Below are 123,427 nucleotides of genomic sequence, written 5' to 3' on the forward strand. Positions count from 1 at the left end.
GACGGATGCTAGTGGTTTTGGGGTAGGGGCAGTCTTAATGCAAAACAAGAGACCAATTGCTTTTATGAGTAAAGTTCTATGCCCTAAGAACCAAGCTTTATCTATTTATGAAAGGGAATTCTTAGCAGTGGTGATGGCTGTCCAAAAGTGGAAGTCTTACTTGCAAGGGCAGAAATTCATTATCAAGACAGACCAGCAGGCTTTAAAACACTTACTGGACCAGAAGTCTATCAACCCAGTCCAACAGAGGTGGCTTACTAAGCTGCTTGGTTTCTCTTATGAAATACAGTACACTAAGGGAGTGGACAATAAGGTGGCCGATGCTCTATCTAGGTGTGTTCCTGATGGAGAAACCTGTGATGCTATCTCTACTATCACACCTTTATGGATTCAACAGATTATGCAGAGCTATCAAGAAGATGAGCGGCTTACTCACATTATATCTACCAAGGCTAATGATCCTACTGCCTTTGGGGAGTATAAGTTCAATTCTGGTCTTCTCAGTTACAAGGGAAGGATAGTGGTTGGTTCTGATCCTGTTCTGAGAGACACATTGTTGGCAGAAATGCACAACACTGCCTATGGGGGCCATTCTGGTATATTAGGGACTTATATGAGGTTGAAAAGCCATTTCTACTGGCCTAAGATGAAGAATGATGTCTTAGCCATGGTTAAAAGTTGTGATACTTGTCAGAGAAACAAGTCTGATGTTGGTGCTTACCCGGGCTTGCTACAGCCTCTTCCTATCCCTGCTAGGGCCTGGACAGAGATTTCTATGGATTTCATAGAGGGTCTGCCTAAATCTTTTGGAAAAAATGCCATCTTGGTGGTGATTGACAGGTTTACCAAGTATGGTCATTTCATAGGGTTGGCTCACCCTTTTTCAGCTCAATCTGTTGCTCAATTATTTTTGGATTGTGTTTATAAATTGCATGGACCACCGGAGATTATTATTTCTGACAGAGACAAGGTTTTCACCAGTTCATTTTGGAAGGAACTGTTCAAATTAATGGGCACCAAGCTAGCTCTTTCTACTGCCTACCACCCCCAGACTGATGGGCAAACAGAGCGTTTAAATCAGTGTGTGGAAAACTACCTACGCTGTATGGTGAGTTCGCGCCCTAAACAGTGGTTTAAGTGGCTCTCTCTCGCTGAGTATTGGTATAACACTAATTATCACTCCGGGTTGAAATGTACACCTTTTCAAGCTCTCTATGGTTTTCCACCTAATCAAATTGGAATGGGTTCCTATACTGATATCACTAATGAGGAAGCTAGGGCTACAATCGAAGAACGCAGGCAATTTACACAGCAGCTTAAAGAGAATTTGATACAAGCTCAGAGCCGAATGAAGCTGTATGCAGATCAAAAACGGCAAGATCGAAACTTTGAGGTAGGAGAAAAGGTTTACCTCAAACTCCAGCCGTACCGCCAGACTTCGGTGTCGCTACGCCGGAATCTCAAGCTCTCATCCCGCTACTATGGTCCATATACGATTCTTCAGAAGGTGGGTTCGGTGGCTTATAAGCTGGCTTTACCAGATTCTTCTAAAATCCATCCTGTGTTTCACGTTTCTCTACTTAAGAAATGTATTAGTAGAGGAATTGTACCAGTGTCTGAACTCCCTGCTACCGACGAGGACGGTCAATATGAGGTGATGCCCATGGCAATTTTGGATCGACGCACACAGACAAGAAATGGCGTCGATTTTCCCCAAATTTTGGTCCAGTGGAAGAACCAATCTCCAGATCTGGCAACTTGGGAAGACACTTCTTTTATTCACCGCAAGTTTCCAGTTTTTAATCCTTGTGGACAAGGATTGTCTCAGGCGGGGGGTATTGTTATGGTTCTTGAGGAAGATACAACAAAAATGGAGCTCAGTTCTGGGAAGGAAGAAATGGAGGTCAAGGTGGGTTTAATGGCCAAAGCAGAGTTGGGATTGCATACACGTGGCTGATGGAGTAGATTCAAGTGTTGGAAGTCACGTTTCCTTATTAAACGTTTTATCTCTATTTCTTGTTTTAGTTAAAGTTATTCCATGTCATTTTATTAGTTTTAATCATAGCTGCAGAAATTGGTTAGCTGGGGACCACCTGCCTATATGTTCACTTGTTTGGCAAGGATACATTCATTCAGAAATGAAAACTCAAATTCCTCTCTCAATTTCTATCTCTCTCTGCGCTCTTCCTTCTCTTCTATAGTATTTCTACAGTTTTCCAGTAAATTCACAAGAAATAATTACAAAAAATAGTTGGGTTCGCTACAAATATGTCATTTTAAAAAAATTGAGCTAATCGTGCATAAAATTATTTTTTTTAAGACTAGCTCATTGCTTAACTATGTTTTCTTATTAGTGAAGTTTAAATTGGCCAGTAGGAAAACAAATCATATTATTGAAACTTTTAAAAATACTAATAAAAAATAAAGTAAGTGTTATATACCGAAAAATGAACTCCAACAAAATTAGAATAAAATATTTAGATTAATTTAAGTGTTATCCCGAAACATATATACTTATTTAATTACGTATATAATTTAAATGTTTTCCTAAAAAAACAAATTTTATAAAATTTAATTGAATATAATTTTGAATATGTAAACGTATATTTATCATTATTTGTGAAATATAATGACGATTAATACAAATTTTAATATTAAATATAATTTTTTTAAAATCTAAAGATTTATAAAATGAACCAATATAAAACACAAAACTCAATATCTAATTATTTTCCTTTTGAAAAACACAAAAATCAAAAGTACATAAAAATATAGAAAAAACAATAAAATTTATAAATAACGATTTTACTACTGTTCTCATAACAAAAATGTACAGCAATACATGTTAACTATCCACATGTATCTATATATATAAATATAATTTATCAAAATAATTGATTATCCGTCTCAATGGAGACTCGAAAATTACATATCAAATATTTTATTAACTAAAGTGCACGATTTTTAGGAAAGAAAAAAAAGATAATAAAAAGAAAAGGGAAAAAATTGATTAAATGAAAAGAAAGAGAGTATTTGATTTGATTTATATTGTAAACTTCACATTATACATTTTTTTCAAAAGAGAATATGCATTCAAATAGCCATATTAAGCAACGAAGCTCAATTGTCGGTTACCCATCTAAAAAACATAATTTATGACCATTTTTATAATTTTTGTAAAAAATATCCTTGACCCCGCGGATCCTACTCTACCCAGTCCAACCACGTACACGTGGTTCTCTCTCTGTCTCTCTCCCCCCGCTCTTGGCACAAATGAGTATAATTGTGTCAAATGTACCTAATGAATGACACAATTGTCACGAATTTACCCATTTGTACCAAATGTGTCATCATTCAATCTTCAGTCACATTTGACACAAATGTGCATAAGTGTGTCTAGTATGTACTTAATGAATGACATAATTGGCCTGAATTGACCAATTTGTACCAACTGTACCATCATAACCTGTGTGCCCAACTTGAAGCCCAACCCACACGCAAACCCGAAGGCAGTCCGCCCTAACTAAGGGCAAAACAGTCATAAAACGTAAAAATTGGTCAAAATTTTTGTTTTTCATATGGGAGACCAAATATTGAGTTTCATTGCTCAATATGACCATCTCACAAGTTTACTCTTTTCATAATTGACATTGAAATAAATTTGAAATTAATTTCAAATTAACATCCTGACTTTTTAATATATTATACTAGAATTGAAGGTTTTATCGTATATTATATTTTATATATTTTTTTCCTCTTTCTTATGTATCCATGAATTGCATATTTTTATATTTATTTTATTTTTGTTCATCTTTTTATTATTTTTTCTTTTTAAACTTGTGAAATTCGCCCAATTTTAATATATTTGATATCATATCAAATTAAAGATTAAAGTTCACGACAAGAAATTTAATTTGATATATTTTATGTAGATAATGAATTTAAGATTTAAATACATGAGGACTAGTTTTTTATGGAAACTTTTTTGCAGATGTATTGTTTGCAGATGTATCAAACTTCAAATCTTTGCAAAATAACAAAAGTCATACCCCATACCCCACACCTTTGATTGCGAAGATACCTTTTTCTTTAGTTTTTTGGGAAACCATCTTCACTCCATTTTAGCATTTTTCTTTTTTTGACTTTTAGCTATGATTTGAGAAAACCGTTAATAATAGATTCGAGAGGCACGTAGGTTTTCCAATGGTGCGTGTGCACAAGGCGTGTTGGTGTGTTGCTGCATATTATTAATTGAATGAAAATTTAAAATGGCTAATTCTTTCTTTATTTTTATTAATTGAGTTAATTTTTCTTTATTTTTATTTTGTTAACATAATTTATTCTTTCTTACATTTAAGAAAATTGGCTTATTTCCCTCCAAAAAAAGAAAAAAGAAAATTGACTGATTTTAAAATATCCAACACACCTATAAATTAAAGATCTTGTTGAAGATGTCAGAGGAGAGAGACTGTGTTATCGTTAGGAACTTAGGATTGAAAACTTGCTTCATCATTTGTCTATACTTCTTTCACTCCCAATGCCTATCGAAGCTAAAGTAGATCAACATCTAAGGGCCTAAGGCTGGAGGAAAACAACTTTAATTTGGTGTTGCACTCAAACAAAGTAATTTTTCCAAGAACTTTCCTACAAGAGAACTCAATTTTTTTTAATCAATAGTTCATTTTTAGGGTGTGCTCAATTTGATGGATAAATTTATCATGGGAAAATAAAGTATAACAAAAATTTATGTCTTTAAAAGTCTTTTTTTTTTTTTTTTTTTTTTCAGAAGTTCACCATTTTTTCTTTCTTATTTTCACTTCAAAGAGAGATAACATTATCTCTCGATCTTGGTGTGGTAATATTATCCATTTTAAAGTGAAAATAAGGAAGAAAAGGTAGAGAACTTGATCTCTTTTGTGTAAAATATTGGAAAAGAAATGAGACATTTAAAATTATAACTTTTGGTCATTAATTCTTTCTTTTCCCATGATAAATTTATCCATCAAAGTGAACGTATCCTTAGGGTTAATTAATTCATCGTAACTAAATTCCATTCCCAGCGGTAAGAGGGGATTTAGGCCATATATATATATGCACTTGTAGGAAACCAACATGAAATTTCCATTTCTTAATTTGCCAATGCCGACTAGTAGGAAAGCAACATGAAATTTCCATTTCTTAATTTGCCAATGCCGATTTACAATTTTTTTTTTCTTTTTCTCTAATAAAAAGAAATTAAAATAGGATGAAATATAACTATAAATATACAATTAATCGAAGAAATTAATCAAAACAAAGTCTGTCTTTTCCTTCATCCATCATGTTTCCGCACATCTCTCTTCACAATTCCGCCCCTTTGAAGTTGCTGATTTTCTCTCTCATCCTCTCTTCCTCTCTCACCAAAACTACCTCCGTCGCCGTGCCGGGCTGCCATGGAAAGTGCATCGACTCCAACATCCCTTACCTGTTGGGGATGTTCGTGCTGGTTTCCCTCGTAATTGGGAGCACTTGGATCGTTTGGTCGAAGCGGCAAAAGAAGCTCGAGCACCATAGAATGAGCTTGTTCGATAGAAATGGCGGAAACATATTGAAGAAGAAGCTATCCAAGCGCAAGAGATCTGCGCACCTCAAAATATACACAGCTCGGGAAATGGAGATCGCCACCAACAATTACAGCGACACCAGATCGGTAATGCAGAGGTGCAAGCCGGGGAAATTCTACCGCGGAACCTTCGAGAACAATCGAGAGGCCGCCGTGATGAAGATTCCGGCGCTGGTGCCGCAGTCGAGAATCGAACAGTTCGTCGACGAGGTGATCTTCCTCTCCGGGGCCCACGGGAATCTGGTTAGGGTTTTGGGCTGCTGTTTGGAGACGAGCTCTCCCTTGGTAGTTTACGAGCTCCACGGCGACGGCAACCGCACCCTCGCCGACTGCTGCACGGGCGGCGGCGCGTGCGCTGGCATCCTCCGGGCGGCGGTGAGGGGGCTCGCCGACCTGCGGTCGCGGAATGCGAGGGCGGCGGGGTTCCTCCACGGCAACTTCTGCGGCGGCAACGTTTTGTTGGATGATTCTTTTGATGCGAAGCTGTTCTACGCCGCCGCCTCCGGCAACCTCGTCGCTGATCGAGATCGTGTTGGTTTCGATGACAAGGACGTGTGTAGCTTTGGAGCAGTGCTGGATGAGCTGCTAGCTGTCGACGCGTCGGAGGGCGTCGGAGAGTGACGGGGATCTCGCCACGTGGCTGCTGTCGGAAGATTCGGAAGTAGTTTATGTGAAGGAGGTTGCCGCCATGGCTGCGAGATGCAAGAGTGTGCTGCCGGAGGAGAGGCCTACCTTGTCTGAATTGGAAGCTACGCTTAGTAGATTGATTGGAAATTTATAGAGCACAACTAGTTGCTAATACGCGCGTTTCTGTTATGCTATTTTGTAGCCTTAAATCATATTTGACTATTTGTAAGCATTGATTCCATCGTGTACAGTTTTAAATAGAGAATCAGATCTGATCAATGAAAAACAGTTTCCATTTCCTCTCTTCATATTCTTATTCTCTCATGGCTACTGTTCAGCCATATTTCCCCTCGATCCACCTAAAGATTTGAGGATGTGCTTCTTCTCCCAATATGCAATTCAAAATTCGGACTTTGATATGGCTACGTTATGATCAATTTATTTTCAGTTGGATTCTTGCTGCGATCTCTCATTCAATGATAGGAAAAAAATAATTTGAATAATAGAAATAATCAAATTCAAATTCAACTCCAGACGCTAGTGATGATTATATTTTGAAATTTCGAGGCATTTCTGATCAGTTATCCAATATTGGTCAACAAATTGCAGAAACTGATTTTTAAATATCCATGTCCAAAAGAAATAAGATATTTATAATTGAAGTAATATTTTATTTTAAAATAAATATTAATTCAATAAAGAAACTAATATTAGGAGACAAATGATAGGACAAAGAGTCGGGACATCTGATTCTAACGAGTTTCCTGAGGGCTATAGGATTTAGGAGTGAGAGGATTTTTTAGGACAGTAACTTTATGTTGATTTGGAAATTAAGACAAAAATTTTTCGATTTGTAAAAATAAGACACTAATTTTTTTTAGAGTAAAATAAGACACTAATTAATAAGCATCGTAAAAATAAGACATTTCTCAACCGATAATTGACCGAGAATTGGCTGACAAATGTCCTGCGGGTGCAACACTTATTAATTAATGTCCTATTTTACTCTAAAAAAATTAGTGCCCTATTTTTATAAGTCTGAATGTATTTGTCCTAATTTTCAAATCAACCTAAGTTACTGTCCTAAAAAACCCTCGAACTCCTAGGGTTTAGTACAGTACGTATAAAAGTATGATAGCACATCTATTATTATTTTTAGGGGTATTAGCCTATAAATATTCGAACTTTTTCTATTTTCTGATTTTGCACCCTAACTTTAAAATTTGCCTGAAAATACCTGAACTTTGTATTCGTTCTGATTTTGCACCCAACGAACTTTTACCCCCAAATCGTTAATAAAATGGCAGTCGGATTGAGAGGGAAGTTTGAATTTCATAACGAAGCAGATAAGTTTATTGTCAATTTGAGATCTAGAACATGTAATTATAGATTTGAGATGTCAATCCGGCTGTCATGTTAGCAACAATTTCGAGGTAAAATTCGTTGGGTGCAAAATAAAAAAGAATACAATGTTCGAGTATTTACAGAAAAATTTTAAAGTTCGGATGCAAAATAAGAAAATGAAAAAAGTTCGGGTATTTATAGACCAATACCCCTTATTTTTAAATGAAAGGCAATGGCAAAAAGAATTACTAGTAACTACTCCCTCCGTCCCACTTCAATATGCTCGTTTTCCTTTTTGGGACGTCCCACTCCAATAGGCCTAGTCTAAAATTAGAAATAATTAGGGCTCTAATTAAAATTATAACTAGTTAATTAAAAGGGGATATACACCCCTAATTAAAACCCTAAAAACTCTCATTTACGTTTTCCTCCCACCTCTGCTCAAAATTCTTCGTCGCCACTTCCCAAAATCCGTCGACTGGTCGCGCCTCAATGGCTCTGAAACTCCGACCTCTTTTCTCATTCGGCCCTCTTCCCGATTCTCCAGAAATTGCCCACCGGAACAAGCCCTAACTCTAGTAACCTCAAGTGGAACTCAATTTGGAGCCCTAACTCTCCCCTCTTCCTCAATCTCAACGGAAACACACAATTGGGGGAGAAATGTCGAACCCCAACTTCTCCGATCGAGCCTCTCTCTTTCTTCCTGTTGGTTCAGGCAAATATATATCTATATCTATTATAAAAGAGCCTTGTTTTACAAAATTTGATTTGTCTATTATATCCTTCATATATGCTTAATTTAAGGTCAATTATGTAATTTAATATATTATACATATAATATAGGCGATGTTTAATTTTTTTTATTTACTAAATTTAATTTTTTTGTTTTAATTTTATGAGTTCTATAACATTATACTTTAAAAAAATTAACCAATAATTGGTTTAAAAGAAAAAATAAATTAAAATGATAAATATTGCTATAAAATGAAATAAAATATAAATTTACACTCATAAAAATTTATTCATTAAAATAATTATTTTTTACGTGCAAACGCACGTCATCTCTACTAGTTTAATCTTAAGAAAGCATAGAAACAACTGTCTGAAAAATGGTTAGTATGAGAAGCACAGCAGCTGATATCTTCAAGTAATTCCTCCTCACTCTTGCCATCCATCTCCCACGTCGAAGCCGTTTGCATCTGTTCAAACTCTCAAACACATTTGAATAGCAAAAATCTGATGATGAAACCACAACTTTCTTCCCCAATCTGTTGAACATGCTGCAGATCATCTCATCATTGCCTATGAAGTTGCTGATGACCCCACTTCGTCGTAGTATCTCAACATCTTTGGTGGATCTGATGAAACAATGTATGAAAAACAAGTAATCTTTCACATACCTCGGATGATCATCAGGGAAGAAGCAGAGCTCGTACGCGATCAAGTTCCTCAACATGGACTCAGTTTTATCTGATATGCATAATGGTGGGAGTTTTATGACTCCTTTGGCAAAACTGATATCCCTTAGACTCATCCCTTTCGACCCTTTTAGCCTAATCCCGGCCTCCTCCATCTCCGAGGCAGAGCACGTGTGGTGCACCGTGTTGCAACCGTTGTTTTCAGTGAAGCACTTGGCTGAGAATGAGAATGAGAAGAAAGAATCATACACTAGGCCTAATATATGCTCAGCATTGTGCAACATTTCTGAACTATAGTCGAGCTTTGAGGAATCCGGCCATGGGAGCACGTCTCCGGCTAAAAAGAGGAGGAGGTGGTGTATGTTATCGTCTGGATGTTCCATCCTTGTCACGTCGAAGAGCTCGTTCAACACGAAGAAAGGGAGCTGGTTCTCCAACAACAGAAGATCATGCCTTATTTGGACTAACATGTGATCAAATTGAAATATTTGATCATTCTTGTCTCTCAAATCATTAAACCAATAGCTTCTCAGCAGCTCAATCACAAAGCATCCATCAAGAAGCAACATCTCCACAAACTCATCTTGATCAAGACTGATTGATTTCGCGTAGTAAAGGCGAGCCTTTTCCTCCATTCTCCTCACTTCCAACACACATTTCTCAACACTCAACTCATCCCTTCTTCCTAATGTTTTTCTTAGATACCTCAGCTTGTGCTGCTCCATGGCCTTAACGCGATCTTTCCCACGATGGATTGGGCCTATAGAGACTAATTCGGGTTCAAAATCCTTTTCATTTACTTGCCTCAGGTGTTGATCTACTTTAGCTATGATAGGCTTTGAGGGAGTGAGAGAAGTAGACAAATGATGAAGCAAGTTTTCAATCCTAACAACAACACAGTCTCTCTCCTCTGTCATCTTCAAGAATTAAGCCAAGAAACCAGAAAATATATATGCTACAAAAGAAGAAAACACCATAAAAATATTAACATGTAGCAATCTACATACGTTCATTTGTTATTGAAACTTACAAGATAAACAAAATGTAGAGCATACTTACTAGATTATCACCAGGGAATTTGAGTGGCTGAAACACGAAAAAAGTTGTACATTGCAGCTGATTTCTTCGTGTTATTTTCTTTTTAAAGAACTTTTTTCATTATTGTATTGACAAAATGAGTGTTCGGTGCAACCAAACAGAAATTATTGTATTTTAATTAAGTAAATTTCCAGGAACTTCACTGTGAAAGACTTCTTGCTTAAGAAAGTTCATGCGAAATTTCATAGTGAATGTGCATTCGGTCCGGACCGAACCGCTGAGATCGAAAACCGAGAAGAGAGTGAAGCTAGAACCGACCCGGACCGACAAGATTATAAAAACCGACCGAATCTGGCAGTCTCCAAAAATGCCCGTTTTCGCCGGCTGTGCCACCCAGAATCGAAACCAAACCGATAAAAACCGACCTATTCCAAATTTCAATGTCAAAAACGATCCAACCTGACCGAACCGATCGTTGTTATCCGATTCTGCATAATTGCAAGTAGGATTGTCCATAGGCCGAGAACCGTCGGTTTCGAGCTTGAACCGGTTGTTCACAGTGCATGGGCCCCTCTAGTCTGGAGAAGATTCCGGGTCTATAAGGCTATAAATACACGATCTATATCTAAATTTTGGGTTTTGACAAATTTTAGTTTTTTGGTCAAAAAATAAATAAATTTTTATATTTTTGGAATTTGAGCCGAAAGTTTGTCGTCTAATAACTTGATTGTCTTAATTACGATGGACAATCCGAAGACATCGTTGGAAAGATCTTGACGTTATTTTTCTATGGTACTTGCATTATTGGGAGAAATGGTAAATAAAAATGGCATGAAAGTTGAGGTCATGAAACTCTATATTTTATCTTTTTTTCGATCACTTCCGCTGACTAAAACCCATCATTAGAAAGATAACATCAAGAGTTTTACAACAGTTGCTTAGGATTGTCCATCAAAATTCAGACAATTAAGTTATTGGCCAACGAACTTCTAAAGTTACGTCAAATTCAAAATATTAAAAGTTTATGTATTTTTTGACCAAAAAATAGATATGGTATGAACCAAAATTCGGGTATAACTTGTGTATTTATAGGAAATTAACCCTTAAAATTATAAATTGAAATATTATAAATTAGCGATTAACCGATGGTTAGACTATTAACTTAATTAAATCAACGGTTCGATCCGACGGTTAATCGTCGATTCAAGGTTCACAAAATCCAGGCCCTTAATCAGACTATTCAGAGCGATTCTGATTCTGGCCCATGATCAATGCTTGGGGGCCCTAGACAACACTAATTGCAAGCCTTGGCAATTTGTTATTTATCATTCAATACACATTTATCATGCAACTTGACTGGTTCTAAGTCTTTTTAGTCTTCTCTTGAGGTTTTTCATTTTTTGCCTCAGTTGACTTGAACTTGAACAAGATGAAGTCTTCTTTTAAGCCATGGCTGAAATCACAATGTTATAACTTCTTTTATCCAAACAATCTTTATGCTTCAAAGGTACAACACCTCAAAGCTGAGATCTGTACCAAAACACCAAAGGCCTTAATGCACAGGAAATTACATTTCTCATGCATAGAAACTTCTTGGTAGTTTTGAACACAACATCTCAAACTCTGGTTAAATTGTTCAACTCTTCACCTTCCGTTAAACTGATTTTAACTATAAATCTAGATCAACACCAAGAATGTAAAGAAACAGCAAACACATTGAGTCTTTTTCCCCTCCAGCTCAACTTTGATCAATAGTATGTATGCTGCCTGTTTTCCATTCTTGAATTCTTGATCAAATTATGACTATTTATCCAAATAATCTAATCTTACATGTTTAATTCTTGAATGTTCACAGATGTCAAATGGAGAAGATAGTGTGGCTGTTGCAATCCAAGGTTTGATCAAGAATTTGAGCAACACTACTCAACCTAAGCCCAAAATATTCCAAGTGGATGATCGCTTGCGCAAGGTGAATGCAAAGGATTATGAGCCGAGGATCGTGGCTCTCGGCCCCATTCATCGAGGGAAAGCTCATCTGAAGGAGATGGAGCAGCACAAGCAGAGGTTTCTGCAGCAACTTCTGCAGAGAAGAGGTGATCTCACCATTGCAAAACTGGTCCAAAAAGTGAGAGAAATGGAAAAAACTGCCCTCCAATGCTACTCAACACCTCTAAATGTCGATGCAGATGAGTTTGTGAAAATGCTGCTTCTTGATGGCTGCTTCCTCATCGAGCTCGTGAGAAGGCACAAGCACGTCTTCGAGGTCTCGACAGAGAAAGACCCCGTCTTCGAGCCCAAGACACTCAGCCAGATCACTCATGACCTGATGCTATTTGAGAACCAGCTCCCTTTCTCCATCTTGAACCACCTCTTCAACATGATCAAAACAGAGCATCCGGACGAGAATCTGCACGACCTCGTCGTGTTCTTGGTCAACGACACGTTCCCTTGGTCGAACGCCCTAAAACTCGATCCAGCATCAGACGAGAACCACCACCTCCACCCTGACCAGGATCATCTCTTAGGCCTAATCTACCAATCTTTCACTCCATTTTCAACTCAAACTCTTTCTACAACTAAAGATAGGAACTCATTAGCCCACATAAACTCTGCCTCGGAGCTGAAGGAGGCCGGCATTCGCCTCAAACGGTCTAAACAAAACCTCCTCACTTTCAAAGCCAGAGTCCTCAAATTCCCACCTCTGCAAGTCTCAGGCGAGACAGAGTCCCTGCTGAGGAACTTGATGGCCTACGAGCAGCTCTGCCTCGATGATGATCACCCAAAACACGTCACAGACTACGCGTTCTTCATGCATTGCCTCATCAGATCAACGAAAGACATTGAGATACTGCGATGCAGTGGGATCATTAGCAACTACCTAGGAGGCGACGACAACATCTGCCTAATGTTTAACAGATTGGGGACAAACTTCCTCATCAGATCATCAAATTTTTGTTACTCTGATGTGTTTGTGAGCTTGAACAAGCATTGTGGCCGCCGGCACAATAAATGGATGGCGAAATTGAGGCGAAACTACTTCAATAGTCCGTGGTCCGTGATCAAGTTCGTTGCTGCTGCAGTGCTGCTGCTGCTCACCTTAACACAAACTGTTTTTGCTATACTTGCTTATGAGCAGAGGAATGATGTGATGAGAGTGCGTTTGATTTCAATGTGATTCAACTATGCATGTATGTAGGGAGAAAATCATTTGTAATCATATCTAATATAAAACATTTGAAGTAAAAATCTCTTCCAAACTTTATCTTCCTTCAAAGCCAAAAATACACTGCAACAGTTTCTAGTGATGTTGAATCATGATGCATCAAATTTTTGAATGAAGATAAATTTCTAAATTTTTGAAGCTAAAAAAATGGATGAATGGTACAATTATTACAAAATTGATAGTTCAAGGTTTAAAAAATCATTTTCGTTAGTTCAGGATATAATTAATAGTGCGAAAATAGTTTGAGGTTTTAAGTGATATTTACCCTAAAAGCTTTCAGTAAAAAATCTCTTCAAAAATTTCTAGAGCTCAAAAGCAAGCATAACTTAATTAGCTGAATGAAGCAGCCAAGTCTCAGACAATAAAACTTATTTATGAGAAAATATTCATTTTTAAAGATTTGTTTAACCTCTTTGCATTATTGTAATGTATTGATAAAATTGCCTTGCAAAATTGCATTTTCTTAGTAAATTACCTTGGAATTTTAGCTAACAAGAAAAAAATAAAAAAATAAAGTGGGAAAAAAAAATCCTATACTTCAACTAATGGTGATATATATACAATTGGAATTGTTACGTCTAAATAAGGAAATTTGGCGTATTGAATTGGGGCGGATGGAGTATTACTTTTCAAATATAGCTAGATTGAACATAAATAGAAAAATGTAAATAAAATTTCAGGTATGAACAGATGAATCTGCTGACTTGTTCAAAGGCTTCTTAGTCTTCTCTTAAGGTCTTTGTCTCATTAGTTGACTTGGAAAATGATGAAGTCTTTTTTTAAAGGGTATATTTAAGCTTACATTAATGCTGCTGCAGTTTCTAAAACATCTTTTGTATAAACAACTCTCATGCTTCAAAGCTTCCACACCTCAAAGCTTCAAATTATGGATCCTTTTTCTGAGCTCACATTTCTCATAGATGGAAAGTTTCTTGGAAGCTAGCAAAGATATACAGTCTATAGCTGAAGTTTGATGTATGGTAAGTATGCTGCTTGATTTTCTTCATCACTTTTTTAAGCTGCAACTCCAAATTATTTCTATATGTTGTGTTTTATGGGATGAAAATGTCTTAGTTAATACTCTCTCTCTCTCTCTAGATCTCTATGCCATATACAGATAAAATCTTGTAGAGGATGAGGGAGTGTGTCCCACTATCAATTTTTGTAATTGTTTTTTTAAAGTTTTGTCAATTTCAACATATATAGTGTGATTTAGTTTCATTTTATAATTATTACTACTATTAACTAGGATTCACTAATTAAATTATGGCTTTTAATTAGTTTTTTACATTTAATTTGCAAGTTTTTAAGTTAAAGCATGATTATTTGGGTTGAATATTTCGAAATCAGCATATATATTTTTAAAAAAACTTTTTTGTAGGAGTAGTAAATAAGTACTAACATTTTATTTTTAAAATAAATATTAATTCAATAGAGAAACTAATATACAATAGTAGGAGACAAATGATATGGTTTAATTATTTATCAAAATTTAAAACATGAACTTTTATAGTATATAAGTATATATAATAGCACAATGTTTAAAATCACCCCACTGAAAATAATCAGCAACCCTTTTGATCTTTTGTTTTATTTCTGAGCTATCTCCTACTTCTTTTTTTGTTAATAATGAATGGGCTCAAACTAATGAGGGCCCAAGTCAAGCCCAACAATCTTATCTTCCCCAAACTAATGAGGGCCCAAGTCAAGCCCAACAATCTTATCTTCCCCAAATAGTCAGAGAGAGGAAACATAACTAGGCTAAAAAACTAGACTTATTTACTAATCAATTTTGCCTAAAAAAAAAAGAATTGAGCTTGAATTTTTTATTTATTGAATCTTTAAAGCACACGAATTTATTTGAAACTTACTTTAGCCTAAGAGAACCTTTTAGATTTAAATATTAATTATTTTTTTAAATATTATTTATTCTAAAAAAGCATAATATTTTTACTTAGATTCAAGTTTACTTAGATATACAAGGGCTTAGCTAGACATGATAATTAATAAGTGTAAGATGATTATATATAACAACCTAATATCTTATTTACTTCAAAAATCAAAGACTTTCATAAAATAAAGGAACATTACCTACCATTGGTATCTTAGTGAATCTAAATCAACCTGTACACAAATTTGCTAAGAGAAGTTTTCATCAATTTAGAAAGATTGTATACATCTTTATAACAACAAACAACGAATTCCAACGTAGGTATACAGAGTTGGGACAGAGGATTTCATCCGAAAAAGAGAAGCGTTTAAGCAACACTCACTCAATTTCCTCTACACGTAATGTCAAATTAAAATAAAAATAAAAATTAGATCGCTAAGATTAATTTGTAAAAATAACTCTATTCTTTTGAATTTACAAAATTTGATCAATTATTTTAAATTTCAAAATTTAAAATAATTGATCCAATTCTGCAAGCTCGAAAAACTTAGCTTATTTTTGCAAGCAATAAATCGATCTACTTAGCGTAGTTTCCAGTTCAGTCAAGGTAGGCCTTTCCTCCGGCCGTACACTCTTGCATCTTGCCGCCATGGCGGCAACCTCCGTCACATAAACTACTTCCGCCGCCGCCAAATCCTCCGACAACAGCCGCGTGTCGAGATCCCCACTCTGACACGTCGGCATCAGCTCATCCAGCAACGCCCCAAAGCTACACACGTCCTTGTCATCGAAACCACCGCGATCTCGATGATCAACGACGAGGTTGCTGCCGGAGGCGGCGGCGTAGAACAGCTTCGCACCGAAAGAATCATCCAACAAAACGTTGCCGCCGCAGAAGTTGCCGTGGAGGAACCCCGCCGCCCTCGCATTCCGCGACCGCAGGTCGGCGAGCCCCCTCACCGCCGCCGCCGCCGCCCGGAGCACGCACGCGCCGCCGCGGCGCGTGCCGAAGTCGGCGAGCGTGCGGTTCCCGTCGCCGTGGAGCTCGTAAACCACCAAGGGAGAGCTCGTCTCCAAACAGCAGCCCAAAACCCTAACCAGACTCCCGTGGGCCCCGGAGAGGAAGATCACCTCGTCGACGAACTGCTCGATTTTCGACGGCACCAACGCCGGAATCTTCATCACGGCGGCCTCTCGATTGTTCTCGAAGGTTCCGCGGTAGAATTTCCCCGGCTTACACCTCTGCATTACCGATCTGGTGCCGCTGAAATTGTCGGTGGCGATCTCCATGTCCTGAGCTGTGTATATTTTGAGGTGCGCGGATCTCGATCTCCTGCGATTGGATAGCTTCTTCTTCAATAGGTTTCCGCCATTTCTGTCGAACAAGCTCAATCGGTGGCGCTCGAGCTTACTCTTGTGCTGCAACCACACGATCCAAGTGCCGGCGAAGAGCGGCGCGAGCGCGAACATCCCCAGCGAATAGGAGATGTTGGAGTCGACGCACTTCGCATGGCAGCTTAGCGCGATGGAGGTGGTTGTGGTGAGAGAGGCGGAGAGGATGAGAGAGAAAATCAGCAGCTTCAAAGGCGCGGAATTGTAAAGAGAGATGTGCAGAAACATAATGGAAGAAGGAGAAGGCATCAATATTTTTTTTTTTTGGGAAGGGTATTGTATTTTTTGGAAGAAGGAGAAGGCATCAATACATATATATAGGTTTATGCCCTCGATCGATTTTGGATTCTTTCTACGCGTTCTAATACGCGTTTGTGGTGGTGTGTAGGAACAATGGTGAAACTAATACATTTGTTAAGGTTAGGGTATATGAAGTGTTTTGGCGACTTCATTTCCGTTTATAAAAAAAAAATCTAGTATTTATTTTTAGACTATACAGTATACCCCACCACTTAAAAGGGTATTTACTTTGAAGGATTAGCCTTGAGAGATAAAAATAGTAAGTTAATCATTTATTTACTTTGTTGGATTAAAACTTCGGGATATCGTAAGACTGTTGATTTTTATCTTATATATCATTTAATCATATTCTTAAGAATAAAAATACTCAATCATCCATTTTATCAATCATGCAAAATAAGTATTTTACTTCATTTACTCTTAATTTTTCACATTTTCACCGCTGATCAATACTAATTACAATATATTTTCGCCACTTTTAATACACTCAACAATTTTTTTCTTAAAATTCTCTTTTTAGAAAGCTATTTCATGGACAGAGGGAGTAAGTATTTTCTTTTATTCAAAATTTGCAATTTTCGACTAAATTCGAACTGACCACACGGATGATTTTTTTATTTTATTACAGAAGATTCTTATTATTATACCGAATGGATTGACCATGCGTGCTGCCACTGGCATTCACGAATCACGATATTAAATACGGTTTGATTTTTAATTTTTTTAAAAGAAAAATCTTCGACTTCAAATTGGAAAAATTGAAAAAAACATGTAAAGTTCATACTATATTTTATGAGAAAATTGAAAGTGTACGTGCAAAATGAAAGTCACCCCAAAACATTTAACCCGTGTATATTTATGCATATTACATATATTTGGATAATAAATACAAGACCTTTTCTTTATCTATCACACACTCTTTATTATTCTGATTTTCAGATCAACGACAAGAAACTATTACTGATTATATTCCTCGAAAGTATTTATTTTCAAATAAAATGTAGTAAATTTTAGTATATTTGATTTTAAAATATCGATCGTTATTCAATCATTAATTACAGGAACGGCCATCAAATTCGTGACGCTTAATTTTGGTTAATTCGATTGTTAGTATATTTAACGACAGTACGACACATATAATTATCATTTTTAACTACCATTATTTCGATCTTTACGATGGCTTTTTCTAGTAGGGGTGTCTTCATGTTTTGCTACTACTATAATTAGCATCCAATATCTTCCATTACATTGCGAATAATATCATACTGAGTTTCGAGAAGAACATAAATTAATTGTAATTGCTGCATCTCTAATAAGATCCAATGACCAACCACACCCTAGTGGTAATTTAAATATGAAAAAAAAAAAAAAAAGCTTGATGAAAATTCTACGTAATTTCGATGCCGAAACTTGATTATTTGGTGTAACTAGTACGCTACATTTACGTACTATCATTCGAAACGTATGGTACAAGTCCTTAAAGCTGAGACTTGTAGGAAGCAAAGCATGCACCAAAACATCAAGTCCAGACGATCCTTTCTCACTGTTGATTTTTCCCTAGCTGGAAATTTCTTGGAAATTTTGTAATAATAATAATAATAATAATAATAGTAATAATAATAATAATAATAATAATAATAATAATAATAAATTATGAAACTTGTGCGTATTTTCCCATTCCCTGCCTTCCTTTCGGATTGAAAGGAAATAGAGGAGAGTCCTTTCTTTATAATAATAATAATAATAATAATAATAATAATAATAATAATAATAATAATAATAATAATAATAAATAAAAAAAACTTGTTTATATTTTCCAATCAATTTGCTGCCTTCCGTTTCCTTTCGGATTGAAAGGAAATAGAGGAGAGTCCTTTTGTTTTTGACAAGAAAAGAAGGTGAATATACTTTGACAATGCGAGTATGGGGATCCAAATATTGAATGCATCTTTCGCCTTCATATTAATTGGCAGTTCATAAATAATAATTTCATAATAATTAAAATAAGTGTGTTTGGTTATTGTCGATTTTTTGGTTTTTTTTTTTTTACTTTGACGAGAAAACAAGAGTACTGTGGCATACGTTGTCGGAGAAGGAGAAGGGACGAGGACGTCCGACGAGAGGGAAGAGAGTTAGAAGAGAGAGAGAGAGAGAAGGTTACTTGATTTTTTTAGTTTTAATTTTTATGCTTTTCATTTAAATTTAATTCCTCGAATTTAAATAACACAATTTAATTCAAATTTAAATTGCATTAATTTTTAAATCTCTTAATTAAATAAAAACAATTTCTAAAATTTTTGATTTTTTTTTTTAAATTTTAAGGCGTATCGTGCTTACCCGTTCTATCGGGTAGCACTCGAGTGAGTGGGGGTGGGGGTGGGGGGGGGGCTGCATCGCCCTACTCGATCTTGCCCTTACTCGAGTAGGGGAGATCGAGTAGGGCGTTGTGTGGATGCTCTGAGGGTTGGGGCACATCAAAACTAATTTAAATTATTTTAGCACATCGTGGTAGTTCGGCAAGCCACGTCAATGTTCTGGAGCCGAATAATAACTACACGGTACAATTGATACAAGATCGATAGTTCGAAGTTATATATATATATATATATATATATATATATATTCAATAATTCAAAACAAAATTTGAGTGTAAAAATAGATCGAGGTTAAAAATGATATTTACCATTTTAGATATGAAGGATTCAATTGCCTTTATATGTTATATCATGATAAAACAAACCTATGCGTACATAAAATTACCAAATTATCCTTAGTCCTTACAAATAAAATAAGTAAGGATCTTATATTATATGTATATCAAAATTTGTACGAGTACACACTTATGTAAGGATGTTTACTTTGAAAGATTAATTTTGATAGATTAAAATAATAAGATTTATCTCTTGTTTACTTTAATGAATTGAAACTTTTGAATATTCCAAAACCCTTAATTATTTTTATCATTTAAGCTAGTTTTACTTGATTCTTATCTCATTAAAAGAGTGAGATCGGAGAAATCTTAATCTTAAGGATAAAAACCAAACAACAAGTAATGGATTCAATTACTTGATTCTCTTTCCAACCTCTAAAAACATCCAATCAAACGTGGGCAAAGCGCATCTCACCTGGCTGGCGACTAATAGAAGAGCATTGGTATTTTCTTTCTTGGCGAAAGGCGACTTACTACCTCCAGTGATAAGCGAAAGACTCGGAATTAACAGAGCATCATAAGAAAATAATTAATATATTTATTATTTTAAATAAAATATAAATTTAGAAAGTTCGTATAGGCTCGATTAGGCTCGTGAGCCTCAAAATATTTGGTAAGTAAAGTTCGAGATTCGATTCGATACTAAACAAATCAAACTTGAGCACACCACTATTCGGTTCGGCTCGATTCGATTAATTACACCCCTAGACAGAATTATCATTTTTAACGACCATTATTTTGATCTTTACTATCGCTTTTTTTCTAATATTGGTGTCTTCATGCTTTGCTACAACTATAATTAGCATACAATATCTTTCATTACATTGTGAATAATATCATATTGAGTTTCGAGAAGAACATAAATTGTTGTCTTGTTGCATGTCTAATAAAATCCAATGACCAACCACACCCTAGTGCTAATTTAAATATGAAAAAAAAAAAAAAAAATTGATGAAAATTCTACGTAATTTCGATGCTGCAGCAGATGCCGAAACTTGATTATTTGTTGTAACTTACGTACTATCATTCGAAACGTATGGTACAAGTCCTTAAAGCTGATATCTTTAGGAAGCATGCACCAAAGCAAAGACCTCAACTCCATACGATCCCTTCTTTCTGTTGATTTTCCCTAGCTGGAAATTTCTTGGAAATTTTGTAATAATAATAATTAAAAAAAAAAAAAAACTTGTGTGTATTTTCCAATTCAATTGCTTCCTTCCTGTTTCCTTTCGGAATGTTGAAAGGAAATAGAAAAGAGTCCTTTGTTTTTGACAAGAAATGAAGGGGAAGATTCCCTCAAAAAAAAATAAAAAAAATTAGAGATATGTGTTAATAAGAATACTAGATGTAATTAAAATTTGTTAGAGATATAATAGGCAGATCAAATTTTGTAAAACAACTTTTGCAGCATACATAAATGAGATCGCGAAAAAGCAAAGTTTTTTAACAAAATCTTCCTTCATGTATATGTTTCAACTTGATTTCAGCTCCAATTAGATATTGAATTGAATGCACATCTTTCGCCTTCCTATTAATTGTCAGTTCACAAATAAAAATTCCATAATAATTGTCTATAGTACATTTTAATTCGGTTGTTATATATTTTTTGTTTCTTACTTTAATGAATACCTCGCCGAAAACGACGGTACTGTGGCGTACGTCGTCAGAGAAGGAGAAGGCGACGAGGACGTCCGGCGAGAGGGAAGAGGGAGAAGGGATGAGGGTTGGGGAAATTTGGGATTTTTTTTTTAAATATTTCTTAATGACATGGCATGCATATTAAAACTAGTTTAAAACTTTTTAATACATCGTGGTAGTTCGGCAAGCCACGTCAATGTTTTGGAGCCGAAAAATAGCTCTATGGTACAATTGATATAAGACTGATAGTTCAAAGTTAAAAAAAAATAAAAATTATTTATGATAATTCAAATTAAAATTATAGTTTATTCTTAAAAAAATTATTTATGATAATTCAAAAAGTAAATTATTGTTTATTCCTTGTTTACTTTGATGGATTGGAACTTTCGAAAATCTTAATGCCCTTGATTAATTCTATAATTTAAGCTAATTTTACTTGATTCTTATCCCATTTACTCGATCATGCATATTACTAATCATCAAAAGTAAACACCCCTTATCACTATTAGATACTCCCTTCGTCCGCTAATTCATGACCTAGGGGAGGAAACACGGGTTTTAAGAAAAAAATGTATTGTTTATTAGTTAAATGGAGAAAGGAACTCACAAAGTGTATTGTTTATTAGTTGAGTGGAGAAAGAGATCCACAAAGTATATTGTTTATTAGTTGAGTGGAGAAAAAATGTATTTTTTATTGGGACGTACCAATTAAAAAATGTATAAATAGTTACTAAAAATGGGTAGGACATGAATTGGTGGACAGACGAAAAAGAAAAGGAGGACATGAATTGGTGGACGAAGGGAGTAATAAATATATAAGAGTAGTTCTTCATGGAAAGTAAACGCCCCTAATCACTTATAGTAAAATATCATGTAAAGTAAACACCCCTAATCACTGATAGTAAAATATCATGGATTCATCATTCAAGATTCTATTCAAAAAATACAAGAGTAGTTCTTTTACAGCTGAAACTTCATGATCCACATTTCAAGTAACAACCTTCCTAGAAAATAATATCCCTCATTTCTCTCACAAGTAAAAATATTTCCAGTATTTTTCTGTCATGAAATTATAGTAACATCTACATACAGATCAATTTGCAGAGGATGAGAAGCACTACCTGGAAAGTGATGTGCAGACGACGCTGGTAACGGGCTGGTGTACGTTTAGCTTCGCCCCAGTGTTTAAGACATGGTTTCCATGGCTCGGTCATTACTTCTCATGACCACGGTGTCCTGTGTCGAGTCTATGCTATCTTGGCGTTTTCAAATGAGCCCTCCTTTTGCTTCCAGAGGCTCACTATAAAGGAGTCGATGATAATCTACAAATACGACGATTCATATCAGCTGAAGCAAGCAAAGGCTAGACTAAGAGAGGAGGAGACAAATTTGTTCACCTGGTTAAGGTGAGCTGCCACACATGGAAGGACTAGTAAGCCAGATGCACCTAAGGCACCCCCAAGCTGCTCGACAACTGCTACCATTACCGGCAAGGTTTTCTGCAAAAAGCATATAATATTACAGTAACAATATGCTTCATTGTTTGTATAGTGCTTCTTCTTTACACTGTCTTCTTCTTTATAACTACATATAACACCAAAAAATTTGCAGGCTTGTTTATTTTCTTAACTGTTTAGGTAAATCCCTATAGCTGTGTCAAGAACTTTTGCTTGTCAATGTGCAAATTATCATTAATTATTAATGATAAATAAATAAAAACATCAACTACACAACCAAAGCGCATCTCACCTGGCTGGCGACTAATAGAAGAGCACTGGTATTTTCTTTCTTGGCGAAAGGCGACTTACTGCCTCCAGTGATAAGCGAAAGACTCGGAATTAACAGAGCATTAAAAGAAAATAGGGCAAAATGAAGAAGCCTGCAACATGTTAGGAAGGTAATTAGTTGATGCAGCTACTATACCTCCCTGTGATAAATATATCGTATTACATGCATTATATTATTAGTATTTGAGGAAAAATAGCAACTGGGTAAAGCGTATTTACACAGCAGCAATCCAAGTTTTTTCATTCAATTCAATTACTTCAGATGGACATGAATAAAACAAAAGAGATGAGAAATGAAGACAATTTTAGGTGTGGAATATCATGTATGACTCAGTAATTTCACAAAACTATTTTCTGAGTTTCAACTTTCAAAATTTGTCTTGCGCAACGAAATGATATGTCAATTTGATTAACATATTACAATCTCGGACAACATACCACCCTTCTTATATTCTCTTTCAGTGACAACACAAAGTTATAAGAGAAGCACTAATTGAAAGAAGAATAAGATATACATACACTCCCATTATAACAGCTACTAGAAAAATTTCAGGCTTCACCATCAAAAGAAGTGACCTTGATCTGCTGACTTGAATCCAAGGGGCCTTCATAAGGGGCAGAGATGAGGTGCAAAAATCACGACCAAGATCACAGAAGTAGAAAAGTGAATGGTTTGAATGCAGTTTTTAGTCTTTTCGGGAACAATTTATTGGCCAATAACCATATTTCTAAATTAGTCGATCAATGTCAAACTGTTGCAGAAAAGAAGAATGGAAGAAACATGTATTTATTTATATTTACAGCTAGAATATGATCAGTAACGATCTTTAATGTGACACAGTTAATAAATAGCTTCAAATCAAGAGTATAAGTCATGACTGCAAAATTCTATATAATGAGATTATGCATGCAATATACAGAAGTATGTGTCAAACACTGCTAAAGTAATCAGCTTGATTGGAGATTTTAGAAGCAATTTCAAACATCACTACCTCCCTAAACGGAATTTCCTCAGATTAACTTAACAAACTCTGGACATGTCACTAAAGATAGAAGTGGTGGCCAAGTTTATTTCGGTTTGAAAACAAATCAAATTGTGGATCTTACAGAACTGAGGAAAATTGCACTGATCACTGCCAAAAGCTTACGATTTCCATCTGCAAAATCTGCTATACCTGCAAGATTTTGGTAAAACAATGAAAATAAAGAATATGTATTCACAGATAAAATACAATATCAGTTTCATTAACCATCCTATTAAAACACCAAGAGGGTGTAAATATGTTTAGAGGTCTCTCACCTTTGGAGAGTTCTCGAGCAACCTGTTGATTGAGAGTGATAGAGATAAGAGGTCAGAAATCCAAATCACAAAGGCAGCAAGTAATTGTAAATGGAAAAAAAATGTTAGCAAGAATTCATGACTGGCAAAAGTCAAATTATTTTTCTCATTGCTAAGTGCTAACATTACAGATTTTAAGGTATATCCTTGTCTTATTAAGATTGGAAAAAATAAATGGGGTGAATTAGGATGTAAATATAGATTAACAAGAATAGTAAAGACGTAAAGCTTCACCTTTCCCAAGATTAGAGGAACTAAAAGCGTGAGAACAAGGCTTCTTAACAACTGTTCAGTTGGAATAGCTACCCCAACTCCAGCAGCTATGAATTTTGAGATAGAATAAGGTATCTGTTATGCCAATACGCAACACACATTTCAGTCCTTTGCAGCAAGAATAGTGAACATCTAGACTATAGAGAGTCCAGGAATAAAAGACCAGAACTTACAATTAGAATTCCTAATAAGTTTGATATCAAGGTCATTGCAAGTGCAAGAGCAGAGTTCCCACCAGCTAGCTGTGTTTTATCAAATCAAACCTGCAGTCAAGCTAACAGCAACATTTCTTTCGGGTCTGCGAAATCATTAGCAGACATTCTTCTGGGAATTCATAACATTCAGTTACCCGTGTCAAAGCCACTCCACTAGATAAAGTTGTAGGCATACAGCAAAATATAGCAAGTCCTGTGGAATTAAAAGTCTAAGCACATCAAACAGAAACAGGGAATCAAACGGATAATCAGAAAAATGAATGGAAAAGAGTCGATGATAGACAGAAACAAAAACAGAGAATCTTGAGCTATGTCTGTTTCCTTTTTTTCCCTCCTCAATTCTTTCTCCCAAGACTAAAAACCAAATATGCATTACATTTATCAGGATATATTCTTAGTAGTAATCACATAAAAACTTTTCTTCCTAAATTCTTCCCCCTTGTCTATGACATTGAAAGAGTCTATTCTATCTATTTAGTATGACAATTTTGCTACTCCTATGGAACTCCTAAGCTTCTCTCACAGAAGAAACTTTACCCATTTTCTGGTTATAAATGCAACAACTGGGCTCGTGCAATGTCAAGGCAAAGATTACAGTTTTCAAACCTGTGACAAATTCCTGCGGCTGGAGCTTGAGCATCAATATGATCTTTGAGAATAAGGGTGTGAAAAATAAAATAGAAGCCTGCATTGCAATGAATAGTAGAAATTGAGTTCTTTCCTGAGGAACTTGAGAGGTAAGAACGTTAATGTTTCAACACAAGGGAATTCGTGGCTTTCAGAATTTGAAAGATCTAGGACTTCAAGCTGTTATCTAAGTTAACATCCACTAACTCTAAGAGCACGATATCAAGAGAGAACAGCAAGTGTAATTTTTAAAAATCCTTAATATCAGCATAGCTAAATGATGTATTAAAGAGGAGAAATAAAATGTAAAGAAGAATGCAAGATCATACTAGCCCGAACAGTCCAACTGGCCACGCTTCAGTAGCGGCACCAATTTCATCACTGCGCAACGTCAGTCCTGAGAAATGAAAATATCTAAGATACCTAAACCAAACTATAGTCACAAAAGTTGCAAGGTAGATATAATCACAAAAGATTCAATAACATTACAGAAGTTATTCAATATACGAGAAACCTGACCTGAAATTACAAATATCCCAAACGTACTAATTTTCGACACATAAAGTTTATCAGCTAGACAACCGGGACCAGGATTTGCAAGTCCCAACAGTACTCCACAGATAAGAGCTGCAAGCACAATTACACGAATACATTACACTGCAATTAGAAAACCGTAGTAAGCTGTTACCTAGCTCACACACATTTCCATGAAACTGATAAAAAATTTATTGAAATTGGGCGAGATTATTAAGGATTAACACTTCTAATTAAAACCACATCAATCAAACCTAGAGGTAGAAAATTATCGGAAGCAACATTAGCTAATGTTTTAGTCCAATTCGAAGTTACAACCACTGGGAGCGGCTTTTCTTCTTCTCCATCTCCATTTCCCTGAAACACACCAAAACATTAAATTTCAGCTCAACGGAACAAGCACAATCCTCCAATACGATACACACACAGACAGCATTGAATTTTTGCAGTGACTGATAATGGAAAAAAATGAAATTTTGAGAAAGCAGGTAACCTCGAGGGACTTGGCACTTGCTTTAATGCAGCGTATTCTATAAACTGAATGGAGCTCCCAAACACAAGGCGCTACATTGGACTTGCGGTTGGGAATGGGGGAAAACGCCGGCGAGGGAAGCTGGCGCAGAAGCCGGAAAGATGGAATTCCGGTGATCGGAGTGTGGGGGATTAGGGCTTGGAGTGCTCGCGCCATGGTGGGTGTGACTGCATACAGAAACTGACTGTGGCTTTAGCGTGTTGTACGTAGGTAACTGAAAGGCGTAGTTGTACCTACCTCAACCGCTATTCTAATTATTCTTTTTTGTTTTATTTTTGCTATTGAATTGTCGATTATTTTTTATTATTCTTTTTTAATTAAAGGATGATCGATAATGATGTTCAATCTCCCCCTCTCTTGACTCGAACTTTCAATTTATTTATTAAAGGAAAATAATTTATCAATTGAGTTGCACTTTGTAGCTTGTCGATTGAATTATGTCTTAAAATTGATGAGAAAATTGAAATTAGATTTATAGGAAAATTGGTTCATATTTGAATGTATAAAAATCAGTGGAGAAATACATACTTTCTTCTTCTTTTTGATATTTTAAAAATGATCAATAATAATAATTTATTTTACTCGTGATAATTCAAACTCCTAACTTAATGAAAGCTTTCTCTTTTCTTTTTTTTAAAAGAGAATCAATAATAATAATTTATTTTTTGTGATAATTCAATTACTTGATTTATTAAAAAAAAATATCAATTGAACTACACTTCATTATGAAATGCATACTTTCACTAGACACATGTTACCATTAAATCTAATCAAGTAAAAACACTAACCTGTGCTTATCTATCCGAAAGGTAGAATCAAAAGCTATCAATATAATTTTATTTTTTTTAGAGATGATCAATAATAATTCTCCATTCCTCTATTTAACAATATTTTTTTTTTTTCGTGTAATTTAATCTACATAAAATCTTGGGTACACCTGGGTGTACCGTACAACCGGGTTGACCCGTACCCAAAATAGTGTTATTTATATGAGTTGGGTCAGGATATGGGTTCAAATCAGAGTGCGGGTCAAAGTTTAAGTGAAGGTGTGACCCGATTGTACGGTACACCCGGGTATATCCAAGACCACCTCTTTAATCTATGCTTGTATGTCTCAGAAGTAGCATACGAATTCACCACCAAAGCCTCTCGAATAAATTGTAGACAGTAATACATAACATCTGCATTGCTTTTACAAGCTATGAATACTTCAATCTGTCACTCAACCAGGAAAAGAAGATGGGAACTTCAAAAACTGAATTCAACTATCTATGTAAATTCATGCCAGCTTCTTCAATAATATACATACACAGATAAATAGGTGCAAATTATCATTATCAACATTTTGGCCCACCCAATGTAAATCCAACAGAAGTGAATGCAGAAAAAACAACCATAGACATGGAATTGCAAGCTAATCAACAATAGTAACTTATGTACATGGCCACATTAGTATTAACAATAGGCAACGCATCCAAGAGAAAGGCGCCTTCGTTTCTTCGAATGGACAAGAAATAGCATAACAAGTCAGCATATAACCTACACACATTCATATAGAGAACTGGGAAGTTACAAAGAACTTAGACTACGACAGGGGCATCGTATGAAGTAGTGATGAACGCCGGCATATGATTGATATGGATGCTTACTCCAACTCTAACCACACTTGTTCCTTGCTTGAACACCAAAAGCTCATTTTTTTCAACCAGGGACTACTGATTACTTTACTGAATTCAAGTCATCACTGAATTTTGTAGTGAAACTGAAATCTAATAACATCAAAATCACTCGATTCTGATCCACTGTAATGACTTGTAATTTTGCAGTTTACAAGGAGAGAATATACACACAGAAACGCTCTCAGGAAAGGCCAATAGGAAACAATTTGAGGGGTCTATCAACTACATGGTAATCAAAATACCTGATTGAAGTAAAGATGACTCCTTAAAGGGTTATATGATATATTTTGTGCAGAGTAACCATCATTTCTAAGGGGTCTCATTAAGTCAAGCTCTCATCAGAAATGCTACCAGAGACATTAACCTTCCATGGTAATACTACAAAGGATTAATAGTGTTTTATGTTTAGAACTTTCAGCATTTTCCATAAAATGTCCTGAACTTTCGTTTTCTCCTTAGAAAGCTCACGACATACAAAATTCGGTGACAGAAAGATGACTTATCCCGCCAGAGAAGGCTTGAATTATCAACTTGGTGTGCAGGATTCACAACTTGATTTGGAAAAGTGTCATCTTTTTCGTCACCAAATTTTGCATACCATGATATTATACGAGAAACAAAAGTTCAGGACATAAAACACTATTACCCCTTCTACGAATACAGAGAAGCATGAAACTTCAAAAGAAAAAAGATACTTTTCCATTCCACTTTTTCTTCTTTGTGCAACAGAGTATATGCATTCCACCCTGATCAACTCACTCCAACTAATCACTCAAAACTCATCAAACTTCAACTAAAGTAATGAAGGAAACTTGAAACAATTGCAATTCATAACAGGTTGAGACAGCCAATCATCAAAGAGAATGACTATTAATTAGCTTACAATTTGCAAGCTATCCTCATTCCTCATCCTCAAAAATTCAAGAATCTATATCCAGAAACTCATAGAATAAACAAAATCTACACAAACAGACAGCCAACATCAATACTAACCAATTCAGCACCTATCTAACAAAACGCAGCTCAATCAAAAAACCACAAGCATAGAAAAGAGCACGTAAATCAAGAAGCAGGCATACGTGATGAGTCCCCGGTGCTCGTCCCCGCAGCTCGCGAGCTCCACGACCAATCCCGTGCAGACACGCGTCGCCCAGACCACGAACACCCCCGTCACGACCAGTATCGCCGTCCCGCCCTGCGGCACGAACAGCGAGAGCGCCGACAGCATCACGATCGGCAGCATACAGTAGCCGATCAGGCTGAGGCACTTGAACATGTCGAGATTGCCGTTTTTTCCGGCGAGCATGTTGAAGACGACGTAGAGGAACACCGAGGCCATGGTGACCCAGCCGAGGATGATCCCGAAGTGGAGCTTCCCGGCGAGGAGCTGGAAGAGGCCGAAGGCCATGAGGAAGAGGAAGGGGCCGGAGAGATCGGCGTCCTCGTGGAGGTGGTGGTTGATGCGGAAGGGGTTGAGGATGGAGATGGTCTTCTGGTAGATCTGCTTGGTGTTGATGCCGAGCTCCTCGAGGAGCGGCGGCTCGTCGTCGAAGGCGGCGGAGGAGGAGGGGAAGTGCGGCGCGGCGGAGAAGGAGGTGGAGGCGGCGGCGGAGTTGACGTCGAAGGAGAGGAAGGGGATGCCGGGGTTGGAGGATCCGGGGGGCTGGAAGGGGGCGGTCGGGAGGCGGCGCTGCTGCGGGGCGGAGGAGCTTCCGCCGGAGCGGAAAACCACCGGCGGAACGTTCGCCATCGGATTGAAGGCGATCTGAATTTCTTTTTTTTTTCTTTTTTTTTCTTTTTTTTCACTTTTTAGGGTTGAATTTTGGGGATTTTCTCTTGATCTGAATGTGCGATGAAGATTGAGGCTTTTGCAGAATTGAATTTGGTGTAATTTTTCTTGCCGGCTAAGATAGTGGAGATCTGACTGTAATTTGATTTCTGCTCACAGCAAGAAGAAATGGGATACAAATGTCATTTTGCTTTAATAATGGGTTTTCTATTTTTTAGAATATATATTTTTATATATTTTTATCTTATTCATGTATAGGGTTATTAACATGTAAATACACGAACTTTTTATATTTTCTGAAATTTAACATGGCTTTTATTTTTAGCTCACAAATACACCAATTTAGCATTTTTTCTGATTTTTGACATCGATAAAAAAAACTACTATAATTTACTATTTAACGTGAAAACCGATATACCATGTTATTCACTCTCCAATCAAAATAATGAATCAAACTACTCTATTTAAGTGCATATTTCGTAGTTCACGCCATATATTCCCGTCTCCACTTCAGAAAAAAAAAAAATATTAATTTTGTGTATTTGTGGGCTAAAAATAAAAGTCATGTTAAATTTCAGAAAATATAAGAAGTTTGTGTATTTACCGGCTAATAACCCTTCACATATAATATTTACAAAAAACCATCTTACAAACCATTTATTAATTACGTAATGGAAGTTTGACGATTCACCTTCTCATTTTATACATATCCGTCAATATTTTCTTAAAATTCGCATCATCCAATCCACATCACACTTATCATGGACTGAGTAACTATTTCTAAAGTAGACTAGACACACAAATATGAAAGGATATACCAAAAGATAACAAAACAAGATGCAAATAAGGAGCCTTAGTTTATGAATTTTCCTCTGCAACCAAACTAAATAGCTCTGTCACCACTACTGTCTTCTAACTTGATTCCTCACAGCCCTTCTTCCTCCATGTCTTCTCTTCCTATTCTGGCGGCGCTCGAATATCTTCTCAAAAACATCCTCAACTTTCTCAAAATATTTGTCTCTAAAGCTTGTCCAAAATAAAAGCACCCAAGAAAAGCTCCCTATGCCCACAGCATATCCAGCAGCAGCAAACACATAATCCCACTCAATCTCCCTATCTGATTCCACATTTCTTTGTGGTGGTGTGTTTGTGCAGCTGATGCTGAGAGGGAGACCACACAATCCTATGTTCCCTTCAAAGGAATCAGCTGAAAACGTTTGAATTTGAGAGCCAAGTGGGATCTTCCCAACCAGCTTGTTGTAAGACACATTCATCACAACAAGGAATGTGAGCCTTGCAATCTCATCTGGTATCTCACCTGTGAGCAGATTCATCGAGAGATCGAGTGATCCGAGCTGCCTCAACTCACCAAATGACTTTGGGATTGAGCCACTCAGAGCATTGTGGGATAGGTTTAGAAGATAAAGTGAGCTGAGCTCACCAATGGCTTTAGGGATATCTCCATGAAAATTATTGCAAGAGAAATCAATGGATGTAAACTCTGGCCAAATCTTGACAAGCTTCAGCTCCAATCCTTTGATGGTTAATGTCACCTCATCCCAGTAGTTGTAACTCGTGTAGTTAGTCATACCGGTGCCTAATTTGAAGCGCGCTGGCCTTGTCTCGCCTTCCAACACCATTCCTCCCCAACTTGTGAAGTTAAAAGGATGTAATGAGCCACTGAAATTGTTGGAAGCTATGTCCATGATTTGAAGATTTGGCCAACTCTTCTGACATCCGATTTCCCCATGTAATCTGTTGGAGCGCAACACGAGCACTTGCAACGAAGATGGAAGCAGGCATGGGAAGTTACCATCTATGTGGTTGCTTCCAACATTCAAGAATGCTAAAGAAGAGCAACTCTTTAAAGAAAGTGGAACATCTCCAACCAAATTGTTGTGACTCACATCTAAAGTTCTTAGGCTGCAATTGGGAGAAAATTTATCAGGGATCCCACCATTGATGTTGTTTCTCCCTAGCTTGAGCACTTGAAGATTCTTATCATTTTCAAATAGGCAAGAAGGTAAACTACCACTCAAGTTATTGAAAGACAAGTCAAGAAATTTAAGGCTTGTACTATTGCAAATGAAGGTTGGAAACGGCCCCGTTAGGCTGTTATTTGCAACGGATAAGAATTGAAGATCAACAGAGGAGAAGCTTCCGGTGTTGGGACTGGAATTGTGGAAATAATTATTCGAGTAATCCACGTACAAAGCTTTCCGTGGTGGCAGTGGCAGCTCGCCACGAAGCTGGTTCGAGTGCAAGTCAAGAACACCAAGAGAGAAGCTAGGAATATTGTAAGGCTGTTGCAGATCCACCAGCTTGTTACAAGAAAGGTTCAAATAGGAAAATGTCAATTCTCCAATTTCCCAAATCCAACTAGGAACTTCACCAATCTTGTTACTCGAAAGGTCCAAGTAATTCAAGAAGGATTTGTTCATAGAGAACTTGTTTGAGCTTGAAGTGTTGAGTGACAAGAAGTTGTTAGAAAGATCAAGATTTTCGAGGTAGGGAATGATGGTTAGAATCTTTTCGAGTTGAAAAGTGTCGTTGAGCAAGTTGTTGGAGAGATCGAGATCATGGAAAGAATGAAGCTTGGAGATATCCTCATCAAGAAACTCACTAAGTTGGCCATGGAATTGGTTGTTGTGGAGATCAAGTTGCCATAGTGAAGAAAAAAGAGTAGAGATGGATTTGGGAATGCTGCCACTTAGTGAGTTGTAGCTTAAATCAATTGTATCAATTTTGTAAAGACCTTCAAAGTGGATGGAAGAAATTGAGCCACTGAAGAAGTTGTGTGACAAGTCCACGTGGACTAGTCGCGTCAGATTACCAAGAGCCAATGGAATCGCGCCACTGAAGAAGTTTCCTGACAAGTCCACATGGACTAGTCGCGTCAGATTACCAAGAGCCAATGGAATCGTGCCACTGAATGTGGCATTGGAGAGGTATAAATGAGACAAACTCTCAAGATTGGTAATAGAATGTGGTAAAGAAGATGAGAACAGATTGTTGGATAAGGAGAGCTTCTTCAAGAACTTGAGATTGAAAAGACTGGATGACTCATTAAATCCACCTGAAATGGCCTCATCTTTGAGCCACAAACTGATAACATGGCCGGCGTCGTCGCAACCCACACCTTGCCAGCTGCAACAATCGCCCGTTTCGTCGACGTTCCATTGCACCAGATTTGTTGAATAAGATGAATTGAATACCAGTTGGTTCTTCAACTCAAGCAACAAATTTTTCTCATGCTCTATGCAGTGTGTTTGAGCATGATCAGTAACATGTGTTTTGGCAATTGATTGTGGAAGTAGAATGATGAAAAGAAATTGTAAAAGCAAAGAGATAGCCATTGAAGAGGGATAGTGTTGTGCTGTGTAGAAACCTGAGGTTAAGGTATGTGGATTTATAGACTTTATACACTTGACCAGTGTTGTCCACTGGCCGGAAACCGAACCGGCGGTTTTCGTATTTTATTTTATTTTATGTATTGTGTATGTTTTTCTTATGAAATTACATTATTTAATACATCGCATAACGAAATTATTGAAAAAACTATAAATTAAATAAAATTATAACACATTAACACCCAAAATGTAATAAAATTTGCTTTTTTATTAAATTCAAAGTAAAAAAAAAAATACAATTTACATGTACAAATAAATTACAATCGTCAAATTACAAAATTGAATAAGTAATAACTACTACACTAAAATTTCTAAACTACTATAGTCTAAACACTAATACTCCTTTTGTCCCACGAATCTTGAGTCATTTACTTATATGGCAAAAAAAAAATTTATTTATTCACTTTTTCACCTACCACGTACATTTAACACACTAAATACTATTTTTTTAATTCTCGTGTCCAAAAGAAGTGACTCAAGATTCATGGGACGGAAGGAATAACTAATTTTAAAAAATTAAATTTGAAAAAAAAAATAAAAAATTTAAAAACCTAAAAATCCCCGATTTTGGGCGGTTCCCAGCCGGCGGTTCGACCCAATGATTAACTGTCGGTTTTCAGTTCAAGAAATTTTGGCACTTACTCGCACCGGGCATTTCACGGTTTCGGTTTTGATTCGGGCCCTAATGAACGATTCGGAGCCCGGACCATTGACCACACGCTCGGACCATTGACCACACCCCATCAATTAGCTGTGGACTACACTTGACTTCAAGTCTTCCATGAATATAATATTTCGACGTCTAAATATACTTTTTGCTTTCTTCAAACTTTATGATCATGCAAAGAGCTGCCGATTGGCTGCACACATTGTTTTCTCTGAGATTGTTGAATTAGTTATAGCTGTGTTACAATTCTTGGATTAAATAACATTATATGAGTTGTTGGACGTGATGGGAGGGCTACGCCAGTTGAAAAAAGCAACAAATTGAAGATGTTTCTTAGAGTAAAATATTACTATGAGCATTGTTTATTTGAGGTATGAAGAAAATATTTGGAAGGGGCAGAGTTGGTTTACCTTTTTGGACCAAAGTGCCAAAGCACAAGATACTCTCTACTTTCTCATAGATTTGGGATAGCAACTCCAAAAATAACCCTAAAATCCATTTCTTTTATGAAATTAATGTGAACAAGATATAACTCTTCAAATAAAGGACTAATAATACTTCTTCATTTTCTCCCTCTGATGACTCGAACCCCCGGCATATTGATTGAAGGGAAAAAGAGATTGTGGTTATTTCTATAATACTAGCACAAAAAGGTTTACTCCGTTGCATGCACTCTGATGTTATATCTATACTATATTAAAAGGGAGTTTTCAATTTCAAATTTATTTCAAAATTGAGTGGCAATTTTGTAATTATAATAAAATTGAAGGTTTATGTTTAAACTATATTTTTATTTTTATTTTTATTTTCCATTTCTTTAACTTCTTATTTATTGTTTTATTTCTTTCCAAAATTGTGAAATTCGATTAATTATAAAATATTTAATATGCGTATCAAATTAAAGATCATGATAAGAGCTTTAATTTGATACTATATTTTATGTATATATTTGATTTAAAATGTACAAATTAAATTTGTTTATATATTAAAATTTTATAATTTTCTCTCTCCTCTCTCATCTTTTAGAAAAAAATGTATTTTTAATTCTTTTTTTTTGCTTTTCATAACACTATCAAATTTTATAATTGTAAATTCTTATTATTTTTTAATATTTTAATATTCAATTCAAATATATTTAGTTAAAATTAATTTTTATTGAGTATGCTAATTAAATTAGTATTAGTTTTTATATAAATATAAAAAATAAAAAATATTTTCCTGTTCATTGCACGGGATGCAAATGCTAGTCTATACTATATTAAAAAGGGAGTTTCCAATTTGAAATTAATTTCAAAATTGAGTAGCAATTTTGTAGTTATAATAAGATTGGAGGTTTATGTTTAAACAATATGTTTTCTTTTTATTTTCATTTTCTTTAACTTCTTATTTGTTGTTACATTTCTTTCCAAAATTGTGAAATTGGATTAATTATAAAATAATTAATATGCATATCAAATTAAAGATCATGATAAGAGCTTTAATATAATATAGTTTATGAAAACATTTGATTTAAAATGTAAAAATTAAATTTGTTTAAATATTAAAGTTTTATAAATTTCTCTCTCCTCTCAGCTAATCTTTTTTGAATAAATATATTTTAATTCGTTTTAATTAGTATTTTATTTTTAATTGTTTTAACTTATTTTTTTTGTTTTTGTTTTTCATAATATCAAATTTTATAATTGTGAATTCGTTTTTATTTTTTTAAATATATTCAATTAATTTTATATAAATATAAAAATTAAAAATGTTTTCCGCTGCGGGATGCAGATGCTAGTTAGTTGAAATCAGCACCTAAACCAGAGACGGTAAAGTCTGAATAAATACATGCATTAAATTAGTGCATGGTTGAATGATAAAATAAACAAAATATCGTATCCCTCTAAAATGCTTCTAGTTTCTAAAATAATGAAAAATAATATATCCTATCTATTTACAACATATATGTATAATTCCCGCTAGTCCAATTGCCCGTTGAAAACCTTTGTTGTAGACGTGTTCAAATAATCTAAATCTACATCTACCATTGATATTGTAGTTGTGTACAAATAATCCAAATCCACATCTCATAATAATTTGGAATTTGGAATTTGGAATGTTTGACCACGACCATCTCCTCATTCACACCAACATCCATGATAACAGAATCTTGTTCCACCACTGTCTCATTCAAGATTTCATGTGCCAACTTATCTTCAACCAATCTAGCCATAGCCCTCTTGAGAGCTCGAGCACCATGCCTCATGTCGTATCCTTCGGAAACCAACTTTTCCTTCAATCCTTTGCTAATCGCAACGTTAATATTCTTGTTGGAAGCCACTCTGTCGCAGAATTCGCGGATCAAGATTTCGAGTATTTCCTGTATATGCTCCTTGTGCAACGGCTTGAACGCCACGATTTCGTCGAATCTGTTGAGCAGTTCCGGTTGGAAAGCACGCTCGAGCATGTCGTTTCCCACATTCGACGTTAGTATCACAACGGTGTTGCTAAAATCAACCGTGTTGCCCTTGCCGTCGGTCAGCCTTCCGTCGTCTAAAATTTGGAGCAGCACATTCAATACCTTGAAAAAAAAAAAAATTCTCGTTAATTTTCTTTAGAATATATACTCGTATATAAGAGAAGAGAAAACAAACCCTAACTTTTTGTTCATTAGTAGAACTAGTATGATTATTCATTCGTGTGATGCAGGACGAACATCGAAATTACAACACGCTTTAAAGAAAAAATAAATAAATATTAGATAGAATTAAATTATAGTTAAATACAAAATATATTTTAAAAATAAACTAAATATAAACGTAAATTTTAAGTTTGTAATGATAATTAATCATAGTTATTAAATAATTTCAAATTATTTGATAATGAAAATTAACATTACACATTATTATTATAAATAGTATTACACGTCATATTAAATGAATAAATATTCTCACGGACAAACATAAATAAGAAAATTTATAAAACTTTAGCGAAGAGAGAGAAAATAAAATATCTTAAAATCTTCATAACTTATTCCTTTTAAATTCATTTTTGATGATTTTTTTTTTACCATATTAAAAAACTTTTCACAAATTTAAATTTAAGATGCATATCAAATATTTTTTTTTTATAAACAAAGGGAAAAACTCCTTTTTTATAGTATATTATATAGATTGAATACATAAAGATAAATTTCCTATATGACTTAAATAAAAGAAGCTAATTAATAAGACTTTTTAGTTAATTTTTGAATTGATCATGAGCTTTTCTTTTTTCTTTTTTTTTTGAGGAAGATATTACAACACAAAATTCAAGTATGCAAACAAACGAAAATCTACACACTTATCTCTTCAATCGAAAAATCCTAACAAATTGAAAGTTTACGTATTCTCATAAGTCATATCAAAATATGCGCTTCAAGAATTAACTAAAATTTTGTGTATTTATAAGCTAATAAGCCATACCTGTTGATGTGCTTTCTCAATCTCATCGAACAAGACGAGGCAGTGCGGCCTCCGCCGCACCGCCTCCGTGAGCTGGCCGCCGTCTTGGTGGCATATATAGCCGGGAGGCGATCCGATGAGCCGCGACACGGAGTGATACTCCATGTACTCGCTCATGTCGAGCCTCACCATAGCCTCTTTGCACCCAAAATACTCCTCGGCAACCACTTTAGCCATCTCCGTTTTCCCGGCCCCGGTGGGGCCGGCGAACAAGAAACAGCCAATGGGTTTGGTCGCATCCGTGACTCCGGCGCGAGCTCGGAGGAGGGCGCGGCTCACGGCCGCCGCGGCCTCATCTTGTCCGATCACACGGTGCTTCAAAGCCTCCTCCAACTTGAGCAGACACTGCGACGCTTTGCTAGACACCTCGGCCACCGGAATCCCAGTGCACGCCGACACGACGTGCTCGACGTCGGAGCCGCTGACGAGGGCCCTGCCGAGCATCTGCGCCCTTGCGCCGGCCTTGTCGATGAGGTCGATGGCCTTGTCGGGGAGGTGGAGTTCCTTGAGGTAGCGTTTGGACAAGTCGACGGCGGAGATGACGGCCGTTTCAGCATACTTGACGCCGTGATGAGTCTCGTATTTGTGAATTACGCCCTTGAGCATAGTTAGGGTTTCGTCTCTCGATGGCTCACGCACGTGTATGCTCTCGAATCTGCGCTTTAATGCTGCATCTCCTTCTATGTATCGCGTGTATTCCTCCAGCGTTGTAGCGCCAATGCACTATATATATATACAAGATACAATTACAATAAATAAGACGATGAAGCACAGTCTGTTGCTAAGACGTTTGGTTCGAGTCATTCTAGGAGCTAGAGTGTGAGTGGATCTTTTTCCTTTCTTTAGTTGTAGCAAATTTTAAAAAACAATTGCAATAAATAAAAGGGTTATAAGCGCTTAAATACACCAACTTTGGGGTAGTTTGGTTTTGCACATAAGCTTTGAAAGATGTAAAAAAATACATGAACTTTAATGTTGTAGCAATGTTATCACAAATTCAAATATAAGATATTCAAACTCCATAAAAATCTTACGATTTACGGGTTTAAAGATGTCTTATACGATATCTTTTAGAGATGTCAAGCTGACGTGACAAGTCGAGATATCGACATGTATTCATCGGACGTTTTAAAAAATAACATCGTATATGACATCTCTAAAAGATATCGTATAAGAAATCTCTAAACCCGCAAATCGTAAGATTTTTGTGGAGTTTGAATATCTAATATTTGAATTTACGATAAAATTGCTACAACATAAACTTTATGTATTTTTTTTACACCTTTCAAAGTTCATGTGCAAAACCAAACTACCCGCAAAATTAGTGTATTTAGGCGCCAATAACACATAAATAAATTACGCATGCAAAAGTTAAGTTGGTTTATTAATTTATAGACTATTAAAACCTAAATAAAAACCAAAATATATTAAACTCTTGATCTTACCATAAAATCTCCTCTAGAGAGAGCCGGTTTTATAATGTTGGCAACGTCTTCCACTATTATCATTCTTAATTATAGTATGCAGCTCGTGGATGAACAATATCACCCTACCTTCACTTTGCTCCACCTCCTCCAACACATCTTTCATCCTTTCTTTAAACATCCCACGAAGTATTGTTCCAGCAACCAAACGATTCATGTCGATTGTGAAAATCTAGAAATTAATCAGATTAATTAATTTGGATTAATTAATTAATAAATTAGCTAGCTACATTAACTAATTAATTACCATCTTTCCTATGAGCTTATCCGGAACTGAGCCTTGAGCAATTTTGAGAGCGAGCCCTTCAACAATGGCGGTTTTGCCGACGCCGGCGGCGCCGACGAGACAGGCGTTGCTCTTCCGTCTCTTCAACAAAGCTTGTATTAATTGCTCCATCTCCTGCTCTCTTCCAATTACCGCATCCACCTTTCCCTGAATTTAATTAAATCAAATCTTAGTCTAAATTAAACACTTTATTTAAAAAATAAATTAGAATACGTACCATCTCAGGCTCTCAGCCATCAAAGTCATATTAGTTGCATACTTCTGCAGCTGTCCCTGCCTCGCCATATTACAAGTACACACAAAATAAGTGAATTAATTACAACAATATATATATAAAGAACAAATCCTAACTCAATCAGGCTTAGAATTCTACCTAATATAGAATTAGTTGAACGTATATTATTATATTAGTATATTACTATATTGTATTATAGATTAATTGCATATAAATATGTACAAATTACTTATAGGGAGGGATGAAGTATAAAATACATATGTACAAAACCTAATTATTACTGTAGTGGACCTTTTTTTCTAAATATACTTATTATAATATGTACACGTAACACTTTATTTTGTTACATGAGAACCTAATTAATATATCATACTAGTGTGTAATCCATCGATGTTTGATGAATATCATTTAACGTTATAATTTCAAATTTATTTAAAGTTTGAAATTTGACAAACCTTAAATTTTAAATAATTTATATATGAATATTAATACTATTAATTTTTTTTTTGGGGATGCAGTTGCACCCCCATGCACCACACATTGGATCCGCCACTGACTGTCATCAATGTTCTCCAAATCATCCGTAATTTGTTGAACTCATCGAGTTGTTCACTAATATCTTTTTCTTCCAAAAATTTGTAAGAATACAATTTCTACTTTAGGAATAATCCATTTGCGAATGACTTTGTCATATACAAATTCTCAAGTTTCTTCCACACACTGCAGGAGTCTCCAACTTTCTTCTCTTACTCCGCATCAAGAGCTTCATCCAGATTCCGCTGGATTAGCATCGCCTTCATCTTTAGACGCCAAAGACCAAAATCGTTTTTGCTGGAGAACTTCTCCACGTCAAATCACGCTGCCATTGCAAGATTTCTTCAGCTCTGGTTCGTTCCAAGTGATTCCCACAGACGGCGCCAATTTGTGAGCTGAATTCTCACTTGCACAAATACAGAAAAACCGCAGCAAACAAGAAAAGAAAATAGATGAAGAACTCGCAAGTTTTACGTGGTTCAATCCGTAGATCTACTCCACGGGAGGGTCAACACAAAGATCTTTATTGAGTAAATGAGAAGAAAATGAATTACAACAGCTACTGCAAAACATAACCGAAAAAAGTTCTAAAAACTCAGCTAGAACACTCTATCAAAATCACTCAAACAGCTTACTTTTCTCTCTTAGTCTCTTCTTACTCAACTCACAACAACCGTAAACAAGAAGATGAATACAACACCATCAAAAAAAAAAAAAAATTAATTCAATTCTTCCCACCCTCCTTTACTATAAACTACTGGGACATGATGCTCTTGGCTCGGCGGTGGTTGATTTCTTGATTTCTCTTCTTCGCCAACTCAAAAAAATTAAGATTCTTAGCAAAGAGTTCAGAAGGAAATTCAAGATTTTTGTGGAGGAGGGGGTCCTAATTGTCTATAATCCCCCTCCATCCTCAAACGGAGACACGCATTCTCTGATTTGGAGCCACTGGTTGAAAAGATTGATTTCATCTAGCATTTTTACTTGCAAAATCATGTACGACATCGTTCAAATCTATGTTATCTAAAATTTATTAATCTCTTTTTCTATACATAACTAGTATTACTCCCGTGCATAAAAAAAATTATATTTTTTAGAATATTATATTTAGAAAATAAAATTCTATAAGTTACATATATTATTATATAAAATAGCTCTAATAAAGATAATAGCATTAAATGAAGATAAAACCCTCTTATAATTGGAGGATATAAAATGAATGACCAAGATCTTGACAAAACCTTTTTAACTAACGATTATTATTATCAATTTAAAAAATTTCCACCAAAATATCTAGATGTTTTTATTTCAAATTCTCTATCAGTTTTAAAAGGGTTTTTGGAACTTTTAATTACTTTTTACTGATGTATTTTCAAAAATAGTAAGGGTGATTTTTGGCAGGAAAACATAATTTACTATTTTCGAAAGTGATCGAGCTTTTATATATGTATATAGATATTGTCAAATCATTCAATCTCTCTAAGGAGACGATCTCAAATACGTTTTCAATAATCTTAAATTTGAGAAGCTTCTTTAAGAACAATAAGTCAGTAACTGCATTGTCAGCATAATTTTATATTTTAATTTGAATTTTAAAGTTTTAATATAATATAAATTTGACAATAAGTTAAATTGCGTAATATTTTTTAGTATATATAAAGTCTATAAGTAATGAGATATATTTAAAATTTTGGGCCCTCAAAATTATGTTACAAAATTATCATCAAATTAATTTAAAATTGAACTTTAAATTTTTGACAATAAATTATGTTATCTAATATTTTTTATATAATAAAGCCTATAATTAATAGAATATATTAAAAAATTGAGCCCTCAATTTTTTGGGGCCCTGGGCCGTCGCCCATGTACGCCCGCCCTGAGGGCCGGCCCTGCTCGCCGCCGCATACCACCACCAGGGATTATTGTTTTCAGGCCGGCCGGAACTCCTCGGCGGTTCAAATAATACTTCTTCATTTCTCCCTGTAATGACTCGAACCCCCGACATATTTATATTTTTAAAAGATATAACTCTTCAAATAAAGGATTAATAATACTTCTTCATTTCTCCCTGTAATGACTCGAACCCCGACATATTGATGGAAGGGAAAAACATTTTATAATTTAAATTGCACTTCATTATCGAAAAAGAGATTGTGGTTATTTCTATAATACTAGCACAAAAGGCATACATTGCACGCGTAGTTACTTAAAAAACTTAAGAGCTTTATCCGATTTATTCATATTGACATTCGTTATTATAAATTTGAAGACGAGCATTAAATTGGTTGTAGGTATATGACAATTATCGCTTGTTTCCGTGGGTGAATCAGATAAGATTGATATGATTGGAAGATAATTAAATAGTTTATTTAATTTTAATGTAATAAATAATTATTAATTAAATCAAATTATTTTTTCAATAGTGTCTTATCCCTTAAACCAAACACTTTTGTTTATATATGTTGTTTAGGTTCATAATAGAAATGGATTTTTTTAGGATAATTTTTGGAGATGGACTCAATCTTCCAAATATATCTTGGGCTTTTGCATTTTTGGTACAAAAAGTGAAGCAAGCTCAGGCCCGGCCCATCACATCTACTGTTATTTTAATCCAAGAATTGGAACACAGCTATCAAGCCTATATATAATTAATTAATTTAACACTCTCATGGAAAGTATGAAGAATTAAACTAAAAAATTATGTTTAGATGTCGAACTTATCAACACGCCAAAAGATTGTTTTCTTTGAACTCCTCGATTGATCCATCACTATTCTTCTTTTTGGGTATTTTTATAATATAGTAGGATTGTTTTTGTAAAATTAATGATTGTATACGTTTCTAAGATTATATAGTATATACGAAAAAGTAAATTGTGATTAAGGATTTTTTATTTTTTGGAGAGTTTAATTATAAGCTATTGAAATTTAATTATTTTTACACCCGATAAATTGCTTAGAAGCTTATTTTGTGGCACACTTTTTAAGAGTTTATAAACTATTAAACTAATTTAAGGAATTTATAAGCTCAATCAAACACTCGTGTCAAGTGTTCGATTTAGCCTAGTTTAATAGTTTATAAACTCCTAAACTATTCTTGTTATTTTAATCCTCCCTCAATAAGTATGTGGTTTTCATTTTGGTAAACATCACTTTATATTTTTAATTTCATTCGCACTCAATAATTACACAAGAACTCATCTAACAAATTATTTAAAAACTACGTACCTAATGATGATCATGATTAATTCTTTTCACTTTATACGCATATCTCAATTATTTATTAAAATTCGTACTCTCCAAACTACACAAATTTTTTATAATTTTCGTGGAAGTTCACGATATATTTTTATATTTTTTAAAATTTAAATTATTTTTATAATATTATCGAAAGTTTAAACTATCCTTTTGTCAAGGTCAATCTATTTTTATAAATGATTTCAAGAAAATAACCCATAAAATAATTGGGGTGGGGTGGCTTAAGCCAACCCCAACGTGGCTCCTACGTCAAAATAATTTCATAAAGAAAACTTAATTTGTCTTCATTGTAATCAATTTGATTTGAAATACTAAACGTTTTCTACAATATTCCACAGCTACTTTTCGCAAGAAAACTGTAGTTTTTCTCCAATAATTAAATTATTTACCTCGCTCAATTAATAGAGAATTTTATGAGCAATTGAATACTGATCTAGGTCATCATCATGATCAAGAATTAGGTAGTCGATCACAATGATATTCTTTTCTGATAGAAATGATGAATAATCCTTACTACTTTTTCCGTCTTAGAAGAGCATGCTCTTTTTTATTTATTTATTTTTAGTCGTATCACAAGAGCATGCATGACCTATTTTCGAATAGACGATGAAGCGCAACTTAATTGACAAGGTTGGGGTTCGAGTCACTACAGGCGAAAATGAGGAATCATTATTGTTCCTTTTTAATATGAATTGAAAAAAAAAGTCTGTCTTTGGACATGACTCCACCTTTAACCCTTATTTTTAATGCTCATTTTCAATATTTATTTACAATTTTACTAACATGACTCATCATCATTTCTCCACTCCGCTCCCAAAAATGAACTGAACTCCACTCACAACATGCTCATCTAATATTTATTAAATCTCGTGCCCAACAAACTAAGCATACTCTTTCAAGACGAAATTTACAAAAAGTTACATAAAAGTATAGGCGTATATAGGAAGAGGTTCTAATAAAAACCTCTGTTAAAATGAGAACTAGGAACCTAATCTTGACCTTTTAAATATTAGATCTAATGGTTAGGATTTAGTCAACAAAAGAAACTGTGCATCTATTATATTTTACTGTGCACTTAAAAAATATGCAATCTATGCAATTGAAACCAACAATGCAAAATACTCAAGCAAATCGAAATTGTGCATCTATGCAATTGAAACTGTGCATCTATACAATCGAAATTGTGCATCTGTAGTTTAATCTTAGCCCTCTATTTTATTTAAATCAATGGCTTTAAATTGGTTCCTAGTTTTCATCTTAAGAGGGGTTTTTATATTAACCCTACCCTATATATATATACATATATATATATATATATATATATACATATATATATATATATACATATATATATATATTAATAATATTTATTTTTGTGATCAATAATCTATTAATTTTATTCTTAGTAGAAATATGTATTCTTACAATTTTTGGTATGCCCATAATATCCTTGTCTAGCTATTTTATTTTCTATGGATAGTTTAATAATTTAATTATGTTTTATTTATTTCATATCATTTGATCATATATGTAGGAAAATTCTTACAAATTAAGTTTGCTTTAGTTTTTATAATTATTGGATTTAAGTGTAATTTAAATTATTCAATATGTCAATTTACTTTAATTTGTATTGTTTTTTTTTTATAATAATTTACCTTATTAATGTAATAATCACATTAGATCTAGTTCTACATACTCCATATATAATTTAGCGCTTAAAACATAAAAAATCTTCTATATTCACATAAACAAAATTGGTAAGAATTGTCATAATTTTAGGATTTGGATTCACATTCTAAATTTCTAACTATTCCCATCACTTTCTCATATCATTAATGTTTGATAGCTCCACAAGTGGGAAGACTTCTATGAGTCTTCTCCACGACCTGTGATTCTCTTGTGTGATGATGCAATTTCGAATATTATTTTTATTATGCCTTCAAATTGTTGGCTCGTTTAATTTTTTATTTTTGGCCAGATAATTAGATTATAAATCCTAAGTGACTTATATTATAGTCGCATATATAGTGGCCTAAAGTCCAGTAGTATTAGAATTAATCCTCTATTTTTTTATTTTTTTTTGTTTAAGCCGGAATCCCTTATATTTTACTACGTACTATATATATTAATTATTTATTAAATTGAGATTATTATTGAAAAGAAAAGAAAAATCCTTGGAAGCACAAAACGCGAACTAATTAGGGTCAGACCTCGTTAAAACCTTCTTAAAGAAAACTCTGGTGGCAAAAATTTTAAGAAGAGAAAAAGAGTGCATGTGAAAGAAAAGAACAAACAAGAAAAACTCTACATTAATCCAAACCGGAGAGAATAAATGGGACCCGAGCTTCAGACTAACCATCACGCGAGGACCATAAATTCTACCCCAAAAGGAGAGGGCAGAGAAACAGGAAAACCAAGAGACCAGAGACGAAGCCAACGCAAAGGCACATTGACTTGACTTACGAAGTCTTCGTCAATCTTCAGTAATGATCAGTCACGTAGTATGATATATGTCCCACTTATTAATAGTTAACATTTACGTATTTATCATATTAATTTGGTGTTTTATTTTATATCTTACTCTCAAATTTTTATATTTTTTTGTATTTTTTTTTTCAATCTTAATTTTATATGCTTTAATTAATTTAATTTTACAGTTTTCACCATTGAATTTTCGCTAAAAAAGAAAAAACAAAAAAACAAAAAATAAAACAAAAATACTAAAAGCTGCCAACACAGCCCACATAATGCGCTTGTGCACTTAGTTTCTTGGTTTCCAAGTGGGAACTGATTTCCAATTTCTCTAATGGCAATTTTTTCAATTTGAAAGCTAGAATTTCACACCATTAGATCCACCTTAATGGTATATGTACCGGATGGAAAGATTAAAATAATAATAATAAAAAACACATTTTTATGGACGGATGGAATATATAACATGAAATAAATAAAATACACATGTACATACACATGTATATAGCGTTGAAAAGCTGCTCGTAATGCATGAATAATCGTAATTCAATTAATTGGTGAAATTTTCGCCTCCTCTAAAATTCGAATCCAAATTTGAAATGATTATTTGCGCATTATCATCCACTTATTTCAACCTTTCATCAATAGATATTAAACTATCTCTAAAAATTTAAAATAGATAAGGTAGAAGCGTGGACGACCTATCAACCATTCACACCCCACTTTCTCCACAACCTCCCAACCCCCAACCAACACACATGCAGACATAAAAATATATAGATATATAGTGGTAGCTCAAATCTTGAATTGCTCATCACACATTACTATTTTTGAAATCAAACCTAATGGATAGATCTTCCCACTTCTACCTCCTTATAACATCACTCTTACTACTTCATTGTTTTATAGATTATAGCTCAGCCATCTCAGATATCAACACCGATCGTTCTTCACTTCTCGCCTTAAAATCCCAAATCACTTTAGATCCTCAAAATGTATTGACCCAAAATTGGAGCACTGAAGCCAGTGTTTGCAGTTGGATCGGAGTTACTTGTGATTCACGTTACAATAGGGTTACACAGTTGAACATATCGTACATGGGTCTTGTCGGAACCCTCCCGCCAGAAATCGGGAATCTTTCTTCTCTGGTTTCTTTAGATGTGAACTACAACTCTTTTCATGGCCCAATTCCCCCATCTCTCTTCAACTTGTCATCTATAGAAATCTTGAATTTGAGGAACAATAGCTTGTCTGGTAGGCTGCCTGATCTTGATATGTGCAAACACAATAATCTTGATAGACTCAAGATTCTTCGATTCTCTTACAACGAGTTGTATGGGGAAATACCATCGAGTTTGGGGCAGTGTTCACAGCTTGAGTTTCTGTCTTTGTACAACAACAATTTCAGTGGATTTGTGCCGAGAGAGATTGGGAACTTGATGAAGCTTCAAGTGTTGAACCTTGGTGCCAACAATTTAAGTGGTAAGATCTTTATAAATGTCACTACTTTCTTTTTTTGAGCTTTCATTGGTCTACAAAGGATCATTTTAAAATTTTAATGCCATTCTATTTAATTCTTTAAATTCTATGCTTTACATATATGGCATGTGCATCTGTATCCTCTTTTTATATATTTTTCCTCTCTATGGATTAATGTTGTAAGGATGTGTTTGGTACGATGAAATTAGTGAGATATATGAATACAATAGTGATCAATTCTATGTTTTAGAATAGGAAATTCCATCATTCACGTGGGAATCCATACAGTTTTACCAATAAAAGAATTGTTAATTTGTTTTAAATCCATAAACTTTACACAATTTTTTATTTTTCTCAAAACAAATAAAAATATGTTCTAAATACATAAACTTTCACACTTTTCAAAATTTCCCATGAAAGTAAACTCAGATGAAATTGAAGTTGACATCGCGTCTGATTCTGCTGACGTAGAAGATATGTATGATGCTAAATACTAAAAAAAAACACTTTTAAGATTCCACATCAGTAGAATCTGATGTTGACTTTCGTGGAAATTTCCAAAAAAATGTGAAAGTTTGTGTATTTAGAACAAATTTTTATTTGTTTTGCAAAAAAAATAAAAAATAAAAAATTATGTAAAGTTTGTGGGTTTAAAACAAATTTACCCATAAAAAATAACTTGACAATTACGTTTAATAATTTTATTATATAAATTCATACTACTTTATTCTCTTAAGAAATAAGTTCATATGCATATGTACTAACATATATAACTGGATTTTGATTTCATGCAACTTTATTAACAGGTAATATTCCAAAAGAGATCGGCGGCCTTACTAATTTACAAGTTTTGGACATGAGTTCCAACAGCTTCAATGGACACCTGCCGAGAGAAATTGGAAACTTGACAATGCTTCAATTGTTGGACCTTGGTACCAACAAGTTAAGTGGTAAGATCTTATCTCATGCTCTTAAGTAACTTCCCTACATTTATTTTTGGTTTTGATTAATTGGGATGTCAATTCAACGATTTGGTGATAAAAATATGCAGAGTGCAAAATAAAAAATAATACAAAGTTCAGGTATTTATAGGTCGATTTTAAAGTTGGGGTGCAAAATCAGAAAATAGAAAAAGTTTGAGTATTTACAGGCTAATACCCCTTAATTAATTCTAATGAGGGTTTTTATTTTCCTCTCTAAGAAATAATTTCATAATCAGGCCCGTTCCGGAGATTTCAGGGGCCCTAGGCGAAATGGGAAAAAAATGATTGTGTACTTATGAGCCATTTTTTTTATAAATGAAATAGGATTTGAGCATTTGAACTTATATGTATTTTTTTACTGATTCAATGTGTGACTAAAAAAATATTATTTCCATATAGCAATAAAAATAAAAATAAAAAATTGGGGCCCCATTTTGCCCTGGGCCCTAGGCGGTCGCACCCCTCGCCTATGCCCAGGGCCGGCCCTGTTCATAATATGCACACTTATAAAACTGGATTTTGATTTCATGCAACATTACTAACAGGTAATATTCCCAAAGAGATCGCTGCTCTTAATAATTTACAAGCTTTGGGCATGAGCTCCAACAACTTCATTGGACCCGTGCCAAGAGAAATTGGAAACTTGACAATGCTTCAATTGTTGGATCTTAGTACCAACAAGTTTAGTGGTAAGATCTTATCTCATGCTCTTAAGTAACTTCCCTACATTTATTTTTGGTTTTGATTAATTGGTATATGTACACACATATATAATGAGCCCAAAGTGTTTTTTAGGACATTAATTTTGGTTGTTTTGCAAATGTAGGATAAATTATTTTGAGTTTGCAATTGCAGGACAAATTTTTAAAAATTCGGCATAAGTAGGACAAATTGAGCCCGAAAAAATAATTTATCTTACAATTGCAAGCCCGAAAAACTTTATCCTAAATTTGCAAAATGACCAAAGTAATTATGGGTCTAAAAAAAACTTTGGGCACTCAAATTTACTGTAATTTAATTCGTCATATTTTATTTTCTTCCCCAATATATTATGTTCATGTTTTAAAGTTCTTTATCTCCCTTAAATATATTTCCTACTATATGATAGAAAAATAATTCGAAGTAATTTGTCTAAAATGTAAATTTTAAAAAACTATACTTTTTGCCATGTGGTGGTAGCACCCTTAAATATTGTGAAATTCGGATAATTATAAAATATTTAATATACATATCAATTAAAGATCACAATATCAATTAAAGATCACGATAAGAGCTTTAATTTGATATATTTTATGTAAATATTTGATTTAAAATGTAAAAGTAATATTTATTTAAAGATTATTTAAAAAAAAAATCTCTCATCTCTAATCTTTTTAGGTTTGTAACTTTGACTGTTTTGCGAATGCAGGACAATTTTTTCCGCACTTGAAATTGCAGGGACAAATTATTTTTTCTGACTCAATTTGTCCTACTTAAACCGAATTTTTGAAAATTTGTTTTTTCATGCTCAATTTGTCTTATTTATGCCGAATTTTTAAAAATTTGTCCCGTAATTAATTATTGCAAGCTCGAAAAAATTTATCTTACATTTGCAAAACAATCAAAATTATTTTCCGAAAAAACTTTGGGCTCCACATATAATTGAATAACTATTTAATTTCTATAGTTGCCTCTTTATATTTATGATTTCTTGCAACTTTACAATCTGACAGATAATATTCCAAAAGAGATTGGTTATCTTACTAATTTATTAGTTCTCAGGCCCTATACCGGCAACTATTTACGGCATGACTTCATTGGAATATTGTGGTTTTTGGAGAAGAATTTAGTTTATATATAGATAGCTGGATTTGATTCAACATAACTTTTACTCAATGACAGGCGAAATTCCAGAAGAGATTGGTGGTCTGACTAATTTAGAAGGCTTGAGCATGAGTTATAACAAGTTAAAAGGCCCTCTACCATCAACTATTTTCACCATGACATCCTTGCAATATATGGACTTTGCCTTCAATGAACTGAGTGGACCATTATCAAGACATATTGGAAACATGACATCCCTTCTCAGACTAGGCCTTGAATTTAACAATTTCAGTGGTAAGGGAATGATTCCGCATGCATCCCACAAAAATTTCTTTAATATTTTACAATTTGAAATGTCATGATTTGGATCATACATATATACATATACAAATACATTTTTGTATTAATTTATAGCATATAATCTTGATTAATTCAATTGAAAGCTAATACTTTTGCGACTTTAGGTAATATTCCGAAGGAGATTGGTCGTCTCAGTAATTTCGAGCGATTGAGCATGTCTGTCAATAAGTTTAGTGGATCATTGCCAAGAGAAATTGGGAACCTAACAACCATGTTTGGGTTGTTCCTTCACACCAATGTTTTAACCGGTATGATTATATTTATGCCCCTTTACTTATTATTATTTCAAAATACAATGAATATCATAACATTTTTAATCAAACTCAAATTTTCAAGATTTCATATTTGTGTAGGTCATATTCCGAAAGAGATTGGTCGTCTTATTAACTTAGAGGAGTTGCAATTGGAAGGAAACAATTTCATTGGATCATTACCAGAAGAAATTGGAAACATGACACTCCTTCGCTACTTGTGGCTCAACAATGGTACTTTAAGTGGTATGATATATATTATACTCCCTCCGTCCACCATCAATGTTCCCCAACTTTTTGGGTGCGAGTTTTAAGAAATGTTAGGTAAGTGTGGTGTGAGTGGAGTTTGGGAAAATTATGTTGTGAATGGAGTTTGGGTTCCACATTAAAGGTGTTATTGTGGGATAGTGTTTAAAAATATGTGGTAGGAGAAAGGAGTTTGGGTCCCACATTAGTTAATTGTGTTGTGGGGAAGTGTTTAAAAATGGAAAGGGAACATTTTTTTTTTGGACGTACTAAAATGGAAAAAAGGGAACATTGATCGTGGACGGAGGATCGTATCTCTTTAATATTACATTACAGAGTTACATTAACTCATTTTGATCATATGTGTTTCCATTTTCAAAATTTATACGACATTATTTCACAGGTAATATTCCAGAAGAAATTTGTCTTCTTAAAAATTTGGAGACACTTAATATGGCATCTAACAAAATTAGTGGACCATTGCCAAGAGAAATTGGAAACATGACAGCCCTTCGTCAGTTATGGCTTTTTGGCAATAGTTTAAATGGTATGTTATTCTCTCTCATTGTTTTTTTTTAAACATCCTCTTTGAGTACTTAGTAAAGATTATTTACATTCACACGTGAATCTAATACATAAATTTTAATAAGTACATTTGAAATTTGATTTCATTTTTTAGTAGGGTTAAAATATTAATGGATGTATATTGGGGGAGTTATGTTATGTGTATTGTAATTTTATACGTAACTGTGATTAGTGTGGGTAGTTGAAATTTATATTAATCATGTGCTAATTAAGCACTCAATGTGTATGTGATTAATGTGGGTAGCTGAAATTTATATTAATCATGAGCTAAACACAATCATGAGCTAAACACTCCATGTGTATTTATTTTAGATAGTCATATTGAGCAATGAAACTCAACATTTAGCGAGGTGTGTAATCTTTTGTTCATCAATTTGAATGGTAATAAATTGCAAGGAACATTACCTAAATTGCGGAAGTCCACGAGGCCTTGACGTTGGAAATAATAGAATACAAGACGAATTTTCCTTTTGGATGGAAGTCCTTCCGGACCTTCGAGTTCTGCGTGTTTAGTAGTGTTTTTTTTATAATATACATGACATCTTAAAGTACTTAAAAATGATAGATCAATAATTATCAGCTAATTGTCTGATTTAGCATTTTGAAGTACATTTTCAAACTTACGTTCATTACTTGTCTTGAATGTGGAGGAATTAATTAATCCACAAATATATGTATTTTGATAAATTATATTCATTTTTAGTATTTTTACATATTTGCAAGCTATGTACATTCAATATATTGTTCTAATAAATTTGAAGAATTATATGAATATGTATTCCACCTTCAGCAGTATACTATTAATATATAGCTAGCGTGCAAATATACTTGATTTAAATTATATTTTAGTTGATTTTTAAAATTTTGCGGTAATATTCCAAAAGAAATTGGTCTTCTCAGTAAGCTAAATGAATTGTGGATTTTCAACAATAATTTAAGTGGTATGATTCCATTTTTTATTTTTTTTTCGAATAAATTCTTTAAGTTTTTATGTATCACATTAAAAAGAAAAAATCTTCAATTTTCTCATCCTTGCCTAAAATTAATTTTCAGGTCCAATACCTTCCAGCATCGGAAATCTATCAGAGCTGGTTTTTATGATACTCCACAACAACAAATTCAATGGAGAAATTCCATCATCTATTTGCAAGTTGAGATCCCTTCAATTTTTACATTTATCAAACAACAATTTGGAAGGAGCAATTCCAGAGTGTTTGGGGAACTTCAGCAAACCATTGGTGGTTCTTCATTTGAGTGGAAATTTTATAACAGGTCTCATTCCATCAACATTTACAAAGGGATGTAATCTTCAGTCACTTAATGTAAATGGCAATAAATTGGAAGGTGCACTGCCTCGCTCCCTAATCAACTGCCAAGGTATTCAAAGCATTGACATTAGTGACAATGAAATACGAGATGCGTTTCCCTTCTGGATGGAAACACTCCCTATACTTCGCATCCTCGTCTTGAGGTCTAACAAGCTTGATGGTAATATGTCGGTGGCTTCAAAGGCCAAGCATCCGTTTCCCAAGTTGCAAGTCTTGGATATATCAGGAAATGCATTTTCTGGCTCGTTACCTGATGTATATTTCAAGAATTTCCAGGGCATGATAAATGCCAAGGAAAACACGACAAATGATCAGGACGCGTTTCTATACTTTCTAGTGATGAAGTTCACTTTGAAAGGCTTGGATCAGACATTGCTGAGATTGTTGGATACCTTTACAACAATTGACTTATCCTCCAATAGATTCTCTGGGAGTATTCCATATTCCATTGGAAATCTTAATTCTCTGAGATACTTGAATTTGTCTCACAATAATCTCATGGGCCAGATTCCTGCATCTCTTGGAAATATAAGTCTGCTTGAATCGTTGGACTTGTCATCAAACAGATTGGGTGGAGAAATCCCGAGTGAGCTGGCCAGATTGACATTTCTTTCTAAATTTAACCTTTCAATGAATAATCTCGTGGGGCGAATACCGCAGTCTACTCAACTTTCCACGTTTCAGAATGATTCGTATATGGGGAACTCCGGATTGTGTGGACCTCCGTTGACGAAACAGTGTGAAAGAATTGATGGGAACGCAATGGTGCCAGATGATGATGATGATGATGAGTTTGGATTTATAGATGGATTTGGATGGAGAAGTGTGGTGATGGGATATGGAAGTGGATTCATAGTGGGAATTGGAATTGGTTACATTATTATTAGAAATGGAAGGCCAAAATGGTTGGTGGAATTCTTTTTTGGGGTTGGAGATAATTATAAGAGGAGGATAAATTAAGCAACAACACGACCAAGGAAACGGTGATTCAAGACAAAAATTGTGGTTCTGTTTGAGCTTGATTTGGAACTCTCGCATGTATGATGTTTAATTTTCAAATATTGCTTCTGAATAATTTGTGATGTAATATTTGTATGTTGGGGCTATTGCATATGCTAGTTTTATTCTGAAAAATTCAGTGATTAATGTTAGATGATACTATTGGATGAGTAAGAAATATGTAATGGAATTTCAAACACTACAGTATTTCACTTATAGAATTTCAAACCGGTACTTGACAACGACTCATGATAAATCGTAGTCTATCACTGTATCTTATTTCAATATACACAACAAGAATTTCATATATATAATTATCATTATCCTTTATACGAAGTTGAAAATTTATGTTTTCCTTAGAAGTGTAAATTTTTTGTCACTTTAGTTCTATCTCACAAAATCATGTATTTTTTCTTTTTGGTCATTATCCTTTCCACAAAAAATTAAAATAAAAATAAAAAATAGACATAAACACAATAAACACACTGACACACACACACTGTCCAAAAAAAAAAAAAATAGACAGAGACGCATTATCATACATGCCCTACGGGATTTGAGAATTGTGACTATTAATTAACTGGGCAATCAAATTACAAAAACAGAAACAAATAAACTTAGAAAAAAATAGCAAGAATAAAGGACCGATCATAAGAATATATGCAATTAACTTTCTTAATTCAATTACTAGTTTTATATTTAATTAAGATGAAATATTATAAAAATAACCACAATCTCTTTTTCGACAACGAAGCGCGCAACTCAGTTGTCAAGACGTTTTCCCTCCAAACAATATATCGAGGGTTTGAATCATCACAGGGACGGGAAATGAAGAACCATTATTATTAATTATCTTTTTGAAGAGCTATATCTTGTTCAAATTCATAAAAGAAATGGATTTTAGAGTCATTCCTGGAGTTGGACTCAGTCTCCCAAGTCTATGAGAAAGTAGAGAGTATCTCGTGCTTTCGCATTTTGGTCCAAAAATTCTTCATAGATACCTCAAATAAAGAATGCTCATAAATATTAACTACTCACTCCGTCCACGAAATAATATTAAGTACTCATTTATGGACAACACGAGTTTTAAGAAATGTATTGAATATGGTGTTAGTAGAATAACAGCCCCACTTTTTAGAGGTATTAATTAAAGAGTTGTGTGGTGTACACTTGCTAAAAAAGGAAATGTATACTCATTTCGTGGATAAACACACCATGTATATTTATTTTATTGAATCAACTTGTGAGATAGCCATATTGAGCAATGAAACTCAACATTTACCGAGGTGTGTAATCTTGTGTTCATCAATTTGAATGGTAATAAATTGCAAGGAACATTAGTACATTACCTAAATTGCGGAAGTCCACGAGGCCTTGACGTTGGAAATAATAGAATACAAGACGAATTTCCCTTTTGGATGGGAGTCCTTCCGGACCTTCGAGTTCTGAGTGTTTAGTAGTGTTTTTTTTTTTATAATATACATGACATCTTAAATTGAAGTACTTCAAAATGATAGATCAATAATATCAGCTAATTGTCTAATTTAGCATTTTGAAGTACATTTTCAAACTTACGTTCATTACTTGTCTTGAAATGTGGAGGAATTAATTAATCCACAAAAATATGTATTTTGACAAATTATATTCATTTTTAGTATTTTTACATATTTGCAAGTTATGTACATTCAATATAATGTTCTAATAAATTTGAAGAATTATATGAATATATATTCCACCTTCTGCAGTATACTATATTAATATATAGCTAGCGTGCAAATATACTCGATTTAAATTATATTTTAGTTGATTTTTAAAAATTTGCGGTAATATTCCAAAAGAAATTGGTCTTCTCAGTAAGCTGAATGAATTGTGGATTTTCAACAATAATTATAATAGAAACTGGAAAGAGTTCTGGAGATAAGTTGTTAGTACTCCCTCCGTCCACGAAATGAGTACCCATTTGTGGACGGCACGGGTTTTAAGAAATGTGTGGAGTGTAGTGTGAATAGTTTAAGAGTCCCACTTTTTGAGTGTATTAATTAAAGAGATGTGTGGGGTACACTTGCCAAAAAGGGAAATTGGTACTCATTTCGTGGACGGATGAAAAAGGAAATATGAGTACTCATTTCGTGGACGGAGGGAGTATTATGTAACTCTCTGCATGATTTACATACATGGTTCGATTTGGACTGACTTAGCTCTATTGGTTGAAGTATTTGCGTCTTGGAGCGTGGACAACCAACTGAAATCTCCAAGTCCTCTTTTGTTGCATGCAAAGGTTTGCTTTTGAATTTCCTTGTCTTGTGACTCATTTGTGACTCCACTTTCAGAGGTAGAAGCCATCAAATTGGTCAAAACCTGTTTCGTTTCAGCAACTGAAAGAGATATTTACACAGTAAGTTTGTGTTCACTCACTCAAGCAATCCAGTTAGTAAGACCAAGTGTAATGATTTTTCCCCAAAGACAGAAACTCAAGCTGTGAACACTGCCCCAAACTCGATGGTATTTCCCCATACAACTCGTTGTAAGACAAACGAAGCCTCTTGAGTCTATGCAGATTGTGTATGCACATATCAAGAGGTAAACTACTAGACAAACTATTATTCCTTACTTCCAAAACTTCTAGAAATGACATGTTGAAGATAGATGGGGGAATGGGGCCATGAAAGGAGTTTTCGTTCGCTTCTAAAGAAACGAGAGAAGAAAGATTCCCGATTTCTGGTGGAAGGGTCCCAACAAGACCCATGTACGATATGTTCAACTGAGTAACCCTATTGTAACGTGAATCACAAGTAACTCCGATCCAACTGCAAACACTGGCTTCAGTGATCCAATTTTGTGTCAATATATTTTGAGGATCTAATGTGATTTGAGATTTTAAGGCGAGAAGTGAAGAATGATCGGTGTTGATATCGTTTTTGGCTGAGCTATAATCCATCAAATAATGGATTGGTAAGAGTAGTGCAAGGACGAGAAAATGGGAAGAAACTCTCTCCATATCGCAAATGCAGAGTGCAAACAAGAAGCTACAAAGACGAAGACGAAGAAAATAAATAATTGGAGTAGTGTGATTGGGGCAAAGACGAAGTCAATAATTGTGGAACTACAAAGACTATTTACAAGTCAAGCCAATTGCAGATGTTGAGGTAAATTCTTATCCTGTGCATGAATATGATTGTTGCCTATTGAATTGTCCCACATTGGATTGGAGATAGGGGCATGAGCCACTTTATATGGTGAGGCTGTTGAGTATCGACCCTCGTCGTCGTTGTTGAAGGCTTCCTTCTCCGGGGCAGCAAAGCAGCGGCAACACAGCGGCGGAACAGCAGCAGGGACGGCGGCGGCAGGGGCAGCAGCAGCGGCGGCTGTCCTCCGGCAACAACGCAGCAGCAACAGCGGCGCAGCAACGAGGTAGCAGCAGCCTCGACAACCTGCAAGGAAAAACACACAAAGAGAGGAACAAGGGGCGTCGATCTTCTCGGCTCAGGTACAGCTCTCTTCCTCTCGATCACGCACACACTAAGCCACGAAGAATCACAAAGGGGACGTTGCTCTCGTCGGCACCACAATCGGCCAACAAGCCTTACACCTTCACCGGTAGCACCTCCACACAAAGGAAGAACACTAAGCAATTTTCGTCTCTACTACAGCCACAGACCAAGGGCTCTTTAAATAGCCTACCATAGAAGGATCTAGAGAAGGAAGGTGAAGAGGTTCATGGGGGAGAAGAAGCGCAGGGGTCACAGCCCCAAAAGGGCACTAATTTTCGACTGGAAGGGGGAAATGGGAGGGCTGCCAAAATAAGGAGGATAGGGCATGGGCTTGTTGGGCCAAATTTGGGCCAACTAACAATAGAGGCAACCCTTTTCCTTATAAGGCATTTTAAGGGAGGAATGAGCCCAATATCCATTTCTAACATAAAGTCAATATACTTATTTGGAAATTGTCTTAGAGAGAAGAAGAAGAAGACGACAATATAAGCTAGGAGCTTAGCCATTTCAGTGCAACAGTAGTTATCTGATATAAACAACTGTATTTCGGAGATGGTTATTCTGTTATTATAAAAAAGATTTGTTAATATAAGCTATTAATTAATATAAACATTTTTGACTAAATTAAAACAGTGCAACTCATTATTAATGTAAAAGCACAAGATACTCTCTGCTTTCTCATAGATTTTTAATTTGGGAGACTTAGCAACTCCAGAAATAACCCTAAAATCCATTTAATTTCTTTTATGAAATTAATGTGAATAAGATGCAACTCTTCAATCATTCAAAAATAAAAGATACAACTCTTCAAAAAAAGGATTAATAATACTTCTTCATTTCTCAGGGTGAATCAGATAAGATTGATATGATTGGAAGATAATTAAATAGTTTATTTAATTTTAATGTAATAAATAATTATTTAATTAAATCAAATTATTTTTTCAATAGTATCGTATCCCTTAAACCAAACGCTTTTGTTTATATATGTTGTTTAGGTTCATAATAGAAATGGATTTTTTAGTACATCTTCCAAATATATCTTGGGCTTTTGCATTTTTGGTACAAAAAGTGAAGCAAGCTCAGGCCCGGCCCATCACATCTACTGTTATTTTAATCCAAGAATTGGAACACAGCCATAAATAAAGCCTATATATAATTAATTAATTTAACAGCCTCAATAAGTATGTGGTTTTCATTTTGGAATATATAACTTTATATTTTTAATTTCATTCGCACTCAATAATTACACAAGAAGTCATCTAACAAATTATTTAAAAACTACGTACCTAATGATGATCATGAGTAATTCTTTTCACTTTATACGCATCTCTCAATTATTTATTAAAATTCGTACTCTCCAAACTACACAAAATTTTTATAATTTTTGTGGAAGTTCATGATATATTTTTATATTTTAAAAAATTTAAATTATTTTTATAATATTCTTGAAAGTTTAAACTATCCTTTTGTCAAGACGTCAATCTATTTTTATAAATGATTTCAAGAAAATAACCCATAAAATAATTGGGGTGGGCCGGCTTAAGCCAATACGTCAAAATAATTTCATAAAGAAAACTTAATTTGTCTTCATTGTAATCAATTTGATTTGAAATACTAAACGTTTTCTACAATATTCCACAGCTACTTTTCGCAAGAAAACTGTAGTTTTTCTCCAATAATTAAATTATTTACCTCGCTCAATTAATAGAGAATTTTATGAGCAATTAAATACTGATCTAGGTCATCATCATGATCAAGAATTAGGTCGTCGATCACAATGATATTCTTTTCTGATAGAAATGATGAATAATCCTTACTACTTTTTCCGTCTTAGAAGAGCATGCTCTTTTTTATTTATTTATTTTTAGTCGTGTATCACAAGAGCATGCATGACCTATTTTTGAATAGACGATGAAGCACAACTTAATTGATAAGACGCTTCTCCTTCAACCATAAGGTTGGGGTTCGAGTCACTACAGGGGAAAATGAGGAATCATTATTGTTCCTTTTTAATATGAAGAAGAAAAAAAAAGTCTGTCTTTGGACATGACTCCACCATTAACCCTTATTTTTAGTGCTCATTTTCAATATTTATTTACAATTTTACTAATATGATTCATCATTATTTCTCCACTCCGCTCCCAAAAATGAACTGGTCTCCACTCACAACAATCAATAATCTATTAATTTTATTCTTAGTAGAAATATGTATTCTTACAATTTTTGGTATGCCCATAGCTATAATATCCTTGTCTAGCTATTTTATTTTCTATGGATAGTTTAATAATTTAATTATGTTTTATTTATTTCATATCATTTGATCATATGTGTAGGAAAATTCTTACAAATTAAGTTTGCTTTAGTTTTTATAATTATTGGATTTAAGTGTAATTTAAATTATTCAATATGTCAATTTACTTTAATTTGTATTGTTTTTTTTTTATAATAATTTACCTTATTAATGTAATAATCACATTAGATCTAGTTCTACATACTCCATAATTTAGCGCTTAAAACATAAAAAATCTTCTATTCACATAAACAAAATTGGTAAGAATTGTCATAATTTTAGGATTTGGATTCACATTCTAATTAACTATTCCCATCACTTTCTCATGTCATTAATGTTTGATAGCTCCACAAGTTGGAAGACTTCTATGAGTCTTCTCCATGACCTGTGATTCTCTTGTGTGATGATGCAATTTCGAATATTATTTTTGTTATGCCTTCAAATTGTTGGCTCGTTTAATTTTTAATTTTTGGCCAGATAATTAGATTATAAATCCTAAGTGACTTATATTATAGTCGCATATATAGTGGCCTAAAGTCCAGTAGTATTAAAATTAAGCCTCTATTTTTTTTATATTTTTTTGTTTAAGCCGGAATCCCTTATATTTTACTACTATATATATTATTTATTAAATTGAGATTATTATTAATTGAAAAGAAAAGAAAAACCCTTGGAAGCACAAAACGCGGACTCAGGGTCAGACCTCGTTAAAACCTTCTTAAAGAAAACTCTAGTGGCAAAAATTTTAAGAAGAGAAAAAGAGTGCCTATGAAAGAAAAGAACAAACAAGAAAAACTCCACATTAATCCAAACTGGAGAGAATAAATGGGACCCGAGCTTCGGAATAACCATCACCCGAGGACCATAAATCCTACACGGAAAGGAGAGGGCAGAGAAACAGGAAAAAGGACCAGCTTTCACATTGACTTGACTTACGAAGTCTTCGTCAATCTTCAGTAATGAGTCACGTAGTTAATATGATATATGTCCCACTTATTAATAGTTAACATTTATTTATCATATTAATTTGGTGTTTTATTTTATATCTTACTCTCAAATTTTTATATTTTTTTGTATTTTTTTTTTCAATCTTAATTTTATATGCTTTAATTTAATTTTACAGTTTTCACCATTGAATTTTCGCTAAAAAAGAAAAAAACAAAAAAAACAAAAAATTAAACAAAAATACTAAAAGCTGCCGACACAACCCACATAATGCGTTTGTGCACTTAGTTTCTTGGTTTCCAAGTGGGAACTGATTTCCAATTTCTCTAATGGTAATTTTTTCAATTTGAAAGCTAGAATTTCACACCATTAGATCCACCTTAATGGTATATGTGCCGGATGGAAAGATTAAAATAATAAAAAAAAATCACATTTTTATGGACAGATGGAATATTTAACATGAAATAAATAAAATACACATGTACGTACACATGTATATATAGTTAAAATGACTATTTTTGTGATAAATGAGAATAACGAATAAGCTAGTATATAGCGTTGAAAAGCTGCTCGTAATGCATGAATAATCGTAATTCAATTAATTGGTGAAATTTTCGCCCCCTCTAAAATCCGAATCCAAATTTGAAATGATTATTTGCGTATTATCATCCACTTATTTCAACCTTTCATCAATAGACTTTCCCCACAACCTCCCAACCCCCAACCGACACACATGCAGACATAAAAATATATAGCTATATAGTGGTAGCTCAAATCTTGAATTGCTCATCACACATTACTATTTTTGAAATCAAACCTAATGGATAGATCTTCCCACTTCTACCTCCTTATAACATCACTCTTACTACTTCATTGTTTTATAGATTATAGCTCAGCCATCTCAGATATCAACACCGATCGTTCCTCACTTCTCGCCTTAAAATCCCAAATCACATTAGATCCTCAAAATATATTGACCCAAAATTGGAGCACTGAAGCCAGTGTTTGCAGTTGGATCGGAGTTACTTGTGATTCACGTTACAATAGGGTTACGCAGTTGAATATATCGTACATGGGTCTTGTCGGAACCCTCCCGCCAGAAATCGGGAATCTTTCTTCTCTGGTTTCTTTAGATGTGAACTACAACTCTTTTCATGGCCCAATTCCCCCATCTCTCTTCAACTTGTCATCCATAGAAATCTTGAATTTGAGGAACAATAGTTTGTCTGGTAGGCTACCTGATCTTGATATGTGCAAACACAATAATCTTGGTAGACTCAAGATTCTTCGATTCTCTTACAACGAGTTGTATGGGGAAATACCATCGAGTTTGGGGCAGTGTTCACAGCTTGAGTTTCTATCTTTGTTCAACAACAATTTCACTGGATTTGTGCCGAAAGAAATTGGGAACTTGACGAACCTTCAAGTGTTGAACCTTGGTGCCAACAATTTAAGTGGTAAGATCTTTATAAATTTCCCTACTTAATTTTTTTTTTTTTTTTTTGGGCTTTCATTGGTCTACTATTTAATTTTTTAATTTCTATGCTTTACATATAGTCCCTCCGTCCCAGCCAAGATGATACATTTCTTTTCCGGTAGGGGATTTAAGGAGTTGTAGATTATTGTATTAAGTGTGTAGTATAAAAGTGATGAAGTATGAGAGAGAAGGTAATAAAAGGGTGATTAATTAGTTGTAATTTTGTAATTAAAATCCCTTATTTTATTTTTTTTCATATTTAGAAATGTAGCATCTTCGTTGGAACGTCGACCCAAAAAGGAATATGTAGCATCTTCGTTAGGACGGAGAGAATATATGGCATGTGCATCTGTACATCCTCTTTTTATATATTTTTCCTCTCTATGAAAGGTTCGATTGATGTTGTAAGGATGTGATTGGCATACAATAAAATTAGTGAGATCTAGTATATGAATATAATAGTGATCAATTCTATGTTTTAGAATAGGAAACAAATAAAAATCTGTTCAAAATACATAAACTTTAGCACTTTTCAAAATTTCTCATGAAAGTCAAATTTGTCATGAAAGTCAACTCAAATGAAATTGAAGTTGACATGGCGTCTGATTCTGCTGACATGGAAGATATATATGATGTTAAATACTCTAAAAATAACTTGACAATTACTTTAATTTTATTATATAAATTCATACTACTCTATTCTCTTAAGAAATAATTTCATATATATATATATATATATATATATATATATATATATATATATATATATATAGGGGAGGGCTAGAATAAAAACACTCTTAAGTGTATAAAATATAAATGATTTTCAGCCCTTAGATCATCAAGATCTACGGTTGATTCGTAACACTGTTGGATGAATTCGTGGTCCTGGGTTCGAATCCCAAAGGTAACAAAAATTTATTTTTCGCAATTCGTAACCATGTTGGATGAATTCGTAACCCTGTTGGATAAAATTCGTACATTAAAAAACGTTTATATTTATATTTTAAGAAGTGTTTTCACTGTAGCCCTCCCATATATATATATATATATATATATATATATATATATATATATATATATATAGGATTGGGTTCCGGTGGATCCCTATGCTTATAATAGATTCGTAGATCCAAATCTAGACCACACATTTATGACATGTGGCGCATCAAGATGGTGACACGTGGCAAGGTATTTCAAGGCAAAATCTGGAGAGAGGTAAAATTGGAATGTAATTTTCGAAATTCAAAAAAAAAAAAAAATTAGATTTTCTCAAAATATGTATATTTTAGATGCATAAAGTTTCATACGAGAATGCATGAACTTTCATATAAAAATGCATAAAGTTTCATATAAATATGCATAAGATTTCACCTCACCCCACCCCCACCCACCCCCTACCCCCCCACCCCCCACCCACCCCCCCCCAATATTTTTTTTTTTTTTTTTTTTTTAAAAAAAAAAAACTGATTTTCTGACCACTGACCCACCCCTACCCCCACCCCCCCACCAATTTTTTTTTTATTATTTTTTTATTTTCTCAAAAACTGATTTTCTGACCACTAACCCCCCCCACCCACCCACCCACCCCCAATTTTTTTTTAAATCAGTTTTTAAAAAAATAAAAAAAAAATTGGGGGGGGGTGGGGGGTGGGGGTGGGGGTGGGCCAGCAATTAGAAAATCAGTTTTTGAAAAAAAAAAAAAAATTTGGGGGGTGGGGTGGGGGTGGGTGGGGTGGGGGGGCAAGGGCAGGGGTGGAGTGGCGAAACTACCAGATTTATTAAAATGAAATACATTTTTTGTATAATTTAATGCATTTTTATGTGAAAACTTTATGCATTTTTGTTTGATTTTATATGCATGTGAAACATGCATATTTTTGGGGGGTGGTAATGGGGAGGGTTGGGGGGTGGTGTGGGCTGGATTGGGGGGTGGTATGGGGTGGGGTGGTGAAAATACCAAAACTGGAAAAATTAAATGCATTTTTCTGTTCAAAGTTATGCATTTCATGTGAAAACTTTATGCATCTTTGTGTGAAACTATATGCATCTAAAATATATCTATTTTGAGAAAATCTAAAAAAAATATATATTTTTTTAATTATTAAATCCGAAAATTACATTCCAATTTTACCCCTCCAGATTTTGCCTTGGAATCCTTGCCACGTGTCACCATCTTGATGCGCCACATGTCATAAATGTGTGGTCAAGATTTGGATCTAGGGATCTATTATAAGCATTGGGATCTATATGATCCCATTCCTATATATATATATATGTACTAACATATATAATTGGCTTTTGATTTCATGCAACTTTATCAACAGGTAATATTCCAAAAGAGATCGGCCGCCTTCCTAATTTACAAGTTTTGGACATGAGTTTCAACAGCTTCAATGGACACCTGCCGAGAGAAATTGGAAACTTGACAATGCTTCAATTGTTGGACCTTGGTAACAACAAGTTAGGTGGTAAGATCTTATCTCACATTTGTTTTTGGTTTGATTGGTATATATTGAAATCATCCTAATGTCATTAATTATTTAATTTCTATATCTGCCTCTTTATATTTATGATTTCATATGCAAACTTTACAAACTGACAGGTAATATTCCAAAAGAGATCGGTTCTCTTTCTAATTTACTAGGGTTGGGCATGAGGTTCAACGAGTTCTCAGGCCCTATACCGGCAACCATTTACGGCTTGACTTCTTTGGAATATTTTGACTTTGCGTCAAATAAATTGAATGGATCACTGTCGAAAGATATTGGAAACATGACAGCCCTTCGAAGAATAGGCCTTGAAAGCAATAATCTAATTGGTATGAGTTTTTCCATGATCACTCGATCCATTCATTTTAATAGTTAATTGTTTATTCAAATTTCACATTGCTTGCCTAATTATACTAAATATAGTTATGATCATATATAATAAATATTGTGTTCAAAGTTGTATTGCGCGCACGCCCTTTAATTATACTTGATGATGAATAAACTGAGCTAAGTTTTTGATTTCATCCTAACCTTATAGGTGAAATTCCAAAAGAGATTGGTGATCTTACAAATTTCGAGCGATTGAGCATGTGTTGCAATAGAATTAGTGGTTCAGTGCCAAGAGAAATTGGGAACTTGACAAACACATTTGGTATTTTCCTTTACAACAATACTTTAAGTGGTATGATTCTAACCTTCTTTTTTTGTCAAACGATATTTTTTAACCAATCTCTTTGTGGTATCCTTAGATTTTACGAACAAATCTTTGTATGCATCAAATGTCATTGTTACTTATATATGAAAATTGAATTTTCAAGATTTCATAATTTTGCAGGTCCTATTCCAGAAGAGATGGGTCGTCTTGTTAATTTAGTGGAGCTGCAGTTGGAATACAACTATCTAATCAATGGATCATTGCCAAAAGAATTTGGAAATTTGACATCTCTTACCTACTTACTGCTTAATGATAATAAATTAAGTGGTATGATATTTTCTCTCTTTATCTTAATTTTGCTGCTTCATGTCGTGAGGAGGATGGATCCTTTATTGTAGCTTCCTTTTTGTATTTTAGTTTAATTTTAAATTAGTGTTGATAATTATTTTTAATATTTAATTTCAATTTTTTTACAACTTAATAATTGATATATTAAGCTTCAAATTTTGGTAATAATCTTCATTAGAATTCATCTTACCATCAATATAATAATTTCTTTATGTTCATTAGAATTCTAGAGTTTTGACAAATCTTTTTAGTTAATATGCTGCAGATTATTTTCTATCTCATCACCTCACCAATTGTAACATTTTTAGTCTACTAGCGGAAAAAACGTGTGATGCACGTGTAATTAATATCATTTTATTTGATAAAAATAAAAAATATAGCTATATAGAAACTAAATTTATCTGTGGGGATTTATAATTTTCATGTACAGGTGAAATTCCGAAAGAAATTTTTCTTCTGAAAAACTTATTGCAACTGAATATCGGAAGCAACCGACTTCGTGGATCGTTGCCTAGAGAAATTGGTAACACAACCATTCATGATCTGTGGCTTCACTTCAATAATTTGAGCGGTATGATTTGCTGTCTCATTCTGCTCTTTCATAATGTTGTTCATGTAAATGTTGCCTATTTCACTGTTATCTCTTTAGGGTGTGTTCTATTGAGTTTGCAAATTTATCATAAAAAAATGGGATAAGTAATGGAAATTTTTAATTGACACCTTTTTGCACTGATTTATACATGATTTAATTATAATAATACATCTTGGTGGCGTTTGATTTGGTGGATGAGAGAGCGGGTCGAATCATGTGAACCAAACACTTATTCTATCAAGTATCAATCATGCCTCATTACTCAAATTAATCGATCATTCGATTGCTCAAGATTGAATTGTCCCGAGATTAGTTGAGATTATTTTTGTCATAGGGGGTAGGCTAAGACTCATAATCCATGACTAATAGCATAGTCTCGAGATTATGTACCGTGCCCTATCTATTCAACCGAACATGATATTACATGACTAATCATATCTTATTCTATAAACCGAACACCCCCATAGTGAATTTCATATCTTACAATAATTAATGCATCCATTTATGACAATCGTAGATCATACAAAAATCAACTGCCCAAATAAATTCCTAACTAATTTAATTTAATGAATTTGATTTCATAAACTTTCAGGTCCAATACCATCCACCTTTACGAGCCAATCAGGGCTAGTTAACATAGCACTGCGTTCCAACAACTTAAGTGGAGTGCTTCCTTCATCCATTTGCAACTTGAGATCCCTCCAAGTTCTCTATTTATCATACAACAATTTGGAAGGATCTCTTCCAGATTGTCTTAGAAACTTGAGCTCATCTCTGTTAATCTTTCATTTGAATGCAAATAACCTCAGTGGCCTCATTCCATCAACATTTACAAAAGGGTGCAGTCTTCAATCAATCAATCTGAATGGCAACAAATTGGAAGGCACACTGCCTCAAACCCTAGTCAACTGCCAGGGTTTGCAAGGGATCGACATTGGTGATAATGAAATACGAGGCGCGTTTCCCCTTTGGATGGAAATGCTCCCTCAACTCCGTATGCTCGTCTTGAGGTCTAACAAGTTTGATGGTAATATGTCGGTGGCTTCAACGACGAAGCAGCCGTTTCCCAAGCTGCAAGTCTTGGATGTATCAGGGAATGCGTTTGTTGGCTCGTTGCCTGATAGATATTTCAAGAATTTTCGAGGTATGATCGATGCCAAGGAAAATCAGACCGATGATGGAGCAAATTTGTTTCTAAGGTTTATAGAGTTGTCACTCACTTTGAAAGGTTTGGATCAGTTATTGCAGCGGCTGCTGACGACCTTTACAACTGTTGACTTATCCTCGAATAGATTCTCTGGGAAGATTCCGGCTTTGGTGGGGAATCTTAACTCTCTTAGATTCTTGAATCTTTCTCATAATGCCCTCATGGGGCATATACCTTCATCTCTTGGGGGGATGAGTTTGCTCGAGTCGTTGGACTTGTCATCGAACAAATTGGATGGAGAAATTCCGAGTGAGCTCACCAGGTTGACATTTCTCGCGAAATTGAACCTTTCGATGAATAATCTTGAGGGGCAAATTCCACGATCTGCTCAGTTTTTCACGTTCGAGAATGAGTCGTACGTGGGGAATGTAGGATTGTGTGGGCCTCCATTGACGAAGAAATGTGAAGGGAGTGATGCGAAGCCATTGTTGCCCCAAGAAGAAGAAGATGATGATGGTTTTGTGAATGGATTTGGGTGGCAAGCAGTTGTGTTGGGGTATGGATGTGGATTCATAATTGGAGTGTTTATGGGGTGTCAAATTATTCGATATGAAAGGCCAAGATGGTTGGTGGAATTCTTTTTTGATTGAAGCAATAGAGAGAGTGTAGTGCTATAATTAAGAGTTTGGAATTATGTCTAGTTTTGTTTGTATATGTGTGAGTCATATATATATCTACATACTATTTTGTACATGTATAATAGAATTCCTACTATTCTGTTGTACTGTATTTGCAATTGCAGTCAAAAGATGACTGGTTTGTACATTATGAACATATTATTGTTGAAATTATTTGAATTACAACGTAACTCTAAAAATAACTACAACCCATTATGTTTGTTTTAGGAACTTGAATCTATTGAGTTAGATGCTAACTTAACACTAGAATGTGGATTGTTAGATACTTTGTTGATTATCGTTGACTGCTAGTTACTATTTAAAGTTTATCTATTATGAAAATATTTTAATTATTATTCGATTATGTTGCATGATAAAATGTATTAGAATAGAGGTAAATAACAAAAAAAAAAAAACTGGCAATTTTAGCGACGGAAATTCCTTCTCAAAATAAAAAAAATTCAAAAAACGGAAAAAAGCTAATGAAGGAAATTCCGTCTCAAAAGGACGGCGGCCGGCGCCGGAAAGCACTGCCGGAAAATCTAACGACGGAACTGTTTCCGTCTCAACTAGAGACGGAATTTCCGTCTCTGTTTCCATCTCAAAATTCGGTCAATGCAGACGACCCCCAGGTGGTGAGATGACGGAATTTCTGTGGCTATTCCGTCGTAAGGTTTGAGACGGAAAATAAAATCTGTCGCTGGAAAATTTAGCGACCCCGTTTTTAGTGTCTGCGTCGTCGTTCAGTCGCAATTCTGTCGTAACCATTATTTTGAGACGGAACGTTCGGGATTTTGAGACGGAATTTTCGTCGCTAGAATTAGTTTTTTTTGTAGTGCAAGCTAATCCATCATTTTAATTTGATGGAATGACCAGATCTTATCCTCAATGCTTAGTTCTATGATTTATCAATCTATTCTATCACTGAAAGTAAATGCCCATATTTCGGTTAAAAAAATGTTACTCAAATACTGTACTATAGGAATGCACAACAATTCGCCAAAATTTTGATTTTATGCAAAGTATCAATCCTATTCCTATGTATATAATTGATTGTATTTATATGCCAATTACGACCATTTAGATCTTGTTCAGATACATAAAAGAAACGCAAATTCTTGGGTGAGGTTGACCTCACCCTATGAGACGGGTCGGGTCGGGTCGGAGCGCGGGTTTGACGGGTCGGGGCGCGGGTTTGACAGGTCGGGTGGGTTTTGGGCGCGGGTCTGGGATACCAGAAATAAAGTACACATTCTCATTAATAAAAGTAACAATTATTGTGAACAAATGTAATACTTTAGAAACATTACATTTCATCATATCAATAGTTACTTTTCCTCAAGACATTTGAATTATTATTTGAATTATTTCATCATATCAATAGTTACTTTTCCTCAAGACAATAATTACTTGAATTATTATTTAATTTTTTTTCTATATTCTATTTATTTTCTCCGTTATTCAAAGTAATTGTTATTATAATGAAAAGTAATTATTGATATGCAGAAATGTAATGTTTTGAAATTATTACATTTGTTCACAATAATTGTTACTTTTATTAATGATAATGTGTACTTTATCCCAAACCCGCGTCCAAACCCGACCCGACCCGCGCCCCGACCCGACCCGTCTCACCCCATGAGGTTGACCTCACCCAAGACCAACTCTAAAAGAAAGGGATTAATTTTAGGTTCATTTTTGGAGTTGGACTCAGTCTACCAAATATATGAGCAAGTAGTATCTTGTGCGCTTTTGCATTTTGTCAAAAGAATAATAACGCTTCATCGTAACATCTACTTACATTTTGGTGACAATTAAAACAATGAGTAGACGATTTAAAGTCAAGTGTACCTGCAAGTAGGGATGGCAACGGGTCGGATCTGGACCGGATCAATACCAGATCCAGATCCGTTTTATATTAACAGATCCGATCTGAAATTTGGGATCCAGATCCAGATCCGTCAGTTCCGCGGGTCCACGGGTCTAAATCGATGGATCTACTGTTTTTAAATTAAATTAAAAAAAAAGTCACAAAATCATGAACATCTAGTTTCCATCATAAAAAATATTGCACAAAACACATTCATACAATACAAAATCTCAACATAGAAAAATAAGTCATCAAAAATTCAAAATAAACAAATCTCAATGCTACAAGTCTTGTAAAAGAGATATTCGGAATGCCAAAGGGAGTTGGGAATGTGTTGTCCCCGCCTGCACCGGCGAACTGGATTGAGAGGGAGATAGGCAGGGTGAGGGCGGCGAACTAGAAGGAGGGAGATGGGCAGGGTGAGGGCGGCGAACTGGAGAGGGACCGAGGGAGTTGGAGAAAGTAGAAATTAAGGTTTGTAATTCTAATTTGTGTATTATTTTTAATTTTTAATTTTTAATATATTTAATATTATTAGTAAAAATAAATATAAAAAATAAATAAGATATATTAAAATAAACGGATCCACGGGTCAGATTTGGGTCGGATGTGGATCTAAAATTTGAAGATCCAGATTCAGATCCATTTTATAAATTGAGATTCAGATCCGGCCCAGATTCGTCGGGTCAAAAAAAATGAGATCCAGATCCAGAAAAACGGATTTGGACCGGGTCCAGAATCCATTATCATCCCTACAAATTTTAATTGCTGCACCAAACCTTACAAATTTCTTATATATGGTCTCTCCCTCTCTCTTTTTAAAAGGTTAAAAAAAAAAAATGGTTCCCCATTTTCCCTCCTTGATAACTCGAACCTCTGACCTATTGGTTGGAGGGGAAGCGTCTTACCAACCGAGCTACGGTCTAATTCAGAAAGAAATTGAAATTTTGTGAGGGGTTTGTTTGTTGATTTGTTTTGAAAGGCAATATCTACATAAATACTTAATAATTTTGAAGAGATCAAACTTATTTAAAATTACGATCGGAGTGATATTTTGGTAAAATAATAATAATAATAATAATAATAATAATAATAATTATTATTATTATTATTATTATTATTATTATTATTATTATAATAGTAACATCCTTAAAATTGATTAAAAAATAATGATGGACTTAATAGATAAAACTAAATTTTGTAAAATAAAACTCTTTTATAATAGGTCTAGATAAAAGATTTAGCCAAACTTTTATTTGTTGATAGTAAGGTTTTAAACGGATGAGATCATCTATCCCACAATTTTGTGTGTCCCACCATGTTTCATTTTAAATTTCTCTATTTTATAATTATTTGTTATAAAATTAAAAGATATTATTATATAATAAACTCCAATTAATATTTATCATTAAAAATTAAAGTTAAAAAAAATTATATATCCTAACTTTGAATTAATAACCCAAATAATACATTATTAATTCAAATAAATTTAAAAGTGAAACTATAAATCCTAACTTTGAACCATTGTTAATTATCTTTCTATTATATTATAACATAATAAATTAAAATTAAAAAATAATTAAAAATTATAGTAACAGATTAAGAGTAAGAAACGGTGGGATATGTTAAATTGTGAGACGGAGCATTGACTTGACTTGACTTGCAAAGTCTTGGTCTATTTGACGAGAGAGCCAGTGGCGTCAATTGTCATTAATCAGTTATCATGACTTTTCTTCAAACTTAATTTCTCAATTTCACACGAAATTGCGTTCCCATTTATAGTATATATTTGTAGCTCTAAATCTTGTCTACTCGCACATTACTACTTTTGAAATCAAGCCTCAATGGATAGGTCTTCCCAATTTTCCCTTCTTACATCACTTTTGCTACTTCAATGGTTTATGAATTATAGCTCAGCCATCTCAGATGTCAACTCAGATCGTTCTTCACTTCTTACCTTAAAATCTCAAATCACTTCAGACCCACAAAATATATTGACCCAAAATTGGAGCACTGAAGCCAGTGTTTGCAGTTGGATCGGAGTTACTTGTGATTCACGTTACAATAGGGTTACTCAGCTGAATATATCGTACATGGGTCTTGTCGGAACCCTCCCACTAGAAATCGGGAATCTTTCTTCTCTCGTTTCTTTAGCAGCGAACGAGAACTCTTTTCATGGCCCCATTCCCCCATCTATCTTCAACTTGTCGTTTCTAGAAGTTTTGGATCTAAGGAATAATAGTTTGTCTAGTAGTCTACCTCTTGATATGTGCAGACACAATCTGCATAGACTCAAGAGGCTTCGTATATCTTACAACGAGATGTATGGGGAAATACCATCGAGTTTGGAGAAGTGTTCGCAGCTTGAGTTTATTTCTGTGTACAACAACAATTTCAGTGGATTTTTGCCGAGAGAAATTGGGAACTTGACGAAGCTTCAAACGTTGTACGTTGGTGCCAACAATTTAAGTGGTAATTATAAGATCTTTATAAATTTCCCTACTTCTTCTTTTTTTGGGCTTTCAATAGTCTACAAATGATCATTCTAATGCAATTCTGTTTAATTAATCTTTAATTTCTATGCTTTACATATGGCATGTGCATCTGTGTCCTCTTTTATTCGATCTTCTCTATGAAAGGGTTCGAGTTATGCTGTAAGGATGTGATTAGTACGATGAAATTAATGAGATATGTGAATATAATATTGATCAATTCTAAGTTTTAGAATCGGAAATTCCATCATTCACGTAGGAATCCATACACTTTGCCAATAGAAAAAGGGGTTAATTTGTTTTAAATCCACAAATTTTACATAATTTTCCGGTTTTTCCAAAATAAATAAAGATATGTTCTAAATACATCGTCCACTTTCCGGAATTTCCCACAAAAGTTAATCAGATGAAATTTAAGCTGACATAGCGCCAGATTCTGTTGATGTGGAAATATATATGACGATAACTATTCTAAAACTTGGATATATAGTTCAATTATTGTGAAATAAATTGTACTACCAAATTAAACCTTTAAGATATTCCATATCAGCAGAATCTGATGTATTCTGACGCCACATCATATTCGATTTCATCAAAGTTGACTTTCCTGGAAAATTCCGGAAAATGTGGTATTTATAACATATTTTTATTTGTTTTGGAAAAAAATCATAAATTGTGTAAAGTTTGTGGATTTAAACAAATTAATTCATAAAAAACTAACTTGACAATTACGTTTAATAATTTTATTATATAAATTCATATTACTTTAATTTATTAATTTCATATATATAATCGGATTTTGATTTCATGCAACTTTACTAATAGGTGATATTCCAAAAGAGATCGGTGGTCTCACTAATTTACAAGTTTTGGACATGAGTTCCAACAGCTTCAATGGACACCTGCCGACAGAAATTGGAAACTTGACAATGCTTCAATGGTTGGACCTTGGTACCAACAAGTTAAGTGGTAAGATCTTATCCCATGCTCTTAATTATTTTCCTACATTTGTTTTTGGTTTGATTAATGGTATATATTGAAATTATATACACCTAATTAGAATTACGCAAAAACTTGTGTGCATACCGTCGCATAGTATGTGACGGGTTGCAAAGTGTACATTTCTTCACGATAATGTATACTTTTATTCATAAGAACTTATACTTTTACTTGTGAAAAAATGTATACTATGTAAAAGTATAAATTCTTATGAATAAAAGTATACATTATCGTGAAGAAATGTACACTTTGCAACCAGTCGCATAGTATGCGACCGCCACATGCAAGACCATCTCTTAGAATTAGAATTACCTCTTGATCTCGCGGACAGGAGATCACCTCTTGATTTTTAAATCTATTCTTTAAATTGGACTTTTTAAATAATAAGATTTGTCTCCACAATGAATAAGTGAGTAGGTCAGGATATAAGTAGTAGTAATATTAGTGTATGCATCATGCATGTGTTGATCTAATGATAATATGGTTAATGCATATTTGAAGCTAAAAGGTCTCAGATTCAAGTTAGTCACGTAATCTTTAAAATTATTTGCTCTTTTACCTAAGAAAAAAGTCGTATTAGCGCACATGTTTTGTGGTTAATTTCATACGCCTCGACATATATTTTACAAATTGTTGTAATATATTTTGTGTTGCAAGTAAATAGCATACAACATATATACTACAATTAATAGTTAGATTATGATTAATCAATTAATTATTTGTAGGCATTTTACCTGCAAGTATTTTCGGAATGTCATCACTGGAAGCCATGGTGTTCAAATCCAATAAACTTATTGGACCATTACCAAGAGAAATTGGTAACCTCACAGCCCTTATCTTAATAAGCCTTGAAGATAACAGTTTCAGTGGTATGAATCTCAACTCTTCTTAATACTATATGTTTAGCCCTTTACATGGAGATTTGCAAATCAACAAATTTATATTCAAATGCACCTGCTTTTGAAACTTGAAAATAAATTAATTATTGATTTGCCTACTTAGTTAATATAGCATGTATATAATTTCTGATTATTTTAATAAATTTGAGGTAATATGTAGTATTAATTAATTATGGTTCACAATTAATTTGCAGGTAATATTCCGAAAGAAGTTGATCTTCTTACTAATTTAAGGGAGTTGAGATTGGACAACAATGAATTTAATGGATCATTGCCGATAGAAGTTGGAAATATAACAGCAATGTTTGTGCTGTCCATTTATAACAATGCGTTAAGTGGTAATGGTGTACGATATATTCCTCCTCTTTCAATTCCTTTTATAAGTAAGAGTTATAAGATGTAGTTTCATAAGAGCTATAAGTTGTCAAAATGTTTGGATAATTGAGCTTATAGGTTAGAGAGTTTTTTTTTGCTAGAGAAGGAAAACAACATTTAGAGAGAGAAAATCGAAATAAATAAACTTGAAATGATATATGATGAAAATAACAAATTATAGTTTAAAAATATTTGTAAAATAAATGTTGCATATAAGATTATAAAAAAATAAATTTGGGTAGATGAACTTATTTTTGGGGGAGCTTATTTTTAGAATATATAAGTTGTTTAAGCTTCTTTGCCAAACATATAAGCTGTTGAAGGAGCTTAAAAGCTCCTAAACAACTTATAAGATGTTTTGAAAAGCTTATAAGCTCAGCCAAATTCATAAGAGTTTATAAATTGTCAAAGTGTTTGGATAATTGAGCTTATAAACTAGAGAGATAATTTTTAGTTAGAAAGAGAAAATCTTTGTGATATAGAGAAAATAGAAAAGAGATGAAATTAGAATAATATTATATGATAAAAATTTAAAATCATAGTTGAGTTATTTTTGTAAAAAATGGGTGTTGCTTATAAGATAATGAGAAAATAAGTTGCGGTAAATGAACTTATTTTTTGTAGAGCGTAATGCTCTTAGAGCTTAATTTTAATTTATAGTTTATAAGCTCTTTAAGGGCTTATTTTGTCAAACATTTTGAAGAAGATTATAAGTTCTTTATCATATCAAACTATAGAAAAATATGAATGTTTTTTGAAATATTCTTTCAATAATTTATAGTAATCGTTGAATTCATTCGGCTAACAAAATAGTGAGACGCCGCAAATTTAAATGTAAATATAATTGTTGATTTATATTATCATGTTGACAGGTACATTGCCATCAACAATTTTTAATAGAACTTCTTTTCGATATATTGACTTGACAAACAATAAATTTACTGGAGTTTTGCCAAGGGAAATTGGGAACTTGAAAGAACTTATTGGAATAGGCCTGTCCACAAATTCATTTAGTGGTAAGGCTTCTGATACTCAAATCTCTATTTAATTCCCTTTATTAGTTTCCTTTACAAGAAAAAGATCAATGAAATTAAAGCACTGTTTATTTTTATTTTGTAGCAAAATAAACAGTGCCCCAAAATTTTCGAGGATTGTAAAACTATCGTGGCATGATTTTCTTCAAGTTCCAACAGTGTTTGGTGAGAGTGGAACAAAATCATGTCATGGTATTTTTTCAATCGTGAGGAACGTTTGGGTGTGTCTATTTTGTTACAAACAAATTTAAAAGTTGAGTTATTATTGCGATATTAATAAATGCATTAATAGGTAAAAATGCTCACTTTTGTTAATTGTATATAAAAAAATGCTCATTTTTATAAAAATAAGTATTTTATGCCCAAGTTAAGGGTTAGTTCCACCATACACCTAGGTGCATGTACACTCCCTCGTTGATCTTGTGACACGTGACTTTATATTTAATTTAAATTTAATTTTAACTGTACTAAAAGACATGTGTCGCAAGATCAACGGGGGAGTGTACATGCACCTAGGTGCATGGTGGAACTAACCCAAGTTAAGGGAACAAACTTAAATACCTGTTGATGACTTTGCTTGAGTTTTATAAAAAGTCTTACACAAGTACAATTGTGTCATAAATAATATAAAAAAATATGAAAAAGTGAACGATTTAATAACAATCGGTCAAACTCCATCTAACCGACAACTAGATCATCTAACCGTCTGACGGCCAATCATTTGACCGGGAGGCTAGCTAGATAGGCTAAATGACATAGCCCCATGCTATATCATGATCCGGGCGCTGGGCGGCATCTCATCTATTTGTCGGCTAGATAGATTTTTGATTGATCGTTGTTAAATTGTTCTTTCTTTCGGAACATGCTAGGAATGTATAAGGTATTATCTCCCAAGTACAATAAGATTGAGATATTATGGGAAAATTCAATTTATTTGGACATAAAATGCATATATTTATAAAAGTGAGTATTTTTCATATAGACTTTAGTGGATGCGAGCATTTTAAATTTTCACTTAATAAATCGTCTTTAAGGCCAAAATTAATGATTTTTTTTTTTTTTTTGCAATTAATCCATTAGTCGTCTTTCATAGTACTCCCTTCATCCATCATTTTTTGACCCATTTTATAATGACACGAGTTTTAAGAAATTGGGGTGTGTGTTGTGAAATAGGGAGCTCACTTTATTATAAGTGAAAAGCTTATTAAAAGTGGAATGAGTTAAGAATGGGTGCACGGATCAAAATGGCAAAACAGGTCGTAATTAATAAACGAAAGGAGTATTTATTATATTTCATAGTTAAATTAAACTCTTATGACTTTATACATGACAGGTCACATTCCAAAAGAGATTGGTCAGCTTGATAATTTGATAAGGTTGATGCTCGGGGGAAATAAATTTAGTGGATCATTACCAAAAGAGATCGGGAACATGACATCTCTTAATGAATTAATGGTAAATGGAAATAATTTAAGCGGTACGATACTATGCCTCTTTCTACTCCCTTATAAACACTAATGTATTTGGATGTGCTGTCATAAGGAATGCTTATTCCACCATATTTTGTGTTTCTATAATTTAACATTCTTCGTTGACGGTGACAACATCTTCTCTAAACAAATCAAATCACTGCTAGAAAATTCAGCATACTTGATACTTGATACTTGATATTTTTTTTATTACGTACATCTTTTTTGAGTATATTAAAAAGCGTCATCTGTGAGTGTCTTTTTTGTATACTAACAGAGATGATGTGTGTTTGCACGTAAAAAGCAATTATTTTAATAAATAAACCTTTTATTTTCATTAAAAAATATTTTAATAAATAATTAATTAAACTTCACCTAATTTTGTCATCATTAGAAAGAAAAAAAAGCATGACCAAAAAGAAAACAAGATTGATATGAAATTCATGTTTATTTTATAGGTTTCATCTTAACATAAATAATTTTAATTCTAAAGATTCTACCAAAATTAAACTTCTAATAAAAATATTAAATAAATAATTTCTATTATAATTCTAAATTATTAAATTACAGAATAAAAAATACTAATATATGTGGATGAAGAATTCTAATGGATACCACTACTTAAATAATTACTACTAAAATATAACACATAATTAAACCATAATATATTTTTAGATTTATTATATGTTTAATATATTAAATTACACAATTGACCTTAAATTAAGTATATGTAAGAGATATAATTGGTATATCAAATTTTGTAAAACAAGGCGCCTTTATAATAGGTATAGATGTGACGCTTTGAAGAAATAGTATATGAAGTTTCAAGTTTGAAATACATGACATTGCTATATAAATCGTCATATATCTATAGTATACATCACATATTGATAGAAGCATCATGTATGTCCGTGTTTAGTAATGTTTTTTTTTTTTTTAATATAAGTACATGACATCTTTTTTTTTTTGAATAATAATATACATGACATCTTAAAAGTACTTCAAAATGCTAGATGATCAGTAATTATCTGCTAATTAACCTGCTAAAAAACGTAATAGATAGAAAAGAATTAAAAGTGTAAAGGATAAAAAGTCCAAAATGAAAATTATTTAGAAAACAATGGGAGAAATCAAAACAAACATAGCATACTAAACTTTTGTTCAGCATTTTCAAACTTAATTTTGTTCAGTATACTTGTCTTGAATTGTGGAGGAATTAACTATTCCACAAAACTATGTATTTTGACAAATTTTATTCATTTTTAGTATCTTTACATATTTGCAAGGTATGTGTACATTCAATATAATCTCCACAAAAATTTGAAGAATTATATGAATATGTATTCTACATTTTGGAATATACTATTAGTAGCTAACATGTCAATATATATACTTAAAATTAAATTAATTATATTTTGGTTGACTTTTTAAAAATTTGCAGGTAATATTCCAAAAGAAATTGAGAACATGACAGCCATTCGTGAGTTGTGGCTTTTCAACAATAATTTAAGTGGTATGATTTCAATATTCTTTCAAATAAATTCTTTAAGTTTTAAAAGATATAATCTTGAATTTCATGATTCTTGCTTAAAACAAATTTCCAGGTCCCATACCTTCCATCATTGGAAATCTATCAGAACTGGCTATTCTTTTATTCTACTCCAACAAATTAAATGGAGAAATTCCATCATCTATTTGCAAGTTGAGATCCCTTCAATTTCTGCATTTATCAAACAACAATTTGGAAGGAGCAATTCCAGAGTGCTTGGGCAACTTCAGCAAATCATTGGAGGTTCTGCATTTGAGTGACAATTTTATCACAGGCCTCGTTCCATCAACATTTACAAAGGAATGTAGTCTTCAGTCACTTAATCTGAATGGCAATAAATTGGAAGGTGCACTGCCTCACTCCCTAATCAACTGCCAAGGTATTCGAAGCATTGACATTGGTGACAATGAAATACGAGATGTGTTTCCCTTCTGGATGGAAACACTCCCTAGACTCCGCGTCCTCGTCTTGAGGTCTAACAAGTTTGATGGTAATATGTTGCTCGCTTCAAAGGCCGAGCATCCGTTTCCCAAGTTGCAAGTCTTGGATATATCGAGAAATGCATTTTCTGGCTCGTTACCTGATAGATATTTCAAGAATTTCCAGGGCATGATAGATGCCAAAGAAAACACGACAGATGATCAGGACGTGTTTCTAAGATTTATAGAGTTGAAGTTCACTTTGAAAGGTTTGGATCAGACATTGCTGAGATTGTTGGATACCTTTACAACGATTGACTTATCCTCCAATAGATTCTCTGGGAATATTCCAGATTCCATAGGAAATCTTAATTCTCTGAGATACTTGAATTTGTCTCACAATAATCTCATGGGACAGATTCCTGCATCTCTTGGAAATATAAGTCTGCTTGAATCGTTGGACTTGTCATCAAATAGATTGGGTGGAGAAATCCCGAGTGAGCTGGCCAGATTGACATTTCTGTCGAAATTTAACGTTTCAATGAATAATCTCGTGGGGCGAATACCGCAGTCTACTCAACTTTCCACGTTTCAGAATGATTCGTATATGGGGAACTCGGGATTGTGTGGAGCTCCGTTGACGAAACAGTGTGAAAGAATTGATGGGAATAACCCAATGGTGCCGAATGATGATGATGATGATGAAGAGTCAAGTTTTGTTGATGGATTTGGTTGGAGAAGTGTGGTGATGGGGTATGGATGTGGATTGTTGATTGGAATTGGTATTGGTTGTTTGATTATTCGATGTGCAAGGCCAAAATGGTTGGTGGAATTCTTTTTTGGGGTTGGATATAATTATAAGAGGAGGAAAAATAAAGCAACAACACGACCAAGGAGACGGTGATTCAAGACAAAAATTGTGGTTTTGTTTGAGCTTGATTTGGAACTCTCGCATGTTGAGGAAACACTTAATGTATGATGTTTAATTTTCAAATATTGCTTCTGAATAATTTGTAATGTAATATTTGTATGTTGGGGCTCATTGCACATGCTAGTTTTATTCTGAAAATTTCAGTGATTGGTTAGTATTGCATGAGTAAGAAATATGTAGTGGAATTTCAAACACTACAAGAATTTTGCTTATAGACAACAAGTACTAGACAACGTCTCGTGATAAAGTCGTAGTATATCACCGTATCTTATTTCAATATACACGATTGATCTGATTCACGAAAATACAACAAGTAGTGTGCATGTGTTGGCCTAGCGGTAGGTGGTTAATGCCCAAGGCCTCAGGTCCTGAGTTCGAGTCCACCGTCGTGCGATCTTTAAATTTATTGTGTAATTTATCAAAAAAAAAAAAATACAACAAGTAATCTGCTCACACAGGTGAGATGCCAGATGAGATTGCAAGGCTCACATTCCTTGTTGTGATGATTGTGTCTTACAACAAGCTGGTCGGAAAGATTCCACTCGGCACGTTTTCAGCTGATTCCTTTGAAGGAAATTAAACACAGGATTGTGTGGTCTCCCTCTCAACATTAGCTGATTTCATAAACTTTAAGGAATATATAGTCTTATATATTACAATAATATATCTTTATAGTGAATTTCATATCTTACAATAATGCATCCATTTAATTATGACCATTGTAGATCATACAAAAATCAACGGTCCAATACCATCCACCTTTACGAATCAATCAGGGCTGGTTAACATAGCACTACGTTCCAACAACTTAAGTGGAGTACTTCCTTCCTCCATTTGCAACTTGAGATCCCTCCAAGTTCTCTACTTATCAGACAACAATTTGGAATGACCTCTTCATTTGAATGCAAATAACCTCACTGGCCTCATTCCATCAACATTTACAAAAGGATGCAGTATTCAATCAATCAATCTGAATGGCAACAAATTGGAAGGCACACTGCATCAAACCCTAGTCCACTGCCAAGAACTGCGAGGGATCGGCATTGGTGATAATGAAATACGAGGCGTGTTTCTCCTTTGGATGGAAATGCTCCCTAAACTCCGTATCCTCGTCTTGAGGTCTAACAAGTTTGATGGTACGATGCTCGTGGCTTCAACGACAAAGCATCCGTTTCCCAAGTTGCAAGTCTTGGATGTATCAGGGAATGCGTTTGTTGGCTCGTTGCCTGATAGATATTTCAAGAATTTTCGAGGTATGATCGATGCCAAGGAAAATCAGACCGATGATGGAGCGAATTTGTTTCTAAGGTTTATAGAGTTGACACTCACCTTGAAAGATTTGGATCAGTTATTGCAGCGGCTGCTGATGACGTTTACAACTATTGACTTATCCTCGAATAGATTCTCTGGGAAGATTCTGGCTTTGGTAGGGAATCTTAACTCTCTTAGATACTTGAATCTCTCTCATAATACCCTAATAGGGCATATACCTTCATCTCTTGGGGAGATGAGTTTGCTCGAGTCGTTGGACTTGTCATCGAACAAATTGGATGGAGAGATTCCGAGTGAGCTGACTAGGTTGACATTTCTCGCGAAATTGAACCTTTCGATGAATAATTCGATAGACAGATAAATCATAGAATTAATTACAAGTTCGAAACTTGCTGTCTTAATTTTCAAATCGACCTAAGTTACTGTCCTAAAAAATCTTCTGACTCCTCCAATACTATGCCAATTCGCCAAACTTTTGATTTCAGAATGCAAAGTGTATCAATTATGTAATTAATTGGTTGTAGTTATATGTCAATTACCCTTTATATCTTATTCAGATTCATAAAACAAATGGATTTTAGGATAATTTTTGGAGTTGGACTCAGTCTCCCAAATATATGAGAAAGTAGAGAGTATTTTGTGCATTGGCATTTTAGGAAAAATTATATCTTTTGTTCCTTTTTCAACTGGCGTAGCCCTCCTATCACGTCCAACAACTCATATACTCCCTCCGTCCCTGAAATAACTTCCTCTTTTTCCTTTTTGGGACGTCCCCCAAATAACTTCCTCTTTCTTTCTTTCCATTTTTGGACAACTACCCAACTACTAATAATACTTTTATTTATTCTTACTTTTCACTTTTCACCACTCCCGATACTAATTATAACACATTTTCCCATCTTTCTACAATATTCCACAGCTACTTTTCGCAAGAGAAATGTAGTTTTTTCGCCAATAAATTCTCAACAGTTATGTCCTTCCATCACCTTAAACAACTACAGTTATGTCCAATTGCTATTCTTTTCTGATATAAATGGTGAATAATTCTTACTATGTCTATAACTTACAAAATATTACTACTGCATAAAAGTATATGGAGGTGTTTGGTTTGAGTGACAAGGCATGATTTATAAAAAAATTCACTTTAATCAAGTATTTGGATTTGCATGATTGGCCCACATCTAATCATCCAATTTAGTGATTATTTATCACCACAAAATTGAGTGTATTATTTAGTCTCTCCTTCAATCCTATCAATTTTATCAATCCTATCTATCTCATCCACCAAACCAAAAGCCCCGTATATGTATAAGCGCATGTGTGTAATAATATATACACACACGATATATGTATCAATATGTTTTTTCTTATGATAATGCTGGACGTTGGCGTTTTAATTTGGATGATACTCGCCGTTGTTTGGAGGACCTTGGCTGTGCTGGGCATGATAGCGCCGTTTCCTTTTTGGGTCGTGGGTTTTGGGGTGGCCGGGGTGAGTTTTTTCAAGTCTTCGGTGCGCTGGAACTTGGCCTCCCCCGGTCGTTCCCGTTGGTTGCTTCTCTTTTCGTGTGTTGAGTTTTATCTGACTCACGACGTTCCTCTTTCGTTTCTTGCTTTGGTTGTGATAGACGAGTACTATTTTTCCTTCGCTGGTGTTTTTCCCACAGGATTTTCATGTTTTAATGAGGCCCGACCCTAGTAAGATCGCCTGTGCTTGCAGTGGGTTTTCTTTTTTAGGTTTTTTCTTCTTCTTCAATAAAATTCTAATTCAGCAACTTAATTAATTAAAATTATTTTTTATATTAATTTTAGATGATTTTTTTCAATTTTATGAGTTTTATAATATTATAATTTTAAAAAATTATCTAATAATTAGTTCAAAAAATATATTAAAATGATAAATATTACTCCCTCCGTCCACAAAGAGTGAACTACAATTACTTGATTGAGCGTCCACCAAAAATTAATGTATCACTTTTCTTTTTGAGACATAACTTTACTTTGGCATTTAACTACAACTACTTATTTCTATATGTCCACATACTCAATTCTACTACAACCACTCATTTTTATTTAACACACATGTACCAACTATTTTCTTAAAACTCGTGTCCACCAAAAGTAGTACACTCTTGGTGGACTAAGGAAATACTATAAAATAAATTGAAATATGAATTTAAACTCATAAAAAATTAGTTATTAAAATAATTCATTTTTACGTGCGAATGCACATCATCATCACTGTTATAGTATCCTTAAAATTGAGTAAAAAGTAATCAAGGGTTAATAGTGTTTTATGTCCCGAAACTTTCAGCGTTTTCCATATAATGCCTCAGACTTTTATTTTCTCTTAAAAAACTCCGAACTTTCAATTTTTTCCACAAAATATCCCGCTATACAAAATTCGAAAACGGAAAGATGACAAAAACCCTCAAACTTTCAACGTTTTTCAACTATGGTGGTTCCTATTATGATTTTCCAATATTAATGACGGTCCCCAAAATATTTTAATCGGCGAGATAAGCCATCTTTTCATCACCGAATTTTGTATAGCGGGACATTTTATGGAAAAAATTGAAAGTTCTGGATTTTTAGGGGAAAATGAAAGGTCGAAACATTTTATGGAAAATACTGAAAGTTCTATACATAAAACACGGTTAAGTCAATAATCAATGGCCAAACTTTTATGTGTTGATGATAGTATGGTTTTAAAAGGGACACGCTTGCATTGACTTGACATGCAAAGTCTTGGTTGAATTTGACGACAGAGCCAGTGGCGTCAATTGTCATTAATCAGTTATGATGAGTTCATGACTTTTCTTCAAAATTAATTTCTCAATTTCACACGAAATTGCGTTCCCATTTAAGGAAGGTTCTCATTTAAATCTCTTACATTAGTATATATTTGTAGCTCAAATCTTATCTTGTCTACTCGCACATTACTACTTTTGAAATCTAGCCTCAATGGATAGGTCTTCCCAATTTTCCCTCCTTACATCACTTTTGCTACTTCAATGGTTTATGAATTATAGCTCAGCCATCTCAGATATCAACACCGATCGTTCCTCACTCATTGCCTTAAAATCTCAAATCACTTCAGACCCACAAAATATATTGACCCAAAATTGGAGCACTGAAGCCAGTGTTTGCAGTTGGATCGGAGTTACTTGTGATTCACGTTACAATAGGGTTACTCAGCTGAATATATCGTACATGGGTCTTGTCGGAACCCTCCCGCCAGAAATCGGGAATCTTTCTTCTCTGGTTTCTTTAGATGTGAACTACAACTCTTTTCATGGCCCAATTCCCCCATCTCTCTTCAACTTGTCATCTATAGAAATCTTGAATTTGTGGAACAATAGTTTGTCAGGTAGGCTACCTGATCTTGATATGTGCAAACACAATCTTACTTCTTCCGTCCCAATAATAACGTCCCAAATTTTCTTTTTGGGCGTCCCATGTCCCAACCCAAAAAAAGAAATAAATTACTTTATCTACTCTCTCTATCTATCTCTTAATTTACTTTATCTCTCTTACTTTTTCACTATTCTTTCTATGTATCTCCTCATTTACTTTATCTCTCTCATACTTTATCTACATTTTTTTAATTTGTGTGTCCCATTTTTCTTGGGACGTTACAATCGGGACCGAGGGAGTACTAATTATGGATTCAAAACTGAAACTTTTTGCTTCAAGAATTAACTACTCTGCCTCTAAGCCAACACACATAATATTTTAAATATGACGAAGTATCGTTATGACTAAGTAATGTTTATAGTTCATATGCCCACCAAAATATTTTTATCCAAACATGTATATTTTAGTAATCTCCATGGGGAAAAGAGGCTATTTGATTGAATATATGACTGCATAACAAATTGTTGAGTTACACGGTAAAGTTGGGGGGAAATACGGAGTTGCCCTCTACATGTTCGACGGAATGCGCCAAAGGGACGTCAAATTGAATGTGTGCTCGATGGGTATCCCAATCAATTGCTGCTACCTTCTATGCCGTGTGAAGATCGGGTTTGCGCTTCTGGGCAGCTTGATCAAGTTCGGCTGCGAACGGAATATCAAAATTTTCAGAACTCTTTTGAGAGGGGTTGTTTTAGTTGGTGAGAAAGATTATATGTGTTCAGAAATATTTTGCCTTTTAAGCTGTGACAAAGAAGGTTATATGTAAACTCAAGAACATAAAATATGGAGGAAAGAGGAATAGAAACACCTTGAGCATCAGTAAAATGGTAATAAAACAATATTATCTTAGAAATAACATAGCTTACTTGAATCTCATTGGGAAAATCGATGTTTGATTTTCTGCAACTCTGCATGTGCTTGTTTCATGTTGATTCTATCCCCGGGGGAGTCCGCAGAGCATTTCAGAGCCAATTCAAGTATGTATGATACACACTGCATATTCTTGTCAATCATTTCTTCCTCCAAATTCATGACTAAGTTGACATCTATCACTTCATCTGGGATCTCCGAAAGTGAGAGTTCTACCCATCTCTTTAAGCTCATATCTCCGCAAAACATATCATCACTAGGCCTTTTTCTCGTAAAAGTTTCAATCAACATCACCCCGTAGCTATACACATCACACCTTGTTGAAACTAGCCCTTCCAAACCATACTCTGGAACAACAAAAATCATGATGTATGCAGTAAGGAAGACACAATTAATTGATTGAAAGTGAAGTGCAATCAATATATTTAGAGAAACTTCACCTGGAGCGATGTAACCCAATGTTGCAAGCGTGTTGGTTAACACAAAGCTATCTCCATCGCATAACAACTTTGCTATCCCAAAGTCACTTACATGGGCAACCATGTCTTCATCTAACAGCACATTACTAGGCTTCAAGTCGCTGTGAACAATGGGCATTGAATAACCGTGGTGAAGATACTCCAAAGCAGATGCAACATCAATCATTATATTCAATCTTTCCATCATATTCAAGCAATAGTTGTGGGAATATAACCATTTTTCAAGGTTTCCCTTTGGCATATATTCAAGTACTAATGCCTTGAACTCTTCATTGGAGCAACTGCTTATGACGCTTGTCAGATTCCTGTGTCGAATGCTACGTAGTATCTCACATTTAACATCAAATATTCTTGAAATACCTTCTAGTTGCATATTAAACACCTTGACAACGATATCCTTCCCATTGTTAAGAATTCCTTTATAAACAGAGCAAGAACTCCCAGTGCCAAGTAAATTACTTTCATCGAATCTTTCCGTTGCTTGCAGCAGTTCATAATAAGAGATTCTTTCCGGCACAATGAATATCAACTCATCAACTTCTCTAGCCGTCTTATCTTTCCTTTTGTTTCTGACAATTACAAAGGCCAAAGAAACAATTGAGATGAAAGCCACAACCCCGAAAACAATAAATGAAGCTCGTTCCACCTTCTTTCTCTTTGATCTGTGATTAGAAATTGAAGAGCAAATTTGGACATGGAACTTGGGGATTCCACACAATGCCTCATTACCCTTAAAAGAATCCATAGTGAAGTTTCTAAAAGAACCTCCATTAGGAATTTCTCCACTTAAACTATTGAAAGAGACATTAAAGTAGTCGAGGTGTTGAAGTGTTTCTAAAGACTTTGGAATTGAACCAGAGAGGTTGTTGTACGACAAGTCGAGATTTGCCAAACTGATCATGCTTCCCATAGACACGGGAATAGAACCTTCTAGTCTATTATTTGCCAAAGACAGATCAACCAAATTCTGCAACTTTTCGATATTCCTCGGAATTGACCCTGACAACTGATTCATTGCTACATTTATATAGATAGCTGCTCCTAAGTTACTCATCTCTAGAGGTAGTGACCCATTTAATGAATTTGAGGACAAGTCTAGAACGTTCAAATCTTTTAGGCCCCATAAGCTTGATGGTATGCTTGAATTCAAAATGTTGGAGTCTAGATAAAGATTTCTTAAAGAAGAGACATTTCCCAGACATTTAGGAATTGGGCCTGAAAATTGATTCTGGCTCATAAATGGGTTGGAAGAACCCCTGACAGAGCATTGCCGACAAGTCCAAGCATCCGAAGAGTTGAAATGTTAAAGAGCTCATGTGGAATCGAACCACTCAAGCTGTTCAAGTGTAGTACTAATGTCTCCAAACGGTAAAGTTGGCCAAATTCAGTGGGAATAAGCCCTGCAAAACATGAGATTTCTAAAACACATATTGTAGCTAAACAGACAATTTGCATGAAAATTACTCTGTTGTACCTGTAAAATGGTTATCCTGGAGGTCTAAAAATGTGAGCGTTGTAATATTCCCGACATCCCTTGAAAGGTTCCCCGTGAATTTGTTGCGCCTTAGATATATGTTTTGCAGAGAAGACATATTCATGAAAATATTGAAATCAATTGAGCCCGCAATCTCATTCTGTTCAGCACCAAAAATTACCAGACTCTGAAGATGGCCAATCTCATGTGGTAGTATTCCTGGCAAAAAAAAGTGTCATGAAACTAATAAAATCTCATTTACATAAATTTATGTGATGCGGAACTTGAACCATACCACTCAAATTGTTACCACCAAGAGCTAAATACTGAAGAGATGTTAAGTAGCCAATTTCTGAAGGTATTTCCCCACTAAAAGAGTTGTAAGAGAGGCTCAATGCCTCAAGCCGTGAACATTGGGATAGATTTGTGGGAATCACGCCAATGTGTTGATAGTAAGGTTTTAGAAGGGACCCGCTTGCATTGACTTGACTTGGAAAGTCTTGGTTCTATTTGATGACAGTGCCAGTGGCGTCAATTGTCAATAATCAGTTATCGTGACTTCTCTTCCAAAATTTTTTCTCAATTTCACACCAAATTGCGTTCCCATTTAAGGAGGGTTCTCATTGATGGCTACGTTTATTTTGGTTGTACAATTTACGTTAAAAAATGATACTATATAAAAAAAAATGAGAAAATATTAGTAATATTTTTTTTTTTCATTTTTTATCATATGTTACTAGAGATGAAAAGATGAAAACATGTTAAAAAATATTTTCACACTTCTATCCAAGGGTAATATTATCCAACACTGGAGATAAAATGAGCAGCCCGAGAAAAAAAATTCACCCTTTTGGGAGAATTTTTTTTATCATAATAAACATATGAAAATAGTGAAAAACGAGGGAAAATATACATTTTCTCTCATTTCCCATCAAAGTAAACGCGCGCAATCTCTTATACAACTTCAAATCATCTTGAAGATTTAGATTTGGATAATGGATGATTTGGATTCATAAATATAAATAAAGAGAAATATGTGAAGAAAAAATTAATATAAATGTGAAATTGTGAGGAAGAGATGGAATTTGTGTGTGAGGATATAGTAAAATGCTCTTAATTACTTCCCTATTATACATTTGTTTTTTGGTTTGATTGGTATATATTGATCAATTATCATAACATCATTAATTATTTAATTTCTACATATGCCTCTTTATATTTATGATTCACAAAAACTTGGGTACACCCAGGTGTACCGTACAATCGGGTTGACTCGCACCCAAAATAGTGTTATTTATGCGATTTGGGTCAGGATATGAGTTCGGATCATGGTGCGGGTTAGGATCTAAGTGAGGGTGTAACCTGGTTGTACGGTACACCCGAGTGTACCCAAGACCACCTGTTTATGATTTCATTATAATTTCATGCAACTTTATAAACTGACAGGTAATATTCCAAAAGAGATTGGTTATCTTACTAATTTACTAGGTTTGGGAATGAGTTTCAACGAGTTCTCAGGCCCTATACCGGCAACTATTTACGGCATGACTTCTTTGGAATATTTTGACTTTGCGTCAAATAAATTGAGTGGATCACTGTCAAAAGATATTGGAAACATGACATCCCTTCGAAGAATAGGCCTTGAAAGCAATAATTTAAGTGGTATGATCGTTATTAATTCCACCACTCCATTCATTTTAATAGTTTATTTATGTATATATGTTTGTTCTTGTGAAATATCATCAGTTCAATTATTCGCGTGCTTATAGAATATAATTATAATTAATGATCATGATCAGCTATTTAGTTTGTGATTATAGAATATAATTATAATTAATGATCATGATCAGCTAATTAGTTTGTGATTTCATCCTTACTTTATAGGTGAAATTCCAAAAGAGATCGGTGATCTTACTAATTTCGAGCGATTGAGTATGTGTTGCAATAGAATTAGTGGTTTGCAATAGAATTAGTGGTTTAAGTGGTATCATTCTCACCCTTTCTCTCTTCCTTTTTTAGTCAAATTTTTTATTGCTACTAAAAATTGTGAAGCAGTGTCCCAATATATATTTTTTGGTTCCACTATTAAATTTGTTGTTTATTTAAAAATAAAATTTATTATAATATAATAAATCATAATTAACATTTATTTTGTTGCATGGATATTGCTTTAGGGTTTATTAGGATTACTTAAGAGTACCAATCCATATAGATACGATACTTGGTTGCTATTTATACTTTAATTACACCGTGTTAATTGCGGTATTTTTATTGCTAATAAATTGGTGATCAGTTTGTTTATGGCCGACATGGTAGTATAACTTTTAATTACCTTTACGATATTGGTTGCACAAATACTTGTGTACCACCGGTGGCATCGTGCAACCGGGTCTAAAATAGTGTTATTTCTACGGTTAGGATTATGATATGGATTCAAGTTAGGGTATGAATCATGATTTAAGTGAGGGTGCAACCCGGTGGCACGGTGCCACCGGTGGTACACAAGACCACCTCTATTGGTTGTAGGTATATGTCAATTATCGTTTGTTTCGATTGATGAAATAGATAAGATTGATATGATTAGAGAATAATTAATTAATTTATTTAATTTTAATGTGATAAATAATCTTTTAATTAAATAATTAAAGTGTGGTTTGAGTTATTGATCATAAATCAAATAACATAAATTAAATATTTAATTAAATTAAATTAAATTATTTTATCAATCATATCTTATTATTCAAACCGAATACTTCGTACATAATTTGTTCAGATTTATAATAGAAATGGATTTTAGGATCATTTTTGGAGTTGGACTCGGTATCCCAAATATATCTTGTGCTTGCTTTTGCATTATGGTCCAAAAAGTGAAGAAAGCTCAGGCCCGGCCCATCACATCCAACAACTCATAGTGTTATACTGTTATTTTATTTAATCCAAGAATTGGAACACATCTATAATTAATTTAACAGTCTCATAGAAAGTTTGAAGAAAGTAAAAAATTGTGTTTAGACGTCGAAATTATTAACACGCCCAAAGATGAAAACTTTTCAGAATTCAAGACCCAGCTGACGTGGAATTCCTGAGGTAATTTCTTTTTGGTATTTTTATAATGTAGTATGATTATTTTTGTAAAATGATCATTTATAAGATTATAAAAAAATAAATTAGAATTGAGGAATTTTTTCACGAGTTTATAAACTATTGAAATTTATTTTACACCTTATAAATTGTTTAAAAGCTTATTTAATGAACACTTTTTAAAAATTTATAAACTCTTAAACTATTTTAAGGAATTTATAAACTCAATCAAACACCCCATATATAAGAGCATCCACACCGGCGAGCCCAAACTTCCGGGCTCGCAAGTAGACCCCATCGGTCCGAACCCCACCTCCTGCAGCAGCGAGCCCCATTTCAAGCGAGCCCTACCTTCTGTGCCCAAATTTTTGACGATTGGTGCGTGCCCGGTGCGCGGAAGGAAGCTGAGAGCGCGCCTCGTACGTGAACGCGGCATTGGTGTGGGGCTCGCGCGAGCCGGGTGCGCGCCCACTCCACAAGCCTCCACTGTGGATGCTCTAAGCAGGACATTGTGTCAAGTGTGCAATTTAGCATAGTTATAAACTCCTAAACTATTTTTGTTATTTTAATCCTTCCTCAATAAATATGGGGTTTTAATTCATAACCTTATATTTTTAACTTTATTCGCACTTAATAATTACACAAGAACTCATTTAACAAATTATTTAAAAACTATTTAACAAGTCAACTTTGAGGTAATTTTCCTCACTTTATACACATCGACCTCTCAATTATTTATTAAAATTTGTGCCCTTCAAGTGTGTAAGTCTATAAATCCACGTACTTTATTTTCACCTCAAATTTTTATAATTTTCGTGAAAGTTCATGATATATTTTTATATTTTTAAAAATTAAATTATTTTTATAATATTCTTGAAAGTTTAAACTATCCTTTTGTCAAGATCAATCTATTTTTATAAATAATTTCAAGAAAATAACCCATAAAATAATTTCATAAAGAAAACTTTATCTTCATTGTAATCAATTTGATTTGAATCATCACACGATACTAAACGTTTTCTACAATATTCCACAGCTACTTTTCGCAAGAAAACTGTAGTTTTTCGCCAATAAATTATTTACCTCGCTCAATTAATAGAGAATTTTATGAGCAATGTCACCATCATGATTAAGAATTAGGTCGTCGATCACAATGGAAAATTTATTTCCATCACAATTCTTCCTTCCATGAAATAAACAGTCTACTTTTCTCATGAGGCCTCCAATAATTCAAAGTTACTTCTCCGTGTTTTCCATATAACTCGTCCAAATTCAAATCTCCTAGCTTCCTTGACCTTAACCAACTACAATTCTAGTTGACATTCTTTTATGAGAGAAATGATGAATAATCTTTACTGCTCTTTCCGTCTTAGAAGAGCACGCTCATTTTTCTTTTTTGTCCGTATCACAAGAGTATGCATAACCCATTTTTGGATAGACGACGAAGTGCAGCTTATAGTTGATAAGATGTTTCCCCTTCAACCATTAGGTTGAGGGTTCGAGTCACCACAAGGGAAAATGTGGAGCCATTATTGTTACTTTTTGATTTGGAGAGAAAAAAAAAAGTCTATCTTTGGACATGATACTTATTTCTAATGCTCATTTTCAATACTTATTTACAATTTTACTAATATGACTCATCATTATTTCTCCACTCCACTCCCAAAAATGAACTAATTTCTCCGCTCACAACATACTCATCTAATATTTATTAAAACTCGTGCCCAACAAACTAAGCATGCTCTTTCGAGACGAAATTTACAAAAAGTTACATAAAAGTATAGGTGTATAAGTGTATATATAGAGAGAGAGAGAGACACACACACACACACATATATATATATATATATAGGGGCGCGCTCCAGTGAGACCCCATATTTTTCGTGAAACACTAGGACAATGAATAAGACAGTATAATACTAATGAACAAAACGTATATCTAATGAACAAGATGTATATATTGATGAAAAATAAAATTTAAAAAATTCGTAATGAATAAGACATATATACTGATGAACATGGCCGTATATACTGATGAACAATGCAGTATATATTGATGAATAACAAAATTTAAAATATTCTGCTCCCTCCAGGATTCGAACCCTGCGAAAAAAAATCACCCTCCAGATACAATATCAGCCATAGGATTGATAAAATAAACGCACCGGATCGTGTCCTAGATCTCACTAAAATTAGGGGGTCTCATTGGAGCGGCCCCCTATATATATATATATATATATATATATATATATATATATATATACTATGTTTTATTTATTTCATATCCTTTGATCATATATGTAGGAAAATTCTTACAAATTAAGTTTGCTTTTGTTTTTATAAGTATTGGATTTTAAGTGTAATTTTAAATTGTTCAATATGTCAATTTACTTTAATTTGTATTGTTTTTTCAAAATATGTATCTTAGTAATGTAATAATCACATTAGATCTAGTTCTACATATAATTTAGCGCTTAAAACATAAAAAATCTTCTATTCACATAAACAAATTGGTAAGAATTGTCATAATTTTAGGATTTAGATTCACATTCTAACAATTCCCATCACTTTCTCATGTCATTAATGTTTGATAGCTCCACAAGTGGGAAGACTTTTACGAGTCTTCTCCATGACCTGTGATTCTCTTGTGTGGTGATGCAATTTCGAATATTATTTGTATTATAATTGTTGGCTTGTTTAATTTTTAATTTTTGGTCAGATAATTAGATTATAAATCCTATGTGACTTATATTATAGTCGCATAGTGGCCTAAAGTCCAGTATAGTATTAGAATTAAGCTTGCTTTTTGCAATTCTTTAAGCTTATATTATATATATAAGATTAGGTTTTATTGAGAAGCTGTAAATGATATTAATGAACATATCAATAAATTCTTTGAACTTCTCAATATAACTGATGAATCCACGAATCTATTTAATTTGTTATGGGAGATTAGATTTGAAAAAGGACCAGCTTTCACATTGACTTGACTTACGAAGTCTTCGTCAATCTTCAGTAATGAGTCACGTAGTTAATATGACATGTCTCACTTATTTGGTGTATCATATATTTCGTGTTTTATTTTATATCTTACTCTTAACTTTTTATACTTTTTTGTATATATTTTTTTCAATCTCAACTCATATAGTATTTTTTTTAATCGAAGATTGGAACACAGCTATGATTAATTTATGTCCAGTTGCTATTCTTTTATGATATAAATGGTGAATAATCCTTACTATAACTTACAAAATATTACTATTACATAAAAGTATATGGAGGTGTTTGGTTTGAGTGACAAGGTATGATTGATAAAATAATTCACTTTAATCAAGTGCTTGCATGATTTGCATGATTGGCCCACATCTAATCATCCAATTAAGTGATTATTTATCACCACAAAGTTGGGTGAATTATTTAATCTCTCCTTTAATCCTATCAATCTTATCAATTCTATCTATCACATCCACCAAACCAAACGTCCCTATGTGTATAAGCGCGTGTGTGTAATAATATATACACACGATATATGTATCAATATGTTTTTTCTTATGATAATGCTGGGCGTTGTAACACCCTAAAATTTACTAACCAAAAATGATATTTTCCTTTAAAACCTCAAGCAACATAAAAGTAAATGAACCTGAATACGACTTTGTTTTAACCAATCGAAAACCTAATTAGCAAAAATAGGTTCAATTTTAGGAAAATTCGCCATTTCAGAAAAACATCTACCAAATCCAAAATAACCAAATTCTTCTACGTCAAGTTCAACGTTCACCAATAATTTAAACCAACTACGAAAAGATTTAGAGATAGTCTAAACGACTCAAAGAAATTTAACGATCATAAAGTCTAATCGTTCAAGGCAGAACCAAACACCAAAATAAACTTCACCACACCCATTCCGCCACGCTGCTCCCAACTCCTTGACCTGAAAAATAATTTAAATGAAAGGGGGTGAGCACAAAAATGTATCCAGTGGTGGGAAACAATAAGAAAATAAGATTATTTATCCAAACGTATATTAAATTGTGGAAATGATACTCATTCACAACCTGCCTCACCATCATTGCATAAATAACACACCTTGCCTCACCGGCAAGTAATCCAGCCTCACCGGCATGGAAACATATACCACATTACCTCACCGGCAAGTAATCCAGCCTCACCGGCATGGAAACATATACAACATTGCCTCACCGACAAGTAATCCAGCCTCACCGACATGGAACATAATCAAGATTGCCTCACAGGCATCCATTCCTGCCTCACTGGCACGGAACATAAACAACATTGCCTCACCGGCAAGTAATCCAGCCTCACCAGCATGGAATAATAACCAACAGGCTCAACTGTGCACAGGACCATGTCATTCGCGTCGTCCACCAATCAGTGACTCACCGTCACGTTGCCATAAGCATCAATGCGCATACTCTCCGTATGCAATCAAATTTGTATCTTAACCACAATATACACATTGGATTTATAGAAAATATTTCATAAACAACTTTAAATCACGTGGCATTTGAAAATACATTTATCGAGTTAGAAGAATTTCACCCACCTTAATGTTAAGCACATGAAAAAGAACTCAATCAATTCTATGACGAGGGTCTTAGTTGCGCCGCACCTAATCCAACCAATATATTAACATTATAAGGGCCAATATAATATATATATATATATATATATATATATATATAGGGGGAAGTTCTATGGAAACACAAAGTTAGATGGAGAAAGGAGACGTAATCTGGTTCGTTAGATCAATCTTGATCAATGACTGAGATTAGAAATTAGTATAATTAATACTCCCTCCTTCCCAGCTTTTAGTATCCAACTTTCCTTTTTTGGTCGTCCCACATTTTAGTATCCATTTCTATTTTTAGTAAAAGTAGGTGGGGCCCTTACTCCACTATAATTATTTTATCTCTCACATAATTAGTGGGACCCTTATTCCACTCACAACACACCAATCACTTTATTAAAATCCGTGCCGTTCTCAACTGGATACAAAAAGCCGGGACGGAGGGAGTATAATAATTGATTTTAATAAAATTGGTAAGTTTTATAGCATCCCTAAACTTACTCTCCCTCATATCTCTCTCTCTCTTCTGTTTTCCTCTTTTTCTTCTCTCTCTCTCTTTCCTCACACAGCCCCTCTCTCTCTCTCTCTCTCTCTCCTCACACATCCCCCCTCTCTCTCGTCTCTCATCTCTCCTCAATTTACTCCATTCTCTCTCCTCTCTCCTCTCTCCTCTCACACGTAACTTCTCTCTCTCTCTCTCTCTCTCTCTCTCTCTCTCTCCTCTCTCCTCTCTCTTCTCTCTTCTCTCCCGTCCCCTCTCTCCTCTCTCTTTCTCCGAACTTGTAGTTAATTTTATTGAACTTGTAGATATAGTTCAATGAACTTTTAGTTTTCTGGTGTTGAACTTATGTATGCATTTTAATTTTTTGGTGTTGAATTTGTAGATATAGTCCAATGAACTTTAAGTTTTCTGGTGTTGAACTTATGTATGTATTTTAATTGAACTTATGTATGCATTTTAATGAACTTGTGTTGAACTTGTGTTGAATGGTGTTGAAGTTTTCTGTGTTTAATGGGGGCGTTCGGCAGAGAGAAAGGGATAGAGAGGGCAAATCGTGAGGGAGAGAGAGATAGATGAGGGAGTAGGATTGAACTTGTAGATATAGTTTTATGAACTTGCAGATATAGTTTAACGAACTTTCAGATATAGTTTTATGAACTTATGTATGTATTTTGATTTTATGGAGGCAGAATTTACAGAGGGAGAAGAAGAGAGAGAGAGAGGGGACGAGAGAGAGAGAAGAGAGAGGAGTGAGGAGAGAGAATGAGAAGGGAGTAAATTTAGGAATATTATAAATCTTACCAATTTTAATTATTTTCACTTTTAATCTCAGCCCTTGATGAAGATTGATCTAACGAACCAGATTACGTCTCCTTTCTCTATATAGGGACTATTTCTATTGAATCTAACCCTATATATATATATATATATATAGGGTTAGCTTATATTGAGATTTTAAATATTTTGAGATTTTGAGATAAATGAACATATCAATAAATTCTTTGAACATAACCAATATAACTGATGAACATATGAATCTATTTAATTTATTTAAAAAACACGCCACTTGTAGGGATTGAACCCTAAACCAACGCGCGTTCATAAAAATTAATTGACAAGTTCATCAAAATGTACTTATATGTTCATTTATCTCAAAATCTCAAAATATATATAAATCTCAATTGAACCAATTCCTATATATATATATATATATAAGCAAACACTTATCGAAACTATTTTGTAGGAGTCTAAATATTATTAATAAGAACTATTAATAATTAATCCCTCCTATTCTAAAATCTATAATCTGACATCCAAATAAATCAACATGTGCCCCAATACACCAATACATAATCTTTTCCCAAGCATATAATACTAAAAAAAAATTATTACTTAGTTAGTAATGTACAAAAACTATTACTAAACGTTTTAGGGTCATTTTCCCAGTAATGTATTTATATGCCAATTATGACGCTTTAGATCTTGTTCACATACATAGAAGAAAGGGATTTTTAGGGTCATTTTTGGAGTTGGACTCAGTCTACCAAAATCGACCCGGCTTCGGAGCGCCGCGGCGGCACCGGCACGTCCCTGGTGTTAAGCGAAGAACCGGTTGGCCAGTGAGGCGGTCGAGGCGGCCGCCTCATTCCCTCGACGAAAATAAGGCCGCCGTATATATATGTCTATGTATATATATGTATATATATTATTGTTTTGTAGATTAGTTTAATAATTTGAAGTGGTGCAGTGGTAATACCTCTTTTTTCTCTTTGAAGGATCAGTGGTTTGAACCCTTCAAACTCCAATTTAATATTTTTTGGAGCTTTACTCAGATGCACATGTAACGCTTCACAGTAACAATATAACGTTAAAAAAAGACAATAAATCAATTAAATCATAGCAGTATCAGCTTTTAAAAAATAATAGAACAATAAACTATTGATTAGTATACAAAGTTAAAAAAAAAAAAACAAATACCATATAAACAATAGACAACGTTAAAAAAAATAATAACAGAACAGATTAACGTTAAAAAAAAAGATAACAGAACAGATCAATAAAATCAGTATACATTAACACTAATCTCCTACATTATCTATATAAATACTTATCTCCTAGATTGAATGGATTAAGTATATTATCTATTAAAAGTAATTTGTTGGAACATCTCTTGTTTATAAAAATTTAATAAGTACTTTTGCAACTGAAAAAGCAAAAAAGATGAAATGAATTATTTTTCCTTCGCCTCAGGCCCCAATTCTCTTGATCCGGCCCTGATGGGGGAAGAAGAAGAGAAAAAGAAAAAGGTGAGAGTGTTTGGGCCGCCGGTTGGGCGTGGGGTTTGGGTAGGTTTTTCTATTTTTATATTTGATTTTGTTTTTATTTTTTGATTAAAAATAAATAAATTCTTATTTTTTACCTAATTTTAATTATTGTAATATTTTTAATTTTAAAATCTTATATTTTATTTTAATTATTGTAATGTTGAATTTTATTTTTTTACTAAAATATTTAATTTTAAAATAGAAGTGTAAAAATGAGAATTTAAAAACCCCTATAGAACCTTTATATTGGAGAGGGGAGGTGCTAAGGTGAGGACCATCTTATAGAGTCACTTTTAAGCACCTCCCATTGGAGATGCTCTAATTAAGTGAGTTACGCGCTTGATCGTAACATCTACTTAATTACAGTTTGGTGACAAAACAATGGGTTGAAAACTTAAAGTCAAGTGTGCAAGTCTTTCAATTGCTACAACAATTAATTTCTTATATATGGTGCTAAGGTGGGGACCACCTTATATAGGGGGTTTGTTTGTTTGTTTTGAAAGGAAATATCTATATAAATAATGAATAATTTTGGAGAGTTAATTTAAACTTATTTAAAATTATGATTGGAGTAGAATTTTTGTATAATAATAATAATAAAAATAATAATAATAATAATAATAATAATAATAATAATAATAATAATAATAATAATAATAATAATAATAATAATAATAATAATAATAATAATAATAATCTATACTTATTATAAAGAGTGAAATTTTGAGATAGCCAAAATGAATCATAAAACACAATTTATGGCCACTAATTGAAAAAGTGTAAATTTTGGCCCTTTTTAATGATTTCGGACGTTTTTACCCTTAATTGGGCGGACTGGGTAGGGTCAGGAGCGCGGGTCGCGTGCCGGGTAGGATCAAGCACGCGGGTCGCGTGCCGGATCGGGTTTGGCACTTATGGCACTATTAGTGTGGTGCGTCGTTTTACACCAAAAATATCCGGCAGTCAGCCGGTATGCCCACACTGCGCAGACAGCAGCAAGCAAAATCGTCTCCCAAGGGATCGGCGAGAATTCTCCTAAAATCCAACCTGTAAAGAAACTCCAAAAACGAGATTTATGGGGAAAATATTGAGAAAATACTAAAATAGAAATAAATAAATAAAACCCAAAAGAATTGCAAAGGTTCTAATCCTAAATAAATAAATAGAAAATTCTAACAATTAATAAAGAATTCCAGCAATCAATTAAGTCCACCCTAGCTTAATTATTCCGATCATTGATGCAAATATAACTTTAATTTATGCAAGCAAACCAGTTATAACCACCGAAGACGCTTCTGACGTGATCTTATTTCTCCTTAATTATTTGGTAACCAGGAAGACGCTTCACTAATTACTACCCTAATCGACTGACAACCGTAAGAGACGCTCTATAGGTTTAATGAGCCGACAGCATTAATTACTAGAGAAACCCGATTCAAAATCAATAAACTCTGACGCAGGATTATTGAATTAAGATTGCTTTTCCCTTGACCCTGATGTGTCAATTTACCACTAATCAAACCTAAACCACAATTACGGATGGCCGGTTCAATTGGTTGTATAATTAATTCTAACCCACTAAATATTGCGCACTACTTAATGGATTAAAACAATTAATAACGATAAACACAGAGAATCACAGATACAAGCATAAAAATAAAGTATAAGAACAAATTAGATCTCACAGAATAATCTTGCTAGTGCTTCCCTAATCGATGCTGGAATAAACGAATTAGCTAGAACGCATAAACAAATAAATAAAGAAAATTAAGAAATAAATTGCGAAGAACAGATGAAGAAAAGAAAACTTGAATTAAATTGCTCCAAAATCACGTCCCAGCTGCTCTCCAGAATGGGTGGCGTCTATATGTGATGTCTCTCTAAGCGTGTATCATCACAAATATATATATATATCTATGGAAATAACAAACCTAATCTAATAAAGTAATATAAAAAATGGCCCATGGGCCTAACTAAAGATATAAGGCAAAATGCAGCCCTTTTAAAAGTCAAAGCCCACTAAAAGAAAGTAAAAGAGATATCAGTCGCCCAACTCTCGCCAATTCAGCCTTAATTTCGGACATCACAGACAGTATGGGCACACCGCACAGCAAACGCGCACAGATTCAAACTCTTCAAAATTCGATCCTCTTATCCAAAACCTATCAAAACCATGAAGAATATTTATTAGTTTCACAATTAAGTCCAAAAGATAATAATAAGCAGGAACTAGGCATTTAAAATTCACCAAAAACACTCAAAATATGCGTATAAAATATGCCCAATCAAACTCCCCCACACTTAGACAATGCTCGCTCTCGAGCATAAGAAAAACAAAACAAAGGGAAGAACAAAACTCAAGACACAAACAAGACAAGACAAGACGCAACTAACGACGACTAGCCATGGCAACAATCACAACAAGCAAATCTCAAAGTTAGAATAAGATACAATCATCATTTTTCCTCAAACCATTCTTGGAATCAACAATCATGTGCATTCACCCTTCATTCGAGTCAAAAACGTGAAAATCAATCCAGCCTCACTAAATTCGCTCAAATCTCTCAATATCAAAAGGTAGGTAAATTCACACACATGCAACTCGACTCTATCCATTATAAGTTTGCCACTATGTCAATATCTTCAATTCGAAAACTGAACTTATCCATGAATCAATAGGTCTTTCCACAAGGTTGTAATGGGGCTCGGGTGCATAGGTAGGATAAACAAAAGTGGATAAACAAGGCTAATAAAACCAACACAATGCAAGTAGTTCACCACATTCTAATCCCAAAATCAAACTAAATCAAATCAACCCTTATTCCCAATACATAGACATTCAAACTCCAGCATTCTCTTTTTTTTCTTTTTTTTTTCTTTTTTTTTTTTGTTTTTTTGTTTTTTTGTTTTTTTTTTTTTTGAATTAACATCATAAGATCACCTCATTTTTAAACAACCAACAACCTCTTTTGTCAATTTCAATCCTCAATCATTCCAACCAAGCACTAAATTTCAATCAACCTTATTCTTCCAACAAAGTAATATCACAAAACAAACCACTTGCATCATGCTGGAAATGGACAAAGCAAGGCTAAAAGAAGGCTAATGGCTAAAATTTTCGAGGCTTCAATCATATATAACAATAAAAAGGGTTAAGGCTTCAAAATGGCTTACTAATGGATATTGAAAGGTAGGATATTTTTAAGGCCAATGAGGTTCATTCCTAATGCCTAAATCATCTTCACAAATGAGTCCAATTGGTTGTTTAAAAATTTATTATGGCAACATGGCAAACCGAATATCAAGAAGTCAAGAATGCATAACACTCATCGAAAACAAGCAAGGAGCATTCAAGTTATTGCTCTAAAGGCTCAATCCTCACTATATGAGTGGTTTTCAACAAAATTGCTCAATTTGCACATTCGTCATCCTCAAACACATATGGGTTTCAACACATTTTTGTATCATCCAAGAAAACAACCATACAATCCATATCAATATGCTCATCCTAACAAATCGAAATGCTCGCATGAAAAGTTGCCATAGACAGACTCAAAAGGAAGACCAAAACAAAACATGCACACAGACTCAAGACAAAAGACATAAAAACTCCCCCACACTTAAACAACACAATGTCCTCATTGTGTGGGGAAATACTAAGAACAAAGACACAAAACAAAGAAAGCATAAAAGACAAGAAAAAGAAAAATAAAATAAAATAAAATAAAATAAAATAAAAACGAAAGTAAACTAACAAAAACTTCCCTGAAACTGGATCAATCATCAGGTGGTTTCAATTTCCGCTTTGGCAGTTTCACAATTGAAGGCACAATCTGTCCAGTGCTGGTCGGTATGGGCATACCGCGTGACAGATGCTGAGTGAGAACGTCATTGGTGGGGTTCAGCTGCACTTTACACCCTTGAATTTCATCATAATATTCTGGTGGTTCTTTATTCATCGTGAATATTTCCAGAATCTCATTTTCCTCATTTCCATTCTTATGTTGAGCCAACCTGAAAGGAAAAGTGAGAGAAATTAATGCTTTAGAATTATAAATTTCAGATTCAACACTTACCTCGGAAGAAGAGAGATTTTCATATTGTTGTGCCTCTTCGACAACTTCATCATTCTGAGCACTTTCTTGCTCTTCCTTCTCCTTTTCATCTTCCATGGGCTTTGGATCAAAGAAATCTTCCTCACTCATTAAATGCATAGCATAAACATGCTCCTTGGAATGTACTTCTTCTTGAGATGGAAGTTTTCCACGATTTACTTGCAACTTGTTCACTTGAGTGGTGAGCAGAGTGATCTGTGTGCCCATACTACCCAACGCAGCTTGCGTCTCTTGCTGGAAAGCTTGCTGACTTTGCACCAAATTGTTAACAATCTGGCTGCTCTGTGCCAGACTCTGAAGAATATCGCTCATACTGGGCTCAGGGCGGTCGGTATGGGCATACCGCCCAGCCTGCGGCTGTGCGCTGGTGAAAAATTCAGGCGAATGATTCCAGCTGAAATTTGGATGATTATCCTTCTGAATTTGAGCTCCAACCAGGCCTCTAACTAAGGAAGTTAGAGCATCGAGTTTCTCATTCACACATACATCTTCTGCTATGTTGATCGGCCTGTACCTATCATCATCCCCATCCTCATATTGTTGACCATTGGTGACCATATCAAAAATCAATTGTTTTGCTTCATCTAAGGTCTTGTTGGTCAAACTTCCTCCACAAGCAGCATCAACAATCCTCCTGTCAAAAGAAGACATACCACGATAAAAATAATTAATGAGCAACTGATAATCAGAAAATCCGTGGTTAGGACATCTATGACATAATTGTTGAAATCTCTCCCAATAATCAGACAAACACTCGTGTTGCCTCTGCTTGATGCTACTAATAGCTATTCTTAGATTTGCAGCCTTTGATTCTGGAAAGAATTTACGCAAGAACTGCTCCTCTAAATCGTTCCAAGTTCTGATTGAGCCAGGTGATAGATCTAACAACCAATCTCGAGCTCTACTCTGCAATGTATGAGGAAAAGTTAGTAATTTTAAATGATCTTCAGGAAAACCTTGAGGGCGTAAAGTAGTGCAAACTAAATCAAATTCAGCAAGATGTTTATGTGCACTCTCTCCAAGCGAGTTGCTGAATTTTGGAAGAACTTGAATAAAGTCAGGCTTGATTTCAGCATTTTGCTTAATCGTGGGCAACACAATGCATAGCGGATGATTTCTCTTGTGGCGGCCCAACTCTCTTATCAACGGTGGTGGTGGCAGAATGTCATCACGGTCATCATCCCCATCTTCAGACATCTCAATTTCAGCTATAGATCAAACTCAAACAAAAATAAAAAAATAAAAAAAAACAAATCGAAATAATAGGAAAATTACTACTTAAAAACCGATCCCCGGCAACGGCGCCAAAATTTGGTGCGTCGTTTTACACCAAAAATATCCGGCAGTCAGCCGGTATGCCCACACTGCGCAGACAGCAGCAAGCAAAATCGTCTCCCAAGGGATCGGCGAGAATTCTCCTAAAATCCAACCTGTAAAGAAACTCCAAAAACGAGATTTATGGGGAAAATATTGAGAAAATACTAAAATAGAAATAAATAAATAAAACCCAAAAGAATTGCAAAGGTTCTAATCCTAAATAAATAAATAGAAAATTCTAACAATTAATAAAGAATTCCAGCAATCAATTAAGTCCACCCTAGCTTAATTATTCCGATCATTGATGCAAATATAACTTTAATTTATGCAAGCAAACCAGTTATAACCACCGAAGACGCTTCTGACGTGATCTTATTTCTCCTTAATTATTTGGTAACCAGGAAGACGCTTCACTAATTACTACCCTAATCGACTGACAACCGTAAGAGACGCTCTATAGGTTTAATGAGCCGACAGCATTAATTACTAGAGAAACCCGATTCAAAATCAATAAACTCTGACGCAGGATTATTGAATTAAGATTGCTTTTCCCTTGACCCTGATGTGTCAATTTACCACTAATCAAACCTAAACCACAATTACGGATGGCCGGTTCAATTGGTTGTATAATTAATTCTAACCCACTAAATATTGCGCACTACTTAATGGATTAAAACAATTAATAACGATAAACACAGAGAATCACAGATACAAGCATAAAAATAAAGTATAAGAACAAATTAGATCTCACAGAATAATCTTGCTAGTGCTTCCCTAATCGATGCTGGAATAAACGAATTAGCTAGAACGCATAAACAAATAAATAAAGAAAATTAAGAAATAAATTGCGAAGAACAGATGAAGAAAAGAAAACTTGAATTAAATTGCTCCAAAATCACGTCCCAGCTGCTCTCCAGAATGGGTGGCGTCTATATGTGATGTCTCTCTAAGCGTGTATCATCACAAATATATATATATCTATGGAAATAACAAACCTAATCTAATAAAGTAATATAAAAAATGGCCCATGGGCCTAACTAAAGATATAAGGCAAAATGCAGCCCTTTTAAAAGTCAAAGCCCACTAAAAGAAAGTAAAAGAGATATCAGTCGCCCAACTCTCGCCAATTCAGCCTTAATTTCGAACATCACAGACAGTATGGGCACACCGCACAGCAAACGCGCACAGATTCAAACTCTTCAAAATTCGATCCTCTTATCCAAAACCTATCAAAACCATGAAGAATATTTATTAGTTTCACAATTAAGTCCAAAAGATAATAATAAGCAGGAACTAGGCATTTAAAATTCACCAAAAACACTCAAAATATGCGTATAAAATATGCCCAATCATAGTGCCATAAGTGCCAACGGAAATCCAAAATAAAACTAAGTACAATGGTCCTTTTGGCACTTATGGCACTAAGAGTGTCATAAGTGCCAAGGAAAATCCAAAATAAAACTAAGTAAAATCTTGGCACTTATGGCACTATTTGTGCCATAAGTGCCAAAGAAAATCCAAAATAAAACAAAGTAAAATGGTCTTTTTAGCACTTATGGCACTAATAGTGCCATAAGTGCCAACGGAAATCCAAAATAAAATCAAGTAAAATGGTCATCTTGGCACTTATGGCACTATTAGTGCCATAAGTGCCAAATGTGCAGAACAAATACAGAAACAACAACAATAGAATCAATAAATCATGATGTGAAGAAGCACATGAAACAAACAAAAAAACCCTAAATATATCATCTAAACCCTAAATGGATAATCTAAACCCTAAATGGAACATCTAAATCCTACGGGGAAGTGTTTAAAAAATGGCCCATTTGGCACTTATGGCACTATTAGTGCCATAAGTGCCATACGCGCAGCACAAATACAGAAATAACAATAATAAAATGAAGAAATCACGATGTGAAGAAGATGAAGCACATGAAACAAACAAACAAACAAAATATCGCACCAAAACTCATCGGATGACTATAAATTCGTTGAAAGCGGCAAGAGAGAGAGAGAGAGGGGACGAGAATCGTCGGATCGGGGGTGGGGGTGGGAGTGGGGCAGGCAGTAGGGAGTAAAAAAAAAAATTTGGCATGGGGGTGGGTGGTCGGGGGAAGGGGGGTGGATGGGTGGGGTTGGGGGTCTGGGGGGTAGACAGGCAGGGGGATTAAAAAAAAAAAAAATTTGGCTTGGGGGTGGGGGTGGGGGGGGTGGGGGGTGGGGTGGGGTCGGGGTCCGAGGGGTAGATAGGGCAAGGGGAGTAAAAAAAAATTTTTTTTTTTGGCTTGGGGGTGGGTGGATGGGGGGTGGGTGGGGTCGGGGGTCTGGGGGTAGACAGGGCAGGGGAGTAAATTTTTTTTTTCTTTTTGGCTTGGGGGTGGGTGGTCGGGGGGTGGGGTGGGTGGTGGGGGTGGGGTCGGGGGTTTGAGGGTAGACAGGGCATGGGAGTAAAAAAAAAAAAAAATTTTTGACTTGGGGGTTTTGTCGGGACCCTCCCACCAGAAACCGAGAATCTTTGACTCCAGCTTTTAAACCCTAAAAAAACGTGAAGAAGGCAAAATATAATAATACTACATCCCGTAGTGGAATTCTTTTTTGGAATTGGATATAATTATAAGATGAAGAAGAGATGCAACAGAGCTACACCAACACGCAACAGAACTTAGTGTGTTTTGCTCGATTTCAACTTTAAGAGTTTTTTTTTTTTTGCTCGAATTCAACTTTAGAGTTTATAAAATGTTGTTGTATGTTCAGTTTTGTTAAAAAATGACGTCGTTTTAGGAACACTTGATTTACCACGCTAATAATTTTATTCCTGCAAAAATGCTACTATTTGATTTAGTTTCATTATGCAATTGGCTTGACTTGAATTAGTCTTAGTCGCTTTTGCCTCCAAAAATCACTCTTTATAGTTCCACAATTATTTTCTTCGTCATTAATTGCCCCAATCACACTCCAATTAATTATTCAGTGGAAAAATATTACTCCCTCCGTCCCATTAATCAAGTCTCCTTGCTTTTGGGCACGGGTATTAAGGAGAGTTAAATTAGATGTAAAAGTAGTAGGGACCACATAATTAGTGCTTTATTTAATGTTATTTTATTAACTAATTAAAGTGACTAATAAAATGCCTTTTAAATTAAGTCAACAATTTAAATTACTTTTAAAATGCTTTATTTAATGTGATTGAATTGTTTATTAGATTAACTTTGAAACGCTACAGTAAATTAGTGTAAAACACGGCTGTATAGAGGGAAAAAAAAAGGCGGCATAATTTGTGGGCCAAACTTAATCATTTCATTCCATAAAATTTGAAAACTCCACAATATGCGTCCATCTACAGCTATATAAACAGAGCATTTGTTTGCTCACCATTTTTACATGATCAAGTGAGCAGAACAAAATCCAAAAAAAAGAAGATGAGAAGAAAAGATTTTTCAATGCTTCAATTCCTTCTTCTTGAAAGCAAAAATGGAAAGCCACCAAGAGGGAAGATGAAAGATATGGAGGAGAAGTTCCATGTCTGCCGGCGAACTGTTTCGCGCATTTGGGCTGAGGCAAAACAACAACAAAATCAAGGGCATGCCATAAACTCATCAAGTAAGAAGATAGCAAGACCAAGAAGAAAAAGAGTTGAAATAGACCTAGAGCTAATTGCAAGTTTAGATTTAACAAAGAGGAGAAGTTTAGACAAGATTTGCTTCCAACAAGTTTGGAAGTCCCCCATGAACTTGTCACACAAAGCATGAAGTATTTGAAAGAGAAAGGTGCAGAGGAAGGACTAGAAGAGCTAATGGATAGATTAGGCATTAATGAAGCAAATATGGATGGCATTTAAGAACTTTTCAATGCCATGATGTTGCTTGATTAAAGCTATCATCTAGAAGGGTTTTTGTGCAGTTTTTGTAAATGCCTACATGAAGGTATAGTGCAGTTTAGAATCTGTAGTAGGAAAATGTTTTTTGTGCAATTTTTGTAAAGGCCTACATGAAGATATAGTGCAGTTTAGAATCTGTAGTAGGGCACATAGATAGGTGCAGTTTTTGTAAATGCCTACATGGAGATATAGTGCATTAATGAATGTGGCAGCCAACTACACACCCCAAGATTAAGGTGGCAGCCAACTACACAAAGCACAGACAATGCCAGCACAACAAGATAGCAAGAACAACCACCAAAAATGAAGATGGCAGCCAACTACACACCCAACAATTAAGATGGCAGCCAACTACACATCACAACGTAAGCACACGAACACACAAAGCACAGACAGCACATTTAACCATCATAGTGGCATAATCAGAGCATGTTTATATCATTTCAGAACCAATTGACAACCAACAAACACTAGTGCTCTTGCATGCAGCCACCAAAAATTGGGAATCACGACAAATGATCAGGACGCGTTTCTAAGATTTCTAGTGTTGAAGTTCACTTTGAAAGGCTTGGATCAGACATTGCTGAGATTGTTGGATACCTTTACAACGATTGACTTATCCTCCAATAGATTCTCTGGGAGTATTCCAGAATCCATAGGAAATCTTAATTCTCTGAGATACTTGAATTTGTCTCACAATAATCTCATGGGACAGATAACTGCATCTCTTGGAAATATAAGTCTGCTTGAATCGTTGGACTTGTCATCAAATAGATTGGGTGGAGAAATCCCGAGTGAGCTGGCCAGATTGACATTTCTTTCGAAATTTAACGTTTCGATGAATAATCTCGTGGGGCGAATACCGCAGTCTACTCAACTTTCCACGTTTCAGAATGATTCGTATATGGGGAACTCGGGATTGTGTGGAGCTCCGTTGACGAAACAGTGTGAAAGAATTGATGGGAACACAATGGTGCCGAATGATGATGATGAGGATGATGAAGAGTCCAGTTTTGTTGATGGATTTGGTTGGAGAAGTGTGGTGATGGGGTATGGATGTGGATTCTTGATTGGAATTGGCATTGGTTATTTGATTATTCGATATGCAAGGCCAAAATGGTTGGTGGAATTCTTTTTTGGGGTTGGATATAATTATAAGAAGAGGAAAAATAAAGCAACAACACGACCAAGGAGACGGTGATTCAAAACAAACATTGTGGTTTTGTTTGAGCTTGATTTGGAACTCTCGCATTATCTATATAAATACTTCTCTCCTAGATTGAATGGATTAAGTATATTATCTATTAAAAGTGATTTGTTGGAACATCTCTTGTTTATAAAAATTTAATAAGTACTTTTGCAACCGAAAAAGTAAAAAATATTAAATGAATTATTTTTCCTTTGCGTCAGGCCCCCAATTCTCTTGATCCGGGGCCCTGATGGAGAAGAAGAAGAGAAAAAGAAAAAGGTGAGAGTGTTTGGGCCGCCGGTTGGGCCTGGGGTTTGGGTAGGTTTTTCTATTTTTATGTATTTGATTTTGATTTTGTTTTTTGATTTTTTTCTTTTTAATTTTAAAATTCTTATTTTTTAATTATTTTAGGTTTTTACCTAATTTTAATTATTGTAATATTTTTAATTTTAAAATCTTATATTTTATTTTAATTATTGTAATGTTGAATTTTATTTTTACTAAAATATTTAATTTTAAAATAGAAGTGTAGAAATGAGATTAAATGGAAGTGGGGATTTAAGAACCCCTATAGAATCTTTGCATTGGATATGGGAGGTGCTAAGGTGGGGACCACCTTATAGAGCCCCCTTTAAGCATCTCCCATTGAAGATGCTCTAATTAACTGAGTTACTGAGTTACGCTTGATAGTAACATCTACTTAATTACAGTAGAATTTTTGTATAATAATAATAATAATAATAATAATAATAATAATAATAATAATAATAATAATAATAATCTATACTTATTATAAAAAGTCGTGTTTTGCAAAATTTGATTTGCCTATTATATCTCTCATAAATACTTAATTTACGGTCAATTGTATTTAATATATTATACATATTATTAAATATAAAAATATATTATGTTTTATATTATACTAATAAATAGTAGTATCCATTAGAACTTTTCATCCACATAAGTTACTATTTTTTTATTCTGTAAATCTAATAAGTTAGAATTACAATACAAATGATTTATTTATTAATTTTATTAGAATTTTAATTTTGCAAGAATCCTTGGAATTAAAAGTAATTATGTAAAAATAAAACCTACAAAATGAACATGACTTTCATATCAATCTTTGTTTTTCTTTTTGGTCGTTTTTTTAATGACAATAAAATTAGGTGATGCTTAATTAATTAAAATTATTTTTTATATTAAATTTAGATGATTTTTTTTTTTCAATTTCATGAATTTTATAGTATTATAATTTTCAAAAAATATCCAATACTTGGTTCAAAAAATATATTAAAATGATAAATATTACTATAAGATAAACTGAAATATAAATTTAAACTCATAAAAAATTACTAAAATAATTCCTTTTTACGTGCATTCATCTCTATTAGTTTCCTTAAAATTAATTTTAAAATAATTAAGGACTTAATAGATAAACTAAATTTTGTAAAATAAAACTCTTTTTATAATAGGTCTAGATAGAGATTTAGCCAAACTTTTATGTGTTGATAGTAAGGTTTTTTAAGAGGGACCCGCTTGCATTGACTTGACTTGCAAAGTCTTGGTTCTATTTGATGACAGATCACAGAGCCAGTGGCGTCAATTGTCAATTTGTCATTAATCAGTTATCTTGACTTCTCTTCCAAATTAATTTCTCAATTTCACACCTAATTGCGTTCCCCATTTAAGGAGGGTTCTCATTTAAGGGTTCGTTTATTTTGGTTGTAAAATTTTTGTTGGAAAATAATGGATAAAGAAAGATAGAGAAAATATTATGTTTTTCTTTATTTTTTATCATATATTTACTAAAGATGAAAAGATAAGAAAATAATGGAAAATATTTTCGCACTCCTACAAAAAGATAATATTATCTAATACTGGAGAGAAAATGAGCAGCCTTAGAAAAAAAAATCACCATGCCGGGTGAAAATTTTTCATCATAATAAACATTTGAAAATAGAGGAAAACGAGTGAAAATATACTTTTTATCTTATTTTCCATCAAAGTAAAAATATATTGACCAAAAATTGGAGCACTGAAGCAAGTGTTTGCAGTTGGATCGGAGCTAGTTACTTGTGATTCACGTTACAATAGGGTTACTCAGTTGAATAAATCGTACATGGGTTTTGTCGGGACCTCCCACCAGAAATCGAGAATCTTTGACTCTAGCTTTTAAACCCTAAAAAAACGTGAAGAAGGCAAAACATAATAATACTGCATCCCATTAACTTAATTAGGAAAGTTTTATAGAGTTAAAAATTAACTCCAACCACTACAAAAAAACGCCGAATTACCGGCGGCATTTAGCGGTGGCGGCCCCGCCGCCGGCAAACCAGGCGACCCGTTTTTTTTTAAATACCGGCCGATTACCGACGGCAAGACCGCCACTAATTAGCGGCGGCGGTGATTGTCGCCGGTAATTCATGGACGGGCCGTTTCTTACCGGCGACATTTTACTGTCGGTAATTATGTTTTAAAACTACCTTCCCCTCTCCAGATTAGGTCGCCACACCCCCACCCCCCCCCCCCCCCCCCCCCCTGCGTCTGCCACCCCTCCCCCCGCCGCTGCCGTCTAGCTGCTCTCTTCACGACGCCCCGCCGGCAACCACCACTGTATGCTTTCGTTTCTCTATTTTATTTATTTATTTATTATTTATTTTTCATCTTAATATTTATTTAAATATTAATGTTAATTTTATAGATTAATTTGTTAGATTGATTAATTATAAAACATGATTAATTAGATTAAATTTGTTAGTTTATAAATCATGAAGCATGATTAATTTTAATTAATTAGATTAATTTGCTAGTTTATATATAAATTAAGAATGATTAAGTATGAATTTGTTAGATTAATTTATTTATGTTAGATAATTTTGTTAAATTAAGTATGATTAATTAAGTGAATTTTAAATATGCTAGTATGTACATTATATATGTGTGTTTAGGATGGAATGATATTTTATTATATATTGTGGGATATATTTAATCAATTTCTTAAGGATCTTCTTCATTTGGGATAGAAATTGATTATTTATTAAGGATCTTCTCCCAACAAATGAATGTTTTAAATTTTATTACTTTATTTTTTATTGCTTTATATGTATTGTATTAATTATTGCGTCGATATTGGGGGGCTGCAGAACGAGCAGAACGTGAAGCCCTCCAGCAGCAAATAGTTATGATGGAGCAGTATATGAGGCACATGGGTCAGCTACCTCCATCCCCTACTCATCATGACAATGATTAGACCTCTGATCCCTTGTCCATCGTCTTGACTTTTATATGTTTATATTTTGTTGAACTATTTATTTCATGCATGTTTTTAAACAACATTACAATTGACACTATCTTTTTACATTTATGTTTTATTGAACTATTTATTTCATGTTTTGAAACAACATTGCATTTAATTAACGTATGCAAATAAATTCAAAATACATTACAATTATCAAATTAAAATACTTATGGTGTATAAAAAAAATATTATTATTAATAAATTAATAAATAAATATTTTTCCGACATAAAAATAAGGACGGTAACGAGCCCGATCCGTAATTAACATCTCTTGGATATCATATCGATATATATATTCTAAGGTTATAAATATATGATATTGTATATTGAAGTAGACTTTAAATGAATTAATAGGCACTAGATATATCAATAATACGAGTGTTCTGTACTGGTGACCACTCGAAAGGACCTTCAAAGTTAAGCGTGCTTGACTTAGAGCACAAGAAAGATGGGTGACCGACTGGGAAGTTGGTCTAACATATGTATTACTGTATAAATACGAAAATACTTGTGGTGTATAAATACGGAAATAAATAAAATTAATTACCGACGGCAAATTGTCGCCGCTTATAAGCGGCGGTGTTTGCCGTCGGAAACATTCCCGAAACTCCGGCAAGCAGCGGCCCGCCGTCCGGTGATGATTAGCGGCAGCGTCCGCCGTCGGTAGTTCTCCGGCGATCACCGCCGACCTCCGCCGATCAGCGGCAACGCCGCCGTTAGTTACCGGCCGCGTTTGTTGGCCGCCGGTAAACGACTTACCGACGACGTCATTCCCGGCGGCATCTCGCCGCCGGTAATGTTTTTTCCGGCGGCCGTCTTTTAATTACCGATGGCATTCGCTGCCGGTAATTGCCTTTTTTTTTGTAGTGAACAAAGTGGATTCATAGTTGGAATTGTAATTGGTTACATTATTATTAGAAATGGAAGGCCAAGATGCTTAGTGGAATTCTTTTTTGGAGTTGGATATAATTATAAGATGAAGAAGAGACGCAACAGAGCTACACCAACACGCAGCAGAACTCAGTGTGTTTTGCTCGATTTCAACTTTAAGAGTTTTTTTTTTTTGCATGAATTCAACTTTAGAGTTTATAAAATGTTGCTATATATTCGAATCTGTTAAGTTTTAATTTTATCCCGTTTAGGTAATTTTTTAGATTAATTAAAACGGTTTCGTAATTTTATTTGCGCAAAAACTTGCGTGCGACCCACCGCATACTATGCGGTGGGATCGGTTCACCACGAAATATATCAATCTCTTCACAATTAAAAACATAAATTGTGCCTTGGTGCAATGGCTCCGCACACATCTCGCCCTACTCCATCCCCAAGATCATGGGTTCAGTGAATACCCATTTGTAACATCTTTTTTCCTCTTTGCGTTTTTTTTCTTTCTCTTTTTGTCTTTTTTTTTTACTTTATTTTTGTTTTCTTTTTCTGTTTCTTTTATACATGTGTTTTCTCTCTCTTTTTTTTTTAAAATGTTTTTGGGTTAATTTATTTTATGTTTTATTTCTTTTTTACATTTTATTAATATAACTTATACTCTTGATAATTATATGTATATCTAACACAATTATTAACACAAATTATTCCTATAAATTTATACTTTCTTGATTAATAATGTTTACATTAATTAAACATAATTTATACTTTTTATAATTAAATATATATCCATGACATTTATTCACAGAAATTATTAACATAAACTTATACTTTATTTAATAATTATATTTATTTTTATTTAATGAAACTATTACTTTTATATTTTACATGGTACAAACAAAGCAGATTAAACATATGGAATAATTGTTGTTTTAGTAATTTATTTATTCACAGAAATTATTCACAGACACTTATACTTTGTTTATTATGAACATCTACATTTATTTAACCAAACTTATACTATTCAATATCTATGTACATGACATTTATTCACATAAATTACAGAAACTTATACTTTCGTCATTAATCAGTTAGGTATCCAACATTAATGCTTTCCCATTTGCCACAACCACCTTATCATATCCACAAACACACACACACACACACACACATATATATATATATATATAGAGAGAGAGAGAGAGAGAAAGGTTAAACAGAGAATGCTAAATATTTAGAGAAAGAAGAATTAATCCTAATCATTGAAATTTGAGAATCCAACGGTTCAGATTGATGGTCAAGTTAAACGGATATTTCATTTTGAACAAGTCTATATATTTTACGAACAGATCAACATAACTAACGAACATGCATATTTAGTAAAAAAAGGGAAAAACTCGCCACCAGCAGGATTCGAACCCGGGGCAAATTGTTGTTCATGCGGTATATTGATTTGTTCGTAAAAATTATAGATCTGTTCGTTTTTGTTTCACGAATTCTACATTCTCTAAATATTTAGCATTCTCTCTTTAACTTGACCCTATATATGTATATGTATATATTATTTTAGCTTTGAATAAAAGGATACACTGCATTTGCAATGTGGACAGAGTCTCACCATTATTCCTACTTTCGTCATTAATGCTTCCCATTTGCCCATCATATCCACACACACACTATACATACATGGATTTTGTAGTTCAATATTCTAAAAAATTACGCCCAAAAAATGGAAAAATCTCCCCATTTTCTCATCCTTGCACTACTCTTACCAATCCATTATTTGATGGATTATAGCTCAGCCAAAAACGATATCAACACCGATCGTTCTTCACTTCTCGCCTTAAAATCCAAAATCACATTAGATCCTCAAAATATATTGACCCAAAATTGGAGCACTGAAGCCAGTGTTTGCAGTTGGATCGGAGTTACTTGTGATTCACGTTACAATAGGGTTACTCAGTTGAATATATCGTACATGGGTCTTGTCGGAACCCTCCCACCAGAAATCGGGAATCTTTCTTCTCTTGTTTCTTTAGAAGCGAACGAGAACTCCTTTCATGGCCCCATTCCCCCATCTATCTTCAACATGTCATTTCTAGAAGTTTTGGAAGTAAGGAATAATAGTTTGTCTAGTAGTTTACCTCTTGATATGTGCAAACACAATCTGCATAGACTCAAGAGGCTTCGTATATCTTACAACGAGTTGTATGGGGAAATACCATCGAGTTTGGGGCAGTGTTCACAGCTTGAGTATCTTTCTTTGTACAACAACAATTTCAGTGGATTTGTGCCGAGAGAAATTGGGAACTTGACGAAGCTTCAAGAGTTGTTCCTTGGTGTAAATAATTTGACTGGTAAGTGGATTCCTACATTTATGAGGTCAAATCATGCATTTAATGCCATATTATTTAATTCTTTAATTTATTATGTGCTTTGCATTTGAGGGTCAAATTTAAAATTTATCTCAGGTTAATTGTATGTATAAACTCAATTTGGACCACTAATCATATAATTGTGTCTTTCACAAATTTATAAATGACTTTTTCCATATAACATTCGCTAGGACTACTAAGAAATCTGAAATTAAAGTTAGAAATCTGAAATTCTTTGAATCAAATATACTACTCCCTTCGTCCCATAAAAACATGCATAGTTTTCTTTTTTCGTCCGTCCCATAAAAACATGCATACTCCATTTATAGTAATAATTCTCTCTCTATACATTACAATCAATGTGGTTACGTGGGACCTTTTCTCCACTCACACTATATTTTACAAAATTTCCTAAAACCCTTGTCGTTCCATACTATGCATGTTTTTATGGGACGGAGGGAGTATATTTGTAAAGAATGCAATACATCCATTTTAAATGTTAAGTAAGATGGTAGCTGAGATTTAAGTGGTTGAGGATGAAGGAAACTGTTTATGGCTCACACCTTTTTAACATTTATTTAACTTTTCCTCCAGGTACTATTCCGAAAGAGATTGGCCATCTTAATAATTTAGAGAGATTGTGGATGGATTCTAACAAATTAAGTGGATCAATCCCAGGAGAAGTGGGGAACATGACAACTCTTATAACCTTGTGGCTCTACAATAATAACTTAAGTGGTATGATTTATTATTTAGCTGGCCACAAGTTTAGTAACTCTCTAATCCATATACACATTTATTCCTTTTTTGTCCTACTTTTGCTCTAGCAACGTTGTGTGTGTTTTATTCTGGTAAAAGATAGTATATTGTTTGATAGTCTAATTAAACAGATGCAAAGTAAAAGAAGTTTAATGGGGTAGAGCTTTTATTCAGGTAAAAGATAATATATACTTCCTCCATCAACAAAAAATAGTCATAGAAGAGGACGACGCGAGTTTTAATAAAAATAGTTGAGTGTATTTATTGTAAGTGGAGAAGAGGTCTCACGCAAAAAGTAGTGTTAATAATATAATTAATTGTATTGTGAGTGGAGATTGGTATCCACCATGTGATAGAAAGTTTCAAAAATTAAAAAGTGACTAATTTTTGTGGACGTCCCAAAATGACAAAAATTGACTTTTTTTTGGAAGAGAGAGAAAGTATATTGTTTTACAATCGGCGGGATTTAAAGGGACGTGTCCCACGTGTTTGGGACCAAGAAGTCCAGTAAAAATATATACCCCTCATTCCATGAAAGAACTTCCTGTATTTTTTATTTTTGGGACGTTCACAAAAAACTTCCTACTTATTTTTGGACTATACTCCACCACTTATAATACTTCATTACCTTTACTTTTCACCATTTTTCTTCACTCTCAATATACTCAATAATTTTTTCTTCACTCTCAATATATTCAACAACCTTTTTTCTCCACTCTATAGAATCTAACTACTTAACTAAATAAATAAAAATAACAATAACTCACTAACATAAATTAAATGGGCACATATCACGTAAACTTTAAATACTATATATATGTTACCATACCTTGAGATGTATGTGTTTACAGGTACATTGCCATCAAATAATTCTTGATTTATATTATCATGTTTACAGGTACATTGCCATCAACAATTTTTAATATAACTTCTTTGCAAAATATTATCTTGACAAACAATAAATTTACTGGAGTTTTGCCAAGGGAAATTGGGAACTTGAAAGAACTTCTTGCAATAGGCCTGGGCCAAAATTCATTTAGTGGTAAGGCTTCTGATACTCAAATCTTTATTTAATTCCCTTTATTAGTTTCCTTTACAAGAAAAAGATCAATGAAATTAAACTCTTATGACTTTATGTATGACAGGTCACATTCCAAAAGAGATTGGGCAGCTTCATAATATGATAAACTTGATGCTCCAAGAAAATGAATTTAGTGGATCATTACCAAGGGAGATTGGGAACATGACAGCTCTTAATCTCTTAATGCTTAATAACAATAAGTTAAGTGGTACGATATTATGCCTCTTTCTACTCCTTTATAAGGAATGCTTATTCTAGTGTTTTATATTTTAACATTATATATATATATATATATATATATATATATATATATATAGCACATCTTAAAATAAGAATTAAGAGCAATTTTTAATGTATGAATTTTATATAGAACACGTATGAATTCGCTGTATAAAGGTATGAATTGTGAAAAATAATTTTTTGCTACCTTTGGGATTCGAACTCAGGACCATAAATCCATCCCACAGGATTATGAATCAACCGTAGATCTTGATGATCTAAGGGCTGAAAATGATTCTTATTTTATATCTTAAGAAATTCTCTTATTTTAGCTCATCCCTATATATATATATATATATATATATATATATATATATAGAGGGTAGGGCTAAAATAAGTACACTTCTTAAGATATAAAATAAGAATCATTTTCCGCCCTTAGATTATCAAGATCTACGGTTGATTCGTAACCCTGTTGGATGGATTTATGGTTCTGGGTTCGAATCCCAGAGGTAGCAAAAATTTATTTTTCACAATTCATACCTTTATACAGCGAATTCATACGTGTTCTACATAAAATTCATACATTAAAATTTGCTCTTATTTCTTATTTTAAGATGTGCTCTCACGGTAGCCCACCCCTATATATATATATATATATATATATATATATATATATATAGGGGAGGGCTACGGTATAAACACTTCTTAACATATAAATTATAAACAAGTTAAAATGCATGAATTCTATGTAGAACACGTATGAATTCGCTGTGTAACTGTATGAATTGCGAAAATTAATTTTTTTGCTACCTATGGGGTTCGAACTCGGGATCATAAATTCATCCAACAAGGTGATGAATCAACCGTAAATTTTGATGATCTAAGGGATGGTTCTAAGGTGATGAATTCTATATATATATATATATATATATATATATAGAGGTGAGCTAAAATAAAAACACTTCTTAACATATAAAATAAGAACCATTTTCAGCCTTTATATATTAGGGGTGCTCTCCAATGAGACCCCCTATTTTTAGTGAGACCTTAGACACGATCTCGTGCGTTTATTTTATCAATCCTATGGCTGTTATTTTACCTGGAGGGCGAAATTTGCTCTTAGAGTTTGAATCCTAGAGGGAGCGAAATATTTAAATTCTGTATATCTTATGCTTATTAAAAGAAACCAACCGCATACTATGCGGTTGACTGCATGCAAGACCAACTCTTATATAATTAACCTTTTGTTAATTAAAAAATCTATAATGACTTAATTATGTAAACCGTTGGATATGCATAATTGGATGGACAAGATTAATTCTCTATTATCAAAATACTCACCATTCTCTATAGATCCATTTTCTCTCTCTCTCTTTAGGGTCAAGTTCAACAGAGAATTATCTTTTTCGAGAGAATGAACAAATATATACATTTTACGAACAGATCAACATAATTAATGAGCAGACATATTTAGTAAAAATAGAGAAAAACTCGTCACCATCAGGATTCGAATCCAGGGTAAAATGTTGTTCATGCGCTACATTGATTTGTTCATTATAGATATGTTCGTTTTTGTTTGACGAATTCTCTATTCTCTAATATTTAATATTTTCTGTTGAACCTTTCTCTCTCTATATATATATATCAAACCACAACTAAAGAATTGAGAATATTGGATACGTGATAGATGATGCTTTTTTCTATGAGCATATTTTTTTAGCATACTAAAAAGCATCATCTATGAGTGTCTTTTTATATACACGATGCTTTGAAAAAACAGTATGAGGTGTCAAACTTGAAATACATGATGTTTTTATAAGAAGCATCGTATATAAAGTGTCATGTATCTATAGTATATATCATATATTGATGAGAAGCATCATGTATGCGCGTGTTTAGTAGTGTACTTCAAAATGCCGGATCAATAATTATCTGCTAATTGTCTGATCTAGCATTTTGAAGTACATTTTTAAACTTAAGTTTATTACTTATCTTGAATTGTGGAGGAATTAATTAATCCACAAAAATATGTATTTTGACAAATTATATTCATTTTTTTTAGTATTTTTACATATTTGCAAGCTAAGTACATTCAATATAATGTTCTCATAATTTTGAAGAATTATGTGAATATGTATGCCACCTTACTATTAGTAGCTAGCATGCCAATATACTTGATAATTAAATTATATTTTGGTTGATTTTTAAAATTTTGCAGGTAATATTCCAAAAGAAATTGGTCTTCTCAATAAGCTGAATGAATTGAATATCGCTGACAATGCGATCAGTGGACCATTGCCACCAGAAATTGGGAACATGACAGCCATCCGTATGTTGTGGATTTTCAACAATAATAATTTAAGTGGTATGATTCCAATTTTTTTTTTTTCGAATAAATTCTTTTAAGTTTTTATGTATCACATTAAAAAGAAAAAATCTTGAATTTTCTCATCTTTGCCTAAAATTAATTTTCAGGTCCAATACCTTCCACCATCGGTAATCTATCAGAGCTGGTTTTTATGATATTCCCCAACAACAAATTAAATGGAGAAATTCCATCATCTATTTGCAAGTTGAGATCCCTTCAATTTCTGCATTTATCAAACAACAATTTGGAAGGAGCAATTCCCGAGTGTTTGGGGAACTTCAGCAAATCATTGGCGGTTCTTCATTTGAGTGACAATTTTATCACAGGCCTCATTCCATCAACATTTACAAAGGGATGTAATCTTCAGTCACTTAATCTGAATGGCAATAAATTGGAAGGTGCACTGCCTCACTCCCTAATCAACTGCCAAGGTATTCGAAGCATCGACATTAGTGACAATGAAATACGAGACTCGTTTCCCTTCTGGATGGAAACACTCCCTACACTCCGTGTCCTCGTCTTGAGGTCTAACAAGTTTGATGGTAAGATGTCGGTGGCTTCAAAGGCCGAGCATCCGTTTCCCAAGTTGCAAGTCTTGGATATATCGGGAAATGCATTTTCTGGCTCGTTACCTGATAGATATTTCAAGAATTTCCAGGGCATGATAAATGCCAAGGAAAACACGACAAATGATCAGGACGCGTTTCTAAGATTTCTAACGTTGCAGTTCACTTTGAAAGGCTTGGATCAGACATTGCTGAGATTGTTGGATACCTTTACAACGATTGACTTATCCTCCAATAGATTCTCTGGGAGTATTCCAGATTCCATAGGAAATCTTAATTCTCTGAGATACTTGAATTTGTCTCACAATAATCTCATGGGAAAGATACCTGCATCTCTTGGAGATATAAGTGTGCTTGAATCGTTGGACTTGTCATCAAATAGATTGGGTGGAGAAATCCCGAGTGAGCTGGCCACATTGACATTTCTTTCGAAATTTAACGTTTCAATGAATAATCTCGTGGGGCGAATACCGCAGTCTACTCAACTTTCCACGTTTCAGAATGATTCGTATATGGGGAACTCGGGATTGTGTGGAGCTCCGTTGACGAAACAGTGTGAAAGAATTGATGGGAATTACACAACGGTACCGAATGATGATGATGATGAAGATGATGAAGAGTCGAGTTTTGTTAATGGATTTAGGTGGGAAGCAGTTGTGTTGGGGTATGGATGTGGATTCTTGATTGGAATTGGTATTGGTTGTTTGATTATTCGATATGAAAGGCCAAAATGGTTTGTGAAATTCTTTTTTTGAGCTTGATTTGGAACTGTCGTGTGTTGAGGAACACTTAATGTATGATGTTTAATTTGCAAGCGGTGCGAACTCATGTATGTAAATAGTGAGGTCTAGGTTCAAACCCCATTGCTCTCCTTTCCCAAGTAAAAAAAAATAATTTGTAATGTAATATATTTGTATGTTGGGGCTCATTGCACATGCTAGTTTTATTTGTTACTATTGGGTGAGTAAGAAATATGTAATGAAATTTCAAATACTACAAGAATTTCGCTTATAGACAACAAGTACTAGATAACTTCTCATGATAAAGTCGTAGTCTATCACTGTATCTTATTTCAATATAGACGACGAATCTAATTCATGAAAATACAACAAGTAATAGACATAGACACATTAATCAAAAAAAAAAAAAGACACATTATTATTATCGAAGCTGCATACACTATGAGAGCGTTTACTTTGCATAATTGATTAATAAATAAGAATGTGGTAATAATAGTATGTATGTTTTTGATTTAGTTATCCTATGTTGTAAGGTTCCTTATTTGCATTTTGTTTTGTTAATCTTTGGTATATCCTTTCATATTTGTGTGTCTAGTACTCTACTTTAGAAGTAGTAGATTTTATATATATAATACCATACGTTCACATTTTTGCTTTAATTTCCTATGTTGTAAGCCATTTTGTTTTGTTTATCTTTAGTAAATCTTTTTTGTAGGAAGCAATCAAGTCTTCAACTTCGATCGTAAGCAAATCAGAAGACAAAAGCGAAAAAACACTTCTTTTTTCCGGTTCCGAAACAACTTGGGTGAAAGAGGGTTCTATCGGGAAACCATGGATTTTTGGGATAGACAAAGACAATTTCGTCTACGCCATGAAGAAGGAGAGGATAACGACCCATCCCTATAGCTATAGTTAGTACTCTTTTTTTCGACGCTGGGTTTGAAAGTACAGGAAGCATGATATTTATTTCGGAAAAGAAAATATGGTAGAACATGTGATTTCTACCGAACATTAAGGATAAAGCTCTTATGCCTGCAGAAAATGATCTATAAGTAACTCAATTCTAGCAAGTTTCAAATAGATCAGGATCGCTGGATGCCTAAAATGTAAAGTTGGAAAGTTCCTAGGGTTCTTTTTAAGTAAGCTCGGAGAGTGGTTGGCCGATCACATACAACATAAATGAAGGCACCAGGCTGCACCAAACAGCCCGATACATCAACACAAATGATGGCATCGGGCGGCCGTTCACATAATGCAATCAAAAACCTATCCTCTAGTTTCAAAAAAATTCTCAAAAATTAGGCATAAAATTTTTAACCTCCAAACAAATTTGTCACATAGAATTCATCATTTCAGCACGATTTATACCAACAACCAACAATGCATGTTTCAATCCCCACTGTAAGCACATAAAAAATCAGAGAACAAACCCCAAAAAGAAATTTCTCACCGAATAAGGAAACATCTGCTTCAATATTTGGAATCTTGTAAGTTCCTTCTTCATCTTCAACACAGGCTGCTCCTCCGTTTTCGGGACTTGCGTCCAGCCACCGGAGTCCGCATCGTCTAGTGAATCTGCGCTGTACGGTCCAACGGACCACGGTGACAGTGTGTCGGCCGCAATAAGCCCAGAGAGATCCCCATCCCTCTCCATCGATTCAGGCGGAGATGGATAGGTCAATGGAGGCGACGTAGATTCTGGAGAGGCTGGAGAGACGGTGGAGGCGGCGACAACTTCACATGCGACGGGGGAGCCCTCGAGCTGAGATGTTTTCTCAAGAAATGGAGGATCGAACGCCAATTTCCGCCGAATCGACGGAGACTCGACGGCGGGAGGTGCCTGCGGCAACAGGACGCCACTCAGAGAGGCGGGCTTCGATGAAGCCGGAGAGTCAGTGGAGGCGGCGGGGTGAAAGAGGGAGCCCTCGCTCTGAGTTCCTTCCTCACAATATGGCTGTCCAATCTCCCACGAATCGACGGCGAATCAACGGCGAAAGGTGCGTGCAGTAGGACGCTTCTTCGTCATCGCGGCGGGTGAAACGGGGAGAACCAGAGAGGCGACGGGCGATTGAACGGTGAATCGAGGGTGAAAACCCTAGATTCACAGAAGTGACGAGCGATGAGAGAGAGAGAGCCGATGGGGTTGCAACTAGGGTTAGGAGAAATGATGAAAAAAATAGACTTAAATAGGTTAGAATTATGGTTTAGCTAGTGAGTAATTAGTGACCTCTAATTAAGTCTAATTATTTCTTATTTTAGAAAGTAGTCAGAAAAATAGTGGGACAAATTGAAAAAAAATGTGGCCAGTTTTAATGGGAAGGAGGGAGTATTTCATTTCCGGTACTTTTGGATACATCCAATTTTTTTTTTTAAAGAATAAAGTTTATCTAAAATATTTAAATAAATAATTAAGTTTATTAACCATAGACTAAAAATTTGATATTTCTGCATAGTCAAGTCAACCCCCATCAGACAACGAACCCCCACCATTAATAATTAAAAAAAATTATAAGAAATCTATACTATATTAAAAAGGGAGATCTCAATTTCAAATTAATTTCAAATAAATTTCAAATTAATTTCAAATCAATTTCAAAATTGAGTACCAAATTTGTGATTATAATAAAATTAAAGGTTTATTTATAAGCTATACATC

The 123,427-nt window shown here is 34.1% G+C and overlaps 12 protein-coding genes across 17 annotated transcripts; 4 read left to right on the plus strand and 8 right to left on the minus strand.

Annotated features, from left to right (window-relative positions):
- Positions 1–8,553: 8,553 nt before the first annotated feature.
- On the minus strand, positions 8,554–10,176 carry LOC131006173 (UPF0481 protein At3g47200-like). Its single transcript, XM_057933349.1, has 2 exons — positions 10,051–10,176; positions 8,554–9,946 (listed from the first exon to the last, which is right to left on the minus strand). The coding sequence occupies exon 2, from the start codon at positions 9,906–9,908 to the stop codon at positions 8,652–8,654; it is 1,257 nt and encodes a 418-aa protein (XP_057789332.1). The 5' UTR covers positions 9,909–9,946; positions 10,051–10,176; the 3' UTR covers positions 8,554–8,651.
- A 1,207-nt stretch (positions 10,177–11,383) lies between these two features.
- On the plus strand, positions 11,384–13,311 carry LOC131006175 (UPF0481 protein At3g47200-like). 2 transcript variants are annotated; one of them, XM_057933351.1, is made up of 2 exons: positions 11,384–11,783; positions 11,885–13,311. In XM_057933351.1, the coding sequence occupies exon 2, from the start codon at positions 11,885–11,887 to the stop codon at positions 13,202–13,204; it is 1,320 nt and encodes a 439-aa protein (XP_057789334.1). In that variant the 5' UTR covers positions 11,384–11,783; the 3' UTR covers positions 13,205–13,311. The 2 variants fall into 2 exon arrangements, with proteins under 2 accessions (XP_057789334.1, XP_057789335.1); XM_057933352.1 differs by having other exon boundaries at positions 11,446–11,787.
- Positions 13,312–15,695: 2,384 nt separating this feature from the next.
- LOC131013196 (wall-associated receptor kinase 17-like) lies at positions 15,696–16,784 on the minus strand. Its single transcript, XM_057941265.1, has one exon. The coding sequence runs from the start codon at positions 16,782–16,784 to the stop codon at positions 15,696–15,698; it is 1,089 nt and encodes a 362-aa protein (XP_057797248.1).
- Positions 16,785–22,079: 5,295 nt separating this feature from the next.
- Positions 22,080–29,388, minus strand: LOC131006176 (probable sodium/metabolite cotransporter BASS4, chloroplastic). Of its 2 annotated transcripts, none has more exons than XM_057933354.1 (15): positions 29,249–29,388; positions 26,452–26,657; positions 26,213–26,315; positions 25,944–26,051; positions 25,754–25,821; positions 25,404–25,482; positions 24,932–24,990; positions 24,756–24,824; positions 24,544–24,657; positions 24,271–24,292; positions 24,078–24,145; positions 23,490–23,575; positions 22,933–23,062; positions 22,581–22,682; positions 22,080–22,505 (listed from the first exon to the last, which is right to left on the minus strand). In XM_057933354.1, the coding sequence occupies exons 2-15, from the start codon at positions 26,644–26,646 to the stop codon at positions 22,431–22,433; spliced, it is 1,278 nt and encodes a 425-aa protein (XP_057789337.1). In that variant the 5' UTR covers positions 26,647–26,657; positions 29,249–29,388; the 3' UTR covers positions 22,080–22,430. The 2 variants fall into 2 exon arrangements, with proteins under 2 accessions (XP_057789337.1, XP_057789336.1); XM_057933353.1 differs by having other exon boundaries at positions 24,078–24,140; positions 24,251–24,292.
- Positions 28,972–30,166, minus strand: LOC131006177 (uncharacterized). Its single transcript, XM_057933355.1, has one exon. It carries the CDS (start codon positions 29,917–29,919, stop codon positions 29,197–29,199), a length of 723 nt encoding a protein of 240 aa, XP_057789338.1. The 5' UTR covers positions 29,920–30,166; the 3' UTR covers positions 28,972–29,196.
- Positions 30,167–30,602: 436 nt separating this feature from the next.
- On the minus strand, positions 30,603–33,357 carry LOC131006178 (receptor like protein 23-like). The gene has a single exon (XM_057933356.1). It carries the CDS (start codon positions 33,312–33,314, stop codon positions 30,861–30,863), a length of 2,454 nt encoding a protein of 817 aa, XP_057789339.1. The 5' UTR covers positions 33,315–33,357; the 3' UTR covers positions 30,603–30,860.
- Positions 33,358–36,055: 2,698 nt separating this feature from the next.
- On the minus strand, positions 36,056–39,572 carry LOC131013207 (chaperone protein ClpC2, chloroplastic-like). Its single transcript, XM_057941272.1, has 4 exons — positions 39,501–39,572; positions 39,249–39,434; positions 37,479–38,240; positions 36,056–36,595 (listed from the first exon to the last, which is right to left on the minus strand). Exons 1-4 carry the CDS (start codon positions 39,570–39,572, stop codon positions 36,056–36,058), a joined length of 1,560 nt encoding a protein of 519 aa, XP_057797255.1.
- A 6,955-nt stretch (positions 39,573–46,527) lies between these two features.
- On the plus strand, positions 46,528–121,049 carry LOC131006179 (receptor-like protein 52). 4 transcript variants are annotated; one of them, XM_057933357.1, is made up of 9 exons: positions 46,528–47,266; positions 48,070–48,213; positions 48,792–48,935; positions 50,128–50,343; positions 50,514–50,657; positions 50,763–50,906; positions 51,310–51,453; positions 119,316–119,462; positions 119,573–121,049. In XM_057933357.1, exons 1-9 carry the CDS (start codon positions 46,630–46,632, stop codon positions 120,784–120,786), a joined length of 2,934 nt encoding a protein of 977 aa, XP_057789340.1. In that variant the 5' UTR covers positions 46,528–46,629; the 3' UTR covers positions 120,787–121,049. The 4 variants fall into 4 exon arrangements, with proteins under 4 accessions (XP_057789340.1, XP_057789342.1, XP_057789341.1 ...); XM_057933359.1 differs by lacking the exon at positions 48,070–48,213 and having other exon boundaries at positions 46,529–47,266; XM_057933358.1 differs by lacking the exons at positions 119,316–119,462; positions 119,573–121,049 and adding an exon at positions 52,545–53,957 and having other exon boundaries at positions 46,541–47,266.
- Positions 61,235–68,118, plus strand: LOC131006181 (receptor-like protein 52). The gene is made up of 7 exons (XM_057933362.1): positions 61,235–62,001; positions 64,346–64,489; positions 64,624–64,839; positions 65,049–65,192; positions 65,346–65,492; positions 65,944–66,084; positions 66,698–68,118. Exons 1-7 carry the CDS (start codon positions 61,365–61,367, stop codon positions 67,900–67,902), a joined length of 2,634 nt encoding a protein of 877 aa, XP_057789345.1. The 5' UTR covers positions 61,235–61,364; the 3' UTR covers positions 67,903–68,118.
- LOC131006180 (receptor-like protein 36) lies at positions 71,612–80,077 on the plus strand. Its single transcript, XM_057933361.1, has 8 exons — positions 71,612–72,271; positions 73,117–73,260; positions 74,016–74,159; positions 74,384–74,527; positions 75,437–75,580; positions 76,932–77,075; positions 78,509–78,580; positions 78,672–80,077. The coding sequence occupies exons 1-8, from the start codon at positions 71,644–71,646 to the stop codon at positions 79,937–79,939; spliced, it is 2,688 nt and encodes an 895-aa protein (XP_057789344.1). The 5' UTR covers positions 71,612–71,643; the 3' UTR covers positions 79,940–80,077.
- Positions 84,173–87,089, minus strand: LOC131006182 (probable LRR receptor-like serine/threonine-protein kinase At3g47570). The gene is made up of 3 exons (XM_057933363.1): positions 85,966–87,089; positions 85,522–85,872; positions 84,173–85,297 (listed from the first exon to the last, which is right to left on the minus strand). The coding sequence occupies exons 1-2, from the start codon at positions 87,056–87,058 to the stop codon at positions 85,529–85,531; spliced, it is 1,437 nt and encodes a 478-aa protein (XP_057789346.1). The 5' UTR covers positions 87,059–87,089; the 3' UTR covers positions 84,173–85,297; positions 85,522–85,528.
- LOC131006183 (uncharacterized) lies at positions 99,770–104,752 on the minus strand. Its single transcript, XM_057933364.1, has 2 exons — positions 102,053–104,752; positions 99,770–101,990 (listed from the first exon to the last, which is right to left on the minus strand). The coding sequence occupies exons 1-2, from the start codon at positions 103,286–103,288 to the stop codon at positions 101,976–101,978; spliced, it is 1,251 nt and encodes a 416-aa protein (XP_057789347.1). The 5' UTR covers positions 103,289–104,752; the 3' UTR covers positions 99,770–101,975.
- Positions 121,050–123,427: the final 2,378 nt, after the last annotated feature.

This window comes from Salvia miltiorrhiza, chromosome 1 (assembly GCF_028751815.1).
Source record: "Salvia miltiorrhiza cultivar Shanhuang (shh) chromosome 1, IMPLAD_Smil_shh, whole genome shotgun sequence".
NCBI classification, from domain to species: Eukaryota; Viridiplantae; Streptophyta; class Magnoliopsida; order Lamiales; family Lamiaceae; genus Salvia; species Salvia miltiorrhiza.

What these genes read in the sequence shown, in the direction of transcription:
- LOC131006173 (XM_057933349.1), bottom strand. Translation starts at nt 9,908, where the DNA reads ATGACAGAGGAGAGAGACTGTGTTGTTGTTAGGATTGAAAACTTGCTT.
- LOC131006175 (XM_057933351.1), top strand. Translation starts at nt 11,885, where the DNA reads ATGTCAAATGGAGAAGATAGTGTGGCTGTTGCAATCCAAGGTTTGATC.
- LOC131013196 (XM_057941265.1), bottom strand. Translation starts at nt 16,784, where the DNA reads ATGCCTTCTCCTTCTTCCATTATGTTTCTGCACATCTCTCTTTACAAT.
- LOC131006176 (XM_057933353.1), bottom strand. Translation starts at nt 26,646, where the DNA reads ATGGCGCGAGCACTCCAAGCCCTAATCCCCCACACTCCGATCACCGGA. An exon ending in CAAGTGCCAAGTCCCTCGAG is followed by an intron (nt 26,316 to 26,451) that starts GTTACCTGCTTT and finishes GGTGTGTTTCAG; the next exon opens with GGAAATGGAGATGGAGAAGA. An exon ending in ACTTATTAGGAATTCTAATT is followed by an intron (nt 24,658 to 24,755) that starts GTAAGTTCTGGT and finishes TTGGCATAACAG; the next exon opens with ATACCTTATTCTATCTCAAA.
- LOC131006177 (XM_057933355.1), bottom strand. Translation starts at nt 29,919, where the DNA reads ATGGCGAACGTTCCGCCGGTGGTTTTCCGCTCCGGCGGAAGCTCCTCC.
- LOC131006178 (XM_057933356.1), bottom strand. Translation starts at nt 33,314, where the DNA reads ATGGCTATCTCTTTGCTTTTACAATTTCTTTTCATCATTCTACTTCCA.
- LOC131013207 (XM_057941272.1), bottom strand. Translation starts at nt 39,572, where the DNA reads ATGGCGAGGCAGGGACAGCTGCAGAAGTATGCAACTAATATGACTTTG. An exon ending in CTGAGAGCCTGAGATGGTAC is followed by an intron (nt 39,435 to 39,500) that starts GTATTCTAATTT and finishes AATTAAATTCAG; the next exon opens with GGAAAGGTGGATGCGGTAAT. An exon ending in TTGAGAAAGCACATCAACAG is followed by an intron (nt 36,596 to 37,478) that starts GTATGGCTTATT and finishes TTTTTTTTCAAG; the next exon opens with GTATTGAATGTGCTGCTCCA.
- LOC131006179 (XM_057933357.1), top strand. Translation starts at nt 46,630, where the DNA reads ATGGATAGATCTTCCCACTTCTACCTCCTTATAACATCACTCTTACTA. An exon ending in TAGTACCAACAAGTTTAGTG is followed by an intron (nt 48,936 to 50,127) that starts GTAAGATCTTAT and finishes ACTCAATGACAG; the next exon opens with GCGAAATTCCAGAAGAGATT. An exon ending in CAACAATAATAATTTAAGTG is followed by an intron (nt 119,463 to 119,572) that starts GTATGATTCCAA and finishes ATTAATTTTCAG; the next exon opens with GTCCAATACCTTCCACCATC.
- LOC131006181 (XM_057933362.1), top strand. Translation starts at nt 61,365, where the DNA reads ATGGATAGATCTTCCCACTTCTACCTCCTTATAACATCACTCTTACTA. An exon ending in TGGTAACAACAAGTTAGGTG is followed by an intron (nt 64,490 to 64,623) that starts GTAAGATCTTAT and finishes ACAAACTGACAG; the next exon opens with GTAATATTCCAAAAGAGATC. An exon ending in TGAAAGCAATAATCTAATTG is followed by an intron (nt 64,840 to 65,048) that starts GTATGAGTTTTT and finishes CTAACCTTATAG; the next exon opens with GTGAAATTCCAAAAGAGATT.
- LOC131006180 (XM_057933361.1), top strand. Translation starts at nt 71,644, where the DNA reads ATGGATAGGTCTTCCCAATTTTCCCTTCTTACATCACTTTTGCTACTT. An exon ending in TGAAGATAACAGTTTCAGTG is followed by an intron (nt 74,160 to 74,383) that starts GTATGAATCTCA and finishes ATTAATTTGCAG; the next exon opens with GTAATATTCCGAAAGAAGTT. An exon ending in TTATAACAATGCGTTAAGTG is followed by an intron (nt 74,528 to 75,436) that starts GTAATGGTGTAC and finishes TCATGTTGACAG; the next exon opens with GTACATTGCCATCAACAATT.
- LOC131006182 (XM_057933363.1), bottom strand. Translation starts at nt 87,058, where the DNA reads ATGAGTAACTTAGGAGCAGCTATCTATATAAATGTAGCAATGAATCAG. An exon ending in ATTGGGTTACATCGCTCCAG is followed by an intron (nt 85,873 to 85,965) that starts GTGAAGTTTCTC and finishes TTGTTGTTCCAG; the next exon opens with AGTATGGTTTGGAAGGGCTA.
- LOC131006183 (XM_057933364.1), bottom strand. Translation starts at nt 103,288, where the DNA reads ATGTCTGAAGATGGGGATGATGACCGTGATGACATTCTGCCACCACCA.